Source organism: Calonectris borealis, chromosome 3 (genome assembly GCF_964195595.1).
Source record: "Calonectris borealis chromosome 3, bCalBor7.hap1.2, whole genome shotgun sequence".
NCBI lineage: Eukaryota > Metazoa > Chordata > Aves > Procellariiformes > Procellariidae > Calonectris > Calonectris borealis.
Window position 1 is genome coordinate 125,186,130 of NC_134314.1, and position 144,179 is coordinate 125,330,308.

At 44.6% G+C, this 144,179-nt stretch overlaps 1 long non-coding RNA gene across 1 annotated transcript; it reads left to right on the plus strand.

Annotated features, from left to right (window-relative positions):
- Positions 1–57,076: 57,076 nt before the first annotated feature.
- LOC142081480 (uncharacterized) lies at positions 57,077–113,446 on the plus strand. The gene is made up of 4 exons (XR_012673345.1): positions 57,077–57,219; positions 80,892–80,965; positions 87,907–88,068; positions 112,512–113,446. It is a non-coding gene; the product is annotated as an uncharacterized LOC142081480 (long non-coding RNA).
- Positions 113,447–144,179: the final 30,733 nt, after the last annotated feature.

Sequence of the window (144,179 nt, forward strand, 5' to 3'; positions counted from 1 at the left end):
TTGAGGGTAGCGCAGAAATTTGTTTCAAAGCCGTGTTTATCCTGTAACATTTTTGACTTATAAAAGAGCCTGATGGAGTGCTGACTGAGTAACTTGAAATGAATAATTGATCTGGCTTTCTTTCTCCTTCTCATGGAATAGCTGCGAGCAGATTGCGATTTCATCAGATTTATTTGTTATTCAGAAATATCTAATACATTTTTGCAATTTTTTTTCCACTCCATCGATTAGATTTCCCAGGCATCTGGGTTTGGCTCAGACAGTCTGGGCTTCGAGCAGCACATCAGGGTAAGAGCGCAATTTGAGTGTTAGAGGTCAGGGTTGTTACTCCACTGCCAGTGCGCAGGGCTGTCCCTTCCTCCCTGGGACACCGGCAGGGCTGCCGAGGGTGGGACAGGGCCTCCTGCGCATGTGTCAGGTAGATGGAGTTAATCTGTCACGGATTAGCCATGGGGTTTTGCAAACCTTCCCAGGACTGGAGTTCTGGGAAGTGCGTTGCTTGGTGCAGTCAGTGGGATAAACCCTTTCTTACTGTTTTCTGCCCTAGTCCGGAGAAAGGTACAAGCGCTTCTCATGCAAAGATGCGTAAATCCCTCCCTCTGGGCACAAATGTGGGTTTTGAGCAAAACTTTTCTGTGTGATGGTTTGCTCAGTGGAGGTGCACAGATAAAAGAAAACCCCATTCGAAAGCTGGTGAGAATATTCAGGAGCATATTTTGTTCCCAGTACTCAGTCAAAGCTAATTTGATGGAGAAGAAAAAATCTCTCCCTTCCCTGGTAAGGAGCATAAATATCTATTTTAAACAATTCTTTAAGGATCTAAGGTTTCTTATTACTCATTGCTAACCATTTTAATTTCTGACCTCTTCTGCTTGACTAGCTGCAAACCCATTCAATGACCCTTTAGGATTCCAATGCTGTGATTTATGTCCTAGCCCAAATTTCTGTGAATTACTGGTATACCAAGCCTCTGATAATTCGAAGCTGGCCTTTTTGTTTCCCCTATGTAGCTTTCCATACTTCTCCCTTCCTGGCACTTCATTTAGGCTTGATGGTTATAATTTCAACCATTCTCTTCAGTTCCACATAGACATTTGTAATACAATCCCCTGTGTCTTACACGAACAGAATAGGACTCAGCTCTGTTGATCTTGTTTAATTTCTCTCAAAATTTCCTTATGGGTTTCTGGATTGTCCATGCTTTTTATTTTGGTTACATAGTTGTTTCTTTTTTTTAAGTGAGAGCCATTACAGAGTATTTAAAAGTTGTTTTTCCACATTCATCATGACTTACTCTGCCTACACAGAGAACTACATTTTTCTTGTCTTTGTACGTCACTTTGGTACTTGAGCATTGCTTGGTTTTTGTCTTGTCACGGGTGGCCAGGCTGGGGAGAGTGGACTCCAACTCCAGCTGATTATGGACTTTGCCTGATCTTATATCTCCAAACTAAACCCAAATCTCCAAAACCAGACCTGACACTGCGCAAGCGGGCGGAAGGGGATGTGTAAAGGCACCAGGCATTCACCTGTGCTCTGGTCACTTCCTGGTCAGGAAAGCTCTTGTGAAAAGATACTGCTGGCAAAAAGCTTCTCGCTAAATTCAGCCAGTTGCTGAAGGCACTGGTGGTGAAGCAGCCGCGCTCCCACACCTTTCTGGGCTGGGCTGGTCACAGAGCGCTGCTTCGCAAAAACTTTGCTCAAAATCAGGATTTCCTATTTCCTTTGTATTCCCCCGAGCCTGTGGTGTTCTCAGCAGGCTCAGAAAGGTGGCCAGAGTTTAAGGAGGGGAAGGGGTAACTTCGCTTGCCATGTCTCAGTGCCTCAAGTTCCTTTCACGCTCGGAAAGAGGAAGGGAGAGGAAATTTAACTAATATTGCTGAACCTTAAATAGATTGCCCCATCCAGATTCCTTACTGACATAAGACATATTCAGGGCATGTCTTAAAGCTAAGATTGATTGCTTTGAGTTACGTCCCTGTACACATATCTCCATTTTCCCTCTTTTTAACGTTACCTCACTTTTTTCCTTCTCTAGACCACTTTCTTTGAAAAGTACTATTGTCTGGTGCTGCACTGGCCAGCCCTGATAATAAGCCAGTTACGCGGTCGGCCAGGACTCTCCCTGAACTTGTTGCTGTTTACTTGGGATTTTCTCTGATATGGCTTTGATTCTGGGATTTATTCCCCTCTCCTGTCTGCACAGACCCGGGTTTGTTAGCATTCGGGTGTGGATGCGAGCCCGTCTTTTATTGTCATTGGGAAGGATGGAGGGGGGCTTATAAATAGTAGCTAGTTTTGACTTTCCTAGAATTTCAGCCTACCCAGTTCTTCAGCAGACCTTTATCAAAACACCGTGTGTACAGAGCAGCTATTTCTTCAGTGACCTGGGAGCTGGGCACTATACATTGTTCAGATCAGAATAGCCGTGCATGTACGAGGGAATCTTTTTGTCACTATGGTGATGTGCCAACCCTATAGATGCTATTTTACTATTAGAGATTAAAAACTTATTCACAGATTCCGAGGCAGAATTTTGCTTCTGTGTTCATTTAAGATTTAGCCTGAAGTATTAATATAAAATTTAAAATTGTGTCCTCTTCACTGAAATCCAGTGTGGTTACAAGGTTCTAATAAATATTATGTCCTTCCATCATGCAATTAAAATTTTCCACCTCATTTCACAATGCAAAACACTCACATGTTGTCAATCATTTTGAAACATGATTTTTTGACATCATATAATTTCACTTCATTTTTCAGACAGACATCACACCAGGAAATTATATAAGAAAGGATCCTATTATATCTTTATTTTTCCACCAAATTTCACCTTCACATACAGACATTTGTGTACATTTCAGTAATTCTGACAATAAACTTTCAAGGAGAAACGAATGGCATCTACATAGCCGGAGATCAGCATATGGAGTTTGCTGCTCTTCAGAGACTGCAGCTCCGGCACAGGCACCTGGTTAGGAACCGCTGGTGTAGCCACGGGAAGTTTACAAGTCTTGATGCACGAAGTGAAAAGGTTGCTGCTTGAAACAGATACCACCTGGGAGGCAGGGAGGGAAACATATGCATGTTTTTGAACTTTCCTGTGTTTAACAGTTAGCAGACACTAATGAATTGCCAAACAGCCCTGATTTAAAACGTAGTAGTCAAAAGCAAGGCTACCTGCTGCTTGTCAGGTAGTCCACCTGTTCAAGAAACCAAAGTGCCCCTGCCCTGTGCCAAGAGAAAAGCTGCTGCTGTTTCAAACCTCTGCTCTGGTATGCGTGTGTGTAGCTTCATATCATGTGAGTCAGAAATTCAGCATGCGATAGAATATCTCAGGCTCATTATAAGAGGCCTGGTATTAAGCAGCAGATTTTGATCATAGTTGCGTGTAAATCTGGGGGAAATACAGCCTGCAGAGAGCAATTTGGAATTTGTAACTGTGATCAGATATAGGCTGGCAGAGTAAGAGAGGAGCAAACCAGGCATGTAAAAAGCCAGAATAAAACTTGTGATTGTAGCTGGATTAGCTTTCAGACATCCTCTCCTGATCTATGAAGTCCTTAGAAATTGACACCTGGTCCAAAAACCTCTTCACTGTTTCTCAGAGGGCTCAGCTGGGAGTGGCAGCACATCGCTGGATGATGTCTGAATCTCTCCATCCTTCTAGATTTAAATGCTATGATGGGGACGTTACTTCCAGGCAAGGTGATCTCGATCTGTTCAGCTAAAGGTCTGCCGGGTCACACAGCCAAGCAGCTGCTATTCTGCTAAGGGAATGTGCAAACAGAACTGCTGACCTACTCGTAAACCCATTGCCGCTAGTTTAAGATTGAGTGTTCAAACTTCTGCTCATTGAAGTCAGTGCTAGAGAGCCTGTGCTCGGAGCATGCCAGTAAGCCTGTGCTGTTGCATGCAAAAGTACTGGATTTGTTCTCTGGAGCCAGCTAAATTGCGCTGGGTGGCCAGGAGCTGCGTGTGTTGGAAAGTGCTACCTCTTAATCTGCTGGGATCGAACTTGGTTTTAGGGTTTACAGTAATGAGTGGCCACGTTGAACTGAGAGGGGAGGAGACCAGCAGAGTCTGGACTGCTGTGCGCTGCCCCGTGCTGCCTTCCTGGCCATAGGGCTGCCGTGCAAACACGGCTATTACGTACGACCGCTCCAGGCTTGTGCTGCAGGGCCAGGTGGGCTGGGTTTTGTGCGCAATGCAGTGAACTGTTGAGAAGCTGTGAAGTTTGACTGGATGAACCATTTTGCTTTTAAAGTGATTAAGGCCATTTAGATGGTGTGTGTCTGATAGTCTGACTGTGACCAAGGGCTTTCCTGACGGAATTATTCCCATGCATCTCATGCAGTCATGCAGACTCAGTAACATAAAGGGCCTCAGTTCTTGCTTTGTTTCAAAAATAAAAAATAGTTGGTTCATCCTAGCTGATACTTTGGTGAAACTGGGGAGAGCAGTGAGCAATGCTGGAGACCAGTCAGCTAGTATACAGCGTTCCAGCAGAAGAGACAACAGCCTGGCACGTTACTGTGTGAGAGAGCGTGATGCTCCAGCGAAGCCCTGGTAGTTCTCGATCATGGGCAGGCACAGCGGTGGAGATCACCACTGAAGTTGTGATGGTGTATGGAGTAGTCACATGAGAAAAAATAAACTAGCAAAGCTTACTGTAATGAGCATCTCAGCAGTAGGTAGGCTGCTGTGGTGGGGGGAAGGAAGGTGGCTTTTAGGGCAGCTGTGGTTAAAAAGGGGAAAACCCCACAACACAAACCCAGTGGGATAAGTTGGTACTGATGGATTCTGGAGAGTCAGGGGTGGTGCTCTGGTTTCCCTTATCACTCAGGGTGGCCTTGTGAAAATTGGTGATGATCTGGTGGTAGAAGTGCAGGGAAAGCAAGCAAGCAGAAAATAACAGAGAATGAGAGAAGGTTGTTACCACCACTTCCTTCCTCAAACTGCAGAATAGCTTGGGGCTCAGATTCCATAGGAAGTTACTGCAGCATAAAAAGCTCCCACCCATCAGCTGAGCTGTGCTCACCATTTGTGTACATCCTCTTAGCCTGCAACAGTTGCGAAGTAAAATGATTTAGCTTTTTTTTTTTGTCTTTGAGGCTTAAACTAGCTTGCGATACCTTGCACTTGACATGGGTTCAGTGGGTATGCATGGTCGCTGGCAGTTACCCCAGCTCGGCTGCAGGGATGTGCTGTGGTCAGGGAACTGCATGCTGAGATAGTGCATTTTCAGTCTTAAAATTCGCTCGGTTCTTATATAACATCAGCTCTCAGCGGTCAGATTGGTTTTACCGCAGAGGCATAGGGAAGTAAATACTCTAGTGTAAGTGCGATGCAAATGATTTCTCCTGGCCTGATCCTGAAATCACTGGGGTGTGCCATATAAAAAACATGCGAAAAATTAGTCTAATGAATGGCAAGATAGATCTTTCAGGGGGTCCCTTATGAGTTTAATATGAAACATGCGCTTTCTTTGAATTGGGGCAAGGGTGCTGAGCTCCTCGCAAAGTCACCCCCCCTCGTGAGCACACTCTCAAGGCGTGAGCAGCATCTGGGGAGCCAGGTTCTCGTGCATGAGCACAGCCCTGTGATTTGCGGGGAGGGTGTTAATTCAGAGATCTGTCCTTCAAAGCAGGGAAATGATGAGGTAAGAAATCTTTCTGTATTTTGAATATATATATATATGTACACACATATAAATATATATGAGATTATTCAAATGCAGCTTGAATATATTTTGCCTAATCCATACAGAGTTTTATCAATATTTCTTTGTTTATTCTCTTTCATGCCAGCTGCTTTCTTTATATATTTCCATTTTGTACATTTTTCAGAGTGATTGGATCATGTTGCACACACTTCTATTGAAATATTAAGTGTTTGCAATCCCCATTCATAGGCACCAGCTCTGTTATTATGATCCATCATTTCAAAATCCACATATTTGAAAAAAGAGAGCTTAGCTAGCCCTTGAGTAGCAGAGAGCATTAGACCCAAGGAATCTCATTCGTCTTGTCAATAATCTATGGATTAACACCACCAAATTGTTTGTTTCATTGGCATAACCTCGCTGTATATTTTTAAAGGAAATGATCGTGTGGAAACCCCAGCGAGGTGGGGTCTGATGAAGGCTGGGTTTATACCGGTGTGAGAAGGGAAACACAGAACTTCTCATTTGTGCCCAGCTCCTGGGGATCTTGCAACTGGTTACGGTTTGGATATTGCCGATTCCTGATAATGGTCAGGATGGGAGAAGTGAACCCTGGGATAACCAGGGCTTCTTGCACCTTGCCTGGGGGCCAGGGCAGCTTGCCGGTGTTATCTGGGGGGGAGTTGCCCCTCCTGTGCTTGGAGTTTTTATTGCCAGCCATCCTGAACAAGGACTTGTCCTTGTCCGTTGCTCAAATATGATGGTTTTCGGTAAAAAGGCTCTTTCCCTCACTTTCCGCCTCCCAGTGGGACGCGTGAAGGTGGAGAACTAGTGGGTGAGCAGAGCGGTTACAAGACAGGTGCGGCACCTACGCGAGGGGAACCCCCAACCTGATTTGTGAGCATCTAAGGACAAGCGCGGTGTCAGCAGGGACCCTGATGCTGGCCAGGGTCTGATGATGGCCACAGCAGACTATGGAGATGGTGCACAAGCATCAGTTTGAGCATTTGTGCCATTGGTGGGTTCACCTGAACCGCAACACCGCCATCGATAGCTTTTTAGATAGGCTCTATCTGCTCCTTTGGTGAAGTTCCGTGCCCCCATTGGCTTTAGCATCACTGCTAAAGTACAAAAGCGCGGTGAACCCCACTGGTGCCATGCCGGCGTCCTCTCAGCCGGGCCAGTGCGGGGCAGACCGACCCTCCCGCTGCTGAATTCCCGCCCTGGCCTTCGCAGCTTGCCCTTTGTGCTGTTTTGTGGCAGACCCGTTGGAGGGCATGAGGGCTGTGCGGGGCGGCTGCGGCGCTGGTGTGAGGACTGCCGCCAGCCGGGCTCGGCGCGCCATTCATCACCGGCGACGGTCCGTGCCGCGGCATCGTCACCTAGCAACGGCCCGGCCATGGCAGGCGGGACTTTATTTTTTCTTTAACATAAAAATAAGGCAATAATTTAGAAATTTGCATTTTTATTTTAACAAATGAGAATATTTTGGTGGCGGGGTTGAAATTCAAAGCTGGAGACATTTTTGCTTTGCATCCCTGTGATTCCAAGCGCTGGAGCGGTGGCTGCCTCGACGAGATGGAGCTATCCATTTCATGCGTACCAGGGTTTAAAGTTGAGCCTGACATTGTGCGATTGCCTTACCCTGTTTTTCCTTTTTTTCCCCCACATACATGCTATAAAAAATAATAGAATTAAATTACAGGGTGGCCTTTTTTTATGTAACTTCTACTTCTGAGGCTGAACTTTCAGGTCTAATTTTTTTTTTAATCAGAGGGAAGAAAAGGCAAAGAAGTATATAAGCTCAAATTATTCCTTTCCCACTCTTTTAAAACACCTTTAAGATTGCAGAAGTCTTCTGAACTCTATATTGGCAATTCATGGTGCGGCAACTCATTGCGAAATACGCTTGTTCGTTTTCACTGATTGAATTTACTGATTGTTAATGTGTATAAAAGTGTTATGTACTTTTGAAGTAATCTCCTGCTAAAGGATTTATAGGAAAGGCTATTTAAATGTCATAGCGTTTTCTCTGTTGTTATGACAGTATTATTGAGTAAATAGTTTAATTTTAGTGCCCTAGTTAAAAAAAATCTATAATGACCGCCACATAAATCGTTTACTTTTTTTATTTCTATATTTAGTTCCCTCCACAGAGACTGGAGTTGAAAATAGGCTAGTACCTAAGACATGAATTCTGTTAAATATTAAAGAGATCTCATCAATGATTTTATTAGTCTCAGTACTCAGTGAAGGCCGCGCTGACATCTGAAGTCTAATGATTTTTTTTATATATTTAAAGCCGCGTACTGCACCTTTAAATATTGAACAATATTGAAAAATATAGAAGTACTTTTTTGTATATTAGCTTTAGGCAGAACTGTTGTATGATTTCCACTCCTTTCATGACATTGTAATGATGTTACCACATACAACTTTATCTTGCATGAAAAGGTGAAGTCATGAGTGATTTCTCCAATTTAAAAGCACTCAACCCTCACAGTGCTAGAAATGAATATTTTGCATATATTCATGCAACAATGATTCAATTTAAGATTTCTATTTTCAAACATTGCTTGAAACCTTCGGTATGTTAGTAGTAAAATTGCCAAAATGTGTAATAAGATTTATTATAGATGAGTAGCATTTTATTTAGTATTTCATGTTAACACGCTTTTAGGGTTACCCTGGTTTAGCAGAAGAATTCATCTTTCTTTTCTAATCAGAGCTAACACTTTATTGTATTATTAAGATACACTTACTGTGCAATTGTATGTCACTGTAGGAGCAGAGTTTTCTCTGCCTGGCAAACCTGCGCCTGGTTGATGCACGGCGTCTGCCTCCTGCACCCTAACACCACCGCTCGGTACTGTACCACTCCCCGTGGCTTTAATTTTATTCTGGTTTTTAGTTTTCCTCCTAAAAAGACTGTCTTTAGCTCCTCCCTGACACGCACCCCAGGTCTCTCCTCTCTGCTCAACGAGAGCGGACAGGAGCTTTGGTTGGGGCTGGCTCTGCCCTCCAACCACCGACAGCGACTTTTCCTGCCAGCGGCAAACGCAGTCCTGGGAGCTACCAGTCTGGTGACCAAAACGCAAACCACTTTGGCGGCTGAGTTTCTTATGAAGCTTCTTTTTTGTAGCTTCACCTTTGTCATCTGCCCATCGCACAGTTTGCCGTGGAGCTAATAGGAGCCGCCATTTCTCTGAACATCCGTGGTCGTGGCATGTATGTTGATGCGTTTTGCAAAATGCTCCTCGTGCCGACGCCACCCTGTACTGATTTCATGGCTTTGCATATGGAAGGGTGTTGCAGCATTGAGGCTGTATGAACTCCGTGTCAGTCAATGGGAGATAAAGCCGCAGAGCAGATGCTTAACCTAAAGCAGTCAGCATTTTGTTTCTGCTCCCTCACTGCCTTTTTTGTGGTCTAGGGCAGGTTATACCCCAGCTGAAGCGGCATCATCGTGCATACACGAGCCTATTTTCATGACTTCAGTGATTAAGGAGTGGTAAGACCAGGCCTGAAAAATTCCTGGCATTTTGATCCTCCGAACAAGGTCCCAATCCTGGTGCCTTTTTTGCCTCCAGTAATCCCTTCATGCTTAGCACCAGTGCAGCCACTTGCAGAATTAAATGGCACGTCCAGCAGGTAAGGGGCTCATCCTGTGGGGAAAAATGCTATTTAAATGTAAGCGTGAGGTATGTGCGATGATGAGCTGCCGCACTGGAGTGATAAATATGTTTACATCTTTTAAAAGTTGTAACTCAGCATGGATGAGCTGGCGTCCCCCCCTTTCACATTCACGTTTGATTCTCAAACAGAAAGAGATGATCTGCTATTAGGGAAGCTTTCTCTTTGACTGGGGAGCTGGAGATGGTAGTGAGAGTGGCTTTCATAGATGAAAATAATTGTACACTTTTTGTATTATTATTTTTGGCAAAGAGCTAGCGTTTCAGCTTTCCAGCGTATTACATCATTACATTGTATAATGCATCATAATGATAGAGTGAATGGAAACGAAGAAATGCCAGCTTCTGTTGCAAGTTTAAAGACAGACACACATTTTCAGCTGGGAAAGCTGCTGTTCAGCTAAGTGTTTTCCTAGATGAAACAAAGCTGCAATCCCACTTGGCATTCGCATTAATTGTGGACTTGCCAACAGGCCAGTTTCACTGGTGTATAAATTAGTGGAGAATTATTCAACTCATCTCAATAACTAAGAGAATATCCTCATAAAGCTTGCTGAGCTGTAAGACATTCCCCCTCCCCCCCACCTTCCAGGGTATTTTGCACCCTATACTTAGAAAAATCACAGAATTTGCATGCTGTTCCAAAAAAAAAAAAAAAAAAAAGAAGGCAAAAAAACCCATACAAAGAAAGGCATCAAATATACTGATACCCCAGCAGAGCAATGTGGTGACTATCTGCATGAAATAGCAAGTTTGTATTGATCGGAAACTGTCCAAATTAAGAGGGAATTTTCTGGTTTGTGTTTTGAGTTTGGGTGTTGGTTTTTTTTTTCCTTTTGAAATTCAGCTAAAAATGCGAAGTGAAAGCGCTTATGAAACGTGCCTTGTTGCCAGCATCAGACACCCGACATTTCGTGTCTCTCCGGCAAAACACGAGCCTGGGAATCGCAAACTTCCCTGAACTGTCCTGCCAACAGGCCTTCCCGACCTAAAGGGGGGATCACCTTTATGGTGACAGGATAATTTGATCTCTGTGCCATCTAATCCTTATTTTCTTTATGGAGGCTGCCAGCAAGGGTGCCAATTAGTGCCAATTGTGATGGTGGCTTTTGTGATGCAGACACCTGCCCACTAGGAATTGGACTGGTACCACCAACACACATATGCCACTAAACAGCTGTCAGATGGTAATGACTTTTTGGAGTAGAAGAAAAGGGCAGAAATTCATTCTGAGGCAATTTTCTGAGAAAATTTTACAATTTTTCCCTTCTCTCTTTTTCCCCCTCTTTTTTTGGTATCTGAATTCCAGGCTTCTAATGATTAAGAAAAATTTGAATTTTTAAATATATCTCATAGCACCAACTTCATATCAAAAGCCACATGGTCCAGATGAGCAAACATAGAGTGAGAAATGATGTTGATGGTATTCTTATCATTCTAAATCATTTTTTAAGCTTGTTTTCTGAAGTTCATTCCTTGTTTAGGTTACTTATCCCAACAACAGACAAATGAAATGCTGTTTTCTTTTACCAGTCTTCTGAGACGTGGCCTCTGTTTTCCTGGCTAAATTAAAAGAATGAATTAAATGTAAACATCAAACATTTAGCAATTCCTTTTCATTTTTTTTTGATGACAGAGTGAAGTGCTTTGCATCAACTTTGTAGCTCACGCCATCTCAGGCACAATAGTTCAGGATCTCTCTTATGCTTTTATTAAACTCTCTCCTAATTTTCGGTCAAATCGAGAGTCCCTTCTTTGATGCCTAAATGAGGGAAGTTTACAAGCCTGCTTTATCCATAAGTAAGTATATGTGCATGTGTATGCTTGTATAAGTATATAGACATTTGTCTATATAGATGCATGCACCCTTAACTGTAACTTATTGGGTTATTCCGGTAATATGGTCATGCATAGAGCTATGCACTTTAGCGGACTTCTTAATGGCAGATAGTAATTTCTGCTGTGCGGTGTTGAGGTTGCATGAACCTCGTACCTCATTTAATGGGTCCGTCGGTGAGGTGCTGAGCACCGGTTGGTGTTAGGGACGTGGGTGGGAAGTGCGGGTAGCGTCTCACAGGAGATATTTGGCACTGTGTAAGAAGGGACCTTCAGAGCTGTATCCTTTCCAAGCCTTGCGAATTGCTGCCGAAAGCTCCCGACGCCTGATAGTCCAGCCAAAGGCCAGACGCCGGCAATTAGCGTGATCTTTCAGCGCTCAGCCAACACATACTGCTGGTTCAGCCTTTGCTCTGGCAGGTGTCGCACCTTGATTAGCACAATTGCTTATTGGCATCAACCTCTAAATATGGTTCCTGCTAGATGTAAAAGGAAACAATCCTAAATAAACGTAGCCAAGGTTGGTATGCAATGTTAGAAAATGATCTAACGCTTTAAGGAAAATGATGGCGTTGCGATTGCTATTGAACTTTAGTAAACACAGACACATTTAGAGAAGGACACCATTGCTATATATATAAAATATGTATATAAAAAAGTTCGTATGAAGGTTTTCAAGTGAAACAAAACCAGAACAAGTGTATCAGGGTCATTGCTTTTTACTAGCATTTGTTGCTGAGGTTTGGGCATCATTCCTTGTCACTGTTTCCAGAGAATGTAAAGCTCTGTTACAGCTCGGACCAGCTCTCTTATTGCCTTCCTGTCTGTTTCTCTTCCACTTATTCATTCCTCAAACGCTGTCCATTTTAATCCAGCTGTAACTGGCTGTGGCCTCTGCCACAGAAAGGAGAGAGTTTGCAGAACGACTTGCAGCAGTTTCTGGGCTTGGTCGTGGACTGCTTTCCCCGTCTGCTGGGAGAGCTGTGACCCACGAGGAACGTTTCTGTACTGTCACCAGAACATACTCTGAAATTTCACAGATTTGAAAGGAATGGCAACCAGCACTCAGGCATTTGGGAGAGGTAACAGCAAACCTATAGCGGCTCAATCAGCTGTTTTATTTTGTTGATAGCTTCTGACCGTATTTTTTACTCCACCAGTTAACTTGTTAAGGGCTTTCAAAACATTTTCCCTACATCTTGGGGTTGCTCCAAGGCTCCTCAGTTAGAGAGGACAACAGCAGGGCTCAGATTTTTGAAAGTTCAGCCCCTGTTCTGGCACATGAGCTAAGAGTCACCTTTACAAAACCCGCAAATCCCAGCGGTTCTTTTCATGACACTAATGGTCAGATTTTAGAAGGGCTCATCAGTTAGTTTTCTTTAATGCACAAGGCACATTATTCTTGAGTATGAAAATGCTCTGCACTAGATTGTACTTCTGTTTTTTCGGTGGGTGAGTAGTTATATGCTCGGGTGAGCAGTGGGTACAAAGTTCAGCCCATTATTCTATACGCTGTCCTCAAATGCAAGTCAAGGAATTCATTGAACTCAGCAGATCTCATTACTGGGACTGAAGTGAGAACCCATGCCACTACTAACAGGTATTCTTTGTTAGTGTTTTAAATGATGCAAACATGTTTTAAACAGTCCTATGGCGTCTCTCTTGCACATCCTAACATATATACCTCCTAATGAACATGTAACATGGTTTTTAACATACGCTAATCTTCAAAACATATGTAATATTCAAGGAAAACGTGGTAATTCTTTAAACACCCTATCATTGTGAATTCATATCATATTCATTGTAATAGCATTGATCAAAATGAATTCATTTGGTATTCATGTAGATGTCACATGTACTTCCATAGGTGTTTCATTGTAAATTAGCATTTCTCAGAGGACACTTAAAATAAAGTGTTACTGAAAGTTCTCATTACACATATTGCTGAGATTAGTACATTAAGGATCATGTACTTACATAGTACTAATGCATTTCTGCCACTTAAAATGCTGCATTACCCATTTCTGATATCTAGCAAATATCTAAAGCAATTTTGAGAATTACTGACATCCTGAAGGAAGTGGTACTTTTGTGATTAAATTGGTTTTGTGTATTTCACTTTGATTTATGAAAAAAACCCGTGCCAGATATACTTAAATGATTTTTTGATTTAAATGAATTTAGCATCAAGTGAAACCAAAAAAAAAAAAGGAGAGCCACATCTAATTAGAAAAACAAAAACAAATGTTATAAATGCTTTTGGGTCTTCAAACTTGTCTCACAAAGCCAAATTAGCTGACTCTTTAGTATACTGCAGCACAAGCTTTCTGATGTATTTGCTTTCAGATTATTACTTCCTAAGAGAAAGACGAAAAGTTTTGTGGTCTCAGGCAGATGCATTTCTGACGTCTTGAATTGTCCATTACAGCTTGTTTGGTCTGAAGTTATTTTTGAAAAGATGGAAGTTTAAAGAAGACTACAGAGCATTTTATAAATAGCTGACAAAAGGTGCGTTACAGTAACTATAAAAGGGATAGCATTGTTTGAGTCCTGAAACACTCTAAACCTGTCTGACAACATTGTGGATGTCTTCTGAAAAGGATTGATGTAATTATTTTAAGGTTTTTTTTGTATCACTAATAAAAAAACACTGGAGCTTAACAGTGGGCCTGATCCTAGCAGAGACCTTTGGAAAAATACAGGGAAATGGCAACGTTTTGGTGTCTGTGTTGGAAGGGAAGAGTCAGATTTGGCCATGAGGTGTTACAAAACCTATCCCACTTAATACAGTCTCTTAGCAAACGTGTGCTTGTTCTTCTGGCTTCATCCACTTGTGTTGTGGTATGCAGCGTGGGCTTGCGGCAGGCACTGGTGGGCTGTGCAGGAGGCACCATTCCCAGAACTGAAAGCACAAAGAAAAGATGATATTATGGCTAAAACATGAATCTGGGCTGTGGGAGATTTGGGTCCAGTCCTGGCAATGTGACAGCGTGTCCCCTGTGCAAGAAAGTGGAGTGGGGAGAGCAAGCTTCTTCCCTCCTGTCACTTGTCCTGGCGCGGGGGGCTGGGTGCTTTGGGGATGAGCCTTCTGGAAAGGGAGCAGGATGAGAGGAGGAGAGGGAGGGAGAGCACGTGGAGGAAGAGATCTCGTGCTCCTTGTGATCACTCTGGTATTTCGTTCAACCTTACAGCTGTCTTGACCTTCCTCAAATGTGAACATCCCCACTCTTGCAGCTGATTTCCAGCTTTTCTTGACCCCGATCTCCATAGTGATTTGAGCTGCATCTCCAGAAACAATGTCTGTCAAATCTGGGAGAGGACACATCCACACCTGACTGTCAGCTGTACGATAGCGCTCGGCTTTGCCTCTTGCCTTGCTTATTTTTCCAGAAGTTTTCAGGTTTGAAAGTATTTGCCTACTTTATAGTGTTTGCTAGATTGGTTTGAGAGTATGCAGTATGGCAAACCGCAGGATAGAGTATGTAATCCAGAAATCCATTTCAGGTTAGAGCCATAATTAGCTAATGTAAGATAATAAATAGCTACTAAAATCACATGAAAAATATGATAGTGCTATAAAGCCTGTTTTTATAATCCTGCTCCTCCCCTCTTCTGCCTCCTCCTCATCCTCTTCAGTGTAACAAGGACCCTAATAGGCTTCATGTATAAATGCCTATTTTTATTAAAGACAAGTGTAATCTTTTGTAGTCCAAATGTCCCTATCATAAATGCTAACCGAGGAAAATATTAGGACTCATTTATTTATGAACCCGTTAATAATGAGGTGCAGTTATGAAAAAGGCTTTCTCAGCACAAAGCCTACTGAACAAACCATGCACACTGGGGAAAAAGAGCTAGTTAGCCTTCCTGACTTAGATAAAGCTATGGAGAAATGACAAGTGCCAGTAATTAGCAAAGCCTCTTCAACAAGATAACCCTATACATCTTTGTCTATTTCAATCACCAAAGACTCCGATTCAGTGTAAAATTAAAGCTGGGATGCCATCAATTTCTGTTAACCTCTTCATATTGTTCTGTGTTCATGCATATGTGATAGATAGTTTTTGTCATTTTATTAAATGGTGACATCTCAGTATGCATGTGACTAAAACTGTTTTCTCCTTAGCAAAGTATTTTTAATCATCTCTCCATTGCCTTTATTAACTCAGTTCTTCTGAGTCCTAATTGCTTTATTCTGCAGTATCGGCAGCCGTTCTAGGGGGTGCAAATATTTGTGCCCACTCCTTTTATGAGCAGCGTATCTGTGATTGAGAAGTTTGTGCCCTTTCTGGTATTCGCATGAGCAGGTACAGTAGCTCTGCGTACATCTGCTGACCGCCTGCAGAACGTCCTCCTGCATTTTTACTGGAACAGGGCAAAATTTGTTGGTTACAGTGATCACCGATCACACACAGACATCTGGTTTCTGTGAGCGTGGCCTCCCCTCTCCACACACGTCCCAATGGATGGTCCTCATTCGTTTTTGGTGGTATAGCTGTTGTTCACCTGCTTGGGGCATGAGCCAAAGCCCCTTGAACTCAACTGAAAGTCTCCCATCAACTTCCTGGTCCTTTGTCCATGAATGCCGTCTGCATCCAAACTGCTTTCTTCCACCTTAAATGGCGAGCCCTGATTTTTTTCCCCTACAGGCTTCCAATATTCCAATGAGCTCATACTCCCTAAATTTCCCTGTGACTTTCAGATAAGTTAGAAAACACGTTCACCTGAAGCTTTGCAGGGGAAAAAAAGTTGTAAATCAACCGCATTTCCTTGATATCGGGGCAGGTTTGCTGGGAGTGCTCGCAGTGTTAGCACTGAGTGACCTGAGAAGTTGCATGTGGCATTGGGTGTCATAACAGAAGTTCCTTCTGGCTCCGTTCTCTTGCTCCGTAATGTCTTTTTACTTGTTTTAAGTACTCCAGGCCCTGACTTCTGAGGTTATTAATCTTCATCTGTGCTCTTCTTAAACTTTACTACTAGCACTTTTTTTGCCTCAGATATGCTTTTATTCATTCTTTTCAGCAGCAATAACCTCTCATATTGTCCAAATTAGGAAATAATTGCAAATAATAGAGAATCCTTTTCCAGCACTACAATAAAGGATTATATATGTGCTGTGTGTGAGGGATGGCACAGAGTGTAAATACCAAAATTCGGGCAAATAGGCAGAGAAATGAAGTATGCTGTTTGGCTCTCAGTCTGCATTTCTTCCTGGCTCGGAGGTCTTTGTGTTCAGAGATGCGTTTGCAGCCCATTGCAGAAGTGCATCACGCGAGGTGGTTTGCGGAGGAGGAAGGGAAAAGTAAGAGCCGATGCTGCAGGTCAGATCGTGCCTGTCCCTGCAGGACTGCAGGTCATTTAGGAAAACCTGTGCAGAGTCTTTTAGTCTTCTATGGTAGAAACAAATGGTATGAAGCAAATTAAAAGTCACTTGCATTTTTTAAACAGAAACATCTGATCTATCTTGCTTTTATTTATGCGGCCACGGTAGCCATGGCTTGTTTCTGTTCAGTGAGCAGGGAGAAACTTTGCCAATTCCTGGAATTCCACACCACTTTTCCTATGCATTGTTTCAGTTTTGGATCTTTATCCATTGCTTTGAAACTCCTAGTTGTCCAGTCGAGGAACTGAAACCAAGAGTTTCTGTCTGACTTGGATTACAAGTCACACATCACAAGTGCCCGATAATCTGACCCAGCTATTTACAAGCCAGCCAAACTGTCTAATTTGGCATCATATTAATAATTACTTTTCAATGACGAGTATTTCTGTAGGACTTTGGGATATGCTTGTATATGAAAAAACCCTACTCTCAGTTGTCTAGCTGCTCTCATTACATAGGCATTTTCAGGATCAAAGCTCCTATGAATGTTATTCACAACAAATAATTCTATCAGCTCTTGGGAAGAAAATATGGAGAACATTCATGTAATGCTGCCATCTCAGTTGGGGAGCAAGGAAATACGTTGACTGTAGGTGAGAGCAAAGCTCTCTCGGCGCTCTCATCACATTAACACTTACCTTCCTTCCTTCCAGTCAAAGTTCTCTGAGCTGCTGCTTTCCATTGTTTTTTGTTATTCATTTGAATCAGAAAATAATATTTTTCCTCTCTAATTCAGAAAAAATTGTCATTGCCCACCTCCTGCTGAGGGAAAAAAGTGCCAGAGCCCATCTCCTGAGCTCCTTCTTGCTTCAAATGCAGGCTGCAATGGCTCCTTTGGAAATGTAACAGGCTATTATAGAAATATGTATTTACACAGTATTTTAAGATGCACATTATCCACCTGATAGACCATAACAGCTCACCATTACAGCCTATTGAATAAAACCTCTTTGCACCATTTTTTTCAAAGCAGATACTTTTTACCTGATAAATTGTGAATCTATTGTGTAAAAGTGCAAGTTTGTCGTGTAGGACTGTAGGCGGACACCATTTATCTTTAACCCATTGCAATGGGAACTTCCTGCTCTGACCCTGCTCCGTAGAACAAATTATTCTGACCAGAGAGATGCAAATAAAAAAAATGAGAAAAAAGCTTCATGAACATGAAAGGAAAACTCGCAACGTTTGTTTAACGGACTGCATTAGATTATAAAAGACATCACGCCGCTGGTGAGTGCACAGGAATGAGTAACATGGCTCAGGTGGAAATCCCCAGCCATACCATTTGTGTGCAGCTGTGCCACGTCCTGCCGTACATGTCTACGAGCTTTTAAGCTACTGGCAGTCTGAGCAAAGTGCTCTCTGTCTGCCACCACCTTCCGGACTCGTGTTGACCTCCTAAATCCCCAAGGACCTGGGGGCATCCCAGCTATTTAAGACATTCTCCTATATTGATTTTGCATCCCAGATGTAGGCCCTTTCCTCTCCCTTGCAGAGTCATTTTCCTTCTTCCTTGGCTGGTCCCAGTATTAAGAGAGACCCCTCTTCTGAAAACATCGCTGCTTGGCTTTCTTGCCAAGAAACTTCCCGTGCTTGGTTGACTCACTCCAACTAATCCATACTTCAACAGTTTCTCTCTTCCAGGAATTCACATTAGAAACTGCACTGCCCTAGGTGCCATCTCTCTCTTTGTCCGAGGATGCTCGTTTTGAATAGATAATAATCAAAATTTAACAAGCCTCCTTTATTAGCCTGGAGCTAGGCATAAGGACTCTTTCTGTCATCTCCTGTGAGTTTTAACTTAAGAAGAAACAAAAGACAACAGAGAAGGCCACAAGACCCCAACATCAAAATGAAGCTTGCAGCCGAAGACACGGTGACCCTAGTATCAAACAGACTGAATAAACTGCAAATAGACAAGATTCCCAACTTGTTATAAGATGAAATAGAGCCTAGCCCCTGTTGTGAAACAATTTTACATTGCAGATGTTCATGAATGCATGGAAAATGTGGTAACTTCAAGTCTCTTTTCGTTCCCTATCTTCAGGATGTCAAAACTGATTTTTTTGAAGAAACTCTCTAATAGTTACAGTTGACTCCTGAGAAGAGACTTGCATGTCTGGAACAAAAAAAGACTTCCAGCCAGCTAAACAGCGTTGTCTTCTTCCCTCCCACCATTCAAATTAAGCATACACAACAGAAATACCAAACAGGCATGGGTTTTACATATCATGCCAATTCTGATCCGAAACAGTTTATTAATATAAATCACCTCCAAAAAAGGGAAAGATTTTAAAGGGAAGCGAATAGCTGCCAAAAAGACTTACACACAGAGCCAGTGTCTAACACTAAACCTAGTGGAAATTATGTATTTCCACTCTTAATGAAGCAAAGCAGTGGGGAGCCAGTGCTTTGAACCATGCATGGGACACTTGCTGTGAGTCCCCACTAGAAAGCATATGGTTTGAGAGGAAACAGCAACACCATCCAAAAAAGCGCTGGTCTATAACCAGCAGATCTGTAAATAGTCTAAACCCATCCCTCACTTCCCCTGCAAGAGGGGACCAAAGGGCCCCGTCTAGTCTTTGCCGTGCCTGTCACCCACCGGGGTGTCAGCACGAGCTCCGACCCCACCAAGATGGCTCCTCTGCATCTCTCAAAACAGAAGGAAATGGTTCAGGGGGGCAAATGTCACCCTGTGGGTGCAGGGATGCCTGTTGGCCATGCCTCCGTGTGGCAGACTGCCATCGGTAGGGTTCCCTCGGCGTGAGTACCTACCCACCCTGCTCTGCTCCCGCCCACCTTCCTCCGGGCACTTCTAGGAGGGCTTTCTTGGTGTCCAACCCACGGGCTGGAGCTGACCTTACATCTGTGGTTTCGTCTCGAGCCTCTTCTCCTTTACTCTTTGCTCTTGACTTATTTGTAAAGAAGGACCGAGTGGTCAGAAGTTGTGGTTTTCTGGATTTTCTAGGTGTGTTTGGGAAAACCGTTCTCGATTTTTAAATAGTGTATTTGGTTTAATTTTCATTATTTTTAGATGTTAAATTTCAGATCAGTACAGTATGTCTTAAACTACTGTATTAGAATGCTGCTTGACTCACTTCCAAATTGAAGACCTTTTAAAAAAATTGAAGCAGTCCAATAATTTTAAATCACTCTGCACTGTGCATTGCAATTTAAAATTATTGGAGTGCTTCAAATTTTTATAAGCCCTTGAATTTGGAAGTGATCAAGGTTCTGGGCATACTCAGTGTAGAGCAATTTAAAATTATAAGAGCTGTCAAATTTTTATATAAGCACTTCAGTTAGAAAAGGGATTTGGGTTCTGGGCATGTGCAAAGGGGAGCAATTTAAATTATTAAAGTGCTTCAATTTTTTTTCTAAGCACCTGATTTTGGAAGGGTTTTGGTTTGTGCAGCCTAAAATGATAACTTCCTTTGAGAGTTTCTTCTTAAAAAGAATTTCAATCTTGCAAACTAAAGTATTCTTTAAAATGTGAATTCGCTGATACTTTAAAAACTGATTTGCACAGAGCTTGGTGCCCAGGACATCCATTTTTTTTTCACTCATTTTATCATTTCACTCTTTTAGGGGCAAATTGATGGTATAGAAATAGCTGCCTCTTTGGATTTTAAATTTTTTCCAACTGTTGCGCTCATGGTGCAAAAAAAAGAGTGGAAAAATGAAAAATTCGATGAGAAGAAATGAATATTTTTTCCATGGACTATCCTGCCTGGCCAACAGAACTTATAGGGGACTTAAAATTGAAACAATTTGTTATTAAATCTCATTATAATGTCTCTCAACACTCTAAATGAAAGCCATGTGATAGCTGACTGAATCTGAAGGAAGGAAGTTGGAAGGCAGCTTTGTTTGCACACTCATGCTCTGAACTGAAGTGGTTCCTGCCAGGAGCCGTGCCAGGTTTGCCATCTTTGCCCCGAATCCTGCCCCTTCCCTTTGCTTTCCAGTGCTGGGCAGGACAGCAGGAAGAGCAGCAAGGGAAAAGGAGGAGGACGACTTCTCTCCCTTCCCGCAGCTGTGGGTGCACCTACTGGGTGAGAATTAAGGCTTGGTGGGCACATGCAATTTTGTATTCTGCAGGGAGGATACGATTCACGCACCAAATCCCGCTCTCTGTTGCAGCGGGACAAATGCAGAGTGAACCTGATGTAGCTGAGCTGGAGATCACTGTGTCCGGATGCAGCATTTGGCTCACGGGCAAGATGTGACTAAGGGATGCCCTTACTGAGTTGCCGAAGGAAAGAGATAGGGGAGGTGAGCGTGCCGGCCTCTCAGCTCACGCTTCCCTCTTCTTCTCTCATCTTAAAACCAGGAGTTCATCCTATAGGGCGGCTATCAGGGTAATTAGTTAATGTATAGAGGGCACCGTGCACCTTAAGCCTCGCGTATCAGTAGTACATGTGGAGTGGAATAGTGCATTTCATCAAACACCAATTTAGTATTTTCTTCCCCTCGAATGCTCCTTTCATTTGTTACCACGGAGGTGATAGGTGACCATTTGTAGCGGTTTTTTCCTTGGAAAATGAAGTTTTTGAATAAAAGCCAGTGATCGAATTAAATAGGGGCAAAGATATGGCAGAGGTGAAATTCAAAAGACAATACGTAATAATTGGTTTTAAAGCAGGAGTCAGATTAATCATATAGTCAGGAACAAAGGGAAAAATTCCTGAAAACCAGTTGTGTTTTCCCTTGGAGTTTTGTTTCAGAAAGGTAAAAGTACAAAAATGTTTTTTTGCTGTCCCTGCTATTAACTACATCATCCTCTTGGGATGTGAAAACCAGGGGCAGTTCTGTGCCAGAAAGAGGAGGAATGGGAGACCAAACATATTTTTGCTCGGTATAAATTGGTTTGGACTGTGCTTTCATTGAATCCTTCTGGAATTTTGTGGCAGGCACTGGATAAGCTCTGCTCAGCCACACTCCTCGGTGGGCAGAGGAGACGGGAGCAGCAGAGACGGGGTATGCCGGGGGCCGTCGTGTGTGGTTGTCTCCGTGGCCAGAAAAGGTTTTCTGGGTAGAATTTGGTAGATGTGAGCTCTCTGCCCACCCCTTCTCTTTCCGTCCAGCGTGTGGACAGATTTAATTTGATTGAAAAGCTGCCCCGGCAGAAGAGCCATAGGGGCAGGTCTGGGCTGTCCTGACAGGTCCATGCGGGGTAAGCGTATGTGTCGGATGAACACGCGTGGCTGCAGGTGCGTGCAAAGGCAGAGATGTATCAAGCTGGATGTTAAACACAGAGAAAGACCCTGGCCCTGTCTATCTGAATCCCGATTCTGGCACAAAATAAAGAACGAATCGGCTCTGAGCCTCCGCCTCGCACAGGCACACGTACGAGCACCGAGGCTGCCTTAAAGTTCCCGTCTCACTGATTCACTTCAGACGCTGCGTGCTCGAACCCCGCTTTTGGGCTGTATTCATGCTAATGTTGACAGTTTTTTCCTCCTTTGTTACATTGTGCAAACCAAATAGAAAGTGAGGTGAGCTTGTCTGAGCAGATGAAAGATGGCAAGAAATTGGCGCTTGGGGACCAGTGTCTTGGTGACATCGACTCTGCAGTCCTTTTTTTCTCTCTCTCCCTGGCTTCCCCTCTCCCTCTCATTCTCTCTGAAATGGTCTGTGCCTCCAGTAATTTACATAATACTCTTCTGACACCTTTACTTTAGTCATCAATCACGGTACCTTCTCTCAGTCTATCTTTTGTCTGAGCATGTCTCTTCTTTATCAGGCCATGCACAAAAGATTAATTTCACAGTTTTTCTCCCTTCTTTCTTTCCTTGCAAGATACAAAGCTCATGAAATGACAGAAGCAAGATAATGAAAACAACAATGCAAGCAATTTTTTTTTTTGTTCTTGCTGGTTGGATCTCAAGATACTTTTTTTAACCTCATTGTGTGCCATCTGTCTTAGAAAAGGTCTGCTCTGTATTTTTTAATACAATTCTGATGCTGTTCTGAAGACTACCTGGGAAAAAAAAAATACATATTTTAATCAGGCCATAGGCACTGATTTAAGAAAAAAAAAAAAGGAAAGAATTTGCTGAACAATTAAAGCGAGGGGTCCATTTCTAATGGTGGCATGGGCTACTGCACAGTGCCCATGCCCCAATTAATATTAATGATCTCTTGTGCATAGCAAATTTATGGCATTTGATTGACTCACACAACTACACTTCAAGCTGTCATGTAAAGTGAAATATATGGGCACCATGGCCTAATTTGCATATGCATATGTTCTTAATATTAATTAGTCTAATGGATCTAAGGACCTGGAGATAATTTGAGTACTGGGAGAAGAAAAGCAAACAAACAAAACACGACTCGCTGAAAAGTGCCCTGGTATGGGTTGGTCCTACAGTCAAATAACTCTCCCAAAATGCAAAATAATTGGCATGGATTTCTCCTCCTTCCCCATGTCTCTCCCAGGACCAGCTGAATTAAAATCTTATCCCATATAATGCATTGTTTTGGCTCTGACCCTGACACTTTTTAATTTGAAATATTTAACATGCCAAATAGATTACAGAATTATATACAGATGAGTTTGAGTGCAGGCTTATGGGTGTAGGTCAGGGCTGTGAGATTTGCAGCCCTGCGAGGGGGCTATTTCCCAATACACCTGTGTAATTACCATTAATATTAATGGAAAGCATGCGAGTTTATTGGGGGAACTTGGTCTCCCCAGCTTAGCTTTGTGCTTGCATTGCCTGGGAACGATGGTGCAGATTTCCAGAGGAAACAGCCACTTTTCACTGTTGGGTGTTGATCTTCCAAAGTTAGTGAAAATTCACCTTTTTCGGTACTCCGGGGGGTGAGAAGTGCCAGAGCACGAAAGCAAGGAGATGTCAGGGTAATCTTTTCTGTTTGACTTTTGTCATGCATGGGATTGGCTTGTGGAAGGGCTGATGTCCGAATCCTGGATGCACCCCTACATCTATACAACTCCTCTCTGTGCTAACCAACTTTAAATTTTCCCCAGGCCTGGACCAGTGAGTTGAACCCAAGCAAGTGGACAGGGCAGGCTTCCCATCAGTGTGCGGGATCACTGACTTCATGTGCCTGCATTCATTATTAGCACTGCGTGCTTAATATGCACGGTGATGAGCCCATAACAAATCACCTCTTGTAAACTGTGCCCAGTTCTCTCTTACACATTCGGTGAGAGGAATTAGTGGAGTTTATCCTCTTGGATGTTGAAGCCATCTTACAAATCGGCACGTGGCCTCCTCCTGCCAAACTCCCCCTCCTGAAATGAGTGAGTCGTTTCACCGGTTCTGCAGATTTAGTACATTCACTGCACGATTGGTGGTGTCTGCTGTGCTGCAGTGCAAGCTGCCTCCAGCACACTTGTGCTGAGCACGATGCTGTTGACTTCAGGACAGATGGACAGGCGCCTTTTTGTGGGTACAGCAAGACCTGCCCAGATGCACCAGCGTTACAACGCTTTGTGCAAGCTGAGGAGTATGTTTGGATGGTGAAGAGGAGGTTGGCAGTGGGGTCTATGCACTAAGTCCTTCCAGGACCACAAAGTGCTGGAGGGAGTTAGCGAGGGAAGGGAGGGATGCTCTGGTGCCTCTGCAAATAGGCAAAAGGCAGGAAGAGGTGACTATCGCCCTGTGCAGTTGTGTAAGCATAGTGTGATGATCCCAATGGAAGAGGAGAGTAGGCTCAGCCCTCCGGCACTGCCCAGCCTGCTGGGAGCCCTCGGGGAGAGACGGTGGCTTAGGATGTCCCTGTGCAGTGTTCTGCATGAAGGGAAGCGGGAAGGGTGTGCGGGCTGTATCCGGCTGTGGCTCTCTTACAGCCCGGGCTGGTGGCTGCGAGGCTATTTCTGTGCTGATGGGGAGGTGGCAGAGGAGTGGCGGTGCATACAGCATCACTGCGACCAGGGGCGTTTCTGCGTGGGCAGTTTCAGTGAAGCTTGGGCAGCCAGCCGAGGAGCCGGGGCTGCAGCTACAGCACAACCCCTTCATGGGCAATCTGCAGGGACCAAAGCTCCACTTAGAGCAAGGCGGGATGAAAATCCCAAAGGCCGGAGCATAATAGAGGCTCCCCAAAGACAAGGGTGTTTCGGAGCTGGGAAACTGGTTAACGCTGTTCCCAACCTCGGGGGGACGCGGGGGCCTCAGCCCAGGATCCGGTGCCTGATTCACATGGGTTGTTTCATGTAACAAAGAAAACACCCCACGCGGCTTCAGCCCATTTCCAGCCTGCAAAGCTGTAATGAATCTGCAAGTTGCTGATTGCCTTTATGAGGTGCTAAGCACTGATGGCTGCCTGATACTAGGGAGGAGAGTGTCGGCTCTTGGCCGGATCAGGTCTACAGTGAGTTGTTCTATAGAAAAAAATGACTTTCCTGTACGAAGGCATCACTTATATACTGAATATATATAACAAAACCTGGAAAGCCTCTAGTCACTCATTTTAGCTGCTAAAATGCCTTTAGGCCAACATTCCTGCTGTGAAAGGGGTTATGGACATGTCATATGGGGGTCATCAGTGAAAAATATACCCAACTTTTGTTATTCTTAAGTCTAAATCAAAAACCTCTTTTCACAATCCACTAAGGGACGATTTGCTAGAGAGTAGAATGTGGTATCAATTATTTCTGTGGGCATCCTTTTTGTTATAAGAAGCAAAGAGGATTGCTTGAGAGTCAATAGCATGACTCCATCTCAGATTACTAAATAATGAAATGCTAAACTTGGCCTAGAGTAAGGACTATTGCTGTCTCAAAGGGACCAGAGGCTTCAATTAAATCAGAGGACAGTGTTCAATGAATGAGAAAAGGATGCTTAAGGTACGATGACATATTACCGGATTTTACATTTAATTGCAGTGCTTTGTTCTTTTAATAAAAGCACAAGAGCAGTGGATCTCCATTATGGTCATCTGGTGGCATTGTTCACTGTGGACAGTTTATTGTAATTTATTGGCTATGTTTAATCCCTCTATTTTTCATATAAATGAATTCTGTCTGCTTTATTTTATGAATTTTCTTTGCTTTAAAAAAAAAAAGCACCTAATAGTTATTTACACACAAAAGAGCTTTTCCACTGAAATACTCAACAGTGCAAGAAAGAAACAACCCAGCCTGGTATGAAACTGGAATGGAAGCGAGTGCTTCTGCTCAGAGGTGTGTAATTCTGCATCACCCAAGCAGGTATTGCCACTTGCAGAGCAACGTGGCTGCGCGGGGCAGCGTCCCGCACGCGCTATGCAACCTTGGGGGGTTTGAAAGGGTGCAAGCTCCCAAGAGCTTGGCACGAGAAGTTAAGCAAAAGACAGGGAGCCGTGGTCCTGACCTACTCCCCCCAAAACGTCCGTGTTTGTTTTGTGGGGCTCTGAGCTTTCCCGTACTTGGGCCGTGCCGGAACTCACCGTGGGCACAGGGGCCCGTGCATGGAGTGGATTTCTGGTCCAGGGGAAATAAGTTTAAAAATCCCCTGCCCCCAGAGGTGGGTTTCAGCCTTTCTGCTCGGTGCCCTGGGATAACGTACAACACATGGCAGTAGTTTAGCTGGAAAACCACAGGAGCATGTGTATGTGATTATACATATGTGTGTGCACACATGCATGCGTGTATAGATATATTTATAGTTTTATGTTTGCATATATAGTTATACATATTTATTTTAAAATGTAAATTTAGAAGTGTTTTTAAATGGTTGTCAGGCAAATACCTCCTTTTAGACATTTTTGCTGTGACACGTCATTGCTGTGACTTGTCTCTTCTGATCACGCCAATTGTATCCCATTATATAAATGATGAAATCGTCAGTGATTTAACTAACATAACCTGATGCATCACGGCAACACTGTGGTTATTGTCATCTTAGGAAAGGAGAAGTTGAGAGACCTGAAAAACTCAGCTTCTCATCTGTATTTTTAGAGGGTGGTTTGTTTGTTTGTTTGTTTTTTTCTTCTTTTCTTTTTCTTTTCATTAGAAGGTCCTTGTGCAGGAGAGGGACTCTTAGATGCAGCTGAAATACAGTGTGCATCAAGTACAGGCAGGGGAGACAGCCTCTTTTCAGCCCTGGACAGTGCGTGTCTGGTTTTTGGGCAAGATCCTCCCTGAAACAGGGTTACAGTGAGCGGTTTGCTTTCCTGTTGAAACAGGTTAGGTGCCTTTCTTTCCTTTCTGCCTTGTTTCAGCTCGCCTCGCGTCAGAGCCTGTCTCTGGAAATGTGGCAGTTCAGTGAGGACGGTGGGATGAGACGACTCTCAGAAGTAACAACACAAAACAAATGGCAGCCAGCCCTGCTGAAACTGCCGCGTGAGGTTTTTAACCAGGGCGGTTTCTGGGCCCAGGGGAAAGTTGTGAGCTGCACAACTCCCTACTGGGGAGAAATTTCTCGATGGTTTTATCTGGAGGATTTTTGTGGTGGGTTTCTTTACAATGAGTGTGCAATGCTTTTAACGGCCTGCAGTATCTAATTTTTATAACATCATTTAGCCATGTGACAGCGTCAGAGTAATGAATTCAGGAAGTGTGTGGCGAGGACTGTCTGTGCAAGAGGGTGCAGGCAGTACTTAACTCCCTATCGATTGCAGCGAGCAACTGACAAACAAGCGAGTGCCTCCTGACCAACCCGAAAAGGTGCTGCAGGTCCCAGACATGTGATTGTCCAGGCGTGGGATTGGGACTATAATCTGCAATCGCAGGCTTCCAGCACCTGGAAATTCCTTTTGCTCTTACCGGGGCAGTCCCGTTCAAGGGTGACGGTGTCAGAGAGCTCCCTCCCGGGTGGCTGTCCGTCCAGGGCCGGGCTGTGTCCGGGTGTAGGACCAAGCAGTACGCCCAAGCGCCATTTGTGCACGTGGCTGATACCGCGTGCCAGCCCCCTTGGCATGAAGTCCTGTGCTGCGCGGGGGAGAATTATAGCCGTGAACTGGGCAGTCAGTTCACCAAACGCACTGTGTTTGTCATAGCTTCTTCTTCCAGGGGCTAATGCAATGTGACTCTGCCGTATGCATATTTGTAAATTACCATATGATGAATACAGGGCCGTACTACAGCAAACCCTGCCTCTTGACAAAGTGCTGTGCCTATTCCCAGTTCTGCCTGGCCTCTGTTTTTGTTAATTTTACACTGAAGGATCAACATGCCCAGGATGCACACGTGCATCCATCTCTCTCCCTCTCAAAGGAAATTAGTGCTTTCCTGTCACCGCAGGTGATATGAGAAGGGGAGGAAGTACACAAACTGATTTATCTGGAGCTGTCAGCTGTTTTGAGGATGTTGACTACTAAGGGTGTCAGCTCCTCCTCAGTAGTTGGCTGACTCTGAAGAAGACCCCATTCCTCATTAAAAGAGCACTGAGCTGCACTTGAAAGTGACTTTCCCACTTGTTCTCCTCTCACAAACATCACAATAACAGATTCGCTGTTTAAAGTGGCATGATCTTCATGCCAGGCCCAGGCAGCTTTGTAAAATACACCTCTGCAGCACTTGGTAGCATCGGTACCATCCATGCAAAATTCATTTGAGGTATAAACTAGAGACTATCATCACAGATGACAGTTATAGCAAATCAGCACGCCGTGTACAGTTTCATCCTTTATTCACATTATGTATCATAATAAACGTCGTCCTAGCAACACAGTTTGTTGAGAGTCAAACACAATATCCCACAATGCCTTGCCACGGGTGGATGTGAGAAATCGCGGCTGTAAGAGCCTGGTACAGCCTGAAAAGGAATCAACGCTTCCTACCATCGTTTTAGAGGACTCTTGCCTCCTCCCACCGCAGCCTTGGGAGAGACATGGGAAGGGAGCCTATGTGAACTGGGACAGGTCTGCTGCACGCCAATCTGCGCGGGAGCGAAGTGGAGCGTTAGCAGCGCTGGGAACTGGATCAAAATGTGTCAAGGCTCGAAATCGGAAGGCTTGAGGAAGAAGAGGAGGGACTATTGCATGGGTAGATTGAGTAATATTGGGGAAGAAATATTACTTAGGTACAAGACTATATCTTCCTTCTTTTTAATAACTGCTTAGTGAAAAAGCACTACCATGGTATTGAAAGTGGAAAGAAAAAGAAATCTTAATTTAAAAATATATGTCTTTGGTATAGAATTCCACTCAGACCTGAGAGTGATGCTTCCTGAGCGGAGTCGGGTGTGATTCATATAACATTTTGCTAGCCCCTGGGGAACGTCATTTCCTTCTGATGTCTCCATTTGCAGGAAAGGCTTCATTGCAGGTACAGCACCAGGCTCCCACACCAATGCGCTGAGTTCACTTTCAGACCCTGACATGCGCTTGCTCTGTGAGATATGGCAGCACATTTTCTCTAATCCTTGCCCTGAGACCTGCTAAAGCATATGCTTTTCCTTATCCCTGGTCGTGATAGCCCTTGCTCACGTGCTCCAAGTTAGGGAGGAGCTGCTGCCTCCCCGGGGTGCTGCTCAGCCCACGGCGGGGCTGCCTGTTCCTTAACACTGAACCCCTCAGGTGGGGCCAGCGGGAGACTGTCCTCTGTCCCTAATGCAAATTATGTGTTTCCACTACTGGAAAAACTATGAGGAGAGAGGCTTCAGCTCCTGTCTGAGGTGCGTCCTCTGATAGGAGCGATCAGAGATCACGCTCATGAATTCTTTCCCGTGGAGCAAAGCTTTTCCAGGATGAAGCACTTTTTTCAAAAGACCCTGCTTATTTTTTTTTTACTCCTCCTACTATTTTGAACAAAATTGTCACTTGATGTCTCTCTGCGATGGAAATATCTTAATCAATAGGCTGCTAGAAATGAGGAAACATCTTGGAAAATCATCCTAAGTGTTGCTAAGATGCACCCAATTTCTGAATGAGAATGGAGCCACTTTCACAGCGAACCTGATCCAGTGTGTAGTTCTGCAGTTCAAAAGTAACAGAGCCAGTGAGACACGAATGCCAGAGGAGATAAAGTCAATCCTTCCCTGCACAAATCCCTCAGGAGATGAGGTAACACAGATACCATATGAATTCAGCCTTTACATGAAGAAAAGCATAGTATCAAGCAAAGGTACTTGGTACCAAACTTTAAAGCCTGGACCTCAGTCCAGAACGGAGCCCTTCCAACCTGTGGGGAAGTTTACAGCTTGCTTGGGGATACCATAAAGTAGGACCATCCATCATCCTCAAAGTTTATATCTGGGTCCATAAGCAAAGTATGTAGAAGTCTGGATCCAGAGATGGGTTTTGGGCTCAATTCTGCATAATTCATTGTTGTGGAGCAGTCCTGTAAAACAAAATAATTTATCTCATTTTTTAACGTGCATGCAGGTTTTGGTGTTACAGCTGAAAGGACAGTTGGGGTCCTGTGGGCGGGAACTCAGAGAAACACTAAAAAAAAAAGCCGTTATGGTTATTAATCAGAATTTTGTATACTTTTCAATTCGCTTCTCCAGGACTGATTCCACTGCACAATAATTAAAAAGAAACCCGTTCTGACTGCGGTGCCCCCCCGCCCGTGGAGCGGTGCCTGGCTGATCCCATTGTCTGCACCCTGAATGCTGAGCCTACAGTTAATAATTAGTTAGCAGCGCTTAAATGAAATCGCACAACCGATTCTCTGGTACACTGGCAGAGGCGGCGGCTGAGCCAGCCAGGACTTTGTCATCTTGGCAGGGAGAAGGAGTGCTCGCTGCCATCCCGCAGCCAACGCGCCGTGCAGGGGAGCTGGCGCAGCCGGGGCGGCGTGGCTGGCAGCAGGCTGAGCCCGGCAAAGAGATGCGGGCAGGAGGGAAAGGGAACGTTTTTGCCATCTTCCGGGGGAAAAAAAAAGGAAAAGGGACTTTTTTTGGGTAGGGAGGTTTCCCGGAGATGTCTCTCAGGTTCATATTTATTGTTTATTGCCCGTAAAACTGTGTTTCTATGCTTCACAAAGCCATCATTTCGATGTAGTCTGCCTAGCCTGAAATGATAAATGAAAGCAATGAAGGGAGAGGAAGGGTGTTCTGGTGATTAAAACTCTGGATTTGACTTGAGAAAGTAGGTTTCAGCTCCATCTCTGCCACCAACTTTGAGGTGACTTTTGACCAATCGTTTAATCTCTTTGGGCTACGTGAGCTAGGGAGAACAGTGATTTCTCCCTTTTTTTTGTGTTTTTTTTTTTGCCTTGTCTGGTTAGGCTGCCCAAGTCTTCCCATTGGGGAACCTTTTTACTGTGTAAAGTGTGACCAAAATGGGATGCCACTGTAATTTAAACTCCTATTCCCAGTATTTTAACAACGCGTTTGCAGATATACAGTATACAGAGGGAAAATAATACAGTAATTAGAAAGAATGTGAATGATGAAAGTGTGAACGGTGGTGAATGGTCAACCTCAGAGAAATCCTCTTCTGACTGGAGCAGGTTTATTTCCTCAGTGGTGACTGAAATTAATATGGGCTGTTATTTTATGGAGGTACTTGTAAACTGGAGGAAGTGTGATGGCCTCTAGATGTAAAAGGTCAGAACAGATGATCTAATAGTCCTTTTTAGCCTTAAAACGATGAAGCAAAATGAAGGCTTTTAAAAATTATTCTTTTACCACAGCTAGACAGGAAATGGAAAGATGGGATGGGAAAGCTAAACCCCAAACTCGGACACTACCTATCCCTGTCCCTTTGCTCATTCCTGTGCCAGTAGGTTTCCAACTGGGCCACATGTCCCAGAGGGTCTCTGAGCCACCTCTCTAAAGGGTGCCTGAAAAAACCCTATTGTCAGGAGGCTTTAATTCACTATTACAGGTGATCACCTCTCCGTTGGAAGTGTAAGGGTCCATAAATCAAGAAATGGTTGAAAACAACTGCTCTGGTCTTTGCCAGCAGTTAAACACGGCTCACTTCAGCCATATTTATGTGCCCATCTTGATTTCCCACGCGTGTTCCTACTGCTGAACAGGGCACTTCTTGCCACCATTGTCAAACCAGCCTGTGGCCCTCTTGTAATTTTCTCTTTTTCTACTTACCCTACAATTAAATATCCCTAAAGTGGCAAATACATAAAAACCTTAATATACAGCACCGTTGCATACCAGATACACAAGTGCGCCTTGGTACAAGTACTTTACAGACAAAGAAACATAGTCACTCATCAGCGCTATTGCTTTTGCTGCACGTGTGGTCTGGATCAAGTGTGCATTTGGCAGCGAAGTGATTCTCTTAGGGGTTTGGAGGTACTGCTCCGACCGGGAGCCCTCCTCGGCCACTTCCCTTAGCATCTCAAACCAGACCCAGCCAGGGAAGGAGATCCCATGAGCAACCCAGAACTGCGTGCGATATTGCGTCGTGGACATCCTCCCTTTGCAAAGATGACGTTACGGTCCCAGCGTGACTCTGCCTTGCCGTAGTGCTGTCAGGATGGACGTGCATGGAGAGGGACCTCTCCCCTCCCCAGCCCTGGCCAGGTAGCGCGTTAGAGACTTCCCAAACCAGAGGCTGCGTGGTGCTTGGCAGTCCTCTGTAGACCTCTACTGTGAATTTGTCTAATCGCGTTTCAAATCCATTTATATTCCTGGCCTCCACAACATGCTGTGCGGTAAGTTGCATAATTTAGTTATGCTTTGTAAAAGTGTTTCTTATGGGCTATTTTAAACCCACTGCCTCGTAATTGGGTGTACCCTAGTTCTTACGCTGTGAGAAATAATGACTAATTCTTTTCTATTTGCTTTCCCTATACTGTTCATAATTTTATAGACTTTATTGTGTGTTCTCTGATTTTCCTCTATCATTTTGTAGCTTGAAGGGCTACATTTTTTACGGAAGTCAGCACAATGGGAGATAAGTAGAGGATTTGGTGGGTTATTGCAGATCCTGAAATGTAGAAGAAAAATTGATCATCAGCTGAACCAAAACCGAAATTTTAGACTTCTTGTGATTAAAAAAAAAAAGGTAAAAAAACTCCAAAACTTTAAAAGGCCAGTTTGACATTCAACATTGGTTTCAAAGTTTCATTTCAATGTTGAACCTTTTTGTTTTTATGCAAGCTAACAATTAAACAATATCAAAGTTGAAGAGATTTCATACGAAAGGCTTGAGATGTTTTTGTTTCGAGAGTTGCAAAATGTTTGCATACTTCTCTGAAATTTTCCTCCTCAACCTGTCCATTCAGTCAAATCAAAATCTAAGCTATCAGCAAATCTGCAGATTTTTCACCCAAAAGGTTTGTTTTTACCCAGGTATAAAGAGAAGCTGGCTTGAAAAATTTAGTCTAAAACACACATTTTTGACCACATATAAAAACTCTCCCAACACAAATCCGTCAAAGATCTCGTGCCAGACCGATTTCCCATGGATTTTATTTTGTGTGCTAAACACTCCACAAAACAAAGCCCGTCCAGAAATGGGAATCCGAGGGCTGTTTAACACTGCAGATTTTCCCCTTGTATAACAATTATGTAAACACACGCGCTAATTGACATCGGATGCGACACTGTGAATATGTGAATGGTGTTCAATAGCCATCATAATTTCTCATTTTACTGCTTTTGGTCGCGTAGGCTAGTAGTCACATGTAGTAGGACAGAATACAAAACACACGGTGTACTAGTGCCAAACTACCTGAAGATTATTACTTTTCCCTGCTGGCGAAGTATGCCTGGATTTTCTCACCTTTTCAAGCTTGGTCTCTGTTTCTTTATTTATGTTTTATAAGAGGAAGAAACTAATTAATCTCTTTCCCAAAGAAATGCAGGCGTGTGCTTGTTCCCACCTGAATTTTGCTGAGGGTGAATTCCTCACCGCGGTGGTTTTGAGTCCTTGGAAAAGAATGGGAATGGGTCTGCCTGCTCCTGACGTCTGCTGGAGCTGAATTGTCTGTCTGTCCTGAGGTCCTTTTGGGGACCAAAGAGGGGAAGAACCTATTGGCGGGTGGCTTGTACCTTGTGTGGCAGTCGGACCCACAGGTGCCAGAAAGATTTCTTCTCCGCAGCGCAGATATTGTCTAGGATAGTTTTTTGGTTGACCGTGATGGCACATGGGAGTTCTAGCAAATCTAAGCAAGCTTTTGTTTCCTTCCCATCATTGTAGAGTTGGATTCAGTCTTAGTCTTTGTATTATGAGTCTGCCTAAACCCTGATTTTTAGTCATAAAAGGAGGAATTTATTTAAAAATTCGTTCAAAACAGATATACAGACTTTGCTGAAATATGCAATATCCGGTAGGAAATGCCCTATATTGTATGTTGGGTTTATTTAGAGTAAATTTGGTAAGATCAAGCCGCATTTTAATATACAAATTGTATTTGTTTTTAAGCTACAGTATTCTATCTGGACTCAGCCTGCTTCCATTTTTTTAACCATTAATCTTGCTTTTTGCTCCTAATCCTTTCTTTGCTACAATGAGCTTTCACTATGTGTGTGTGGGGAGGGAAAGCCCTATTAGATTATAACATTTTATGAGTTGTCAACGATATAATGACATTAGCCACCTGACTGAGAAGTAAAAACCTTTGTGGTATCACATAACAGGTTAGAATGGGCTGGTAAGCCCTTGTGAAATAAACAAGGTAAAAAAAAAATCCTCCAAAATGTATATTTAAATGGGTGGCTATAACCCCTCCCTGCTTATTAGACCACCGAGGGCACATTAAATATTTTATACGTATATATCTTTCTGTCTCTATAAAATAGAGAGAGGTGCACACACATACATACATACACACATGCATAGACACACAAGTCTTTCAAAATCAGAAAGGTCTCAAATTTAATTGGAATGGAAACGCTAACTAATTGGCATCCAAATTTGATTTGCTGTAGAAACCTCATATTTGTTTGAAACACAACACTGTGTCTTGGAACACAAGCCCAGTCCTTCAAAAATCATACACGAGAACTGTGGAAGAATCAATTAAAGTTGATTTGGCAGATCTGCTTTTGACAAATATAAAGAAATCTCTGATTAGGCTGAGAAGAAAAGAATCCCTCTTTCGTGCTCTCTCTATTCTCTCCCTCTTTAAAGGCAGTAGATGTCAGAAGGGGGTGGGTAGTGATATGCAAAACACGGCCTCCATAACCAAAGTAGCCTGCAAAATTAGGTGTCAGCATGCAAAGCTTATTGATGTATGAATGCGGAAAATGAAAGCCGGCAGTAGACAGACGGGGCTAAAGGTGAGACAGCCACAGTGAAAGCAGCTGTACATCTACGTCAAGGTGTTGCTATATGAGCCTGCTTTTTTCTGGAGGGCCACAGCCTAACAAGCTGTGCCTGGCCATAAAATGATGAAACAATACAATGTAGGCACACACTGTGTGAATACCAAATAAATTGACTCGGACCCCCCCACACCCCTTCAAAGTAGGCCTGTGTATTCATTAATAAATTCATATTCTGAGTTTTCAATAAAAGAAGAAAATACAGTGTAAACTGGAGTTACTTAGTGACACCCAGCTCATTGCTTTTTATTGTTGCTTGCAGCTACGAAGCCTTCGCTGTGCACTAGTAGAATTTATTACTGTCTGTCTTTGTGGCAAGTTGGCGAAGTGAGCCTTTTGAAGAAAATTGACCCACACTTCATGAATATGATGAAAAATGCCAATAACACTACAAAGACAAAGCTCTTGACATTAGTGTGCAAAGAACTAAGAGACGGTAATGAAAATATTGCAATTACAAATCAGATCCCTCCTCCACGGCCGAGGGGCACGGGCATTCGGGGGCTGCTGGGGAGCCCCAAGACTCTACTGGATGTGGGGTGGGCTGAAGAGTGGAGGGGGGGACAGGCACTGTTTCACCACCTGGCCCGCTCCCCATCCTCCATGCTTTGAAGGAGGAAAGGGGTGAGAAGAGGAAAGCAAGCAAAGTGCTTAATCCAACAAGGATTGATTTCCCTCCTAGAAGGTTGCCCCTTCTCCTCTCTGAGCCTATGCGTAGAGGGAGAGTGGTCTCGTTGCTAAGGCACAAGATTAGGAGCCATGGGGTCCGGCTTGTGCTTGCCCTTCTGCCATACTCTTCATAAAAGCTCCTGGACAAAAATCACTCTAAGATTCTGTGCCTCAATTTCCCGCTCTGTAAAATAGTTTTTTTCTTCTGTGCTTTATGAACATAGCCTACTTTGACCGGCATCTTCTCTGAGCTTCCTTGTTCTGCTTGTGTGCACGCACCCCTCCATAGTAATAGTGATAGGTTAAAAATCAGCATTTTGCAAGCAGGAAGGTCTGTCTCACAGGCTCTGTCCCAGTGAAGTGAAAGACAAAACAAGAAGCAATGTGACATGCAAAAGTTCTCCATTTAATTCTTGCCCTGATGATAAGCAACTCGATCAGTGAAAATATATAAGGAACAAATAGGGCAGGTTTGTTTTTTTCCTCCCAAAGGTTATTTAGCCCTATCTTGAACATTTGCCACTTTCTGAACTTATTATTCATCAATCAAATTTTCCGTCAACCAGATAAACTGTAAGTGCCAGGCGCTTTGTTTATGCATTCTGCTCTTATATTTACTGTGGAGAGACCTGCTAAAAATCAAATAAAAAGCAAGCATGCTATCTACTAAATTTGTATGTGACAGTCATAGGTATATCTTGCCACGTTGGGATACTGGTGCCAGAACAAATCAGTTCAGCTTTGCTGTTCTCATGCTCCTCTTTCCACTTGTAGGAGATGACACTTGTAAATTAAGGCAAACCATGACTGTTTTCCTCTGTGACATGTGGCCACTGATGAGATAATCACGAAGTCAACCGGAGCAATTCCGCAGGTCTGTATGAGCTGATTGGGCACCCAATACAGGCTACCTGGGAACTGGGCTTCAATCTGACTCCATCAGACCTGTGCCACTTGTGGATCCAGGCTGTCTTGGGAACATGAGGGGCTTCAGACATGCAGACACTCTGTTGGTTCTCATGCAAGGCCCTTCTGCTTTGGATATTGAACGTTGCAACATGCACAAGTTGTCTGCTGCATTTGCCAGTGTCCTTGCATCGCTCATTTTGAGGGACACAAGGGCCTCTTGGGATTGCTGTTATGTGTCTGCAGAGCACAGCAGTGCAGCGAGGACTAAGCCCTTATCCTCAAAACTAGCTGTTTAGTTGCCAGCCTGTCAGATGTGATTTCCCCTGGTTGTTCAGATGTTATCAGTGAGGCCATGGCCAGACCCGAAGGGCTCTGTTTCTGGCTATGGGCCTTTAACTTGAAGCTGACAGTTGAATGGAGTAGAAGACAACCGATTAAACCATCTTACAATCGCCTTACAATGAGGAGCTGAATCAGTGATGATTCCCCATTCCTGCATCTGCTCTTCCTAGATGCATTCCCCCTACTTAATGGACAGAAACTGAGATGTGCCCCAGTCTCTCTCCCTTCTCTTTCCCCACTTTCCCCATGCTTTCCCCATCATTTCTATGGAAATGATACCCACAGGATGGGAGACACGACAGGTTTCGGCGCGTCTACACCTTTTGGGTATGCTATGTAGTATGAAGATCCAGATACAGCCCTGAAGCACTCAGACATCTGAATGCATGTCAGGGTATCTTCAGCATCTTGACCATCTCTTTTCTCATGGTGTGGTGTCATTTCTCTGCCCTGGTCATGAGAAAAACCCTCCACATCTGAGGAGTCGAAGTAAGTGGCTGTACCAGTGCCCTGGGGTGGCCAAATCCTTCCATGGAGCATCCTCATTAGAGGAAATGACTCTGCTTTAGGAGAACTAAACTGGATGTGATACTGTTTTCCATGTTTTATAAATTACTTAAAGTTTTTTAGTAAATGATGAGGAGAAAAGAGATGGGAAAGTAAAGTGAGTGAGTAAAGAAGGATCCAAACAGCAAAAGCAGCCACAGGTGAAACAGGTGGAAAAAATAGCAAAACGGACTGGTTATGTCTGAACACCCATCCTTCTGAAGCAACTGCAGATTAGAAATCATTGCTTGTGTTATTTGGCTTTGAAAACAAGGCTGATGCAGAAAGCTTACGAGGAAAATGTGAGACCACCACATAGATCAGAATGATACCAGTGTAAAGAACAAAAAAAGGGACGGAGCCAGAGAGAGCGAGCAGGTTGCCCAGCTATAAAAAGCAGGGTTGAAATCCAGAGGAAAGTTTCATCAAAGGCTTAAGTGCAAAGGTTCAGACCTGACTAAGGAGCAGCTCATTTTTTGTTGTTCTAGAGCAAGACCTGTCTCCTAAGATCTGAGTGAGCGAGTGAATGTTGTTCTCTTGCTTAGCTGAATGAGGCAGTGGCACAGTCTGGCCACAGATGGGGAATCTCACAAGTAAAGACAAAGCCACTAGATAACATATTGGAGTGACTCTACTGAGCAGGCTGAATGTCTGCTCAGTAAAAAAAAAAGAGAGGAAGAGAAAACACTGTGTAATTATACAGCCACCCAGTTCTACTTTCTCGTTCCTTGTTTCTGTGGCCATCAATATTAGGCTTCTACACTTCTTTCCAGAGCATTTTGTGGCTCGTCTCGCTAACGAGCGATGTCCCATATACATTAAATAACCTTCCAGACGAAGCTGCAGGTTTCACGCTGGGATGCTAACACTGGGGCACTCCTTCCTGTTGCTGGAAATGCGGACCAGCCTTGTGGTGAGCCGATCTCCGGATCAAAAACATTTGTTCATCTTGTCCCTGTAGCTCGCAAAAAGTGCGAATAGATAACGGGACAATTTATTTGGCATAATTGATTATGGCTAATGATGACTGGAAATCCAGTTGTGACACTGCTGGACTTACCTGCACTTTAGATACGAGGAGATATATTTTTCAGATCTTGGCATGTTTAGCATTTCGGGATGAACAATTTATCTACCTGAGTTCATTCTGCTGCTCCCAAAACTGATTGCATATTAGCATGTCTCACGAAAATCATGCGTGACATTACTCTTGCATCTATATATTGAAAAGAAATGAAACTGGGGCCAGATAAAAGCCCTTTGAAGTCAGTGGAAATGTCTCCCATCAACTTCAATATCACCAGATGAACATGGAAATACAGGATTGGAAAGGGCCTCCTGGGTCACTGAGTCAGTCCTCTGCTGTCCCCCGTACTCCTTTATATAATCCCTTCTCCATCGGCGGTTTCTCTTTAGCCTGCTTATGGGCTGATGATGTGCTCAGCATATTGCTGAAAATGTTATCAATAATGAGATTTTTGCATTACAGGTAACCAATGCTTCCTGTGTGTTTGATTTGTCAGCTCTTACAGGCATGAACAATTCCCAGTACGTCATCTTAAAAATGTAGTTAGGTGAATGAATGCAGGTATCTGGAAGACTGAAAGGGGTACAGGACTATCTATATTCAGTCTATGTGTTTGTCAAAACTCTGAATACTCATGGCTTGGTATCCAATAAATAGCGGATGGGATTCTTCAGTGATCTTGCAGCAAAATGAAAGGGACTCAGTTTTGTGGCAGTATTTCTGGTCTTTAAGAGTTAAAAGTGATAGGTAAAGGAGGCCCAGGTTCTTTGGATATTTTTTTTTTCTGTACAGCATTGTAAATGCTGAAAGTGAAAAGAAATTATTGAAAGGTATGTCTAGGAAGATTTCATGCAATTTTATTCAATGCCAATTATTTAAAGAGAAGATAGTAGAGAGGGCTGGAAAGGGTTAAAATTAAAAGCTGTTTCTAAAGCCTGCAATAATAATACAATAGACTGGTGGTAGCCACAGGCAGAATTTACTGTCCTTGGTCTAGTGAGCCAGTATTAACCCTTCAAGTGTCCTGGATGGCTCTGTGCACAGTGTCACTTTCTGCTGCACTGTATGGATGTATGCTTTCTGTCAGATTGCTCAATTAATTATAATTGTCCTACCTTTAAAGGGATGGCCCTGGGCATACTAGGGGGTGTGGCCCTCATGGGGTTTTGTTTCAAGCCATATCCTACTGTCTCCAACTCAGTCAATGAATCTTACTCATCAATATTTAATGACACAAGTGTACCTTCTTTTTTTTTTTTTTAAATTATTCTTCTGCACAGCCAGACAGGTGCATTGTCTTCCCATTATGTTTTGGCGTCAGAGAAGATGCTGTCTAGCTCTGTGTCAGCATCTGAGAAAGAGGTGAGTAGACCCACCAAAAAATGTCAGCGGGCACTACCTGCGTATTTGAGAAATGAGACCTCTTGTTCTGCCTCGGAGATGCGACAATAGGCATCCCGCTACAGATTCATTACCGAACAGGTATTCATCAGCTTCAAAGCAGCTTTTACCAACTGTGTAGCACACAGGAAGAAATTGGTTTTAAGGAACAGGGCAGGAGAGACATCTCAAAGACTCTGCTTATTTTATTCTTTTAGTGCAACCTCTGCTGCTCTGAAAGCTACCAGTGTCACATTTTGTGCTGTTTGCACCTTGGTGTAGTCTTGGACAAGAACCACATCCTGTGTATTATTGATATTTTATGACAAAGTAAAGCAATTTTAAAACATCAGGCTGCCCATCTGCTATGAACTACTTTTCACAATATTCAAAATAGATGCGTTTCCCTTTCCTGTTTTCATACGAGTGAAATGCAGACCCCAGTTAGGTTATGAGACTGGGGGCCAGGAATTTTTCTACTTTTAATCCTGTCTCTGACATTGATTCCTTCATTAGCCTTGGGCAAGTCATTTCACTTGGATATATTCGAATCACCACATCTATAAAATGGAGATGCAGTGAGGTGTCATGGAGATTTATTAGGCTGTGTCTGCAGCATACTTTGAAGAAGTCAAACCATATACACCTGTTAATGAATGGAATTTTAAAATATGAATGAAAACATTTTCTCCTTTCAGAAGCCCAAGTTCTGACTAAGTATCCTGCAGACCTGTGACTACCGCTGCAGTCAGCAAGTACAATTTTACACTCACTGTGTAAACTCATCAAAGAAAAATTAGCTGAACGTTAACTTTATGGCAAGTGAACGCCAGGCAGTTTCCTGGTCAGAAATGTGTTGGTTTTGCTGGAGATCGTATTGTCCCTATGAAATGAAAAAAAGCAGGTTTTGCAGTTAAAAAATTTCCAGGAGTAATGTAGAGAGTTGGTGCTCTGACACTAGTAGATATACAGGGAAATTAGATTTATCACTGTGGAGTAAAACTCTAGCCTCGCGTGAGCATTTTGCTACCAGCCTCGATGAAGCCAAGATCTCATCCAGCTTATTTTCTAGTAAGCTTTGGTAAGAAACTTGGAGGATTCACTAGGACTTGGAGCCTTTCACGCACCGGTGGCTTGGTCTGGTGAAGGTTAATAACCAGTGGATGTCTCATTAGCATCTGGCCTGTAGAAGATCTTGTGAGATGAGTTGGTCCCATTCTGTACTGCCCACATTGGCTGTGCTAAAGTTTTGGTCTTGGCAGAAAGGCATTAAACGGGACGTGTGGCCCTATCTGCTCCCCAGTCTGCGCTGCACACCTGGGTATGAGACATAACTTACCTTTGGCACCGGCCAGAACCGAAACAAGCTGGTGCCAAACTCACATTGTCCTTACTCATGCCGGACTTTCTGTAGACAAGAATAAATCTCCTCCATGACTAATCTGTGCATGACTCACCAACTGTATCATAACGCAAACCTCGAAGAGCTGTGGGAAACAACGGTGCACTGAGGCATGTTTTAAACGAACACTGACCCCACTCAGCAGACAGCGAGATTCACACAGAAACTTGGCGCAGGAGGCGGTTTCTGCAGAGATGGGGCAGCGCGAGCACAGCGTGGTCCCCCACCCTCCTGCTGCCCCTCTGCTTGGCCGCTTCCTGGCCGGCCCCCGAGGCTGCCAGCTACCAAATGGTTATTGTTACCAGTTTCCCAGCGTCTCTGCCCAAAGATACCAAATGCTTTCCCTCCTGCTGCATGTCAGCAGCGATGCAGAGTTTTTGAGGAGACCTCATGAAGCAAAGCGGCGGTAGTACAGCTGGGAATGGGAGAAGGTGATACTGAGCACAGCCTGGAGAGAGAAAGACACCTGGGTTAGGGAACAGGTGGGACTTGGGGTGCAGTGGAGTTACAAGGAGATAGAGGAATAGGAAGGATGGGTCTCCAACAGGAGATAAAGTAACCCTAAAAAGTCATGGTGCAATAATAAGATCAGGTTCATTTTAGTCACCCAAAGCAGTTTGAATTCAGCTCTTCCCTGTCCGGATGCTGTTTTAATCACATATGAATCAGAGCGCACACAGACGATGAGCATAGCTGCGTGCTCACGCTGCTTCGTAGCACACTGTCACTTACAGCATGGTGGAAAAAGTGACCGAGAGGACAACGTAAGGCCTAATGCTGCAGGGCATGGTGCTGTGCTTGGACCTGAATGAAAGCAATAAGGAAAGATAACTGTGCTGAGATACAGCCACTCTCGTGTCAGCAGCGACGGCAATAGGTATTTTGCTTGGGAGAATAAGGAAGGAGCATAACGCTCCCAGACACATGTGGAGGGACATTGAGGAGGGCTCCTTTCTCCTCTTTTGGCGAAGGTTCAGCTCAGATGTTTTCCTAACCAAAGGCAACAAGGAACAGGAGCCTGGTCCTGTCCCTTCAGCCATGCACACTAAAGCATTGCACCGGAAGGCTCCTCAACCATATCTGATTTACCTTCCAGGACACGATGGAGAAATTACCCGTCAGTAGCTGAGGAAGGGGCACATCCGTGAGAGATACGTTCCTCTTCCAGGAGCAGTCTCTGACCTCTACACTCCGGCATCCAGTTTAACAAACAGAACTCAGCCGTGGCTGTTTCCGATGTGGGCTGACAGTTTGCTTCTCCAGCCTTTGCTTAACTTGGTAGACTTAACTGAACCCATAACTTCTCCTAGTATGTAATATTACAAAAAGGACTTTTAAAAAGTCAAGAATTTTTCCTGCATGGTCTAGTTGTAATATGTTTTTAAAAGCCTGTGTTCAGGCCTTACTACCCTCTGAGCACAAAGAAGTCTGGGAGTGTTACAGAGGGAGCTTGCTTAGCCATGGGGGAACGGGTAAAGAGGGTGTTTCATGTGACTCGTTTGCAAGCCCCTGTGGCTATTTTGAGGAGACGCTCCTGGGATTTTATGCAGTCATGTATATCCCTTCTGACTTGGAAAGATGGATTCTGTCCAGGGTTTGGCTAAAAACAAGAAAGGAGGGGCCATGTTTAAAGGACGAGTTTTGCTGTTTTAGGAGTAAAATGCAGCTAAAGAAATCGCCATTTACCACATCCTCACAATGCTCTTCTGCCCAGATTAAATCAGGAAATTAATGAATGAATGCAAATATGTCTAAGTTTATTGAAGGCCAAAGCAGTAGGTGCAGACCCATGGTAATATGAGAGCATCAGGCTCCAAAGGCACCTGGAAGTGCAGATAAGATCAGATCAGGTCAAAGAGGGAGCCTTGGCAGCTATGGTCCTGCTCCGTCGAGTGCGGTGAGCCCCAGCCCGGCTTGGAAGCAGTGGGTGCAACTGCCCAAGTCCCACGGCACTGCTCTTCGGTCCTGCACCCTTCCAGTGAGGTGCTGGGTCCTCTCCCTGGGAGACCACAGGCTGTAAAGGAGGGAAATCACACACAAAAAAGTGGATGTTTCCATTTTCCTTAGTATCCCACTGTGCCCCAAGTTGCTGCTTGTTTGCTAGGCTTCAGGGTGTTTCTTTTTTTCTTTTATGAATTTGGTGGTGTCATTTTTACACTGGAAGCCTGTTTCACCGCGTTTCTGGCAAACCCCATTGGTTAGACTTGTTTTACCACATCATGATCTTTTTTTATAGCCCACATCTGCCAGGAAAACTTTGTCATTCATCATCTTCCTTTCTGTCACGTTCATTTTCAGCTAGGCACAAAATGTCCTTGTATTTCTAAAGTAATGCGAAGCCTGCTGGCTCGGTGGTCAGAGTGGAAGGGATAGATGGTGCATAGTCCCTATGCCATGGCATGTAAGTAGTGTTCAGAAGTGGGGAAAAGGAGGAAAAAGAAGATCCTTAGCATACACAAAGTAGGCTGTGGGACTTCCACTCCCCTTCTCAGTGGCGTCCCTTCAAAAGACCGCTGCCCCAGGCAACTCTGAGTTTGCCTATGTCTACTGTTGGCTCGTTCTAGTGGAGAGGAGCTTTTCCCCAGAAGCAGTCCCACGTTTGCAACTTTCAGGGCTGCATTCTTCCTCCCTTTTCCTATTACTCATCTTGTTATGGATGAGAACCATGTTGGTGCTAGCAACTGTGTTTAAATATGAGACAGAACTGAAGTGCAGCTGTGTTTTGGTCACTGGGTTTCTATACCCACAGTGGAAGTGTTCCAGAAATACGTATTAATACATATAAAGTTGTTTAGTTGCTGTTCTGTTAACAAGGTGGTATTATCCATGGTAGAATTCATGGATACTTTACATGAGACCAAAAGGAGGAACAAAAGTCCCTCTAACCGTGGTTTTGTTACAGTCTCTTTGTTGTACCATCTTGGACAAAAAGCTTTCTTGAAGTTCTTTGGAGAAAGTTCACATGATTTTTCAGCAAACTTATTTGGGATGAGTCTGGGATAGCTAGCAATTTGGGTATAAAATTTAAGGTTTTGCGTAACATCTGTTCAAAGTCACGTCAGCCTTCATGCACAACTCAGAGGACCGATGGTTGTAGTTGCTCCTCGCTCGAAGAGCTGAAACCATTTCCTAGGCACAGAGCATCGTGACCATCTTTGTTTTCCAGAAACTTGGGCATAGATGGACCAAGTTCAGAATTTAATATATGAGCAACAGGTATGTTCTATTCGTTTACTGGAGATGGATTTGTATTCCTGATTTTAAGTACCCACTTTTGACATTTTTGCAGCCGTGTGAGTGCCTTGAAAGTGATGGGCAAATTCCCTTTGGCCTTGGTGGGCTCCAGAGGAGAAACCCCGCTGAGTGAGCGGAGAGACAGACGCGGAAGCCAGCGCTCTGCTTTTTGCCACCGGCATCTGTCTCGCTCCTCTGTATCTCGCTTGTACGGAGACAAATAAAAATTCAGGGACTTGTGCCACACTTTCTTCATAATGCATGTGTGCAAATATTTGCATGCAGCAGTGGTTCAAAGCAGCCTGAAGATACTATCTTAACTGTGATGCTTTCCCAGACCATTGCTGTGCTTTGCCTTTGTGAATAAAGGCAGTAGTGTCTGCAGTCAGGAGATCTCTCATATAGATTTAATCTGGCTGTTTTCCTCCCTAGGGAGCAGAGTTGAGGATAGCGAAGTTCAAGGTAGCGTGTGTTTGAGTTCTGTAAGCAGAATAGACATGGAAATTTGAAGCCTAAATTGCACATTCCAGTCTTCTTATGGAAATGGTGAGCAAAGAGGAAGCGGAGCCCTTAGTACTGAACATGCGCCAATTTTTAAATACCGATACAGATCTAGAGAGTTTATTTATAAACACCGCATGTGTATATGTGCACACACGCACAGACACGCTTATACATATACATGCCTATGTGTAATGTTTATAAACAGCGCGTTGCATATCTCTCTGCTTATAGATTCTGTTGATGATTGCTTTATTCATCTTGTGGCAGACCCATTTAAATGAAAATATGTTCCCCATTTCCTTGCTACTATAAATTCTGCGCTATGGGGAAGTAGCGAAGTGCACTAGCTATACATCCATGGAGAAATGCCCTGTTGAGAAGAGGAGTATTATACAGGGAACAATTGACAGCCCTTCACTTCAGTGGGTACATTTCTCTGTACAGCTGCATCACCACTAATGATAAATGAGTAATGTTTGATAGCTGGCTCCGTTGCCTGACAGCTACAGTTTTGGCCAGAGGGCCACGACAGGCTTTAGACTTCTGTTCAAAATGAGTTAAACATATTAGGTATTACGAAGCCACAGAAGCCTCGAGAATGAGTGCTGAAATGAGTTATCAAGGTATGCTCCTGGGTACACAACTTGCAAAGCAGATGTCATTCTAATAATGTGTGATATAGAACATGTCTGGCCTAAACCCTGCTGGATGAAATATGAAGCCCCGTTGGTGATATTTAATACCATTTTATGAGGTGCCATCTTATAAAGACAATGCCCGCCTTATGTGGAATGCTTAAGGTATTTTGCCAAAGGCACTGGGAGGTATCTGAACTAAGTAGAATTTTTATTATTTTATAAGCCTTTACTTTGTAATATTTCTGTTTCTACATTATTGTGGTACTAGCTGCACTAACCCTTTGTCTAGTGAACTTCACGAGCGGTTTACTGATAGATTGACTGATAGCCACGGCTGCCTGTGGATGTAAAGGCCAGTTCCTACCTAAATATATTCTTAGCAAAAAAAATAGAGTAAAATAGAAAGCAGACTTCAAAAGGAAATAAAGCTTTACAGGAGGCACTCTTGGAAAAGAGGTCCTTGAAGCTATGAGATCCAGAGGTTTTGGTGGGAGTGAGGCCTGGGAAGGTTGTGAGTTTGTGTATTACAGCTGCAGCCTTCATTTCGTCTTGAATTCCTGTTGTAAACTTTGACTTCCCGTTGAGATTTCTGGATCCCCTTGCTGATATCCCAAGGACATGAGCCGAGTCGCTTAGTTTAAGGAAGATGACGAGTGGTTTCACTCTCCAGTTCTCTCTTTATTTACATATTTTCATTTAACTTTGCTTTTGTGGAACAAAATTGCCTCCTTGTTCAGGTCTGTTGGAAAGTGAAGGCAGAATGCAAGCGGTTATTCTGAGCAAATTAGGTATCTCCTTCTTGGGATGCAAAGACCGTGCTGACAGCACTGCTGAGTTAAAGACCCCAGTGGGGGCAATACTTACATTTCAGTGATGCTGAGTCGGTGCAAATGGGCTCTGTGCTGAGATCCCGTCGCCACTGCTGGAGGATCTGGTCCAGTGCAGCAGGGCAGTAGTTTTCTCGTCTTCATCCTACATCGTTCTGTATCTCACGGTCCTTCTAGTCTTTCATGCTTCTCTGTTTTGCCTCTCCTGAGCGAATAGTGCCCATGACCTAGAAAGCAGCCAGTCCCCAAAGCGCTCACCAGGGAAGACTGATGTGCCCCAGCAGCCGTTTTTGCTCAGTGGGGATGATCCTGTGGGGTGTCTCTTGCAGGGCAGGCTGGAACCCCCAGTTCTCCTCCCTGGAGGGTCTCCTCTTCAGCCATGATCCAACTTTATGAACCCCACAGGACCAGGTCCCTGTGGCTACTTCTGCCAAACTGCTTGTCTGAATAAACATCAGCACTAACGAAATTACTCAGCTTGGTGTGCCAGTGACTGCTGCGTACAATTTCCAGCTTGAAAGATGTCCCTGCGCTAAAATATGTGGCGGTTCTTACTCTTAATCCTAATACTCTCCTTCTGTCTCCCCGGCTAAGTGATCTCTTAACGTGTGGTAGTGCAGCCTGATGCGAGGAGGTGTAAGGTTAATTCCCTTTGATAAAACCCTAGTAACTTTTTTTTTGCCCTTGAAAAACTTGCTTTCCCTTCCAAATGCATCATCCTGTGAGCCCAAGGTTCACAGATATTCAGATTCATCTTCCTTTATACCATAAACATGCCAGATATATATAATCCATTTGGACACTGGCAAGTGATGACTATCAGAGGCAGAATGGGTACTGAGGGGCCCATAGTTATACAGTAACATCGGCTTGGCAGCAGCTCATCCATCGTGCTAGATGATCTGTCCATCTCCCTGCCTATGGCTTGTAGCACATAAAATACAGACGAAAAGTCAGACCAAATATTCTGTGTGCAATGCTCTTTGCATCTCAGCCCAGCTTTTCTAGCCCCGGTTTTAAATGCACTCGTGGTCCAACTGTCTGCTTGAGACGCTGCTTTTTGAACGAAACATGTCGTAGAAATTCCTGAAAGTCGCTGCTCGGTGTATGACACATCAAGTTACATCTGCTGTGTCACGAAGCATCAGTGTGTTGCGGAAGACCGTAATGAAAGGTGACAAGATATGCTGTAAACAGTTTCGGTCGATGTTTTTGTTTATCCCAGAGTGAATTTCGTGCAATATCATGATTGCAGGGAGAGTTTGGCTTCTGCTTCGTCACTCAGCAAAACTTTTGCCTGTGGTGATCAGCTGAATGACCCTGAACATTTTGGGCATGAAGGTAGGTTAGCCCTCAAGCCAACATTTGCAAAGTGCTCTTGGGAGCAGTGTCCCTGCCCCAGCGCACGCGGTGGGGGGTCTGTGTGCTCGGGCAGACCCAGGCGCCCGCGAGGGGTAAGGAGCGCTGGGCGGCATTTCCCCCCCAGCCCCAGCTGTGTCCCACGACCCATGCAGGTGCCACGCGGGGAATTTCCCTCTCGCCCCCCGGCACACGTGTGCCTGGGCACGGGGCTCCCCGAAAGGACCGACGCAGTAGAAGTCAGGGTTCCCACAGTGTGCCGGGGCACTTCATGGGGCTTTCTTCACCTCTCAGAGAAAGCTCATAAACTCGTTTGCAAATCCTCCTTTTGAGCTGTACAGGTGGCTCATGTTTATCGAGGTTTTCTGCTTGGAGCTCATTTCCTTAAAATCTGTCCTTATGTTTGCTAAAATCCACGCAGTCCCTGTTCCAAGCTGCGCGAGGCTTTTAGCTCCTTTTTCCTCTCAGCATTTTTTGCTTATATTGTTGTAGGAGTCGAATGGGGAAATGCACAGAGCTGGGAGATTAAAGATGTAAATTTTATAAACAGAAATCAAAGGTCCTAAATCCTGAGCAAAGAAAAGCCAACATAAGTATGAACATTAAAAAACATACATAAATAGTACTTCAAGGCTGAATGTGTTAAATTATTCAACAGTTAAGTCATAAGTGTTCTTAAACTTAAGTATAAAAATGCCCTTGACAATATTTCATAGCTGTGCATTTCTTTAAAATATTTAGCATTCTCATTAAAGAGAATGACTTTATTTTATATATTAGTTACACTCCTGCTTGTTAATATGAAGGAATTTAGTAGCAGAGCATTCTTATGTATATAAGCCGAAGACAATTTACATATAAAGTTGGACGACTATTCACTTTTTATTTATTCCTGGATCATCTGCATCCATGCATAGCTATAGAGCATTTAAACAAATTTGTTCCTTAATGTGTAGTATTAATATCTCCTGCCCCAAAATATCATTTGCTAATGCCATCGCAAAGACAGGTTCATTCAAAGCTACATGGAAGTTCTTGCCTTTGAAAGACTTAATGAACCTTACATTTTTGGTATACTGCACAGTGTAATGCCTATTACATATTCATTGCCAGAATGGAAGATTTCCTTTAACTCTGAGCTTCCTGGTCTAGTTCACTGTAAAACATTGTCAAAAGTCACAAGAGACTTTCGCTGAAAATTGTGACTCTTGATAGCAGGATGTAATGGGGAGGTTTAGAATAGAAGAACCAGTGGTATATGGGCCCAGGGGGAATCGTTCTGACAGACAAATGGATGGATAATACAGTTTTTGACATAATGGGATGAAAAAGTTTATGCCAGAAAGAACTGAATTAAAGTTATTACTTTAAGGAAATTCTGAAGTTCTCAAGACCAGTGGTATTATCTGTGTGCGTTTCATTTTACTGCATCTCTGCATAACAGGTTTTTAAACAGGGTTGGTTTTGAATTGATTTATAAGCTTACTAACAAATCTGCAATAAAAATTGTAGTTACTTTCTTGGAAGTAACCCCAGTAACATCATTTTACAGGGTGTTTTTCGGGGAGTGGGATTTTTTTATCTGTCTGGTTTTTAAGGTCTTGCATAATCAGTTTGCCTCTCAACTCCCTTTTGTAGGAACAGCAAACCAAAAAAGGCTATTATTCTGCGTTTTGCTCTGGAATAGTAGGAGATTGCATAAAGCTATATTATTTTGTATACACTTCTTTTTCTCAGTGTTTTGTGAACTTTGGAAATTAGCAGCCCTGAGATCCCTGAGCCCTGATGAGGCACAGAAATCGGCTGATGCAGAAACCGTTGTAAGATCAAGGCCTTAGTTAATCAAGGCCATCCAAAAAGGACTGTATGTTTTTCTACTTGTTATTTTTAGGTGATTGCAGGGTTGAATTGTCAATCAGACACATTTTTAGGGGTGTTGTGCGCGCGGGCGCGTGTGTGTGTGCACCCAAGGGTTTGACCGCAGGTCTCTGGAGAGGGGATAGTGCAGTAACAGCCTCTCCACCCCGAAGCCTCTGTTTGAGCTATGTTTCATTTTAGCTGGCAGTGACTAAGCCAACGGCTAAAATGCAGAAATAAGTACGGCGGAGAGAGGCCCTCATAATGGCAAAGATGAAAAATGTGTTAGCGCCGAACAATGAAGTGATGGTAAATCTAAGATGTAGGCACCAGTCACCACTTGTACCATGCTGTTGTCAGAAGTGTGTGGAGATATCTGAGAGAGCAGGCTGCGAAAGGGAAGCTAATTATACCACATTATTCACTTCTGCTCATTAGGTATAGTACAAAGGCCCTGCATTTTATGTATATATTAAAGTGCCGAGGACTACAGGAATAGATAACTTAATGTTTCTTTTGTCTCGCTAGTGGGTCGGTTCAGACAGAGAAATCGTATTTTCACGGACCTGCGACTTTCCATCCTCCAGAATTAGGGATTTCCTCCTATGTCACCCCAAGCAAACAGAAAAAGGCAACACCCTCCCCCTCGACACCCAGCAAAACCAAACTAAACTAAAGCAAAGCTCCTGTGCCCTGTGGCAATTCCTCGCCCAGCGCCTGTGCAAGGGTGTGCGAGACGGTTCCTGCCTTCCCCCCTCTGCTCAGCATAGGCACCTGTGTCGATTAAAAAGCTCTTCCTACCTAATCCCTCTTCCCCATATACTCTCGATAGCTCCAGGGGCAATTTGACAGCTGCAACCTACCCCTCCCGCTGACATCCGTCCCTGGGTCGCATCCTCCCCTCGTGTTGCCACTTGCCCCTCCTTCATCCCGAGACCGCAGATAACCGCCTGCTCTCCAGCTGAGTGTCAATGAAATGAATTCAGCTGTTTAATAAACTTTGGATGGTATGTACAATGCGTTCGCTCTTAGACGTTTTACCTGCCCCACAACCCTTGTATTGCTTTTGGATCTGTAAATGAGCCATTAGGAAAAGATGAACGGGAAGGCAGAGGATTGGTTTATTGAAATAATTTATATATGAGAAATACCTGACTTTCAAAATTCATGGCTCTTTAATGCTCAAGTCACAGAGAACACATTAAATCTAAAAGGAGAGGAACAGGTATCGCACTTCCACGCTAAGGTGAATGAAATCAAATTTGGGCATCGAAATCTACCCTTCTCCACTACGAAAATTGCCTTGCTCTTCTAATTACAAGCATCACAAAAGTCACTGTTTCAGTAAAATACCCTGCAGCTACACAAAAGGATAGACTAGAGAAGCACACATCTACCAATAAGTGGCACTGAGCAACTACTCCATTTCTCACACAGGTTGGCATATCTCTCAGTGGTCCATCTGGTAGAATTGGATGGCATTTATCAGGAAATAATCCAATTGTGGCATGCCAAAACCTGAACATGAAAAGTACTTGTGCCTAGTGTCAATCATTCACCCTCTGACAGTTCAATAAACATCCTTTCTGTGATGGTTTTCAGGAACACTGACACCCAAAATGCTGGAAACAATGCCAGAGATGGAAATGACAATGCTTCTGTGAAACATCAAAAGGGACCGACACAACCTGGCATGGATTTTGCCAAGTGTTGCTTAGCAATACAGTGTGCCTGTGGGCCGCTGGCGTGTCAGGATTAGCTGCGAAGGGAGCGATATTCACACCTTTGCTGAAAACGCATCCTTCCCAAATAAAGGAGTACGAAGTAGGGAAGTGCAGCATCAGCAGGAGCAGGGGATGCCGCAGCCACAATATACCGTTTTTGACTTCTGAAAAGCCGGTTGTCTTCCTCGGGTAGGGCAAGGTAAAGTGCCTCGTCCCAGCACCACGAGGACACAGTCCTGTCCCGCCCAGCACGTGGCCTCGGGGGGTACGAGGAGGTGTCACGGCCATTTCCCTTCGGGGCTGGGATCAGAGGGGGCCAAACTCTGCTACCGGCAGCTCTTGCAGGAGGTACGTGCAGGCAGAATTTGACCTGGACTGGGCTGGCCGCTGGCGCTCGGGGGACGATGACAACGTATGGGAAGAAAGCCTGAACCTGGAATTGGGAGATGAATGACCAATATCACTCCTAACGAAGTGTGAAATAGGGACAGTTATTTTAACAGCGTAATTGGTGGTAGTAGTAAGAGGATGCAAGGAGCTGTTGGTAACAAAAGAATAAACTTGTTCACTTGCCGAATTTCCCAAGCGAGCCCCTCTCCCCAGGTGCCTGGATGCTGCCAGTATCTCCGCAGCCGCCCCCACCCCACCCCGCGAGGGATCCTGAAGGGCAAAAGCAGCATTTCCAGAAAAACGAAGAGCACTCGGTGGCCGGAGGGAAAACGTACTATTTTATATTGTAAGCACCACTTTGCCGCTGAGGAGGAAACTGAATTGAGGAAAGTGAGATAACTTGCCCGAAGCTACCAACAGACCTGGGAACTAAACTCTGGCCTCCTTAATGTGCCAAATCCTGGAGCAGAGGCTCACAAGGTCTAACCAAATCTCCTTTTATCTGTGTGCCTGGTAAATGGGAGTGGGAGGAACATCTGCATATCAAATAAGGGGGTTTTGTCCGTCTCGAAATTCCAGGTTTTCAGATCCAGGAATCAGCTGATGCCTGGAGCATATAAACTGCCTTTTTGGTGTGGTGAGGACAGACCCGCAGGTCCAAACACAGATGTGCCAGCCAAGCCTGTCCAAATGGAGTTGCTGGGATCTGCTGCTAGTCCGGAGCTCGGAGGGAGGCAACAGCCTGGGGAGGCACTCGTGGGGCAGCGCAGGTTTGCCGCTACCCCTTTTGGCTCAGGGCTGTCTAGTCCGTAGGCACCGCGGTGGCGGCGAGGCTGCAAATGTCATGGAGAAGGCGCTTTCAAACAGACAGCGCTCCGAACAGAAATCCTGAGGTGTGCGGATTCTTATATATACTTATGACAGTTTTCCAGGGAGAAGTGCAAGCTAACTCCATCAGTGCCTTTGAGCCTTGACTTGTTAATTGGCATTACTTCTAATTCCCAGCTATATTTTAAGGTATGAACCTAAGGAATTTTAAAGTCATTATGTGGGTGAGGGACTGATAAAAATAAATCCTTCAGGTTTGAAAGTGGCAGAGAGGGAATAAAAGGTGTTAAGAAATCCAGGAGTTTTCAGCCAATTGGTTCAAAAAAGCATCCGGGTGGACTGCAGCTCCTGGAGAAAGGTCACTGATACTACTCTGGGTACCTCTTTTTATGAACTTTATGCATCACATAAAATAAATTTAAAGCAGTTTAATTTAACAGTATAATTAGTCATGGCTTTTTCATCTTGTCTATTTAACTATACATGGAACAAAGAGAAAGACACAGGGCCAAATTCAGAGCTGGCACAAATCAGCCCTGCAAGTCAAGGAAGCTGTTCCTGCTCAACCAGGGCTGAACACAGATGCCCGTGGCCAAATGCGTCCCTGGGGATAACACCCCTAATGTCTGGAGACTTGCACCACAAATGAATTTGGCTGCCAGGAATTAACTCTCTGCAGATCCCTGGGTCTCAGTGTTCAGCGCTTGAGCCAGGCAAACTGAAACGTGGGTAGAACGCTCGGGAGAAACGGTTTTAAAATTTGAGATAGTTTGGAACAAAACTCCGCTGTGCATTGGCTTTGCAAAGACTCATGCAAACGTTTTCCTTCGCTTCAATCCGCTTCATTTGCACCCCCTTTCACTTTAAATTTCAGTGTTCGTATAATCTCACAATCTCAGGCAAACAGCAGTCACATGAATGCACCCTCCACTGGAAATGAGTGTCTCTCTGCTGCCTTTGATGTGGTTATACTGGTTATACCATTATACTAAATCGCGCCTTGTTCTTCAGCTCATGTACGCAAACCCACAACATTAACCAGGTCTTGGTGCAGAAACATAAATCGATTCACGTTTATGAAGGTGATGTTTCTGAGCAGATTTCTAGCTCATAAAGTCTTAGGCCAGCTAAAACCTAGATTTTTAAGTCCATAGTTAGAGTTTGGTATTTGGGAGAGTTGTGATCCTACTGTCAGCTTTCATTAACGAAACAAATTATTTTTCAAATGTTGTAGATTCTAACAGAAATCTCTCTCTCATCGGCTGCAGCATCGGTCTCATTTATTTTGTGATGTCCTTTTGCAAGAGCATGTACTGGGGGCAGGTTGCCATCTGATGCTGGCAGGCAGCAGAGGGGCTCGGGGGGAGGACCGAGGTGGCTTAGCCATGTGTCACCCCAACCCTGAGTGACACAAGTCCCTTCCAAATGGCTCTTTTCAAAGTTCCTGCAAGCTACCGTTTCTCCAGCCAAAAATAACTACAACAAACAACACGAACACAGTAAAGAAATTCAAATATATCTTAAACCACCTAATAATTAACCGCACTCAATTAGTCTCCGGGGTGCTCTGTGCTGCTGTGTGGTCTCCCTGGAGGCACCGCCAGCACCACAGTGGTGAGCTAATGAGTTCTGGTTGTGTCTTGTCCGCAGACTCGGCTGCCTCACTGCGCTCCTCCTCTGGTCCGGTGTTCCTAGGAAGAACACCCACTTCCGAGGCCTTTCTCCCTCTTCCTGCTGGAAGCCGGTGAAATGCTCAGTCCTCCCCTGCACTGATGTGGCGCTCGGCAGGGTGCCACCCCGTGCCCCCTTCCTGGGCACCCTGACCAAGCCGAGCTCTTGCTTGTCTGGTTGGTTGTAGGTGCGGGTCCCCGCATCTGTCACATGAAGCCCAGGTCTCCGTTTTGACAATATAGTTTCAAGAGAGTGACTTAATCCTCTCTTTGGGGGGGTTCATAGACACCTATGTCTAGCACCTGTTTAAGTTACTGCTGTTTCTTCTGAAGTGTCACCAGGCTCTCAGGCCTTTTTGCACCTTTCTCTTTTGCATCTTTCTCTTACCTTAAATTCACGTTTCGCTCAGCATTTGCTCAGCAACGCACTTCTCAAAGTTTCTTGAAGCTCTGATTATACTTTTATCCTTCTTTTCTTCAGATTCAACCAGCATCTTTGCAGACCCTGGACCTCTACAACGTTAAGAAATTGTACTTTCCCATGAAATGCCGCACAATCCAAGTATTGCGGGAGTCCTGAGTGTGAGTGAAAGGGACTCTGTGGACACGTCCAGCACAGGCACATAGTCTGCATTAGCCCAACTTCTGAAAGCACCCCTCTGTAGGTAATGGATCTTTTTGGATCTCTGCACAAACACTGGTCTGTAAGGATGAGGGGCTGCATCAGCTGCTTCAGCCCTGCTCTGCTGGGAGCTTCCCAGATCTTCCTTGGGGTTTGCTCCTGCACCCTTCTGACGAGTGTCCTGCACGTAATCACTAGAAGTCCATAGCCGCCACCTTTTGAGATTTAACTTTTTAATTTCCATATTGCTCCTGGCTTTTCTTTTCCTAATACTACTGGGGTTGGCCCCACGCTGACTTTTGCACCGTTGCTGGACTCGCAGCCACCAACCCTCTCTTTCCTCTCCAGGCTGAGGCCACCCACGCCCAGACGCAACAGCGGCGGTTAGTGCCAGGCGGATCCCGGCACCGGCGTTGCTGCTGGTGGCATTTTGCTGTTCCCGCGCTCCACCGCTGCTCGTCCCCTCTCCTGTATTTCCCACACAGCAGACAGTTTAACACACCGTTTTGCGCAGGCTCCAACCTTCGCTGCTTCTTGCCTTCCTGACTTGGGACTGTTTTCTTGTGGTGCTTTGTATGAAGCGTCTCACAGTACTGCTTTCCAGGAACTCTGTTCCGGACATGATTAATTCCTTTGTGTGGCAATTTTTAATTGTTTTCTCAAGGGTTTTTTTCTGAGTTTTCCAATCTCTTTCCCCGGTGTTTTGCCCCAAATCCCAGCTATAATATGTTCTCTCTAATACGGGACGCAAACCTGAAGATCCTAAGATTGGCACTGCAACCTCGTGTTACTGACAGGCTCTTTTAGGGTTTCGCCTGGAGTTTGTACCATGTTATTTTGTTCTATTGAAAAATAAGATACTGATGTATTGCACTTCTCAAGAGAGCGGAGGCTGAGAGTGGGAGGCTGGGAGAGTGGAGGCCGACAGAGGAAGGCCCAGCGAGTGGGAGGCCGAAAAAGTGGAGGCTGAGGGAGTGAGAGGTCCACAGAGTAGAGGCTGAGAGAGTGGAGGCCAACAGTGGGAGGCCCAGTGAGTGGGAGGCCGAAAAAGTGGAGGCTGAGGGATTGGGAGGCCCACAGAGTAAAGGCTGAGAGAGTGGAGGCCCAAAGAGTGGAGGCTGAGAGACTGGGAGGCCAAGAGAATAGAGGTCTAGTGTGTGGGAGGCCAAGATATTGGAGTGTGAGAGAGTGGGAGGCCCAGAGTGGGCATCCAGAGAATAGAGGTGAGAGTATGGGTGGTCAATAGTGAGAGGCCAAGAGACCGGAGGCCCAGTTCATGGAAGGACCAGTGGTTGATTAGAAGGCCCATACAGGGGAGGCCCAGAGTGGGGGGCCCAAAGGGTGGAGGCAGAGAGAGTAGGAGGCCAAGAGAGTGGGAGGCTCAGAGTGTGGAAGGCCTAGAGAATGGAGGCCAGGAATGTGGGAGGCCCGGTGAGTGGGAAGTGAAGATAGCGGAATGCCAACAGTAGAGGCCCTGCGAGGGGGGTGGTAGTGGGAGGCTGAGAGAGCAGAGGCCCATTGAGTGGGAGGCCCAGAGAGGAGAAGCCCGGAGTGGAGCCTGAGTTTGGGAGTCCCTTAGTGGGAGTGAAGGCCCAGAGGCTGGAGGCCGAGTGGGAGGCCCAGCGAGTTGAGGCCTAGTGAGTGTGAGGCCCAGAGAGAGAAAGCCCAGGCAGCGGGAGGCCATAGAGCGGGGCGCAGTGAGGTGGCTGCAGCCAGCGGAGGCCCAGGGAGGGGGTGGCTGAAGGAGCGGGAGGCCGGTGAGCACAGACCCAGGCAGCACAGGCCCTGCGAGTGCCTCAGAGAGCGGCTGCAGCAACGGGCAGGGCGGGTGTGTTTTCCTGAGGGGTAATGGCATAATGTCTCCTGAGGGCCCTGTAATCTGCTCCTCAGCTACACTCTTGCTGTTTTTTCCCTAAATACTCAGTTTCCCACTCAGTGCCGCTGGCACGCCTGAGGTGGGGACAGGGTCTGTCTCAGCCCGGTTGCTGTGGCTCCAGCCTTCGAGCAGGCTCGCTCGGCTCCGAAAGGCCCATAACCCCTGATTTGTGCCTGATCAGGCAGCATCTGAGATTAATTGCAAGGCCTTTTCTCTACCCACCCGCAGAGATAAATGCAGAGGAGCCAATTTGGTAATTGCCCTGAGTCCTGGTGTGCTTCTGAGTTGTTCTTGGGCCAGGATAAGGCTGGGTGAGGGAATATTTGCTGAGATGTGGACTGAGCACTTACTGCTGCCTCAGCTGATGAAGATACCAGTGTGTCTGTAATGGGGCAGAGCCAGGGAAAGGGGCATTAGACAGGGGCCTGGTGAGAGAAGTGGGCTGGGAAGGGGTCAGGAAGATTGTCACAGGTGAACACAATGATGTTATAAAAAAGAGAGGGGAAACCCCTGCTTTGGCTTTGCTTTGACTCCCTCTTGCTTTCAAACCGCTTTGAAGCCTGATGCTGGGGTTTCCTACGGCTCCCTCGTACCAGAAAGAAGAGGGCAACCATTTTGATTTTTTGTCACCCTTGAACCGGCTGCACCTCAGATGTGATATTGTGATGGTGAACCAGCTGAGGATGTCATTTCCCAAAGGTGAGGTGCTCTTGTTTGTTTTTGGTAACCTAGAGCGTTGTCAGGTTGGTTCGGGACATATGTTGCTGTGTCATCGAAGATGCTGGGGTATAAACAGAAATGAAGGACGGGGCGGGAGCAGAGATGCCATTTGAAGTGGATTGGTGCTTTACTGGCTGTGGATAGGTAGAGAGGGAAAAGCAGCCTTGGCACCTGTTAGTGGCCATTAAAAACTCTCATGTTCTGCTAATCTGTGCTTGTAAAAAGGCCATCTGCTAATGCTCAAAGGTCATTAAGTTACCAGCCCTGTTTACTCCTCCTGCACTGCTGGGCCAAGCCTTTCTGAGAAAAGAGGGCTTAAATGGTTATTATGGTGGCGCCTGCTCACACTGCTCTATGGTTAAGGGTCTTTCACTATTTTCATTAGAAACCCAGACTTCAGGGCTTTTTTAACTTGGCCATTAAAGTGCCTGCTTCTCACTGCCTGCACAGGCTCCAGTGTAGCCTGGCAGGTTTCAGGGGCAGAGAGAGTTCTTGTAGGCACATTTCTTTTTATTTTTATTTTAAGAAATCAATCTGGCTTCTGTTTTAATTTGAGGAATTGAGAAGTTCAGAAAGCTTTGGTCTGGGGTGCTCTGGTAGTGCTGCTTTAACTCAGCCATGGGTGTGCTTTGGAGAGGGAAATGCCATGTTGGATTGGTTTATGGTGAAACTGTTTATTGCTTTTATATTTTCATTACAAGAAACAAAGAAGAAGCATAGAAAACATAAGACCATTTTGTGTGCAGCTCTAAGGGCTACTTTTCTCCTGGAGTTGCAGGGCTCTACTGGGTGTTGCTCTTGGGGTCACAAGAGTCAGCAGGGTGGTCTGCCTGTATAAATGAGACTGCGTCCCCAAGCAGGCAGCATTTGTGTCTCACGCGGTCCGGGCACTGCGGGTGGGTTAGGGAAGAAGCTGAGGCCTGAACTCTGAATTGCCTTGATTTCATAGGTTTTAGTCAAACCTTTAAGGTTACATTAACATAGTTTTCTTGTGGTTAAATGGAACTATCAAAAACTTCGATAATTCTTTTCTCCTTCTGAGACTTCCCAGTGATAAAATGAGATGTAGCTGCTCAAGTTTTTATCCTTCATTTCTAGTAATGACGGTGTCTGTCTCATAAAACCCTTTTATCTTCCCCAATTAGCCGAGTTGCTGCACCCTTGTGCTGCGAAGTTCTGAGTGCGCCTCAGCCTCTTCCCGAGCGCAGTCAAAGCACCCTCTCCCCACCTCTGTGGGGCCAGCCTGTCCACAGCACCCACCCTCCAATCTCTGCTCCCATTGGCATCGGTTTAATCTTTTGCTTTCTGCATAACATAAAGAAGAAACCTGGGTCAATGAATAATGAAAGCTCATTCAAAACCTGGACTCTCACAGTTTGGTCTCGGCTGCCTTTTATTTTAAATGGAGCTTCTCTCACATATCTGTTTAAAAATTTTTTTTTTTTTTTTGGTTAATGCATTCAGACTGTCTCTTGTGGATTTCATGGGGTTTTTCATCCAGGATTTAGGGGAAGTTCACACTGATGTCTGTGATTCACTTGTTCTTCAGATTGTTTTTATTTCTGTTCTGACTGAGCTCCAAGGCCAGCCGGGGACAGGATGCTGTTATGCTGGCCACTGTGTGTAAATACGGAATATGGACTGCCTTGGAGAGCTAAGAGTCATAAAAGGGCATACAAAACAGAGGGAAGGAGTCTATCTCAGTTTTTTTAAAACAGCCTTTCCAAACCATGATGCTGAGCTTAAAAAAAAAAAAAAAAAAAAAAAAAATCCCAAAGTCTCCTTAACTCAGCAGAGATGTTTTTGCCAGAACCCTCTTCTCACCAGCCAGTCCTTCTTAAATCTATAACAACCCAACAGGTAGTTAAAATAGTCCCGACTAATTGTAACCAGGACTGCTGGCTTCTTCTGAGCTATTGTTCTGATTATGCACCACAGCCAAAAGCTTCAGGAGGTATATAGACAAAGTAGTTAGTGTAAGAACTCAAAACAAGAACAACTACAGGCCTGTTTTTTTTTTTTTATTAAACTGCTATAAAAGCAGGCTCTGGGTCTCTGCTGCAGATGTGTCATAGTCCCCTGCTCCAGTGCTTCCTATCCAACTATTTTTAACCTTATTAAACAGCGGAGAGAGCCTTTGGCTGCGGTGGTGGAGCTCACCCGACTCTCATTATAAACTTTCCTTGGTTTATATCTATCTCTCAAGTATAAGTCTGCAGCATGGTAGGCTTCAGTTGAATGTAATCCCTGTACAGATCCATGTTGTAGCAGTGGGTTCTTTAAAGGAGACTGAGGCTGATGGTAGGTCTCCAAGCGGAGGAGCAGGGAAGAAGTTTTTCCTTCCTTGGCCTTTCCATGCTGCTCAAATTTCAGTTGCATCTTCTAAAAATATTAATTTACTGAAATTGCAATTTACCAAAATTGAGATTTACTTTTATCCTCGGGCCACGTGAACAGCCCTGCTTTTGACCGGTCGTTAGTCTTGGTAGCTGGCATTGTTTGGGGCAGCCCGCTGCCAAGGTGCTGTTTGCCAGAGGTTTCACTGCAAAGGTGTGTCTCACCTGGTACATGCAGAACAGTTTGAAATGGCAAAAGTTAAGTATTAGCTAAATTATTATAAAGTGGACAATAATTGGGAGTGATCAGTGGAGCATAGTGAATAATGGATCTCTCTGATCCACAGACTGGGGCATGACTGTAGCATAGCAATGCGAGTACTGTGTTTGGCTAGGAAAGCCTCGGTGGGATGGCCCCCAGAGCCCTGGGAGGGCTGCAGGTGAGGTGGAGGTGGTTGTCCAAAGCAGCTCAGCTCGGAGCTAGTTTGGGTGGCTTTGCACTGGGCAGGCAGACCTAGTGAGCAATGGGGCAAGGTGATGTCCTCTTCTGGGCTTTCCTGCCATGGGCCAGATGATCGATGTGTATAATAACTCAGTGTTGCTCTACTGACTTCATGAGAAGACTGAATTACAACATGTGTTACAAGTTGAGGTTTTAATTCCGATTTTCTTGAAACACATAGAAGTGATAAAATTTGTACGCCTCACACCACTATTCTAACATCTACTGGTTCAGGAATGGTCTTTTTTTAAAATACAGTCTTTAAAAAAAGTTTCAATTTTTTTTTTTTTTTAATTGTATGTCAAATGCTGGGCAGAACTTGTGAATATAAGAAAACATCTCTTTCTCAACAGACATGTGGTACAGCAGCTAGAAGTGTGAGGACAGAGGGGGTGCAGCATAGGGCGCAGTCACCCCCTGAACCTACAAGGAGCGATGTGATGGTCAGTAACCTCTGATACTGGCTTAGCCCACACACTGACAAAACTTGCTGGAGACGATAAGAAGTGGTGGCTTTAAGCTAGTAAATTGATCAAAGAAAATGGATGTGATTGTCATGATAGCGTAGGAAGCCAAGCCTGGGACTCTCTGGGACAAAAGACTATGGGAGGAATTGTCTTGTGGTAGATACAGTAAGGTATTTGGAAAGGCAATGACGCAGTGAACAGCCATCCTCGATGCTGGAGTGGTGGGAAATGCTGTTTTCCTTCCCCCTTTATCCCTCTGTTTGAACCAAGTACTAAAAAAGGTGTTTCATATTTTTGCAGTAGTCAGTACTTAAAATATTTTGGTTCCTTATAGGTACTGACACAGTCTGCTTTGGTAGTACACACGAAAGCAAACAAGGAAAGAGACAGAAAGCACAGGCAATTCCTTGGATGTCATGTTTCACCAAGGCTATAAAGGGGAGGAGGCAGCAATTTGTTGGGACTCTTGCTCAGCAGACACAGCCAAATTGTTGGCGAGTTTTGGGGTTGAGGGAAAAAATATTTTGCCTGGGGAAGGGCAAGGGATTTCACTTTGCAGATATGCTTCTATTTTACTGCATATATTTATTTGTTTATCTCTTTCTTAGGAGTGTCGGGTAGGTCTGCTCCATAGGATTAAATCATATCCCAAACCTTCCTGGCTTTGTGACAGTACAAACATTATTGGATTTAGTTCCCTTCTGCTTATGCACCTCCCGTCTTACAAGATCCCCATTATTATTATAATAATACCCACAAAACTCCTGCTCTGAGATCAGAGGGGTTTTCAAGTGCCAAAGCAATCAACAAAACATACCTGGTCCTTTTAATCTCCTTTAATCCCACCATGTGGGACTATCCCAATAAATGATCACATATCCAAAAATTCTTCCTCTGTAATGACACTTGATTTTTAGCTCACAGTTTTCATGAAACTGTCTCTGATATGAAAGAAGATGTACTGGGACCTTCTTATGCCATCAATAAAATAAAAGTTTGGGTTGAAAAATTATCTTATGGAATAAAATAGAATAACAAAAATCCATCATTATCTATGTTTCAGAAAAGGATTGTGTTTTGTTTTGCATTTTAGTTAGAAATGATGTATGACTACATCATAAAACACTTATATTAAAAAGATCTTCTCACCCTGAATTCAAAATATATATTGTACTCTCTTATCATCCAGTCATTTTAGAGTGAAAGTTAAAAATGCCCATCCTGTGGTAGTAGTCGCCGGTATTATATCTTATAGCTGATATATTCTTCTAATACTTTTACTTAAAAGGCCTATTACTCAGGGCTCGTGAGTGTAGACATTTATTTTCTTATTGAAAATGGTAATGCTGTGGATAGTGGTTTTGTATTTAGATTGGCATTTATGGTTTTCCCCTGGGCTGCTGAGGGTCAGCCCAACTCGGTCTCTGGAAGCTTGGGTCATGTCTGTGTACCTCGTTGAAGAGGGGAAAATGTTTCTATGGGGTAAGAAGCAGTGGAGAACCGGAGCTTGTATTATTTTGCCAAGGCATGGTCTATGATTTCTGTTGTTTTTTTGTGCATATGTGGAAAACCACTTAATTTTAAAGAAAATCAAGTGTTTGCAGAATAAAGGGTGGCCCATGCCATAGCTCAAAGTCTTGAGGGCTTGAGCTGTCCAGGAGTTTTCACAAAAATCCCTGTACAGGGAACAGATGATAGACAAAAAGCAGGACTCTGTAACATCCTGGTTTGATGTTGTAGAGATGAAAAGTTTCTCCTGCCTAAGGTATAAATTTTGGCTTGAACGAGAGAGCCTAACCCTAAGGCGGAGATGCTGGGACCCAGGTTCCTGTTACTGGTTTGAACCATGCAGAGCAGAGACTTATAACTGACTTCATCGTGTCCTAAGTAAATGCCCTCACCACTAAAAAGTGACTATTTTAAGGAAAAAAAGGAGAGGGGAGTTTTTTCCGGTGGTGGGTTTTTTGTTTTGTTTCATTTTGTTTTTTCTCCTAAAGAACCTGAATCCATGCGGAACGTCAGCATCTCTGAAATACCAAAGTTTGACAAGGATGGAAAAAGCCCCCTTTCCCACACATTTGATAGGAGTTTTTGACTCAAGTCATAGGAGAGTGTAAGGCAGAATTGGGTAAAATTAGGCCAGTCGCTTTTGTGGGAAAGCAAATGCTGGCAGAGGAGGGAAGTTTGCAAAGTAACTAACCTCAACGCTCCTCTCTGGCCTGCAGAACAATTTACTGAAGGGGCGGTTAAATGGCACAGATTAAGCTCATTAATGGTTCAGATATTTGCTAGGTTTACACAATGCTGTCCAGCAAAGTATATTGATGCTTGACAGAATTATTGTCATTATTTATTTTGCTATAAGCCAGATTTATAGATATTTGTAGCTTTTGTAAGGCTAAACATAAGAAACATTAATAGCTTTACTAATTATATCACTGCTTTAGAGATATAAATAGTGATAAAAATGCCAAGTAAAGTGAGCTAGTAAAACATTTTAAAGAGAATTTTAAAGTGAGTTACTGATTGATGATCCCTTGGGTGAGTCTTAACTTTTGAATGTGAGAGCAGCGCTTCCCACTAGGGCACGAGTGCCTTCTACCTCCATCAACTCTTCGTGGAGAGATGAGGAAGAACAATAGTTGTATTGAACGACTGATTATTAAATCAGATTGCATAATCTGAAAAATATTGAAATCCTATAATAGCATAAACTGAGGCTGAACTTATTACAGCACAACAGGGTTTTTTTTTTTTCCACCTTTACCTTGTCCTCAACCCCTCCTGCCTCCTGGATGGTTTATCTGCACTTCTTTGTCTCTTATAGCATGCTAAAACTGCAACCTCTTTAGAGCAGGAGCTGCCTTCCCCCTCTGTCTTATTACAGGCATGTACAGGCTCTAGCACAGCACAGCTCTGATGAGGAATTCGGGGTCCTAACAACAATATGAATAATAATTTTATGACTGTTTAAAAAAAAAAATCTTTAATTGGTAAACAGTGTCTATACAGGGCTATATATAAATTAAAGGTGTGTTTTTTACACAGCTGTCAAATGAAAAATCTGTTTTCCTAACTATTGATCCTGGTTTTGCTGTGAGCACCCTTTTAAGGAAGGAGATAATGAGTGAGAAAAGAGTTAATAAATGTTCAGCCGTTACCGCAAGCATGAATGGAAATCCATCATCGGTTTAAGTGCTGGATGGGCTCTAGACGATAATCCAAGCCTGTTTGACCATGATCAGTGCCACCGTGAAGAAACCCGCAGGGCCCTGGGAGCTGTGATCCTTAGGGACGGCGCGCGGTTCCCTGCTTTTCTCTGATATACAGCATTGTAAAGCCCCGAGTTTTATTTTTCACCGAGTTTAGTAATGACCTGGTTGAAACTCCCTTGAAGCTAGCGGAAAGACTCACAGTCTCTAATGGCCTTTGGATCAGGATTGTTGCGGTGCTTTCTTGGAATGAACTGCCAGTGGGAAATTTCTCCCAGGTGTGGGGGGAAAAAACAATTTTCTTTTTTTATTTTCTTTTTTTTTTTTCCCCCTTGTAATTTCTGATTAATTGGTCTTCCTAACACAGTTGTGAATAGCGTATTGTGGAGGTGACTTGTAGTCCTCATTGGGAAATTGGGATGATGCGTCTCCACTGAGGCTGGGAGAGCTGAAAAAGTTTGGCATTGGCACCCAGACGTGCAGCACCCGGATGCTCACCCCCATCACGTGAGCGTCTTGGCTGTGCAAAGCAACTGGGAAACCTCATAGGAACAGGCTTTGGTGGAAGATTTCTGGAGTTTCTTTCTAGTCATGCTGTAAATATCACAGGGGCTGTTCTCCCTTTGATCCCAAACTAGAGATGAAAGGAACAATTCGCACACATTTTCGAACCATAAAAAAACATGTGGCTTGACATTGGTTCCAGAAACAGACTAAGATGTAGGATAATCTTATTTTTTTCCGAAATATTTGAATTGTCTCTTCTCACCATGTCATGAAGCTGTGCCATAGCCTTAGAAAATAAACAGTGTGCTGTAGGACTTAATTCTCAAAATGTGGGCAGAAGGAAGAGTTTGTTTGACTGAGGTTAGCAGAACTTTATACTCAATACTAAAACTCAAAGTCAAATCACTGTATTGCTCCCATATTTCCATCTTCTCTGATATACTGCTTAGCACAGAGTTTAAATTTAGGATCTTTAGAAGGGAGGTTATTTGACTTTCGTGGGTTGCGAGTATCGAGAAAAGGCTTCAATGTGTGGTTCTAGCCTGGGAAGCAATGAAATAACAAATGCTTTTAATGAGTAGTTCTACTGCGGATGAGAGTTTCAGGCTGAAACCTAATCAATCAGAAAACTAAAAATGTGTGGGTTTTTTGCCTTTTTGTCCCCAGAAGTGTAAACACATTGGTGGGGACTGCACTGGCTTCTCTTCCTCTTAGTGCTTTGGGACTGTATCAACCAGTTGGTCAACAGTGTGCTGCGGGGAGTGTAGGTAGCAGTGCCCCACATGCCAAGAGGACTTCTTGAGAGGACTTCTAACTCCTTCTCCAGTATCTTTAGGTAAAAGCCGAGCAGTGTCAGTCTGAGGCAGTTGGAAAGGAGACAAGACCGTGTTTCGTCCACTTCAGCAGATGCGCTGTTAAAATAGTGTATCCTACTTTTATGAGTGGGTTTGGGACCATTGCTCTCCACCTGCACTCAGGTTCATGGGGTTCCTTTGCTTTTACTCTCCTTCCCCAGATGGCTTTTCGACTTGCAGATATTTTAAACTTCTTGGAGACCCCAGAATCTGGTCAGCTATTCTAAAAAAATGACATCTGCCAGTCTATGAGTCTAAATCCCAGTTTACAGGTAAAATCAGAAATTCAGAAATTATGTTTGCCTTCTGTTGATCTTTGAAAGAAATTATGAAAAAATTATGGGGGCTGAAGGGATTTTATGGTTGCCAAGAAATACCAGTCCTGAAGTTTCAGAAGGTTAATGATTGTCTGTATTGAGAAAGAATACAGCCCCGTCTAATTATCTTGCACCAATAAGGATAAAGGTTTGGCAGTTGAGTGAAATTATATCAGGACTAGTCGAATAATGTTGATATTTTTTACCTCCACGCTTTTTTCCAAAAAAGGGGATGTTGCATCTTTAATTAAATGTTATATGAATACATTTCAGATAGACCCAAACACAGGGCAACTGTGTTTCAGAAATGCTGTTTCTACATTTAAAATGTATTTGAAATGTAATTTAAGAAAAAAGATAATGGAAAAAAACCCTAAAATAACTCGAAACAAGCCAGAATATAGTAGCTCATCATTACACTAATATATCAAACAATATGAGCTTAGCTTAATTATCCCCTTTGAGAGTTGAGAAAACTAAGCACAACCTTCAATTTACAGCTGTTTGGTGCCGGGAACCTGAATTATTATTTAAGAAGAAGGGAGGAAAAAAAAAAAAGTTTATTTATTGTGACCTACACTCAGTTTTTATTCATCATGGAAAATCTGTATATTCACAAATGAGGGCTATTCATCTGCAGACTGCAGCATTCTTCAGCTGTCCGGGGCTGCATCAGCCGCACTTCTTCAGCTTTTGTGTTCATCTCGAAGCCTCTTCATCCAAATTGTTCATCATCTTGATGGCGGAGCTTTATCTTGCTCTAGTGCAGCTGCATTCCCCTTATCCAAAGTGCTGAGAGATACAAGGGAGAGGGAGAGAGGGAGAGAGAGAGAGGCAGAATAGAAAAGAGAAAAAGGAATGGCCAGTGCTCATATGAGGATAATTTGTAGTTTCTCAATAATAATAAAAAAAAAAAAGGAGGACAGGCTAATTACTGGCTTAACTAGGGCAGCCTGTGGATCCTCATGTCAAAAGGACTAGCGTAATTATTTGCCATCAAAGCACATTCATATTGTGGTACAAAAGAAGGGCCTTTCGCAAATGGATCTCACTAATAAACAGGGCTGAGAGGAGCATTATGTGTCTCCCTGGATGCAAGCGCATTAACACAGTGACATGGAGCATAACTCTCAGCCTGGAGAGGAGGGGGGGAGAGGAAGAATGATAATTATCCCCCCTCCCCATCTTTCCTCTCCTTTTCCTTTGTGTTGGGCTAGCAAGCCGAACGCGACCTGCTGGAAGGCCCAAGGCAGGCTATTAGTGACCTCTGAGCATTGACAAGGTGGCTACACTCTTAAAAGCCCAGCTCTCCATGTCAGGAGGGTCGCAGGAGCCCGTGAGAGGAGCTTTAAATGGTCCAGCAAACACTTCAACCTTAAAGACACCTGGAAGGTCGCGACCAATTTAATGTAGATGAATCTGGCATAAAGAGGGCTCTTTTGAATCCACAGACAAAAGTTTGGGGTTTTTTTTTCCTTATTCTTTTTTTTTTTTCCACGTTGTTTTTTCACAGATCTTAACATAAGAGATACTGGAGAAAGAGACTTGATTCTGGAGACCACTTCTGCACTCGCTGAGCAGATGTGGTGCCAGGCGGCCTGAAAGGCTGCAGCTTTTCATTAGGAAAAGTAAACGGGTTTGGAAAGAAGAAGGGACGTGTATATACCTTCCAGGGATGTCTGCAAGCACTGATGCACTAACGCGTTTCAAACTCAGATATACTGCAAAACGTGCGTGTGTGTATATAGATATATATGTTATATGTAAAGAGGACTGTTTTTTGGGTTTTTTAGTACTCCAGCTACATAAGGCTATTCACTGCCGTTGCCTGCTGGCAGACGTGCCCTGGTTCATCGCTTGCCAGCCGTGGAGTGTATCTGTTGGGCTGGTGTCTGGCACTGTCTGCTGCCACTGCAAACGATCACTGAGCGAGCCCATTGCTCACAATGGATTGAAAAGCTTCGCAGGCAGCTCAGGAGATTGCGGGGAAATGTTAGGCACGGCGGTTTGGTTTTCCCACCCTCCTCGCTTGCCACTGTGCAACCTCAGCTCTGGGGTGCACGAGGCTGACTTGGCTGTGCTGAGTCCCAGCGGGTTTTCCCAAGGAAATCCCTTCTGCCCTTCCTCATTCTCTCACTGAGAGGAGGCGTGGGCTGCAATGGTGGCATTCTGTGCATAATGGGGACAAGCCACCCACCCCCAGTGCTCCTCTCCTCTGGAGGAACTTAGAGGTTTTCAATAGTTTGGTTTTTTGTAATGCCTATTTTTTTAAAAAAAAACCCTACTCTGAGCTCTGTGTTCATGTCACAACTTTTTTTTTTCTTTTTTTCTTTTTAAAGTAATTGGGGGTCTGCGTGGGTTACGTACTATAAAACAGCTCTGCTGGTCATTGAAACAGTAAACTGGGATAGTCCTTTCTTGTGGCAGCCTTGCCTGACACTGCAAAACACGCAACGCGCAGCTAGAAAGAAGAAAGGTGTCAGTATGAGCAGGGACTGCATGGCACACGGTGACATGAATCCGTGCATGCAGCCACATGTGACTGGGATAAAAGGATTTTGAAGCCCAACTCATCTGCGTGACAAGGGGCTGAAAGCCAAAGTTGTTTCCTTTCCAGCACTCTTCTAGGTCACCTCTAGGTCACGCTACAGAGAGGAGCCCCTTTTCCTTGTCACAGCACTTGGGGACATTGTTGTCCGTGTCACACTGATGGGCAGTAGGAGCCCAGGGCTGCACACACCTGTTAGCATCGCTCGCCCCAGGAGCAGCTCACCAAGCCACTGCGTTTAGGATGAGAGTTGCCAAATTGTCAACATCACGCACCCAGTTGTGAGTAAGGCTTGAAAAATGATGAGGTGGGTTTAAAATTTGTGGAGTTAAACCAGCGGCACATCTTTTCTTGTTGTTATTTTTGGGGTTTTGGGTTTTTTTTTTGTGTTCCTCCCCGCCCCGGCTTCTTGCTTGGTGCCTTTAGAAAGGAACTGGATGCTTTCTCCATATTGTGCTTTGCAAGGAAAAAGAGCAGCAAACATGGGCTTGAGGCGGGGGGGGATAACCCAGGAGGAGACTCTTTAGTACAGATCACAGAAACCTGATGCAACCCATAGTAAAATAGCAAACTTAGGCAATACAGGAGTACAGATGAACTGTGCGCTTCTACCCAGCTAGCGTTTTGGGGCTGGGCAGTGTTTCTAGGACATGACCAATGTCTGTGACCTAAAAAATCCCAAATATTCACCCATCCAGGAGCTGTACAACCCCTCACCCCCAACATGGAGTGCTGGAGAGATGGGGACCCACTGGAGCAGCTGATAGCAGCAGCCTACTGCTAAGGAGACCTGCAGCTGCTTGTGGTCTCCTCCTAGACATTTCCTTGTCTCTTTAGCCCTATGATGTTTTTTCCTTTTGCCCTTATTTCCCTGAATTTTAGAAAATTCTGCATACAGCAAATTTTGCCTTTAGTTTACAGGAAGTTGTAAGCAGGGACTTAAAGGCAGAATTGGATCCACTGAGTTATAGATATACTGGAGTATAAGGAACATAATTAATTTCACCTTAAAATAAATATCTCTAGGAAAGGGATTAGAGAAGTCAGCTCTACAAACTTGGGGGGGTGGGGTTTTTGTATTTTTAAATTAATCCAGGTGAACTTTCCTGGCTTAGTTGTATCCAGCCATGCCAAGGACCAAGTGCTGATATTAGCAATAAAGACAACATTATTAATATCATTACATCAATGTAAAGAAAGTTATAGAGTTAGCATTTGGGGGGCGGGGGGGGAGAAAAAAAAATTCCTGTGATTGGTGACTTTTTGCCATTAACTCACTCTTTTGCAGTATTTTATACACTTACACAGTGTTTATGAACCTGGATATGTATTTATTTCTAGTGTTGCCAAGAATAATCAAAGACAAATATAACAGTTGCGGGGTTTCTTTCCTGATGAAATTGTATTGCTGCTTCCAAACCCAGAGCTGGCCTCCAGCAAGGGACTGTGTCCTCTTAAAGTAGAAGTGTACCGCTTGAACTTTGCTATCACATAATGCTTTCAAGGTTGCTTGTCTAAAGTGACTTAATTTGTACTGCAGAACTAGCCTTGTACCCACAAACGCGCCAAAAGCTGCAGCGAGCCAGGGCAGCAGGGCTATTACTAATTTTTTATTAAAATCCCTTAGGCACCCACAGAAGGCCCAAAAGCAGCTTTAATAATAGACAACATACAGCACATTTTTCTTGTATTGCCATGTAATCAAATCTAAAGCTTCTGTTCACTTTCTTTGTTTTACCTAGAGGACCAGCTTCCAATTTAGTTGTGGCCTGCACTAAACTGATTTTTCATTGTAATTAATGCCTACTTTGGCCTCAGCCACTTATACAACTTTCCATTAGAGGTTTGCAGCCATCCGCAGAGTATTTCACCAAGTTACCCTCCCGATCTGCTACAGTTGCAATTTTTGTTAAACTGTTTTGTTTTTTTTTTTTTATTATTATTATTTTGCAAAGAATGTTTAAATTACACAGCCAAATAGGTTTCTTTCTCTCCTTTTATTTTTCTCTCCTTTCTCCCCCCAACTCCCTCTTTTCCCCCTGCCTGCTGCACCTATTAAAGTGGTTGGGCAGGAGTCCAATTGGAAGGAAAGCCTTTAAGTGATTTCAGAAAGGGCTAGTGGAACTTATTTAGGCCTGGGGTCTGCTGTGGTTAATTTTCAGTCTGTGTTTTGTGCTGTCCATTTCCTCTGAAATACTACCTGGGGTTTAAGGTTCCTCAGCACAGGATGTTAATAGGCCTCTGCAAACATTCAAAAGGCAGCTTTCCCACCACTAACCTTAAAAAGATTGTGGCACTGGGCCCAGGGTCAGATTGAATAGATGAAAAAGTATATGCTGTGCTTTTGCTCACTCCTTGGACCTTTCCCTGTTGGCTTGCCTGACATTTTCAGCGACTTTTCTTAGTACCTTATTTTCAGCGTTCTTCCTAGAAAATTCTGCTTATTACCTTCTCCTATCCCCCCAACAGCAATACTGAATTGGGAAGCACAACAATTTGTAACTATACTTTGCTGACTTCTTGGACTTTTCCCTTGCAGCCGCAAGGTGCTGCTTCTCACAGCCCTGATGAATCAGCCGAGCCCGTCAGTATATCATCCATAAGCCATCGCCGCTACCCGGTGTGCTTGCCGACACCGCAGGTCTCTTGCATGCCTCTTACCGGGGAGAGCATCTCTGCTGCGAGGCTAAAGCAAAGAGCTAATGACCAATTATGTGTGCCTCTGCTACATTGGCTTTCCTCCCTGGCGCAAGAAATGCAGTCGCGGGAGCTCCGGTGTAGGCGTGCAGGTTTCTGGGCACTGGGGTCCCACATTTTGTTTGGATTCGGGCACCGACGTTCTTGCCTTGCTGTGGCGTTGCTCAAAAGCAACCAAAGGGTGCTGACTCCGTGTGCACCCTCCTGCGTAGTTTAAAGCAGATACGCTTACCTACCTTTTAATTCTTCCTGAGAAATTAAGCAAAACTAGTGCCAAAAAGTGCCTGGCATCCTCGGTCTGTGGTGGCAAGTTGTTGATTGTACTGTTTGAATGTACTGGCCTGATGGACCCCGTGCTAAGGGACCAGTTATGTAGGACCTTTACGTAGGTGCAGCTCCCCTTAGGAAAGGAGGTGAATGCATGTAACGTGATTTAAGGGCTTGATTTAAGGGCTCGCTTGGGTGCAATATGTGGATTTTTAGAAATGTGGACTGAGGAGGAGAGGCGGATGTGATGCCTGGGATCGCATAGGTCTGCTCTGTATTGCCACTGTGTCAGATGTCCCCATCTTAGTGTGGGAAGAGTAAGAAGCAGATCTTTTTTTTTTTTTTCCTTTTTCTTTCCAGAATAGTTGTAGCTCTTCCTTAATTGACAGGGGATCCAGAGTAGCATTTGAGAAGAGTATGTGCAGACACCCACAAGCTAGGCCTTGAATCCCGAGCAATGGATTTACATCCCTACCCCAGCCGGCTGCCCTTCTGGCTTTTGACTCTGGTCCACAACTTGACTCATCTCCCTCGAACCCATTTGCAAGCTCAGTCCTTTCTCGCACCTCTGGAAACCAGAATTGTTTTGGGTGAAGCAGACGGAGGAGGAAGGCTAGACCAGTGGAAAGACAGTGCACTATCTGCTCTGTGTGAACTAGTGTTGTGAGGTGCCACCATGGGTATGCCGAAACCGGGATACCCGGCATGGTCCGTTTTTCTGTTGTAAGGATCTGGCCCCTTACACCTAGGAATATGATTTCCAGGGCTACTTTCTCCAAGAGTGACCTGCAACACTGTGCCCCTTCTCCATGTCCAGCGGCTGCAAATCCCTTGCTGTATCTGTGCCTGCGTGAGCACCCCCCGCAGAGAAGCAACTGATATTGGTCTAAACACATTTGTGTATCTCTTCCTGACATTTGCTCTGTTAAAAGGTCAGGCTTCTGCAGCGGAGACAAGAGCCGTCTTCCTCATTATCACATATTACTGCAGATTTCCATTTCCAAGTCCAAAGTTTCCAGTGACTTCTGTTGCTGCGGCTGGGGCAATCCAGCAAAAAGCGCCGCCTGCCAGCCTGGAAGCTCTGCCCTGAATCGCCCCGACGATGCTCAGGGAGAGAAGCAATGACTGTTTGGGGAATATTTGGGAAAACCCAGTGAATTTCTGGCAGTAAGTTCCTTGCTTGCAGTGACAAGTTAGAAAAATATATGGCAAATTTAACTTAGAAATGCAAGTCTGCAGAAAGAAAGGGCCATTCTGCAAAGAGTCATTCATATTTTTCAGTCTTCCTGCAGAAGTGCTGCTCTCGGTTTCTCTTTAATCTGTGATATTTCCTAATGTCAGAGTGCGGTGCTGGCAGAGGCAAAACCTGAGGCTAAACTTCAGTCTGTATTCTTGCTCAGAGGAAGTAGGTTCTGGGATCTCTTTGGCTTTTGAACGTCAAGAAGCCAGGCTCGGAAGCCTGAGGGCGGGGGAAAGGCATATTTTTCTTGTTAAACTAAGGTCTTGCTGATGGGAAGATAGAGATGCCAAAATAAAAGTGTGTGTGACGTTGGAGTTGGGCAGGCTCTTTGGGAATTCACTTTGTAGGGATGTCCGCTCTCTGCTTTTCATATCAACCCTCCCATACAACCTCAGGAGCACTTGTATGTATCCTTACATATAAAAGGTACTGCAAATGTTGATGGGGTAACATCACTGTAGAGTAAGCAGACATTGATCTTGCTTTTTGAGCTTATTTGGTTATGTACTGACAAACAGGCACAGGAAAAGCATTTGCTTGATTGTTAGATGACCTGGCTGGGAGATGGATGAGCATCTTGCTCCTCCGAGTCCCCCGTCTTGTGTGGATGGCCACTGGCTGACTTTCCTGATTTTTTTTCTTTTTCTTTTTTTTTTTTCCTGCTGACTGCAAACGTGCTGCAAGGTGGCCATTCAACGGTGGCCTTGGGAGAAGAGATGATAAACTGTTGATTTAGTAATGAAAGAGTTAGGGGAGAGGAAGGACCTTACTTACTTTGGCCTCGGATATGGGTGAGACCTGGGGAGCCCTTCTACAACAACAAAGTTGAAAGAACAAATACCACACGGCATAGTTTGAATGTAGATTTTTTTTTTTCCAATAACAGCCATAAAGAAAATATACTTTGGAAGCAAAACATTTTTTTCACATTCTTCCCCTTAGTTTTCTTCCTTAATGTGGTGGTGGCAGACCACAGAGCTGCAGTCATGGAAGGCAAAGCCCATACTGGCATCTACTTTTTAAATACACAGATACTAAAGATTATGGTATAGTGATTTCTCCACGAGTGATGCACCTCCCTGCTTGGCTCTGTAATGCAGTTGGGTACCTGCTGGAGAAGGGGTTCCCACAAGGGGTGGGCTACCACCAAAGCAGGGCTAGGCTGCAGGGTGCTTTGACTCTGTTACTACCCTGATAATCTGTAATTTGTCCCTTCCCGCCAGATCCGGAGCGATAAAAACACCCGATCAGGAAAGAGTATTTTGCATAATTTCCTCGCCCTTGCATTTTTGCCTTATGGAAAACATTATTGGGCCTAATGTTTTTGGGTACTTGGGAAGTCCCTTTCCCTGAAGCATTTGTAGATACTTTGGATACAATGCATTGTGCCAGTTTTTTTACGTTAATTCAGTAAAGCAATAGCGATGCAATTTGAATTCTTTGCCGTTGAAGTTGTGACTGAAGACAGTTGTAATGTAACAAGATGAGGATGACCTCCTTTTATCTGTTCTCCTGTCTTGCTGCTATAGAAAGTTAGTGCTAGCTTAAACCCTGGTTGCCATTAATGAAAAATTCCACTATTTTTATTAAATTTCAGAATCACCTCAGCTAGCATGAAAAACAATGATATTGGATTTCTTTTTAAAATTAACAATGTATCTAACACAGTAAAAAAGCTGACATTTACTTAGTGCCTGGCAGCAAAGAGACTGCGAGACAGACGGCAAGCTGCGGCGCTTCTCTCCTTCATCCCGCAGCCTGCGTATGTGGTTAGGAGACGTGGGGTGAGGTGGCTCGGGGTGGATTGCACAGTTAGGATAAAAGCCAAGAAACACCACCACTATTGCTACCTTTCGCCAGTAGGAGAACGTCAGGGCTCACAGGGAAAAAGAAGATTTATTTTAGCAGCTGGCCTGGATGTCTGCCAAAATGAGAGGGAACTCGAAGCAAAGCCGAGGATCTTGGTTCAAGGATGCAGGAGATGTGAGCTGGGGCTGGACAATCACCAGCTCCAATCTGTGCTGTGGTCAGGCTGGGAAGGGACCTTAAACCCCCTTCAGATGTCAAAGGGACATTCACCATCCAACCGGTGTAAGAAGTGGGGATGGTGCACGGGGGTCACAGAGCAAGGATCTGGCCAGTGAGATGGGAGAGGAGCTGACGAGAGATGTTGCTCTAATTTGACTTAAGATTTTTAAGACATGTTTATTTATGGTATAAAATTAAGGAGTTAATATTTTACCTTAGGTTCATTTTAAAATTCGCTCTCTTGAGGAGGCTTCTACTGCAATCAGCAGGATCCCTTATAAAAGTAAAAGCTTTGTACATGTTTGCAGGCATTGGAGAGGGTGCAGCGTCTGGTAGAGACCAGCCTATCTTAGGCTGGTAGTGTTATTTGATTAACAGTCTGGGGCAACCTGGAAATGAGCTTGCTCTCGAGGAGAGTCCACAGATCACCGGGAACATATTCTTGTAGGGAAGTGTCCTCATTGCCTTCCTAATTCATTCCTCCTTGCTTTATCCAACATGTATTGCTACTGGATTATTGACTATGTGATTTCTTTTCTTGATGTGAGCCACAATAGAAAAGGCATTACTGTACAAGACAGGGAAATAAAGCAGCGTTGTGTGTGTTAGACTTGTGGTAATACTGAGTATGGCTGGTACATGCCTCATTTAGGACTTGGTCCCCACCCTCCTCTGTGGCTTAGAGGATGCTCTGGATGTGTAGAGAAATGTGGGACCAGAGACCTGCACCAAGATCTCCCTCCATCCTTGTAGCCCTTTGCTGTAGGGGACTCTTGACATATCTGGGGGGGGCCCGTACAGTACAGAAATTGCTCGAGTCTAATGGGGGGGTATGCAACAATTAAACGATGGCAGGCGGGACAAGCCCTTGCACTCTGGGTTACAAACTGATTTGCCTGGAGTTGGGAAAAGCCATCCTACCTGCATACACAGCCGGACACTGACCGGCCAAGGGAGACTGCACAGGAAGCTCGTGCAAAGGTCTGTGCGCCGTTGAAACGTTAGTGGCACAAATCTCCTGCTTTTGGCACTAGAGTGATTGTAAATATACATGCTCCCCTTCCATCCCGGCTCCCCAGGCACTGGTCAGGAGCAGGATTTCACTGTATCGTGTGTCAGGTTTAAATTCCTCCCTTACAAGGAGCGCTTGTGAGAGGATGCTGCAGGTTTCTCCTGTTACCTACCTCGACTGTTTCCAGTCTTGGTTCGGTTTGCCTTCTGGCTTTGAACTCCTGCACGTGCTAAGCACAATGCAAAGAGGTCTCAGTAAAGTCTGAGATATCCACGTAAAGGGTGCTCTGTAAGTATATATGATCGGCTGATCGGTTCTGATCAGCAGCTGGGAATTATAAATAGCTGAAAAGCAGCTAACCATCGTCCTATGCCACCATAGTAATAAATAAGAAGTGCATATTTTTGAAAGGCTTTTACTCTTAGAAGAGAAAAAGATATAATAGCTTTTTTTAATATGTCACATAATTTATTCTGACAAACAGATGTATTTTGTTGTTGCCATTATCTTTTGATGAAATACTTTAAAGCTGGTCCAAGGTGGTGCATTTTCAAATATAATGTATACAGTACATCTAGCAGTTAACAAAATTTGGATGTGCAGCATAGAATGGTCATTATTTTTACTGAAAAAAATAAAGGCACTAATTACTTACAGACAAGATACTTAGCACAAACAGATAAGCTTCAAAATGAAAAATTCTCGGTTTATGATAATTATGTTCTCTGCTTTGTTTTCAGAGACTGATAATTTGAGGCTTTAAAATCACCAGGAAGCCATTAATTGGAATTCTTCAATAAAAAATAAATTACATAGAAGTTCATGATGAGTTGTAAAAACAGAGAGACTGTATTATGCAGTGAGCGACATTGCTCTACTATTTATAGACATGCACAGCTATGTCTAACAGCAAAACTGTAAAGAATTTGAGATGTGCAGATAGCAATTATTCACGGATCCCAACGATCTGCAGATATTTCAAATAACTGCTTTTAGCAGATCAGCTATCCAATAAAAGCAGGGCTTTATTTCCAAGTGGCACTCTTCTAACATGTTGCTTCTTGTTTTTGACATCTTATGTGACATTATTCTCCTAGAGTTGATTATAATGAGAAGATGTGGAAATCCATGTATGGGAGCAGGCGCTCCACTCCATGAGCATGCTTATCAATAGGAGTTGAAAGGATTTCTCTTACGAAAGGTCAATACGGTTCTTCCTCCTATACCAGGCTCAGATCCTGAAATCCATAGCAGCTGACCAAAAGAAAGTGTTTGATTTCTTTCTTGCCCCATTTTTCTGCTCTCCCCTTGTTCTCTGCTTTCACCTGGGACCAAATCCTCACTGGCTGATCCTGTGAAAGCTGGTAGCACAGGTTGAAGGACTAAGGATCTGCCCAATGGCACTGATCACAAAATTTCTCTTGACTTATGAAGCAGCAGGACTGAACCCTTGTTGGAGCTATGTGAGCAATTTGGGGTGATTTAGAAGACCTGCTACTGAGAGCTTCCACCCACCCAGTCTCCTTAAAGTGTCCGCTGCTGTCCTTCTAAACACATGGCACAACAGCGGGGCAGAGCCACCAGACTTCAGCAGCTTTCCATCGAAAGCAAGTCTCAAAAGAGTGGTAGACGCAGCGAGGCGTACTGCTTTGTTCAACTTTTTTCCTGCCTTTCTCCAGCACGTGGGTGAGTCCCACGAGGAGACTGGTCTTTCCCCTTCCCGAGGGAGAACTGACACCTCTTTGCTATTGTTCGGGATCCAGGCCTGAGACTCGAAACAGAGCCGCTAATGGGCCTCAGTTAATTGTCTGACCTAGGGGGTATAAAATACTGTCATATTCCAGCTATGCTCTTTTCATGACCACTGACACCCCAGGCTCCTGCAAGCAGCTCTTTAGATAAAGCAAGTAATAAAAGTGTTCGTAGGGATTCTTGACACATGCCACCTAGTAAAGGAAACGGAGCAGATTTCAGCTCATTCACCGGTGAGCTCAAGGGGATGCACAAAAGAGTGAAGTGGCCTTGGTAGAGCCTGGTCTAAAGTTACACTTCAGGAAGAAGGAGGAAGTATTTCCCGAGGACCTGATCAAAGGCGCTCTCTCTTCAATGCCAGTATAATGCCTTCTGGCTGCCATCGTACGCAGGTAGCGTTCAAGGGCTTTAGGTGGCTCTCGGGCAAGGGCAGAATAAACAGAATCAATCTAGGCGAGTTAATTCTCACAATATCAGAGTCACAAACAATCTTGTTTAATGTTTTGTGGCTAAAATTAATCAAAGGTATCAGCTGGTTTATTTCCCCCCTCTCCTGTTTGTTTAAATCTGAGTTAGTGTGATCACAGGGAAGGCAGGACAATGCAAGTCCAGGGAGTCAAGGATAATGCAAGACAACAGCAGAGAGTCTGCAGGGAGACTGCTATGGTGTCAAGACGAAATGACATAGTGTCAGGAGACAAAGCCATACAAAAAAAAATATTGGGTCTCTGCTGGCACTTGAGGAGTATCGTAATTCTTGGAGAATAAAACCTACCATACATCATCCGAAATCAATTGATAAGAGATCTTGGAGAGATTAAAAACTGTTCCCTCCCATTCATTAGTAAAGGTGGCTTCTGTCCAAAGCTGGTTGTTGGTGTGGGCCAACTATGATAAATGGTCTCTTACCCACCGAAAAGTAACGCTTCTTAACGAGCTATCATCTTGTGTACATGTTAATGTCCAAATTGCTGCAGTGGGTATACAGAGTGCTCCAGAAGTGACTGTGCTGCTCAGAGGCATGCTACCCTAAGCGATATTTTAGAGGGTTTTTTTTTTTTGGTAGGTTCCCAGAACTTTTTGATGCCAAACTAATCCCATGGCATCACCTTTCTGTAGTATTAGCATTGCAACAATAAACTATTAACTTTTATTTGCATGTATTGCAGTACTCCTTACAAGAAAGTATTCACGCGTGGTTAGTGTGAGGCACCCAAGCATTTGTGGGCTGTAATTGCAACGGCTGGGCACCTGCAGCTCCTATTTACTCGCGAGACAGTTATTGATGCTCAGCACCTTTGAATATCAGAACATTTCTTTGTGGGAAAAGCTACTTCCCAGTATGATGGTTCCGCCTGTGCTCCACAGCTCAGTTGTGCCCTCTTTTTCCATGTGTGGCTTAGCCTAAGAAATGTCCTTCTACAGTCCTCGTGCTCCTTTGGGAGGGCAGAGACCGGGATGTCCCACACAGCAGCCCCCAGAGCAGCGCAGAGGAGTTGACGGAGCCAGCCTTTGCTTTCCTCCTGCATCCCTGAAGTTCGCAGCTCAGCACTGAGCCAATTCTTGGTCCTGGAAATGCCTCGCATGTCCCGTCCTGTCGCAAACCCCACAGCTCTTAAAGAGCATTGGTGACATTTATGCCATATCTCTAAATTATTCTCAGTAGAGTGGCACTTAGGCCAATGACAGTGACACTGCAAAAGGTCACTTGATGGACCTTGGTGCTCTGTTGTATTTACTTAGTTTATTCAGCTTGCAGCAGAGACAGGACACGCTTAATACGTTGGCCATGTCACAGGCAGCCAAGCTCCGGTCCCCAGCACCTCCTCGGATTAGAGCGTTTATAGAAGGCGTTAGAAGAAATGGAAAGAGTTCAACATATTCTTTTGCATGTCAGAATTTCAAAGGATTTCTGAAATTTAATGAACTCATTTAATAGGCATAATTGTCTTGAGTACATGTGAGAAAACTTCTGAAATAGCAGAATTAGGCATGCTCCATTTTGTAGCCTTTCAATGACCTCCAGCAAACGTGTGACCCAGATATGAGAGCCTCCTGTCCACTTGCATAAACATGATGTTTTAAAAAGACGGGGGGGGGCAGGGGGGGCGAATAAAAGAATAGAGTTCTTAATGGCACATGGAGAGAGACATACTGCAATTGCAAAACAAATTCAGAAGCAGATAGAGAATTGCCTCGAGACTCTGCACGCTGAAACTCAGCTGCCTCCTCAGAGATGGAGGTTTGATGGCCGTGGATCTTCGGTCAAAACCGCTCTGGATTTTCCTGCGCAGAGGCTCAAATGGTAATAAGGTGCGCAGATCTGTTTTAGGTCCATGAAAATCTCTGCTTTAATGCCTGAATGATGCCCAGGCTGCTGTTACACAATATATTCAGGATGCATTGTAACATACAGGACTTTGTATTTCCTGGCCTTGATGGAGGATGTATAGAGGTTGTAAAGGTAGAAGTATTTGCCATGCCAGGCGGCGAGGAGGTAGTAGCTGCCTGCTCCACCTGTGACCAGCCCTCCTGCCACTTGCATACCTGTTACAGTGCAAGAAAAAGCTATAATTTTTAAAATCTCATTAATTAACCTGCATTTTTAATACATCATTAACTTCCTATTGCATGCCTTCCCTGCTCGCTTGGTCCAGAGGAGCTCTGCAGCAGGTTCTGGCCACGGGCTTCTTTGTCCATTCTCACAGAGAGGGCTGAGCAGCTCTTGATTACTTTAGGCCCACCACTACCATAGTAACGAGCCCTGATTGACAGGACTCTGAATTAATATGCGTACTTAGGAGAAAAGGATGGGGGTCCTGCCAGGCGTGCCCGTGCCAGCACACCCGGGATAACGCCACCGCTGCCGGCCCCACTCATCACAGGCTGTGGCTCCAGCCTCGCGCCTATCAGAACGTCGCTTCCCGCATCGTTACAAGTCAGGTTTAATTAAAAGCAGAAACTAGCAAAGTGTTGCTGGGATTTAAAATTATATGCCGTTAGTTATTAACCGCTACAAATTAGGCAGACGTTGTTTCAAGGAGAGCAATTTCCACAGACGGCGCTGGTAAAGTGAGCTGGCATGGGGTGTTGCACAATTTTCCAAAACGAGGATCGCCAGCTTTCTCAGAAAAGCGCTTTTTTGGCCACTTCTTGGGCTTTACGCATGACCGAGATTTAGCATTGTTCATGCTTGCTTGCAGCAATGATACTTTTCTGTCTGTGAAAACTCATTTTTCATTTTAACAATAATTCCCAGGCAGGAAAAAACATGTCCTGATTTTTTCACTGAGCCAAACACTGAAACAAAATATTGGGCCAAATTATGTTCTGATTTTGCAACTTTAAAATCTGCCTCTGCAAGTTAGTGCTGAATTTAGTTCATTGCCCTCAGGCATTTTCCATGCAATAAAAATTGTGTTTCTTTTTTCTTCTCTCTCTTTTTTTTTTTTTTTTTCCTCCTGCCATTTGGGAAAAATGAAAACTCAAACAAGAGAATGAAGTCAACTGTTAGATTAAAATTTTCTGTACTCTTGGTGTTAGAAGAAAACCATACAGAAGCCTCACTCTGAGTATCTTGCCTGGAAATCTGCATTATCAGTGTGACTAAAGCTGCTGATACAGATGAGGCATTTGGAGTTGCAGTAGCCAGTGATAGGAAAAAAAAAAAAGAGAGACAAATAAAATTTTGAGACCTTAATATTTCTGTTCAGCAGTTTAAAGGGAGAAAGTGGTGAGCTGGTCTGAAGATTTTTCTTCTCCACTACTTTTGCTGCTTCCACAACCCTGCAGGGGAGAGGAAAAAAGTCTTTGAGCTATAATAGGTGTAAAACTAGGCAAATTCAAGAAAGTTTTAGTGAGTGAGAATGGAGAGCAGCATTCACAACATTTTACTTTGCAATCTCTTTATAGGTACTCGGACGAGAAGACTGGGAGCGTGACACATACAGACAGATTGCTCTGCGCTGGAGAATGGGGAATTTAAGGTACCGTGCATAACGCAACTTTTATTGGGCTAACACATGTAGAGTCCAAAACACGGTCTTTGGCACAAAAAGAAGAAAAAACTCTTCAGCACCAAAGTTTTTATGTAAATCCGGTAAATGCTATTACAATATCTATCATTGCTAGCTTTTTAAAAGCCAATAAGGCTGAAGGCCACAACTCGCACATATCTTCAGAGTAGATATATCAATTTTTTTCCAGAAGTTAACTGACAAATTGCATGTATGTATGTGTATATATATGTATGGGTATGTGTATGTTTTCCTGTGACTGTGAGACATAAAGTAGATAGAAAGGGAATGTAAAAGCACATTATTGTTTATCGTTGAGTGTGGCAAAGGAACAGAAATTAAAGAGGTTGGGGGGGAAGCGAGCAGCTGTAGCTGTACTGACACCAATAACTTTTCACAAGAGTGAGTTAAAGCGTCAGGATGTCAGACCCTTGTTCCTGCCCTTTTGAACTTACTTCTATAGATTACGACAAAATAGAGAAGTGAGAGAAAGATACTCCTCTCCCCAGTGGGGCAGAAAAGAAACCAGCCGCTCATGCAAATATTTCAGATGAGAAGTTGAATACACACCCTGCTCACATCCGCAGGGCCAGCCGCATTAAGCAATACCGACACGTTTCGGAGGCGGAAACAGGTATAAAGTAATAAGTACATGGGGGAGAAGAGGGGCTTCCTCAGGTCCACTCATGTGAAATGTAAAATAGTAATTTAGCCATGATGGGGCCTTGCAAATGTGCTAAGTGCAGTGGTGGAGCCCCGAAACGCAGGTGGTATGAGTCATGCTCTTGCCCTGGGCCGGTGGCCGGTGGCTCTGCCTGCAAGAAGCCACGAGCTACATCCCCTGTCGCATCACTGCTGCTGGCGGCTGTGGGGCGATTCATGCTGCGTTGGTGCGAGTTGCCCTATGGGACCTATGCAAGGAGATGTTTATGCTCGGAATGTTTTGTCTCTGAGAGCTGGCCCTGAACATCACCTCCATGCTGGGGATGAGCAAGGACACAATGTGGCAGCTGACCTGCTGCCGGGGCTGCTGGCTGTGCTTTTGAGCTGGCCTCGGGGCTTTCCACCAGGCCCCGCGTTGCAGGTGTCAGATGCGGAGTGGCCACCGCACGCCCCCGTAGCTCTTCAGATTTTTTTTGGCGTCTGTCTGCTACTCAAATGGCAGTGGTTGAGGTCCCGCTGGGCTCAGGAGACTCTGCGCGTTAATGTCGTGTGGCATTGCGTGGTCTATGGTTTGTTTTTTAAAAGCAAAATGAGAAGTGAGAGGCAGCTGGCGTGCTCATGGACCTTTCATGAAAAGATGGCCTCCAACTTGCTCTCTTGGACAAAGAAGTAAAGTTATTTGCAAAACCCAAATTCCCCACCATGGTAGCTGCCTTTTCACTCAACTTAAGAAATGGAGATAGCAAGGGATGCTAAAGCTTGGATGATACCCAAGTGTATTCTGCTCTCTTGGATTAAAACAAGCCACCTCTGAAATCAGAAGATTTCTGCTGAGGTCAAGAGGTGCTGCTTCTCACCTGCCAGCTGCTTCTGCTTGATTTCTTACCGCAGTACCTCAAGGTCCCAGCCGAGACACAAGTCCCACTGTGGCAGGAACCGTGCACGCCCCATTGAAGAAAAACATTTGCTGTCTCAGAGAGATTCAGATTTAAATAGTCGATGGTGGGAGGGAAAAAAAGCGCAAAGTGACTCAGGGTTGCTGGGCTGGCAGCCGGCAGACGTGGGACTAGACTCTACCTCTCCTGCTGGACTGGTGGCCTCAGGACGAAGCCATACTGCTTTGTCCGGGTGCGCTGAGTGTGTGGCCACGCAGCCTGTCTGGGCTTCCTGCTAGCATTAAGCAATAACAAAGAATTGCTTTTTTATGTATGTATGCATGGTCAGTGTTGTTGTTAATATTATAATGAATTATAATTGATTAGGAAGTTCAACTGCATTGCACTGTCATGGGCTGAAAAACTGGAAACACCTGTATTGCCAGAAAACACCTGCATTTCCGGACAGCATCACCCCTGCTCGATGGCTAGTTCACCTAAGCAAAGGAGATATTTTACATGAGCGGATGTGTTATTTAAAAACGTGAAGATCTCGTTTTACATGAAGAGGCCCATTTTCAAACAGGGAAACGGGTCCATAATACCTGTTGAAAGCCCCTGGAAGCAAGAGTGTCATTAGTATCTCTGCAAAAGTTGCCCTGTCTGCACTCCTCTCACAGTGCTTTGGTGACAATTTGTGAGCAACACTTCGAGGCTGATTTTAGTAAGCCTGGTTCTGCCTGCGCTTTCCAGACTTTATTACCTGCACCTCAGTTGTCCAGAATTTGCTGTTATTTCAAAATACGATATGTCCCAAGAAAAAGTCCTCCTCAATTCTGTAGGTTAGCCCAGAGTTTGATCATCTGCATCTTTTTTTATAGTGTCTCCAATGTTATTTAGTTTGGTGACTTGTAAAATAGTTGAGGGGTGGTTGCCCTTTCATGCACTTTGAATTTTCACCCGTGCATCTACTGACATTGGGGTTTATTCTTGACTGTGAGTAATTCAAAGGGAAGATCTGGTCTGAGCTTCTCCGATGGTAAATATTGCATATCCATAGCTATCTTCACTGTTAACAGCAGCCATAGAATATTTTCTGCAGTATTTTGTTTTATATTCAACATTTGTTTCTTTTCCAGCAGCAGTTAGGCAATTTGGGTCCCAAGCCTCACCTTTAATGTTTTTTAACACTATGAGGTTGCATAACCTTCCTGAAGTAAAAAGGAGGTAATATGTTACATCTATTTAATTTATTACAAAAAACCCCACAATTCTAATGGCTGCCCAGTTCGTTTGGGAAAATCTCCGCTCACACCGCTCTCAAACTGCAGGTAAATGTATTTTGGTGATACAGCATGACAGAGGCCAGCGTTCACCCAAACCCTCTGCTGCTGGGGACCCTGGAAAACAAAGTAAAATACTGCATTCAAATGCTGAGAGGTAGAGATGTCCTTTTTGGAGGAAATATTCAAACGAGGTGCACAAACACCCTGAAAACTGGAACAGGGCAGGAGCCAGGGAGCAGCAGCCTGTCCCTTGCAAGAGAAACCAGCAAATAACGAGTTGGTTATGGAAGAGATAAAAGAAAAGCTGACCTCTGCGATAAGCATGGGAGGTGGTGGGAACAACGAAGCAAGGAGGCAATTATCGCAACTCTCTGGGATGAAGTGGGTACAAGAGCTAACGTAGCTGAGAAGTGAATTTCAGCAGCAAAAAAATGGATCGTGCACAGCTGCAGGGGTTACTGCTGGAGACTGTATCAGAAAAAAGAAAAATGGATATTGCCTGCAGAGGGACTCGGCACTTTATTGGGCTTCCAGGAGAAGTTGGCTCCAGCGTACGCAGGAATTTCTGAGAAGATGATTTTCCAGCTACTTTAGATTCACTGCAAACAGGTTTCAAGTGATAAAATTCTTTGGGGGATATGGGTTATAATGAATGATCCGTTTTAGAAGAGGAAACAAATAGTGGGATGTTGCAATGTTTTAGCAGTGAGAAAGCCGTTGTTTCCAGATTTGTATTAATGATATGGTGTAGGAAGAGAATGGTGAGATGACAGCGTTTGTAAATGAGGGAGGTGATCAAAGATCAACGGCAGTCCCAGGAGGAAGGGTAAGAGCAGTTGGAAAATACTGAATTTCAGCTCTGATTCTCATATCCCTTAAGATATTTTATAAATTTATTTTTTCCTGAAGAGTTTTCTGGGCAACTCAACTCAAAACAGTGCATTAAGCCTGCATACCTCTATTATTTCGCCAGCAGTTAAATCCAGCTTTAGCTACTAATACCGGTGAGCCTGGAGTCAGGAGAGACTGCAGTACTCGAGCCTTGTGAGTGACGGCCAGCTGACGTTATTTCAAGACTCCTGTCACGAGCGCAGCTCTCGCCATGTGAACGATTCTGGGTATTACTCACAACTTGTAAGAACAAAGTGAAGAACAGTATTTGAACTGTGTTTTCTAAATACAGCCACGTGAACAATACTTTGAAAGGAAAAATTTCCTGTCAAGAAGCATTTATATGCGGCACCAGGAAAAAAAATTTATCTGCTCTGGAGATCTAGATCTGTAGGCAAAAAGATGCAAAATAGGAAATCCCAAAACACAAAAAGAATTATGTTGCTCAACTAACATTATATTTCTTGTATGATAATAATTATAAACAGACGCACCATTTGATGGTTTACAGATTTATTTCTCTTCTTTACTTAGTTCAGCTAAAATTTGTAAAGTATTTCCCTTCATTTGTGGAATAATGGACTTGTTCTTATGACATCCCCCGCTTACGATCCAAAACCGAGCGCGATCTTTCAGTCAAAGCCGGATGTCTCTGTGAAATAAGCACCGTGACTTCATCGCATCTGTTGAGATGTAATCACCTGGGCTGTGCAGAAAATGGTGCCAGATGAGGGGAGGGGTTGCTTGCATCCTTTACGTTCACCGAAACAACAAACCCAGTGACTCTCCCCTTTACACAATGTCTGTAGGGATGCCAAAGCCAAAAGTTTTGGAGAAACAAAAGGTTTAAAGAATTGCATGTTGGGGAACGGCAGAAGACTTTCTATTTCTAAAGCTGTCCAGGCTCTTTGGAGCAACCTGCTCTGCCACGACTGCCGGCTGGGCTTCCCGCGCTTCCTTTTCTTCATGTGCTCCCACCGCCACCACCCCAGATTGCCTCGTCTTCTCTGTTTAAAAATAATTTCTGCTGTTGACATGTTTTTTGTGCGAGTTTGCTGACTTATTTTGTAAGGGATGCCGTGGGATGCCTTGGCACAACATCAGCTTTGCTGCAGCTGGGCTTCACCGCTGGGCTCCTCCTCAAGTAAAGCCCTCGCGTCTCCTTTGTCAGCCCCTAGCACTTACGATGCCTTCCTCTAGTCACGGTGAGGGTGCACATGTGCCCCCAAATCTCCCTCCTCTCTATCAGCCTTTCTGCATCCTCGCAAGAGCACAGACCTGGAGGAAGACTCCCCTGTACCATGGAGTGAGCGATCTGTCTTGTCTCCGAAGGCACAGGGAGATGCCACACTTCTCGGGCTTCTCATGTGACAGAAGATACCTGTCTGTGTACACAAACCGAGTCACCTTCTGCCTGCAATTGCAGTCCTTGTCAGACATCGTTTCAAGAGTTGTTCTTGGCAATAATGTCTCATTCGGCTCAGCCCCTTCTCCCCAGTGGTCGTGCACTTTGGTTTCCCGTCTTTATCAGAATAGCCGGTTTTGTACTTAAAACTTGCTTTTGGTTTTGCTGCTTCATGTTTGTGTTGGGCATTTTTTTGGTTGGGAAATTGTGTTTTCCCTGTGGACCATCCTCCTTCACACTGCCAGTTTGGTCTGTGTCTCACTGCCTGGTTTCCTGAGGAGCTGGTTCCAAGCAGAAATGGGACACCTCTTACGTGTTTTGAAAATTTGCAAGAAATATTCATTGCAAGTCAGATACTAAGATATTAAACGTGCACATAGCGTTAGAAGAGAATGTATTAGTGGCATAATCCTTTTTTATGATATTCTGTACAGATCTAAAGTATAAATGTTTCCAGTGTTGAACAAGTGCTACCTTAAATCATTCAATCATCTGTATAGGCTGCAGCTTGCTCAACAGCAAAATTTAGGCCTGTTTCTGACCTCTCCTCAATAGACAACACAGGATTGCTCCATCGTATTTGCTGTTGTGCTGCCATTTCCACCCTTCTGGGCCAGGTCCTTTTTCCGCCATAGCGCAATTGGTTAGCAACCAGTACCTTGCTTTGATTATTTGACTCAATTAATTTAGTCTCTGCCTGTAATCAGGTACAAATCTAACCATTAGTAGATCGCCAAGAGCTTTTTTTTGTATGGGTGACATACCTTGCCCTGTCATGGATGATTGGGGCCAGGCTCTCATGGGCATCTTGTCTGGTTCTGTCAGCAGAGTTGCACCAGGGAAAGGTTTGGCGCGTGCTGTAAAAACTAAACCTTGACCCAGCCATGAGCAAATGAGAGGGAGGCAGCTGTTTAAAATGCTTGATGATGAAGTCAGATGAAGCCGTTTCAATATTGACTGAAATACTTAATTTTATCGGCACTGGCCACTATGAACATATTTTCCTCTTGGTTACAAGCAGTGGGATTACCCAGCTCAGAGATCACCAGCTGGACTCTCCATTCTCAGCTCCCCTCTGAGGACAAGGCTGGGAGAAAGGGCGATCCTTCACACGGGCCATCGTCCCTATGGCCTTACGCCTCCGTCCTTGAACACAGGGGAAAAATGAACCAGATGCAATTGGCTGGTGATTTGGTTTTCAACCCAGTAGTTCTCACCAGGGGATGCTGGACTCTCTGTGGCCAGAAGCCAGTTAGCTGCTAGCAAAGTATTTGCGTGAAGACTTGCGTAATGTCTTTTGGCTGACAAACCGCATTATATGTCTGTCCCTGTGCCCAGGAGTACGCATCGCAGTTCTTTGCCTCAATGCGCTGTGTTATGTATAGCCAAAATTGTAAACTTGTGGTGGTGGTGGCGGTGTTCTCCAAGCTAACGTCGAAGACGGAGCCAATGTCAGGAACCTATCTTGAGAAGGGGAAGGTGCTCCATCTCAACTACTGCTGCTTGGGCCACTTGCTGACACCAGAATCCCTAAAAAATTGGCTTAGCAGCGGGCAATATCTGAGCCAAAAAATGGCAGATCAGCAGCTGCTGAGAAGCAGAAACTCCTTCGCAAGTTCTGCTTCTTTCTGGTATCGCCCAAGCTGCTTTCCTGACTTTTGGCAACGGCTTTTCGTTAATTAGGTCATGTGTGGCCATCGTATAGAAAGTGCTACGTGGTCCAGTAGGAACAGTGTTTTGTGCCAGTGTCTCTTTTCACTTCATGTGTCTTGCATTTTCTTTGCTCTCCAGGTTATGCTGAGATGGAAGGAGGGACTCGGAGAGGGAAGATTAACCTTTCGCCGGCCACAATTCGTTCCCTCTTATCACGGAGGATTCGGCAACCCACCCCCCCTCACATCCAGCCTATCTGTCTGAATTGCTGAAAGCATAATTCTCCCATATGAGAGATAAGTAAGTGAGCTCTCTTTCTTTTCCATAGGGATGAACTATAGTGTATGCAGATTATTAGGAGAAGAAAATAATATCAGAGAAAGGTGGCTTTCTTAAAAGGCATCAGTAGCATTAGTGTCATGTGTGAAGCACCCATTTGTGACAACTGTACAGACCTTTCAATGGAAAATTGTGCTGTGCTACCTTTTAAAGTATGAAATGCTAATTTTGGATTTACAGTTTTTGAACTGGAGGGCTGCATTTTGCACGGAATTTTGTTTAATTTCCCAGTGAAAAAAGGCATTTGAAACACAACTGCCTACAGCCAACTGTCAACAAAAATCAACTGTAATAACACGCAGCCTGTCACTGATTTATGTGGTGATGTGGTAATCTTCTCAATTTAGCTGGATATTTCTTCTTCATACCAAATAGCTGAAAGTCTTGCTAGACATTTATGAATATCGGGAGGTACTATTAGGATGATAATGGGGCAAGATTAAAGAGGTGTTCACTAGTTCAAAGTGCCAGTTAAAGAGACAGGGAATCGAGAGGTATAGATATATATGGCCCGTTGGTGTAAGTGAACTTTATATTTTCAGAGTTGCTTAAGATTTGGGAGACGGCATATTGAGATCCATCTGCCATGAGAGCATCTTTCTAAAGGGAGACTGGGGGGAGCAGCTATACACATTTTTTTTTTCCCCCTAAAAAATCTGCTTTTGTTTAGCAGGGGGTGGGTTGAAAATCTTAGGTATGGAAGATGGAGCAAAGGAGTATGAGTGATGTTATGGCAAACAGGGTGCTGGGACCCTTCACCCTTTTCTCCAAAGATCTGAGCCTTAGACGTGGTCACTTTGTACCAGGCTGCGTCTCAGCGAGGACTGGCGAGTAACATATCACACTCTGCATATTACAACTAAGAAAAGGAATTGGCCTCTCATAAAGAGCTAGAACTAATGCAGACAAAACGATACTGCAAGACTTGAGCTGCAAATAAAGAGACAAGTTTGTGTTTTACAAAAATGTATAATTTACCAGGCATTTCATTATGCTGTATAAAAAGGCAAAAATGATAATTGAAAATAAATGCGGCTGCCTAGCTACAGTATATGCTGCCAGCGTTACTGGAAATAGAAGCGCTTTCTTGCTGAAGATAGTTAAAATTTTGATACAACTTCTGTCTGCAGATTTGTATAATGTATCTTGTTAAATTTGTTTCAGTTTGGGTATTTATTACAGAGAAGCAGGCAAAATGTGAGGATCTGTCTGTGTATTTATATACCTAGGGGTTTATACAATTATATTAATTATTAACAGCGTGTTCTGCAGATGCATGCATCTGCGGAGTCTAAGTGAGGATACACGTTGCTGAGTTTATTTCAGGGTGCGCAAAGTACACCAGTAACCTTCAAGGTTGCCAAAGATATTCCATTGCAAACTCCTGTCTTCCAGGGAACATGGTTACAAATATAAATATACCAAAGTAATGTTGTTGTTTTTTTTCCCCCTGAAGCAAAGGGAACTCTGAATTGCCATTTCTCTTCGGCAGCGTACAAAGATGGGGCTACTTGGGGATGCTGAGAATTACCAGAGGAGGAGAAAATAGGTCCATGAATTGTCCTTGCTTCTGCTCCGAAAGCTTCTTCTTGGCCCCCCTCATCCTCTGGCAAGGGCACGTTGCCACAGGCACGGTGTCTATCTGTGTCCTAATGCATGAGTCTACCTGCAGCAGTCCTGGTGCTCTCCACACTCAAAATGGGGAAAATCTCTCCCGAGGGAGTTTTTTGGGAAAAAAGCCTCTCCTGGATTGAGGTTTTTCTTCCAAACTCTTCAGTTTCTTAGCAGAGAGCGCTGCAAATGTCTCGAGGCTCACTTCTTCATGGTGTCCACTCGTGCCCTGCAGCAGCAAAAGGCTGTGCAGGTTACCCAAGTTATGAATGAAGCTGCCGAGTTTCCATTAGCTCTGGAATTAAGCCAAACACGAAAAGTGAAGAGGTCTTCCCTTGATCGCTCAAGGCCCAAGAGGCTTGAGACCACCAAGCTGGCTTTAGAGGCCAGAGAGGTAGGGTTAGAGAAACAGCAAAAGAAACAAGTTGCTTCTTGGGACTCCCGTACCGCAGATCCCCCACCAGGGTGGATGGGATGGGAACACAGTGGACCGAGTACTGGGAAATGAACTGATCAGAAGGAGAATTATTTTTCCATGTGTGTGTTTAGATCCACTGTTTAAAATTATCTTTTTTTTTTTTTTTTTAATTTTCATTTGGACTCTTTTTTTATCTATAGACTCAGCTGGGCTGCATTGTTCAAATAGTCATGGTTGTGTTTGGATAGGTCAGGCCCTATGAATTCACTTGGCCTTGAAGCAAAAAACTCATCATGAATAATGAAAGAAAAGGAAAATAATGCCTGAGACAGAATGACTTTAAAAATGATTAATATCTATTCTTTCCCTCATAATTTGCCTCCAGACTTTTCCCTTTTTAAAATAGCTTGCCATTAGCAGTTGAACTTTCAATGGTCGGTACTTTGATGGAACTGGTGCTCTGAAGCCAAAGGGAACATTATTATTATTATTATTATTATTATTATTATTATTATTATTATTATTATTATTATTTTATGAAATCAAAGTTCATGTTGGTAAGTTCAAAGCCCTAGATAAATATAGAAAGGACCAAGTTCTGCCCTCAATCACATCTAGTTTGCTCGAATTGGCCACTTGAAACACAGCAATATTTGCCACAGAGATACTGAAATTCTTGAGACCATAGAGGTAAACACCACTGTCAGGTTCCCATCCAATAACTGCTTCCAGAAAAGCGGGTCCTGTGCAGAGCATTGCAGCGGGGATTTACAATTATGAAGGTATGGGATATATCAGGGATGCAATTGACTGCCACTAAGTAGCTCAGTAAACTCTCAGGGGCCTCCACTCAGGTTCCCAGTGCCTCGTCTCAGGCAGAGGATTTTCTTTCTTCAAAGGCTTTTATTAAAAACCAGTTCAGGTAAATGCTGACAATAAGCAAGCAAACCTGTTGAGCCTCGAGTCCACAACTTCCCAGGCAACAGGATGCTTCTCTGTGACATTTAAAAGAGCTAACATCTGAAGAAAATATTGCATGTTTTACCCTTTCTACTTAAAATAACAAAAAACCTGCTGCTTTTGTAATTGCATTTAGGATCATTTTCAGCAGACTGTCCCCACCTCCCATCCCCAAGGTCTCAAGGCTCCCAGATGCCTCCTGTTGAAGAGGACCCTTTTCCCTGGCCAGTCCCCACTCTAATTCCCTGGCCAGGACTTTGAAATAACCCAAAGCTGCTTTATGTACCCCAGAAGCAGATCCACACCAGGATTTAGGGTATACTGAGTCAGGGCTTGGGGAGCTGAGCTGACAGGGTATAGATGTAGAGCAATTGCAACCAATGAGCTAAAGGGAGTTAATTAGTGTATCCCAAACACCTGTGGAGCTGTTTCCACCATGGTTTGAACTTCTGTTTGCTCCTGGTGCACGCAGCTTTACTGCATGCTGCTTCACCTTCCCTCTGAACATCTCCATCCGACCATGTGGGTATCTGTGTCTTGGGCTACCCTGCATTTCAGGTAAGTCTTTCTGTTATTCCTAAAGTCTTAAAGCTTTGTAGCCTGACAGTGCTTCAAGTTTTTTTGAGATGAGAAAGTTTGATGGTTGTAGGACCTGAAGTTGCTCCTTTCCATGGCAGTTGCAAGATGGAGTAGTTGCTTGATGTGAAAGATGGTGGTTTTGTCTTTGTGTGGTGAGAACCTAATTTTTTTTTTTATTTTTTAATCCCTCTACCCACCTATACTTACCACTTGTTACATGATTCTGCTTTGTTGGCATGTTTAACCTTTAGACACCTGTATGCATCTATTGCCTCTCTCGTGAGTCTTCACTTAGCTGATCATCTGTAGATAGCATCAAGATTTTATGGGGATTGGTAGTTCTTAAGAAAGTCAGACTTCTTTGATTTTCTGTCAAAATAGCGGATGATGGTTTTGTTTGCAATGGTCAGATATGCCAGCTCTGTGAGCATTATGGTCTTTGCAGTACATGAAGTCAAAATTGTTATGGTCTTTAGTCAGGCAATGCTCCTATTGAGTATATGTTTGTTTTTACCCCTGATTAAAACAGGGATTTGCCCCAGGTTTCCACTTCATCCTTTTGCTGGTGTGTCTGGTCTTGGAGAGTTGGGAGAAAAAAGGTGCATCTTTTCCTCCATTGCTGCAGTTTCAGAGAAACCCGGCAGTATTAACGTGAACTTCAGGTGTCCCAGCTAAATTAATTTGTGAGCTTGTGGTCACAGCTGAACTTCATTAAAACACTTAAGGGTAAAGGATGGCTGCAAAGCATGAAGAAGCTACCAGAACCTTCTGTGCCTTTTAAATCAGGCTCTGAATTATCTCTGCCTGTGTTCAGAGGTGGAAGGAGGCCTTTTAAATGTATGCCAGGGTATAAAGCTACTTTTGTTGCCCACTGAAAGCATGGCAACCTCAGCTTAAATGTCTGAACCTGTGTCAGGTGGCCCATTATGGGGACTTTAATGGCTCAAGGGAGGAAGGCTTATATGGCAAAACCTCCTCCCCACTGAAAATCCCCCTGATTTCAGGGGTTTCGCCTGCAGCATATAGCAGTCTGGTTTTTAAGATGTGAAAATGCACTTGTGTATTATTTGCAGGTATAATTGAATGTATATACAAATCCATGATAGGTACACCTGTGCTGCCTCCCCAGCATGCATAAGTATTCCCTGCATATGTGTGTGTTCTCTGCAAGCTACGCTACACATTAATAAGACAATCCATATATTGCATTAGGACATACTGTATGCAGACAATGTTCCAGGTACTGATTTTTTTTTTTTTTAAATCCTGAAATATGGCTGATATGGTCCACTGCAAAATAAACTTATATTGGAAATGGCAAAATCGTAATGTAAAATATACTGGGGTCAGTGGGGTGTGATTTTGCATACGTTTTTTTCTCCCTTGACCCATGCCATTCTCCCAAATATAGGGGGGAAAAAGCTTCATCTCACACAGAAATGTGATGTCCTTTACTGCCAGAGGCTGTTGCTGTTTTAAATGAGGAAAAAGCACAATGCATGAAGAAGGAAAATTAAAGCATATTCATTTTAGAAATTAGATACGGTGTCAGGAGACTCTCTGGAAATAGCAGGGTTTGAATGGAGCACCAGACTACAAGACAGTTCACTGAACTTTTGACCACTATTTATACTATGGGAGCTTTTGAAATGGGAAGACAGCAAAGTATTTTATAGCTGTTTAATAGTGGATTGTGGTTTTTACTAGACATTTATCTTCTCTCTGAGTGTATATAAGATAAGTAAATGTTATGTAGTGTAATTGCGTTATGTTGGAAGCGCTTTAATTTAGGGTTGGTTTATTTTCCTTGTTTGTGGTACATCTCATCTCAACCAGCAAAGCCGCCCGCCTCTGCAAGTGGGTGCAGTTGCCACCTGAATGCCTGACCCCATCCCAGGATCTAACGTGTAACTGGGGGTTAGGGGATGCTTTTTCTGTATTGGGCAGAAATTTAAGTCTGAAGCAGGGGTGGCAGTGGCCCTGGACTGTTTGGGAAGCTCAAGTAACTTCTAGCTCCAGGCCTGACTTAATGTCTCTCTTATGTCTATATGGTGAAACTCATTTTAATCTCGTATAACGGCTTCAGTCTCTCTTTAGCGTTCCAGGTACACTGAGCAATATACCCTTCCAGGGTTGGCAGCGATCTTATTACAATTGTAGTGATGCATCACCAGGCAGACATGCTTGAGTGAAACATTGTTTGCAAAACCAAGAATGTGTTTGGGGCGTTGTTCACGGAAATAACGTGGAAAGATCAGAATTTTGGTGTAATCTGAGAAAACATGGTCTCAGAGCAGTTTTAGCCCTTAGTGGAGACTCTTCTTTTCCTTCTCCCTTTTCTTTCCATCTGCATAAATCTAACTTGAGTTGGCATGAGGAAAGTTGCACCATGGTGCTGGGTGTCAGAGGAGCCAGCCATCCAAGAGGGAAGTGCTCTGGAGAAGGAGCTGCCACCATCAAACAAGCCATCTCCTGTAGCTGAAGGTTCAGATGGAGTTGTGCTGTACTGTGATAGTTGTGCATGGTGCTATTTTCCTTTTTTTTTTTCTTTTTTCTCTTGGAGATAGATTATAAAATGGATCTGTTATTGCTTAAAACTGTGAAGCACTACAATAAAGCCTTTTTTCTTTTTTTTTAAAATGTGATATTAGGAAAAGTTTAAGCTGATGGATATCCATTGTGTAGTCCCTTTGTCTTCTGTCGTTTAGCCTTCCATATAGTATAGCCTATGTGGGAAGGAAAAAAAAGATTCTCCTTCTGCCATGGAAGATGCTTTTCTTCCTTGGACCAGAAGCTCCTCTCCTATCACTAGCCAGTAACAACCCTTCTGTTCATCCTTATGTCAAAGCCACACTACTGAGCTAATAGAGATCGCTGACAATTAGAGATGAGCTGAAATGATTTGGCAAACTCTGGGTGCTTGTGAACCTGAGGGTGTTCTCGGATCCTTTCATGCCTGTCGGGTGTATTGCCAGCCCGCACGCTTCCCCCATCCTAATGGGGAGAGCAGTTGGGACGTTGAGTCCAGCTGGGCCCGGAGGTTGAAGAAGAATGAGAGGGGGAGTCTATCAAGATGCATCTCTTCCCTGCTCTTCCCTGCATCTCTTCCCTGCTTCCCTTCCTGGCTGCTCTTTGTTGCTGCTTCTTGCCAAGACGTCCCAGGCACTGTCAAGTTTCTTCTCCCTGTGTGAGATGATGTGACAAGATCCCAGAGTGGCTCTCTGTCTTTTGCTTGTGAGTAGTAAGATGGGCCATATCTGGAGAGACGATGTCACTTGAACAGACAAGATGAACAACGCATGAGATGATGTTTTAAAAATTCCCTATCAGCAAACACCTCGTCGAGTTTTTTGTTTGGTTTGTTTCTGCCTTTTTGTAATGGTGATTCTTCCCCCCCCAACTGATAAAGCATTTCTACTCGTTCTTCCTGATTGTCCAAGACAATATAATGAAATATCTTGAGATCCTATTTATGCCAAAACTTTATAGGGCAAGTAGTAATTTTGGATGCTTTCCTTAACGTTTATTCAGTTTGAGGCTACTTGAAGATAACCACTTAAAACAATATCCCAAGTAACTGTTATTGAAAAAGCAACCTACCTTAGCATACCCCAAAGAAATGCCTCAAAATGAAGAGTATGTAATGGGATTGTCTATCACTGGAAGAAGTAGTTGGCTGATAAGTTATGGCCAGCACCTTGGCATCAGTAGCGCGATTTCCGCCTTGAAAGAGTTTACCTTTTATGCTCGTTGCAGACTTGTACCAGCCAAGAAAGCATTCGTTCAGCCCTGTCTAGCTATTTGTGGTAGTGTGGAGAGAAGCTGGTTCCCCAGCCTCATTAGGGAGCTGTGCTGCAGGAAAATTGCTTAGGGAATTTTTGTAAATCGTTTGAATCCCGTGGAACTGAAATGAAGGGGTGTATTTTCATTATTTTATTTTATTTTTAAGGCTCCAAGGTCTCTTTCTTTTTCATCATGGTGTGGAAATCTGTACTTCAGTGTTCCCATCTGCCAACATGTCTAATATTTGTGGAAGACTTTGGAAGTGTCTTAGCCTTAAGACCAGTAAAACTTCTAACCTGCACCATGTGCAAATTCATATCTATTAAATAGTAGTGGTGAAAAGCAACAGGTGGCTGAAAACTAGAAATTAGCAAATTTTAATTCACATTTTGCATGCATATAAATTATTTCTGTCCAGCCTCTAGAAAAGCAGAGAGGGACCGTGCTGACATGACTGCATATGCTTTGCTGTAGAAAAACATACAGAACCAGACCAGAGTGGAGGCCCAGAGGCAGTCAAACAGAAAAACGAATGGCTTGGCCCCATCATTTGCATCGTACACCATGTGAACACGATAGACACAAATTCTTTGTGTGCGTGAAAAGATAACAGATCCACATTAATTTTAGAGCTGATTGCCATTCTTTATTAATAGAAATGTAATGTAGTGCCAATGCCAAGTCCTGCCAGCCTTTCCTTTTTATCTTCTCTTTCAAACATAGACAGCATCGAAGGTCTATCGTAGTACCCCCCAGTCCCTATTTATTTAAGAGCTGCTTGTTAAGCCGGGGGACAGCAATAGCACCTTATCATGGCTGAGGTGATGACGTCTTTCAGCAAACACTGTAAATATCACTTGAAAATTTTTCTTAGGCTGAAAATAGTTTCTGTGGAATAATGCTAATTTAATATAGTTTCATAAATTGAAAAGAATTGAATGAATGACAGTGGATTTGTGAATAATTTGCAAATGGAAGCACTGATAGAATTTGTCAAATAATGTGTTCTCTATTAATAGTTTGCTCTGCTCTGTGTAGCTACCGAGCAGTCTTGGTTCTCTATTTGTTTTTTGAGGAAAAACTGGAATCTTTTTATTATTTTTATTTTTTTATCGCTATCCTTTTTTCTGTTCCAAGGGCCATTGTTTACTTTTGAAGTGGATGAAAGATGAATTCGGGTTATGTTCTGACATGACAATGAAATTGTCAATAGAAATCAATGACTTGTCACATGATGAGTTAGGGTCTGTAAGGCAGCCTAACAGTGTCCTTATATCTTCAGCCTCCCTCATTGTGCTGCCTTCCTCAGGATCCAAGCAACTGTACTGTAATAGAAAAGTGTTGTCATCATTAAGGGGATTATAATGGAGTTTAATAAACCTGGAAGCTGAGGCATGGAACCCTAGTATCGGCATCAATGTTATAAAGCGGTGTATTGTCTGTAGAGCCTGGTATTTGTATCTGCATTTATTGACCCTAGAGAGGTAATATAAACAGAAGAGACAGAGGTCAAAGAGCTCACCTTCAGCTGCTACGGATGGCCATCGAGTGGAGCAGGTTTGCACACTCTGCATTGAAATACCACCGTGTCAACTCTGTCCTCCCAAAGACCTCGACTTACTTGGCCACAGTTGCTTTTTAATGTTGCAAGGGAACATTAGTTAGCCTCGGGGAATGTCAAGGTTGCAAACGTGGTGTCACCACCCATGAAGGCATTGGTGTCATCCAGAGGCTTGCAGGTGGGGTTTGCGTTGGGCGCGTGCCGTGCAAACTGGGTGCTGATGGGCTGCTGAGTGCTCCCAGGACGCTCCTTCCTGATGAAGCAAGGATGTAGCCGAAGCTCTTACCTCTTAGACCATGCTTGCCATTTACAGCCTGTTCACTTGGGGCAGCTTGGAGCTGGTTGTCCTCTCTGGTTGCCTGAGCTACAGCCGTGCCACTGCAACTGGGAAGAGGTGGGCGCTTCAGCCACCGAATGGCCTGGCCTGGCCAGGAGAGTAATTTCCCTCACCCAGAGGTGAGGTGCAGCCGGCTCGCTCCCCTGTACCACTCCCAAATTTGGCCAGATTGTAAATTACACAATCTGGCTTCAGACCCTTTCCGGAACAGAAGTGCCTTCAGCTTAAACTAGTTCAGGCCCGGAAAGAGATGTCCCTAAACAGAAATTATTATTATTATTATTTTAAAATTAAAAAAAAAAAGAAAGAACCCCCCAAAGAACATGATTTATAACAAGATACAGGAACAATTTATTCTCTCTCTCCATGGATTAGAGAGGTGGTACTTGGAGCAGCTTGTTAAACAGAAGTGCTTGGCCCCTGGCCTTGCACTGCTGTTTAATGATCCACTCTTCATGTGCCACCTCTCTAATCCATGGAGAGATAGGTACAAATTGTATCTATAATGTTATATTACTTAACAGTATAATGTATTATAAATCATAGAATTGCATCCCTGCCTTGTAATTGGTGAGATGTGTTGCATGAGAAATCCCCTAATTCAATATAAAGTGGTTGCTCTTATGCATAACTACCTCTCTGGATCAAACCAATTCAGCCCAGAAGTGGTGAGGGGAAAGTTAAAGCTTTTTTTAATTAAAAAAAAAGCAAAAATATGACTTAGCGTGGCTTTATAGGCCCCTGCCCTCGAATGGCTGTTTAATAGTCCCCTCCTTGCAGAGAGCTTCTCTCTGCAGCAGGAGCTGGTCTATGGCATGTCTTACCTCTTCCCAGAGGATGCTTCCCTGTGCGCTGGTTCCTTTCCACCAGGACTTATCCTGGTGGTGGATCTTCCCCTCTGCCGGAGGGAAGGAAAAATGTCTGCGGTGGGAACTTCAGCAGCCTGTCCCCTCCTGTGCGCCCAGCGCCCTTTATGGTGCCCATCACCATGATGTTGGAGCATTCTTGCATGTAAGGTGCAAAGTAAGACCCGTGGTTTATTTTTCCCCCCTTAAACAACGCCAATGTCTTCTCCTTGAACAGTGACCAGAAACAACCACGGCTTCAAGGGAGGCTTGAAACTATCAAAAATATCCTTATTATGTAACCCTTCATCAGTAAAAGAAATATTTTTCCTGACCCCGATAGTAATCCACTAATGTCCTAAAGCAGGTTGAATGATGGGCTGTGTGATTTATTCCGTGAAGTTGCAACTACAGATGTGTCTCCTCCCCAATAAATAACTAACCTTTCTTTAATAAATAATAAATAAACCCTGAAGCTATTCTAGACAAACTATGCTTAATTAAAGCCTGTGATGCTAAAACAAGTTACCTCTCTTTTCAATTACAAAATGCACTTGTGGCAGAAAAAAGAAAATTTAGGAGTAAGAGTCTGTCTAAATGCGTGACGGGAATGGGCCTTAATGAAATAGCAAAGGAAATAGCCTTGTTTTGGTTTTTAACAAAGCTCAGCTCTGGGATTAGAGGCTCTCTGCAGGGATGGTAGGGTGACGGGTCCCTGCACCCCAGCCACAGGCGCTAGCGGTGCCGCTGGTGTCGACCTCGCTGGACAAGACCCCGTTGATCTCTCATGCTTTCCAAAAGTGCTGGAGGTTGGCAGTCAGACAGGTATCCGAACTCGTCAAGCCTCTTGGAGGCAAGAAGTCTGGAAAACTCATATGATTAGTAATTTTTATTATTAATTTTTCTCTCTGCTTAGTTTGGGCTAATCCATAAATATTTAGGAAACCTATTCTCTCATCACACTTCTCCTGCAGTATTTCACCCACAAGAAGAAATCTGGTAGGCTTAAAATGAAGAAGAAAAAGAAACAAACTCTTTGGACCTCTAATGACTTAAGCTAGTACAAATTTGCATTGGGGCTGGAGGGAGGAACAAGTCGGTCTCATTTTAGGAGGAAGCGTTGTGGGGTACGTTAACGAAGCGAAGCGCCCGTTCGGCCATCCCCATCTCCTCCTGCAGTCATGGGGCTGTCTGAATTACTGACTCAGAAAAGTTACTTAATGTCTTGTGCCGCCTTATGTAAAACGGGAAGGCAAAACATTCCCTTCATCTGTGAAGTGAAGGTGGGGGGGCGGAGGGTTGTTTTTCCCTGGTTTTATGCGCAGCATCTCTGCTGCGAGGCGGTACCCTTTACTGGGTCTTCTGGAGACGGGAAAGGAGCTGAAATGTTTGTGTTCAAAGTTTGTTTTGCTTGGCAAATAATACATAGTGAGAACCTGAGAGATCATACCTTTATTTGCAAACAAGGTTTTCATGTTTGCTTTTTAATTTGAAACTCCCGTAAAGGTGGGAAACATACAAAATCGAAGCTTGTTCCTGCAAGAGGCCTAAAATCTTGATGCGCCAATTCCTTGTGCTTTTGCTTTTTGCTTTTGAATTTATTTCTCTAAGGTGCAAAGATGCCACCACAACTCGTAATGAAAATTTTCAATATTTTTTACCAAGCAAAGCTAGCAGAATAATGACAATACTTCTCAGGGCAATTAGACAAGACTGTTTTTCACCCAGGTTTTTTGTTATATTTAGGTCTGTAGTACCCAGATTTCCTTCCTGATCAAGATGTTTTGCTTTCACTGGGTGTGAATCGTCTACGAAACGAATGTGGTGTTATACACTTCCTTCTCACCTCCTCTTTCTAGTTAGCTTTACCTGCTCTTACAAGTGAAAGCCTGGGGTGGGGGAATAAGGAAAAAAAAAAATCTGTTACTGGTTTCTTACTGAAAGCCCCCAACTAATTATGCTAAGCGGGGCAAGGTATTTCTCTCTCCTGTGACCAGCTGCAGTCCCCCTGTGCCCTCCCAAACCCCCCCCGAGCCATCCCCCCGCGAGCCTCGGGGCACCGGATTTTCCTCCCCACGGTGGGCAGGGGCTGGGGTTCCTGTCCTCCCCGCCAGCGACGCTGAGCAGATGGGGGGCTGCCTGGTGGAGTGGGGAGTGAAGGGTGGGATGAACAAAAAAAAAGAAGAAAAAAACCCCCGCTCTTTTTTCCACAAGCTCTAATCAGTACTCACATCATACATTTGTAAAAATGACTGCCTAACGGGTGAAAAAAATCTATTTCTCTGGCAGCATGCACTTACTCTTAAATCAATCCAACGCAGTAGGGCTTTTTTTTTTCCCTTCTGACTTTTCTATTTATTTGCTTTATACGACAACAAACTTGCCTTTTTCTGGACTGAAGCGAGCGGCAGAGTGCTTCGCCTCCCTCCTTTCCCCCACGCTCTGGGATTATTGTGAATAGGGTGTAAACACAGATTCATTTTGTGGAGTGTTTTTATATACGTGTCTGCATAAAAATAGGATGTAATGATTTTGAGGATTAAAGGTATGGTCAGAAACTTTTTAATATGGTATGAAATACTTGGACTGAGCGCAGCCCTTTCTGACCCTCCAAGACCTCCACACTGAACATACAATAGCAATAAATCCTGGAGCAGATTAAGCAATTTCCCCATAGTAATGTGTCTTTTGGAGTTTCAAATAACCCAGAGTAGCCTGAAACATTTGGATATTCCAGTCTGTATCCCTTCTGTATGTAGAAAGTTGATGGCAGGGCAGCATCCTGAACTTTGACTCCTTGTAAAAGTTTAAATTGCTGCCCTGCTGGGCTGGGTGAATGCTAATTACTTTGTCTCTTACAATACGTCCAGACTACTTATTTAAAAAAAAAAAAAATCTCTGAAGACACAGCTTTTGCATGCCAAATATATTGCACTCAACAAACCACACAAAATAGCGGGCCTGTTTGCATACAGGGAATGCAATTGCAAATTTGCTGTTTAGCAACCTTTAAGAATAATTTCAGTTTTGAACCGCTTGCGTGAAAATTCACTGCAACGCCAAGCAGCACTTGCTTGGGTATTGCCCGTACTGGCGACTGCAATGCACAAAAGCCGTGCGTGTTTCTCCTAGGACTGCAGAGCATGTCCCCAAAACAAAGATTGTCTCAAGACTGAATCTATGTATGTCTGAAATGAGCAGAGTTTCTTGCAAGCAATTAGGAGGCTTTTCTGGGCTCATACCAGGGGGGCATTGGTCAGAGGTACGTTCAAAATAAGGACAAAGCTGTAAACCATGAAACAGGAGTCGGGCAGGCTGTATCTCTTCCTGGAGATGCTCAAAATCTTTGATGCTTCCTAGATTGCTGGAGTCTAATAATTATTAACAATTCTGTAATAACAATATTAATTACCAGGGAAGCCGAAGTTCACTCGTGATTGTTTGGTTCCTTTCAGCAATCATTAAGCACAATTAGAAGATCAGAACTGATGAACTCCTGGCAGTGATGTCCTATATATGGGCCACTCATTGCGCTACTGCTGCAGAGTAAGGAGCTGTGGGCAAGCGTGGCTTTTTGCGGAGTTCATGCTGCAAACATGGCATCAGTGTATCCCAAAGGAAAAGAAAAGAAGAAAGGACAAAAAGAAAAGAAATTCCAAAAGATAACAGAGCTCATAAGTAGGGATGGGCAAATCACTCCGGGAAGCGAGAATCTAAACAAATGTTAGCCCCTGGCCCCCCTGCTCCGCCCATTTCTGAATTGTTAGCGTGCAAGCTCACTCGAGCGCAGATCTGAGAGCAAACCTAAAAGCCACTTGTTGGCTACTTGGACTTTGCACTGGACCAGAAAACAACAACCTCGAATTTTCCTGAGCTTTTGAGGAGAGCACAGGGGTTGTGGTCCCATTTATTCTCTCATGGACCTTGAATCAACTCGAAAGTGGCGTTACATTGTTTTTTTCCCCATATACAAAGAGCAAACTTGTTTGTCTTCAGCCAGAATAAACTTGTCCTGCACGATGATGACAACTGGGATTTAGTTCTCACCCAAGAGTGCTCGGGATGGTAAGCTTTGGGGAGGAGCTGTGGGTTTCAGCCCACAATAAATACTTTTAATAGAAGATGGTCTCCCAGCCCAGCGTCTGGGAGAGCTGCACGATTCAGACTATTCTCGAATGTTTTAGCCAAGTCCTGCTCCCTTGCGAAGACGAAATATGTGCTAATGTATTGCGGGGACTTAAGACAGCTGTTGGGAACCAGCGTTGGATGTCCCAGGCTGGAGGGTGTTCGTACTCTGGGGTGATGCTGTGGTCCCCTCGAAGACCCTTGCAAACCCCCTTCCCCTGGTTTCGGAGCAGCCGAGGCTTTATGGTGCCTTGTGGCTCTCCCAGAACCATGTGAGAGGATGAGCAAGTGCGCTGCTGGCACTGCGCGCAGGGCTAAGGGAATATTTTGGAAATAGGTTAAATGAAAGACATTCCTAACATGCTACCCACCAAATGTTTTTACGTAAGGAATGTCTTTTACGGAGGGAAACAGCCTGCAAATAATTAATTGGGGAAAGCAGGGGTGGGGGGGAGGGAATTAAAGAATTTCATAATATTTGAGACTCAGAAAAAGTCACCAAATCAACAAACAGAGTATTCATTAGGAAAAATGTGCTTAATTTCAGACCAGGGATGTGGAAGCGCCGTGAGAGCTGTTCTCAGAGAATTTTAGCCCAATCAGAAATGAGATAAGACCACAATTATTATGGGAGCCTGTTCTTCTGAGAACACCAACCCAGTTTTGCAGACCCAAGAGGTCTGAACAATCTCAAATCAGGTCTGGCTGAACAACTATTCCTCTTGCTGCTGTCTATGCCGAGTGAGATGTGAGGTTTCTCGTTACTGTTTTCAAAACCAGCATAATGTTTAACCTTTGAGACTCTCCTGAACAGAAAGACAGGGGACAAGCATGTTTATTAGGGCTATCTGTGTTGATGAAAGGCTTTAAAATCTTACCTGCAAGTAAAGCTTGACTCTAGAAAACTGACTGAATTCGCTGAACTAGGTTTCACACGGGGCAGGGCTGCGTGGTTTGGGAGTGTTATGTACCAAGAGGACTCAGTGATGCTTGGGCCAGATTTAGCTGATTACAGATGTGCAAAGCGCACATCTTCTGGGCATTACATTAAGAGCCATAACGAAAATCATCAGACCGTGGGCCCCAGCTCCTCCCCGGAGGAGCTTACGCAAGGTCACCCCATAGCTTTTCCCCACTCGTGCGCCGTACCAAATACCAAGCTGGCAAACTCTTTGTGGATGGCTTGTCCTCAACAAGCAGATGCATGAGGATGCGCTCGCATCCCGCTCTGCACAGATATCGTGCAGGTACTGATTGCTTGTCAGCCAGGGCTGATTCAGTAATGTACCCAGCTCGGTTTTACGTATCGCAGGCAATGCCGTAGTGGTATTGGAATTAACAACTCGGTGTTTTAGATTACTCCCTGGATTTATTACCTTCTGGGAAAAGAAGTTATTTCTAGACCCTCTGCCAACCCTCAATTTCTAGTAAATGAGAATATACTAGTTCTGGGACTTAGGATGCTTTATGAAAGGAGGAAAAAAAACGATGAAGGAAAAGTGATTTTGATCTGAGACAGAAATTCAGACAAAGGATTACCCGTGTTGTTTGAACAGACAGTGCATAAACATTATCTTATATTAGAAGGAACAGAGACTTGCAACATCCAGGAAACTACTTTATTCACAAAATAAAACTAGGCCCATTTCTGCTTATTCAAATACCACCCACAACTTTCTGGGGAAAGATCATATGCAGAGCATATTTGGAAACATTATTAGGAATGCATAAAGTACAGTATTAGTCAATTTTATATGCTCAGTTGCATGAAATCTGTGTGTTTAAAAAATATAATAATTTGCATTTCATGGCTTTTGATAACCTCAGGAGTGCACTTGAAATTCAGCACATGCCCACAGCACCTCCCAGCTCACCCCATTTTTAACTGAAGACCAATGGTTTCTATTAAGGGATCAGGCAGGGACTCTGACAAGCCAGTCAATAACTATGTGAGGTTACTTCATTAATGCTATAATGGCTGATAGAGTGAGAGGCAAAAAACAGGTTCCTGACAGCAGCAAATGAAAATGATAGAGATTCCTGAAGCAACGCGCCTTTCCTTTGTCATTGTCTTTTGCTTGGCTTATTCAAAATGTGGCATTTATGTATTCAGCCTTGATGAATGTTGCAGGCTTTAAGTACTTTTTCCATCTCTAATGCAGTGCCGATTGCACATTGTTCTTTCTTTCTCTCCCTCTCTCTCTTTTTTTTCCTTTTTTTTTTTTTTTCCCCTCCTATAACCTCTGCTGTCAAGGCATTGCGGGCTGAAGGGTTGCAGGCACCGGCTAAATAGCTTTTTTGCTGTAAACGGTGAGGGTGACGGGACGATGTATCATGAGCGCTGGCGGGGTCAGGCAGTGAGTGGGTGGCGGAGGCTGGAGCCTCGGCGAGGTGGTGCAGGAGTCCCCGGTCCCACTGCCCGCCGGGGGAGCAGGTCTTCAGGCACGAAAAGGCGGCGACCCACCACCTCATGCATTGCTGGGGTGGTTTATGGGACCCCGCTGGTGTTTTAGGAAACGTATTGTAGAAGGGCCCCATAATTTCCTCCTTGAGCAGTTCATCCCCGGGACAAGTGAGGGCTCCATCCCCGGTGTCCCAGAGCTGCTGCTGGTGCGCCCGTCCCCCAACACCCTGCTGGGGTGTCCCCTCCGGCAGCTGTCCCAGGGTGGTCCCCAAAGGGGTGTCACATTTCTGCCGTTCCCCCAGAGTGGAGTCGTGTGTGGAATTTGAACATCAGGATAATGGGGCTGGATAATTTAGCTTCTTTAAACATTTTTAAGTATTGCATATAAATGCCCACATTACAGTTGGAAACATGATATTCTTACAGTTTGCTTTGCCTCTTATTTCATTTAACTATTTACGGTATTGCATGCCTCGTGCTATTTTATTTTTGGCCGCAAGTCCTTTCTGCAAATCACTTTTCTTTAGGCTGGGCGAACTGGAGAGTCAAGGCAAGGCTGGCCTGATGTTCGCCCCTTGCAGAACCTCACACCTTCATGTTTGTGCTATGGAAAAAAGCCGCTGATTTATCATTGACCAGCCTTTTAAAAGGCGTTGCTAAAGGTGAAATACATCTCCTCAAACTTGTCAAAGTCGCCATATGATGAGTTACAAAAATATTTCTTGTTTATTGTTCTATACTCATAGTTATTCCAGATATCTCAGCCATATGTTGAGTATTTTTGTTAAAAATAATCTATTCCTTTCATAGGGTGTTTGTGACACCTGGTAAATACCTTCCCATCCTCTGGTTTTCTATTCCAAGGCAATTCTTTACTTTTCTAAAACCAGTTTGTTTAAAGCCAGCTTCCGAAGATACTGATACTGAGACTTAATTCAGCGCAACGTTTAGGCATGTGCTTATCTTTAAATAGAGGCAATATTAGACACATGCCTAACTGTCTGCTGACTTGAGCCTAAATGGCCTAAATATCCAAATAATTAGATTAATTTGTGGCTTGACAGTGGAAGACTTTTGGCCTAGGAAATGAGAATGCAAAAAGTATGTAAAGCAGTTGCAGATGTGTATTTCCCAGCTAACTTGGAAGAGACTGTGAGGCAAAATGTTGATGCTGGGTGTGCGAGTATGTCTGAACATTAAAGTGCTTTAAGCTTCTTTAAGGAGTAGCTTGGGTATGAACCAAAGCTCGGTTTTAAATTGTTTCCGCAGCAGAAACAGAGAGGCTCAGAGATTGCATTATTTATTTTCTTTAAGGCACTGGTAACTTCAGGGATTTTCCCATGTTTATGGTTTAACAACAAGAGAGCCAAGTATGCTGTAGTTAATGACATAAGCATTAAAAAAGAAGGATGCGGGAGATCTGGACTCACAAACCTCTTTTGGGATCTTGGGCCGGCCAAACGATTCCCTCAGCAAAGAGGGTGGCCGCTGCTTTCTCCAGCTCTTGTTCCGTATGTGCTCCCAGGCAGGGACTGCTGCTCACCATGGGAAGGGTCTCCAGAAGAAGGGCTAGGACATTACTGGCATCCCTGTGATAAAAACTCAAAATCACCCAAATACAGAGGGGGGCACAAGCTGCCTATTTCCAATTGTATAGGAAGACCTGTCGGAGACCAGGGGCATGGAGAAGAGCACTGGTGGGGCTGGTGCTTGTAGCAGAGATGGAGTACAATAATGAAAAAGTTACTGTGTTATTGTTAGCGAAAATGTTATTGCTAACATAAAGTTAAGCATCTCGCTCAAGTTTAGCTATCTAAGAATTGTATGTCCAAGACAGTATCCAGAGTCTTCCTATTTGGACTATACAGAGAGAGACGTCTTCTGAGGAGCAACTGAGCTGATGAGTTAATGTCCAGCGTAAGTCATGCAAGTTATGCTTTGCAGGTGCCTGTCTCTTTCTAGACTGGAAAGGGAAGCCTAGTTTGGAAACATAACTTTTTTTTTTTTTAAAAAAGTTGTTGGTGTAAAGTGTCATGAAACCTCCCTCGAGAAGGAAGAGCCTGTGTTCATCCATATATTGCAAAATGATTTTCTGTCTTAACTAGCCATGTTCTGAGTATTTTCCATCTATTCGTTGATAGAAAGCTATGTGGAAACCACAAACCTCCTCCAAGAAGGAGGAAATCTCACTTGGGACTGGTAGGGTTACCTGCCAAATGTTTGAAGTGCCCCCAATTTCCAGCCAAATATTCAACTATATGGTGTTTGTTGCTGAGCGCGCTCTCTGTGTGTGTATGTAAACTTATGTCAGCCTGTTGCTGCTGTGGGATGTTAGAAGACTTCCCACAGGGTGATCTTGCACAACGTCCATCATTTGACTTGCTCTGCGGTTGCACGTGTTGTGCTAGTATGTCCCCTTTGACGTTCGTGCAACCTATTTCTCATGCAGCCATCCCTCTGTGTTCAGCCCTGAATTATTCCAGGTGCTCAATGCCTCTCTTCCCCAGCCTGTTTCTCAGAGGGGAAAGGCTGTGATCCCATCTGGTGCAGCCAGAACGGGCTTGGCACGTCCCTGTCATTGCAAATACTGGAGCTGTGGCAATCCCACCGGGACCCAAGTGGTCCAGCACGTCCTGCTGCAGAGCTGGAGTTGAGGACTGTCCCTGGATGAAAGCTGCCTTCCAGGAGAGGAGTTGCTCAAAGGGTATAGTTGTGCAAACAATGCTTACCCTCAAGCAAGATAAATCACCACCCTGGGGAGGCAGCTCCAGGAGGTGCAATTTGCACCTCTTTGCACAGAGAGAGGTGTGAATTGAGTGAGGAAGCAGCCAGGATTTGGTTCCTTGATGGGAAACCACGGGGGTTGTTTTCCACCAGGCAATAAGGAGAAATGGACAGTCATTTTGCCCTCAAACTCCAATTTGCCGTCCTCACCCACATTGCATTTTTGGGTCATAACAAACCGGGAAGCGGGTTTACAGGTGATCCAGTACCTTCTGCCCTTCACCTGTGGAGCGGGACCGTACCGCTGGGCTGCGTGTGTGGGTGGGAGAAGTGGTGGGCCTGGGTGACAAGCCTCACTTCTCTGCTTCACTTCACTCTTTAAAATTACTAGAAGTCATTTCTGTTGCACTTTTGGTTGGTATTTGGATGGAAAACCATGCTATTTTGAAAGGTAGCAAAGATCCAGAACCACTAATATAGTTTTTTTATGTGCAGAGCTGGGTGTTGGCAGAATCGAGTTTTCTTCATTTTTGAAGTTGCAAAATTGCTCAGGAGTAACTGGAAAATGCTTTTCTGCAAATTTCACAGGAAACATTGCACCTATTTTACCTGTTCATATTTATAGAATACTCCGAGCACAAAGGAGGGCATTTAATGAACTTAATGAATCCATCAATTAAAGAAAATGTCATATGCTTTCCATGATCTGCTTGTTATTTCAAGGCCAAATTCTATTCAACTCAGCCCCGTAGTCCCTAGCAGATATAATATTGAAAGATATCAATTGTTACGTGTGGTATATTTTTAAAAAGAGATATTAAGTGAAAGGCATTAATGCATGTACTACACAAAGATAGAGACATGTTATCATTCACAGAAATGATATAATACAAGTGTTTTAAGAATCTTCTGCAAATTAGTCTGCGTTTAGTCATTTTCTCTTTTAAACAAAAGTTAGAGAAATTATTACTAGCAAACAAAAATCTATTTTAGACAAACACAATATGTCCTGAAAGATCCAGTTTGTCATGCCAATAGTCTCATTGGCTGTGATTTGTATATTAAAAAGATTTTAATTGCCCAGGTAAGTGCCTGCACCTGCTAAGACATTGAATATTAGAGCACTTTATTCTAATCTCTTATAATATAGGGCACACTTCACCCATAAAATTATTCTCTATACAATTATAGCTCAGTTTTGCTGAGGTAGAAAGTGCAACTTAACAGTTTGGTTTTACTCATTATTATTAAAATCATGCAAATTAGGATCATTAGGTAGCAGTTGTGTAGTTAACTACTCAATAGCCTGGTCACTGCTTTTCCTTTCCACTACAAACAATGACAGGGATGGAGATGCGTTACCTCCCAGCTCGGGCTGTGCAGGGTGGGGAGCAGGGTCTGGAATCCTGGGGAGCGGCCCAGAGACCCCCAGGATAACTTCTCCACTCTGGACCTGCCATTTGTTTGAAGGGCAAAAGTTTCCTTCAGGTCTCCTCCACCACATGATTCCTTGAGGCATCTCTGACCTGCTCTCCAAAGGGGGTAGCACATTGGGCAGCCGTATGGGGCATCGGCGAGTGGTGGTAGAGGTAGTGAGACCCTTCCTGGGACGAACAGTGTTTTTGGAGGCACCATCCTGTTCCCCGCAGCTCCGGGGTGTAGCACAGGTCTCCATCACATAGGACCGAAAGCTGCAGTCAAGATCTTGCAGCCTCTTATGATCTTTGAGCTGTGATTAAGAGTGGGTGAAATAAAAAACATAAGCTCTCCAGCACATAATGAAGGAAATGAAGGCAGTATGCTGTAAACCAACCTCCTTATAGCAGTCATGCATAAATCTAACGATGGGGTCATTTAGGGATGCCCAGGGTTTGTTTTGACCACTGAATTATACGAGCTTTGAGTCCCACCCAGTTTCCCTGAGCGTTACACATCCTTACATGCATGCATCTGATAATATCTCTCTTGAAGAACAGCACTGTATTTCCTATCTGACTTCTGCATCTTTAGTATTATCCTGTTTCTTCCTGTGCTGCTCAGTGCCCTGTTTTGTCTGTTCAGATGTGCTCAAAAGTCTCTGGAAAATGGAGTTACGTGTAATATTGCCATCCGTTTTGTGTAAGCTGCTTGGTTTTCTCATACATCATTTTTCCATTTAACTGGGAAATTTGTGATTTCAAAATGTAGAGGTTTGTTCTGAATTGGAACAAAAGCACAAAGTTGAAATTGCCTGTGAAAAACACATTTCTAGGACATGCTATTTTGAATTAGTCAAAATGTTCTAGTTCAATAAATCAAAAGGTTTCATTCCAATTATGTATTTCTTTTCTTTTATAATTAGGAATATAATGTAAAGTAACAGTTCAGAACAACTTTTTCTTTTGCAATGAGTAATTGACTTGCTCTGTTCCAATGAAATTTAATTTTAGAGTTTATTCTCACCAAAACACTGTGGTTCAATTTTGTTCTAAACGAAATTCTATCAAAACGTGCTGGCTCCTGCACCAAGTTCCTGTCTGACAAAATGGCACTTCCTGATGGAGAATGTTTTACCCCAGCTGCTTTGATCAGCTCTTGCCTAAGTCCCCAAATCTCTAAATAAAATAATGGTATTCATTACTCTCCCCCATTACACCTTTACTGAAAGAAGCCCATGCAGCTGAAGAGGAAAAACGCCGTGCTCTGGAGCCCAGGATACTTTATGTAGTTCTTAATTGCAGCTAGGAAGTACAACGCAACTGGTCTGCGCTACAGATACCGGTTCAAACTAATCTCTGGAGGAAGTCCAGTACCTTTAGTGGAGTTTTCATCCTGTTTTCATCCAGGTGGGTTTCTTTAGATTTCACAAGGTAACTGCGTGGCCAAAGGATTTATCATTCTCGCAGACAGCTCCTGCAGGTTCCGAAGCATGTTGCTGTAATTATCGGGGTGATTTGTTTTATTTTGTCATACGTGAAGGAGGAAATAGTTGTTCTCTTTAGGTACGTAACCCAGAAATGCCGGTGCTCAATGCACGCATATAGGTGTTGGGGAGAGGAACCAGAACGCCTTGGGTTCAGGGCGAGTTTCCACCCAAAGTTGGGCTTACACTAAGGCTCTTTGGCAATGCAAAGGGGTCTTACAGCAGACATAAATGTAAAGGACCCGAAATTAGGAGTAAAGTACCTCTTCGGACAGCTACTCACAGAAGTGGTGGTGAAATCCATCTTTAGCAGATCTGGCTTGTTAACTTCTATAGGAGCAGAAGAATTAAAAGTATTTCCAGCAAGCAGTTTGGACAGGCCAGAAAGCTACCAGTGTATGCATAAGAGGAATTATTTGGGATATTTTAAGTGGAAAGAGTAATGGGATGAAACTGAGCTAAGGAAAACTTAAAGTGATGCTGTAGAAAAAAAATATGGTCTAATGATCTATGGACTGGTCTCCCAAGAGATCTAGAAAGCCATGCCACGCTGGCCAGTGAAAACCATGGTGGGAATAGACTGAAAGGAAAATATTTTAGTTGTCAGCAGAATGGACAAGGTGCCCTATGGGATTTTTAGAGTGATTCAAGGAGTATTTGTTTTCATGTTTTGTTTTCTAATTGACCAAAACATATACAGCAGAGTCTCATAGGACGGTGCTGAGCCAAAACTCTTGCTGAAGTCAGATGAAGAAGAACTTTTGAGGCTGGCCTGTTGGAAAATGTCCATGGGTGAAATTGTAGGAGGTATGAAATGCAAGAAATTCCCTCCAAAATGCTCATTTTGCTGTACATCCTCCCTACAGGAGACATGTTTGTAATTAGCAATTGCTTCCAGTGAATGGCTCTCTGATCATGATGACAATCCAATTTGAAGGAAATTATTGTAAAAACACAATTTATGGATGGGCCCTTACACTAACAAGTGCCTCGCCGGTGGAACGCCTCCATTTGCAGCCGAGCATTTGCCAGCCGTCGTATAAAGCATTAGGTTTATGGCTCGCCTGCCGCAGGCATCCTACAGCGTTGTGGGGAAAGAAACACCCTCCTGAAAACGGCTGATCTTTCGCATCATGGCGTTTCATGGTTAATGTACACCAGAGTGATGTGCGTGGTCTCTGTATATTTTCGCTTTGAAGGATACAACCCATGAAGAAACCTCTTAAAAAGGACTCTCCTTCATTATTTTTTTTTTTAGGCACTTAAAGTAATATTGTCTCTTGATGTGCTTCTGGTGTAAAGTTCTTATTGTTAGATGTCCCACGGGGGAAATCCCTTTTCCTTCTCATCAGCTGGAGTGTCGGGCCTTAGCATAACTGAGGAATGAAATCTTTCTCCATTTACTCCATTCTGTGTGAGACTTTACTACATCTTTAGGCCAACACAGTCTCTCCAATATCCCTGCGCTGCAGAGGATGATCCTTGACTACTGTGTTTATCAGCCTCTCCTGGTTGTCTCTTGTCCCAAGTGTCACCAAGGATACCTGTCCTTGTCCTGCTCTTTCCAGGGCCCTTGGTGGTTACACACGTGCAGCTTGACACTCTTGCAATGCTGGCAAAGAGGGGTTTTGACCACCTTGGTGTTGAATTTTAGCCCCTTCAGGGCTAAAACTGCCCTGTCACTAAGTGCCCAAAGGGAGGAGAATATACTGAAAGTTTATGGGTTTTATTACTATTGTTATTTTTTTTCCCAACAAGATCATTATTCTGCGACCACATCTGTACCTTGTGAATCAAATCTGCAAGCAGACCAGCTCCTCGCCGTACAGGACGCTTTCGTCTTGGTTCGTTTTCTAAATCATAAATATTACAAATTCTGGAGAAATTCTATAAACAAACAAGTTCATCTCTGAACTCATCAGGACAATGCTATGTTTATATAAACTGCTACTTGTGATGATGGGGTATATGGCATTTTTTATTGCAAGCAAAGGAAATATTATTCAAATAAATGTAGGGAAAATAAAATGAGATCGATAAAATTGGGATGCCCCTAGCAATCAGAGTTTCACTTTAAAAGAACCATAATAATTGAAACGCCATTCTGTTTGCCTGAACCACAATCAGCGGCGCCGTACTCCATTTGCTTCCACAGGACCCCTCGTGTTTTGAGGTGCTTTCCAGCCCGAGCAGGAAAAGAGGAGTCTGACCTCGGCGCAATCATCTTTCACTTTGGAGTCTCAGCAAGTCCCGTTTGCAAATGAGCACAGAAACTGCGGCAGCTTCGCTTCCCCATCAGGACCAAGCACGGGAGAGGTGCATCGGCAAACCCAGCTTGTGCGGGGGTAAGGCAGCAGCCAGGCAATTTGGGTTGAAAGTCGCAAGCGAATTGCAAATGTCAGAAGTTTCTTATTTTGTGCAAGCAGTGCATCTGTGGTGGGTGAGGAGTTACCCCAGCACGAAGTGAGCATCTCGGGAATGGGCTGGAGGTGGGCTGGAGCATCCCACCCCACTGACGGACGGGCTGCCCTGTGGTAGGATCTGGCTCTGTGAGGCTGTCGCCTCCCAGCTTCGCCTGCTGACCTCAGTGCTTTTATCCAGCGTAACCACACGTGTGCATTTATCACACAACTTTACGAACAGTGAAGGTTTATTATGTTGCACTTAAACCTCATTTAACCTTTTCTCGGGAAGCAATGCTTTAAAGTGGGATTGAAGGAGTTTGCAAAATGCTGGCGAGCCGCTTCCCGAGCGGGATGTACACAAGCTCCCCCCAAGACAAAATGTGGGTGCAAACCCCACATCTGCTGCCTTCATTTTTCTACCACGAGGCAAAATATTGCAGCCTGGTAAGGATTTATCAGAAGACGTAACTTTAGATTTTTTTTGTTTTGTTTTATTTTTAAATTAATCTCTGGCTCAAAAATGCATGTATCTCCCTCTTCCATGGTGGCACCCGCAGCCCCGACACCCTCTGTGCAGGTGGCCTTGGGGTAGTCCTCAGGCCCAAAGACCTCCTGCGAGCTGTCGCGCTGCTGGAAAAGCTCTTCTCCTGGAGGGAAAAGTGAGAGATAGAAAAATAGAGCTGAATAATACAGAAAGCTTCCTGGCAGGAGCAGTCCCCCAGGAGAGCTAATGCAAATCCCGTCACTTGGGATGGTAAAAACTTGAGTGAATGAAGTTCCAACCTAAAGATAGTGGGGGAGCATCCTTCGGGGCGAGGAAGGGACTTGGGAGACTCCAAAGCTGGGTAGTCTGTTTCCATGTGTAGTCTCAGTGATTTCCGCTCATGTCCTGGATCGGCCCTTAGCGTGTAAAATGTTTGCGCCGCTTGGGAATGGAAAAACACGACAAAAAAGACGCGAGATATGATCAAGAGTGTTTAGTGAAATTAAGGAAATCTTAATTCTGGCAGAGAAAAAACCTCACCTTTGGTTTCTGTAGAGCCAAAAAAAATTAATAAAATAGCCATATCCGTAAATTCTCACCACGCCAAGGCTGGGTTGCAAAACATGAATCCCTTCACGTATGCCCACGTCGCTCCCTTATACCGCTGAGTTAGACTGCTGTTGATACAGAATTGGTGCCGCCGCAGTGCTGTGTAAGCCAGGTAAAGAAAATGAGCGTTTGGTTAGATTTTGTTTTGATTTACTTGATTTTTTTTTTTTTTTTAAATTTTCTATTTTTTAGTTATGTTCTGCTTGCATTAAAGGGTCAGTTTGCTGATCTCTTAAACCGATACGTTTCTCTTCGTTTCGAAGCACCCTAAATGCTTTGCAGTAAATACTGGAATTAGTAGAGGACACACAAATGAGAGAGAAAAGATTAGCATTGTTTATTGGGTCCACCAGTCCAGTTTCCCACGAACTCCGGGTTTTCCCTGGCAGGGAATATGCTAGTATCCAAGCTTTATCTGAGCTTTGAGCATCTCGCACCTGACGTCCCCTCCACTATTTTGAAAATCTTCTCACATAGATCCTCATAAACACAAAGGTTCCTCAACACCGTCAATGACGACATTTCTTCTTAGAAAGTCTGAGCCTCTGCTAGATGCAGCCAAAAATAAATACTTTGAAAAAGATCTTCCAAGTCGGTGGCAAATGTTACCAGAGGTTGATATCAATGATGTTCTGTAGCTCGGGGAATGAGTGGAGGAGTTGTAGAAATGGCTGTGTTTAAGGTGGTTGGGCCAGAGAGTGCGGCTTGCAAGGCAGCCTGACAATTAAATCAATAATTTACCTAGTGGTACGACTGCAATGGGTTGAGTCTTCCCGAGTCAACTTAGAGGTAAGCAAGAATGTGCCATAACAGCGTGTTTTTGAACCACAGCATAGAGACTTAATTGATTTACTCTTTATTCTTTTCAAAAGACAGCTGAATGTCAAAGGTCTTTCTTTTGTGAAGTACTGGAAAACCCGTTGTCAAACAACCTCTACTCATTTAATAATTTATCCCATTTTGTAAAAGAAAGGCAGCTGACACGCAGTAAATCTAGTCCATGTTTAAATTACTGCATTGAACAATAATAAGAGGAATGAATAATCTAGTACATCTATTTAAAATTAAACATATATGAAACTGTTTTTCCAAATGATCACCAAGGGCTATAGTTTAAAGGCAGGACAGAAACCATGAACAGAATGAAAATGCCGAACAGTACTTTGCAAGTGGCAGCAGAATTATTTATTCTATTTTTTCTATACATAAGGAATAGAGCTAAATGAACAATGTTTAAGCATGTCAGAATTTCATCAATTTTGCATGAGCATTCACAAATATCCTGGTGGGGGTAATTGCTTGCAAATACATTTAAACTAATGATATGTTATATCCTTACTTGATATAAAACTATTAAAAGATACGTTATTGCATTTGACAATGCCATGAAGCTGGGTCAAAGCTTAATGACAGATTTCTGCATTCGTAAATTAAGATACACTCTGCTGGAAGCAAATATTTTGTAAAAATAAAAGCCATCTACTACGAAAGTTTGATCATTGATCTAAGGTTGCTTTTTGGTTTCTCCAAGCACTGGGCTTGCAAAACTAGAGGAAGGGGAGATTCCTTTGCAAAGGCAGCTCTGAAAATCCAGTGTGGCTGTTCCCCATGCAACAGGACTAGCGAGGTTTGTCAATGATACCGTGTGGTCTTAACAGTCTGGTTGGAGACTCGAGGAATGAAGCTTATGCATCAGCTGGCGAGATTGCTTGGGTTTCCTGAAGGAAGAGCTAGATGGTTTATCTAAAGTTGAGGGTGCTGGGGAGGCTTTTTAGCCTGGGAAGAAATTCAGAAACTGGTACCGAGACCATCAAAAGACTCTGAAGAAGCCACTCAAATTGAGGTTAGTGTGATGAGTTTGTTAAGGGCTGGCCATCTCCTCCCTTGCTCGGGTGCCCGTCTGAGGCATCCCTGGTCGGCTCGGCATGGCAGGAGTGTGCCACGGAGCAGCCCTGTGCACATCGGCGGTTATTTTGGTTTTTCCTTATGCAGGTTTGCAATCAATGTGGCACTATGCTGGTGAGCAATTTCAGTTATTTACTGGAGATTATAATAAATACGAAATATTTAGAAAAGAAAATGTCCACAGGCAGCCAGGCAGCCTTCAACAGGAAATGGAAAGGTCTTGGAGTGGTGCAGACGGCTGGGAAATACCGCGTTGTCCCAGGAGAAGCTGTAGGTTGTTACAACTGTAAGAGAGATACTGATAAACTTTTACTAATGGTTTCTGGGGAGTTTGAATTCTGTGATGATGTCATCACACGGTTATGCGTTATATCCATAATCGCAAAGAAAACATATCCCTCGTGAAGGACGTTGCATCCCACAGAGATGCACGCCCAGCAGCCCACGTACAGCAGCAAGTAGGGAGGCAGCAGGAGTAATGATAAATTCTCATTTACCCTGCCCAGAAAGCTGCTGTGATGGCACCGTAAGTGAGCGAAGACGGGTCCCGGCCCATGCCCGGGGGCTGGCCCCAACGCTGGCGTTGCGGTGGTCGTTTGAGCATCTGCTCCGGGATGTTTTATGTTCCCACTCGCAGCACCTTTCCTGCAGCCTGCGGTCCTCCACTGCATGGCAATACTGAAATATCCTTTCCCGTCACCTCTTGCGCTCTCTTTCACTCTTTGAATTGCTCCGATTCCTAACATCATTGAGGATTATTATAACCTTCCTTCATAACGTACTATAAATTTTATTATAAAGCACAAATTCTTCGGCTCCCAAGCCCCATCTTACAGGGAGACAGCGCGCTGTAGTTCTTCCGCTCGCAGTAATGTGAGCAGAGAGCTAATGAAGGTCTTTATGTAAATTTTCCAGTTATCAGGTAAAATCTTCACATCGAAATCTGTCACATGTTATAAAAATTCTTTATGTTATCAAATGCTAATGATAACTCAGAACACAGAGCCCACGAAGGAGCTTTGAAATCCTTCATAAAAACTGCATTCGGCCCCAGCAACCGGAGCCGTGAATTTCTACTCCGACTACTCCAGTTTGTAATTAGCATAGTGCAGGCTTCTCTGCCCTCTGAAACCATAATGTTAATTACAAAAATTACACTGTGTTTAAAAGTGCAATTAAGAGACTCTGCTGCACAAAGGGAGCTGTGGAACCTCTTTGCACACTTTGAAGCCAGGTCACAACGCAGCCCATGAAAGAGAGTCCAAGGCTCGCTCCCTGCTAAAGGCTTGGGAAGATCATAGGGAGATCTCAGCTAAAATGAGCTCTGGTGGGCTCTGCCGAGCCCTTAATGAATAATACTCTTCCTTGGGAGGGAAAGTGGTAAAGGCGGGGGCGGGGGGTGGGGGGAAATGTTGAACTAATTAAGGACCCGATCCTGCAGTGGTTATTGCGTCTGGTTGGGATGACTGCTGCAGCGGTGAATAAAAGTGCAGGATCAGGCCCTCAGAGGTCACGGTGCAATCGCAGCCGCGACCAGCCTACAATTGCTATGGTATTTGCACAGCACCTGAAAGTTAAAAAAACAAAGGTGTTCCTTTCTGTCTTTGCTGTATTGAGCAACTCGGAAAAAATTTAGTTCTTGTGCCCTGGTCCTTGGCTGAGGGTTTATCCTGCTCTGGGGAGCTGGGGTGTCCCCTGCGATTCGGGTGGCGCTGGGGCCCAGCGCGGCAGTTGCCAGTCGAGGGAGCCCTTGGTCCTGCCCGCAGCTTTTCCCCCCTTCAGCTCACAAAGGGAGGAAAAGGCAGCTCCTAAGTATTTGTGGAGAAGCAAGAAAAAGGCGGAAAGCTGACCCGCGCAGTGCCAAGTGTTGCACGAAAGATTTGGAAAAACAATCACAAAAAGAAAATAGATTTTTTTTTTTTTTCCTTAAAACCATTTAATAATATGAACTTCGGTAGTCCCCTCCACCAAAGGCCTTCCAAGTGCCTTGCACAAGGCGTTAATTAATTAATTAAGAGCCAGAGCACCCCTCTGTGGTCGGTATCTGCACACCAGCTTATAAACAGAGAAACCGAGGCACAGCTGGTGCGGGAGGTGGTGCGGGCAGCTGCGCCCAGGGCAGGAGAGCCCACGGGGCCCCGTCCCTTCCCTCCGCACCACCAAAATGTTGTTCTCGTGCACGTGCCCGGCTGAAAAAGATCAGGCATCTCTGTGGCATCCGTTGCCGGTGGGTGTTTTGAAGGAGGATGATGTGGGTAGCAAACACCGGGATCCCGCTCCTGCAGCTCTCTGCCCGCATCGAGGTCCAAGGCCACCCGCCGCCCTCCATTGGCACAAACTGGGCGCTCGCAGTGACATGTGTGGGGCAGGATTAGGCCACTCTGGCGTGTGAAAAGCTATCGGCCCGGGTCTGATACGAACCGTGAGCCGTTACCTTGATGTAGTCTTTCCTTGAATTTTCCAGTAACTTTTCCATATAGCCTCATGTAAAAAAACTTCAATAACTGTTCAATAAATCATCAACCTGACCTTTTCCAGTAAAAACGAGCACTGCCACGGGTGACACCAAGTGCGTGTGTGTGGTGGGGGCGCGGGGGGAAGGCAAGGGGAACCCAGCTTTGCCGAGAAACTTCAGTGCAGCTGGCAGCCTTGGGTTTATTTTGCTTCGGTGCCTGCAAAAAAACCCCCCACTTTCCTTCTCTTTGCCTTCTACCTGCCCAACTGGTTATAGACCCAGACAGTTTACATATGTGATCCTTCCTATTTAGAAAATTAATGGTGTTTTCTGGCTCCAAATCACAGCTTGTGGTGCTCTGCAGGCGATGAAAAACTTGGCCAGCTTCAGCAGCAAAGCAGCCATTAGAAAATTAACCCTTGGTGGCAAAAGAGCAAAGGTACCCCAGCGAGGTCCACGAGAAGTGGCAGGCTGTAGCTTTCAGGTGTACCTACATATGTTAGCAATGTAAAACCAGCGCAGGCAGTCCCCCCGGAGAGTGCCCATCAAGCGTGTTTGTAGCTGGATACTGTGGAGAGGGCATGGCCATATCACTTGGCAGCGAGAGCGACCAATATGCCACGATTTTCATTAGAGCACGAGAGAAGTGCTGAGCGGAGATTATGAATCAGAGACGCCTCTCTTCGCTCTACCTGACTGCAAAGCTTTTGGGCATTTGCTCCTTGGTGCTGCCTCGGTTCCCCACCGGTCCAGCGTTAGCTATTCACGCACCGCTCTGTCATTTATCGATGGCAGCGGTGCGTGGGAGCGAAAGTGAATATTGCAGAAAACTTAAAATAAATTTTAAAAAAAAAATTTTAAAAAGGGCTTTTGCATTGCTGCAGACTTCTTTTTGGCTGTGGGGTGTGAACTCTTCTGAGTCGCGAAGGGCTGCGCCCAAAACCCGTGGGTTGTGCGCGTGCATCGCCCCTGCGGCAGGGAGGGGGAGTGGACTAGGGACGCGTGATCCGCTTGTGGGTTTTGCAAAGATCTTGAATTTCCGCAATATGAAAGTTGTCACTTTGTGCTGCGGGGTTCAATGGGGCTTCCCAAACTGCCCCAAAGCAGAGAAAAATAAAATAAAATGGAGCATACAGAGGAGGAATAGCACTGTGGGTCTGAGCGCCCCAACCGTGCACATCTCGCATGGTGCATCTCCCAGGCAAGTGGAGCAGGGGCAAGTCCTCACCCAATGCCCTTCCCTGCACTGCGGAGCTCCCCGGGGTGCCCCAGAGCCCTGCGGGGTGGCCGTAGCACGGGTTAGGGCTGTGCTGGCTCTAATTTGGAGGCAAATGAGGCAACGTTATTTTGAGGTGGGCCTTGGGATGGGGCAAGCGGGAGGATGCTGCAATGACACCGGTGCCACTTTCCCTCCCGGTGAGCCGGGGGGGCTCTGGCTGGGGTTTTGCAGTGGGGTCTTTGCAATGGCCGCCTGCGGCTGGGGGATCGCGCTGGCACCGTCCCCTCAGGAGCGGCTTCGCGGTGCCATGACACCAGTCAAGTGGTGCAAAGGAGTAGGGCCGCCATTTGGGTTTTGCTCCTGGCTCCCTCCTGCTCGGCGGAGACCGAAGCATCTCTGCTCCCCAGCTGTTGCCTTTCCCATGTGCGTGCTTGTCCCTTGTCCTACAAGAATGTTTTTTTCACGGCGTGTTTTTAAACAGAAGAGCATCAGGGCATGCCGTGGCGGTCGCTGCCTGCCTGTAGCAGAGAGCGAGGTGACAGGACCAGGGATCCCGTGCTGGATGCAACAGAAACCAGGCGAGCATCGCCTCTGCTACCCCCGGTCCTGTGCACGCTCGTCCCGCAATATTAGAGCTGGTTTTATCTTTAGGCTCGTGGTACCGGAAACCACAGCCGTTAATTTCACTGCCTCTGAATTTGGGCTGCGTGGCACTCGGTGAAATCAGGCTGTCCTCCTTCCTGCCGCCGCGCTCGCACGCGCCTCCCCAAAACCGGGGGTAAATAACAGCAGAGCGTTAGTTACTCCTCTCTAGTTTACTTTGACAAAATTGCCCTAAAATGAAGACTAACACGATTATAGATGATGCATTTTCAATTAGCCTTTGTTAACGCTATTAATAAGATTAATAATGTATAGTAAAAATGTCAATAAGCTTATCTCAATAATTTTTGGATCAGCCTTTCGGCTGGTAGCAGCGAGCCCTTCCCTGCGCAGCCTCGCCGGGCTCACGAGCAAATTTACCGGCAGTAAGATTTGATTTCCAGAAAGCAGAGAGGGCACGTTTCTGCTCTCCCCTTGGTAGCCGCTGCTATAACGCTGCCTATAGACTGGGTAAACTTGACACAGCCCAGGACTTTCCAAAGTTGCTGCACAGCAAAATCTTCTCTTGAAAAAAGCTCATTTTGTGTTACCTGGGCTGGCGTTGGTGACCCCATTGTGAACTGAATGATAAATCGTGCGAGAAGCTTGCTTTCCTTCTCCTTTTTAAAACGTGCGACACAGCAGCGACTAGTGTTAATGTATAAAATTAATTGCCCCGGTGAGACATTTCTTCCAAAAAAGTAATAATAGTCAGGATTTAGCCTCATGAATGTGAAAACCCTCTGGTATACTAATAAAATGAAAAGGTTTCGCAAAATAATATCCCAAATAATTGGGTTCCCTCTTACCAAAGGACCCCATGTTGTTCCTCTTAAGCAATATAAAAAAAAAATTGTGATTATTCCTTTGGACTTAATAAAACATAATTGGAAAAAAAATCTTTAAAGAAAGCGTAAGGTAATCGCTTTCACTTTTCCCAATCAAATTGATGTTGCTTTCCCTCTTCCATCCTCCTTGTAAGGTGAAGAAGTCTTTAATGCATTCAGATCGTTCAAAAGGCAAAAAAAAAAAAGGGAGAAAAAAAGAGCGAACCAGCTTTTTTCTCTTTTTATTTACAAATGGAATCACAATGTTTATTTGTGGTGCTAATGCACCCACTCGCAGCTCCCTTTGGTTGGAAGGGCTGGCTGGTTTGGCTTGAGGATAATTTTTTTTTTTTTGAATGACGGTTTTGGGGAGTTTTTGGTGTCGATAATTTTTTTTTTTTTTTTTTTTTTAGGCACATTTGACCGTTCAAACTTTTGAACAGCCCCGGCTTGTAAATCCAGTGCCCGTTGCCCCCTCCTCCCGCTCCCCAGAAACTGCATGCTCCTACTGTGCTGCATTCATAATCAAATTAGTGCGCTGTGAATAGGTTAAAAAAACTGTTATCCAGCCGCTGCCACGAAAGATATTTTAGCCCACTCCCCACAAAGCCCTCCCTTCTCCGCTCCCCCCTGCCTTTTTTCCTCCCTACGTGAGACATAAAGACATCCACGCGGACAGAAAGATCTTTACCTTACTTCTCCTCTGCAATCTTAGTCTCTTTATTTATTTCCCCCCCACCCAACATAACAAAACAAAAGTAAATTCTCCAGAAATGAGCTGCTCGCGGGAGAAAAAGGGGCGCTGGGGGGGTGGGAAGCCGGTGGGCTGCTGCGCGGGAGATGCTATAGGGAGACAGCGCTGGAGATAGTTGTCCCAGCTACGAGATAAAAGCTACATTACATGAAATTAATGGAGGCTGTCTGAGACATACATGAATCACTGTTTCAACACTAAGAAACCAGCACAAAAGAATAAAGAAATCGGAGTACTAACTATATCTTCAAAGGTCTCCTATTTACCCAGCTATACCGGGTACTGACACAAGTGGGGGGAAAATATAAGAAAAAAGCACTGCTGTGATCGAATGAATGAGACCATATGAGCTATATTGGTGCCGTATGCATTCTATTTAGCTGATATCAAACACAGTTTAATGAAAGTTAAATAGTTTCTGAGGAGTGCATGAGCTGGAACAGATTAGATTCCACCGAGGGGTCTGTCAGCATATTGTTGCTCACATGTATTCCCTGCTCAGAGCTGCCACAATTCCAGCACTCCATTAGCAATACACAAAAGACTTATGCAGATAGCGAGCATAAGCACGTACCGCCATGTTGGGAAATAAAAAAAAAGAGAAAAAAAAAAAAAAAGAAAAAAAAAAGAGAGAGAGAAGAGGAAAAAAAACCCAGATGAAGGTTTTGTTCCGCGCGTTCATCTGAAAATAGATCTCTGTAATTCGAAAGTGATAAGAATAGATGGAGAAAAGGAGAAGTGGGGGCTGTAAGAAAAACAAAATAAAAAAAAAAAAAAAAAAAGAGGAGAAATATGTAAACTACCTTAAAAGAACAGATATTGCACCAAGTATATAACGAGGTTTTGATCTTTCAGGGGACAATGACATGGGTGAATGCTGTGCCCTTTTGATCTGCAAGTTACATCTGGTCTTAAAGGCACAGCGGTTCCCGTGGCCTCTCTCCCCCAGAAGTTGTAGTGGAAGATGCTTTTTGGAGAAGGGGGGGGGAATCTTTCTACAAAACAACATCTCTCAGGCTCCTCCATCAATTATTTTAAGATGCAGAATTCATCCCAGAAATACCACCGGACAGCCTGTGCGCCTGGTACAATCGCTGTCACTGAAACTAACATGAATTGAGATTAATTTTTATCACTTCAGAGGATTTTTATTCCTCTCCCTGAGAAAAAAAAAAAAAAATCCTTCTTCTCAGAGGTGTCTGTTTTAAAATTAGCAGTAGGATAAGGCTGGTGGGGGTATTTAGATATCAGATGGCAATTGCTCAGTGATTATTGCATGTTGATTTAATCTGACAGAACTGATCTTGCACCATGAAATTTGTATTTTCACAGGAAAATAGGAGTTGCCATACTGGAACAGACCATTTGTCCACACGGTCCAGCGCGCTGCGCTGGCCTGGACCCGTACATGGGGGTAGCAAACACCTCCCCCTGCGCTTGCACCCTCTGCAGTTATTTATTATTTATCACGGCGGGGGCAGGATTTCTCCTTGCTCCTGACTGACAGTCACTTTACACCCTACGGCATCAGGATTTCTTTCCTCTGAAACTTCTTTTTTAACCCAGCTGAGTGCAGCCGCGAATATCATTTCTGCCCACCGAAATGCTGTAAACTCTTTTTGGAGCGTGCCTGTCGGCAGCGGTACTCACCCCGGACATTTCCATCCGGCGGCGGGGACGTTGCTCAGGTGCGGAAGGGCAGGCGGTCCCCCCCCATCCTCTCCCCTTCCCCTTCCCTCCCCACCCACCTCTCCTCTAATTCGGTCAAAGAAAAGGGGGTACAAGCGAAAACACGATCATTTGTTCGAGTTTCTTTCTCTGCAGCTGGGAGCCTGCCTTATTAATATTATCTGGGCTGGGAGCGCGCAGTGTTTCCTCAGGCATCTCTTCTGAGTCATTTTATCATTATTCATAGGGATAAAAATGGCCCAAACCGAGGATGCTGAGGATCCATTTAGGGTTGCCTGTCAGATCCACTAAGGTAATTGGTTCCATTTCTTCATTCCCATTCTAAATTAAAATAATTTTATTAAGTGGTACAGTAGGTGTTTCACCTGTGTCACCAGCTGCCTATTAGAGCCAGAAAGGGCTTTTCCACATTATTTCTGTCTGTTCCTATAACATTATGTCATCGCATTCAGCGTTACATCATGTCAGAGGTTGCGCAGCCTCGTGTACTTAAGCCCAATGGTTACAAAATGTATGTCCAAGATGCCCTTTTCGGCGGGGGGAAAACTCAGATACACTTGACTGTTCCAGCTCCGCTCGCTGTTTCCCAGATATAATCCATGCAGCAGGAAAAATGACTGTATAACTGAGAGCAGGGTCCACGGCGTAATTGAAAAGGTACTACTAACGAAAATGATGAACCAGTGGTAACGGTGAGGTTCCCAGCAGCGATATTTGCAGGAGCGGAGCTGGTTTTAAAGCTGCGCTGCCTGGGTCTTGGAGGGAAACACGTGAATGGGTCTGTATGGGGGGAAAAATGTGTAACACGACTGGTCCCTGCAGGTAGCAGCTACTGGCGGTCCTGATGCTGGTGCTAACGTGGTGCTAAATAACGAATAGGAGGCTGGCTAAGTGTATTTGGGGTTATTTTTTTCTTCAGGGTGGTTCTTCCTGGTAGGATCTGGCTGGGGTCAGTAGTTGCGCTTTAACGAAGTGGGAGCTGAGGTGGAGCTCAAAAACACCAGGGTGAAGGCGTTCAGTGTCAAAATAAGGAATCTGCGGCTCCCAGTTTTGTGTTTGGAGCATCCAGCCGCGTCAGTCTGCGTTTCCACCAGCGGTGTTTGCATCCAGCGTTCAAATACGGCATTAAGCATGTCCAGGCAGTGTCTTGGCAGTAAAAGCAGAGGTAGATAAGTACGCATCTGAGCATCCGTCTGAATTAGACGTCTTCTTGGGGATGGATAGTCGGTGATTGAGAACCCTACGTCCCGCCAGGGCAGGGGAACCAGGAGCAGTTACGGTAGCAGGAGAAACATCAGAGAAAAATGCTGATGGATATTTCATTTTAGCCTTCCCATAAACCACTAGCTACCAGTAAGGTGGAAGTTTCCACGAGCAGATAACGTAAGCCGTGCAGTGAGAAAAGGTCACTTTTCCAACGGACAAAGTTGTTTCCGTCCAGCAAAAGGTGCAGCTGCACAATAACATTCCTTGTGGTTAGATAGGGAAGGAAGGGGAAAAAAAAAAGGCATGTTTGTTCAGTTTTCAGGGATCTTGCAACTGTTTTTCTTCAACCTGCAGGTGGCATTAGCACTAAAAATGGATTTTTCTTTCTTTCTTGAAAAGTGTTTAGCAATGAAATGAAGAAGGCTGCAAGGGGATCTGTAGTAGGACTGCGTGCTTGGAGTTAGTCATGCTAACTGCAGATGGCATTTTTGCATGTTTTATAAGGCAGGGATATACAAATGTTTTAGCACCCTGAAATATAATATATTAAGTTTCCGGAAGCAGGCGGGCTGGTAGGACCAGAGGAGCCTGAGATTACGCTAAATCTGTGCAACTGTGAATGAGTTGTGCCACACTCGGAGCAGTGCTCACTGCCGGCGACGCCGGGCTGACGCCTGTCCATCACAGCGCCAGGTCCAGCCAGGCAGCACCTCGAGCAGCGAGCTCATCCCCAGCCCTCAGCGAGGGACAGTTTCGGATGCCTCAAACTGCTGAGGAGCGGTTTATTGTGGGCCTGAGCTGGTTCCCATTAAAATCAATGGGAGAATTGCCTTAGAGCTGAGCAGAGCAGGATCAAACCCTCCTGCACAGTGAGGAGTGCTGGGGAAACGCTGCAGCCTTTGGCTGTTCGGTGTCTTGGACTCTTCGGCTGTGAAATGGAGAATGATAATAATACCTGCTTGCCTTGTCTACCTGGCATGGGGGGCTGGAAACATTAATTAGTGCTGAAACAGGGCTTAGAATATGAAAGATTTTTTTTTCCCCCTTTTTTTGTGTGTGTGTGTGTGAGGAATGGGAACGAGCTCCCATTTTAAACTGTAAAATCCATCCCAAACCCAGACATTAATGCCTCCACCTTCCTGAAACACCGATGTCCCCCGTGGGGCACAGTTCCAGTGCAGTTCCTTCCAGCAAGGCTGGAGCTTCGTTTCACCTTGTCCTGGTGAGCTGAAAATGACACTTTTATGGCCATAGTCATTCAGATTTGAGTTCGTGGCCAGGAAAAATCCACTCAGGTAGCACAAGAGGAGCAAATTTGGAAGAAAGAAGCCCAGCAAAGGTAGAGCGGGGTCAGTCTTTGTCCCGCTGCCCAACTTTTTGCCCAAGAGCCACAAGGGAACCCAAATAATGATAAAACTAAGAGCAGACGTGGAAATCCCTTGCGACCTTGTGCTGTTTCAGCCCTGATTGACCCAGGGTAAACCTCAAGTACCTGAGAGCAAGGCACTTATGGGCTTTTCCTGCCGAAACCCAGAGTCTGTAGCTGTGAAAGCTGGAGTTGGTCCTCTGCTCTTAAGTTTTCTTTTTTTCTTTTAGTCTTCTGCTGCCACTCAAGCACTCTTTCAACACCCGGACCCCTGACTTCAGCCAGCTGCTGTCGTCTGCTCTGAAGTTGGTACTCATGGGCGAAAACCCAGGGCAAGGCTGACTTCGCTAGCAGCTCTATCTATGACAGTTTAGGTGCAATTGGATGCAATCAGCTTAGATTGCAAACCTTCCCTCATTCCCCAAACAAAAAAAATTGAGTGAGTGTCATAAAAAAAGACGGGCTGCTGGCTCCACTGGTATTGAAGCCCCCAGAAGAAAGCCAGGAGTTCTGGGAGGGAGAAGAGTTGCAGCAAAAGGTTGCCGAAGAGGGAAACCGTCAGCTGAGGGAGAACTGAGGCCACAGAGCTCTCGCCAGAGGCTGTGTGGGGATTTTTTTTTTTTCCCCCTTTTTTTCTTTTTAAGCAAACCATTTTGTTATTGGGAAGTGCTAATTTGTGAAAGCAAAACAACTCCAGGCAAAGGGTGTGCTTTGACAAATTTCTCATATTGAGGAGGGGCGGGAAGAAGCATGAAAAAGAGGAGAAAATAAATGTAGAACGATTGCAATGTCATGGGGGGTAAGTGGTAGGTTTGAGACAGGGGCTAAATCACTGCTAAATCACTGCAGGCGGAATTGATGTGAGACTGGAGCACACTGAGAACTGGGCAGGGGCATAAACCTAATTGATTTGAGGCTTGAGCAGGGAGTTAATTGGGGGCCAGGGTGGAACAGTAACTAACGTAGCGCTGTGATAGCCAAAAGCATATCTCACTCTATGCCAGTCGCATCCGTTGTCCTGTCCGTGTGGGGTGTGAATGCTGGGAGCCGGGGAATCACCCCGGTAGCTTAAACCGCGATTTCATTATTTGGGTTGGAGGCCGGTCTCATGCATTTGGAGATGGGCTTGAGCATGTTTTGAGCGCTTGCAAGTGCTCTCTCTGTTGCAATGGACCTCGGGAGAGAGATGCCGCGCAGCATGGCTCAGCAGCGCTTGTCATCCACAGCGTTGTTTTGGCTGGGGAAGGGGAGGAGCAATTAGCTGCCAGAACAATTATTGCAGCGATCGTGGAAAAACGAGTGCTTTTGCAGAGAACTTCATTCCTCTCAGAGAAGCAACGTATGTCCCCAAGGAAACCGCCTAGACCAGGTCCACAGTTATTCCTTACAAATGTTCCCTGTTTTTTTTTTTTTTTTAAAGACTGTTGAATTGAGCACTCAAAATTTGAGAATGCAAAGATGAAGGTTGCCTGGGCAACTGCTTTGCACTGAATGAGGAAATGATCTTGTGAAACAAACATTAAGTGATCATGTAATTAAAGACTGAATCAAAATTCCATTGTACAAGGAAGGAGCCTAAATTAAAGTTGACCAGGCAACTTTCAGTTTGGCGTTTCCTAAATTTTAAGAACTTGACTTAAATCAACATTTTTTTATTCTTTCTCCTTTTGTATGCAATCTTATTTTTTTCTGCAAGGAAATTTATGGCGTATCAATGTTTTGTGGCCAAGCTTGCCTCTAGCCACAATGAGTTTCAGCCCAGGAGTTGTAGATTCCCAGCGCAGACGCCTACTGTTGGGACAGAGGGTGCAACTTTCATCTGCTGCCTTTTGGGGAATGACTTACAGCTGAAGGAACAGCATGGCTTTTCCGTTTGTTATTATGTACAGTTTTCCACACTGCATCAGATGGGCAGTGAATTTAGTCTACATCAGATGCACCAAAGGAAGATGCAAGAAATTAGTATACAGATGTAGAACAGTCTGTCCACAGGAAGACTTCACCCAAGCCACTAGTAGTTAGGGGTTGTTTTAAACCCTCAGGAATAATGTTTATATCCCTTCCAAACCCTATTTTGTATTTATTTTTTGGCAGTGGCTTTGGTTTTAGATTTCACCCTTTCACCATTTCCATTACCCAATGTGTCAGAGGAATGTGGTGACTCAGTATTCCTGGGGTCTGCTTCAAGCTCTGGGGCAAGAGTGTGGTCCAAAACAATTGTTAGCAATCCGTCACCAACAGCACAAGCAAACTTCTCAAAACTGGAACATTAAATGCCACTTGGTTAAGAAAAACTTTTAAGTGATGTCCACTTCTATATAATGTATGAATCCTTCTAAATAATACCTTCCATTTTGTTCCTTTTGCAAAACCACAGTGGCATCTTCCAATGCATTACAGTGTACTTGCCACTTCAAACCTGTATTTAAGACTTTGCATCAGCAAACTCCTCTCTTTAATTCGTCTGGAAACACACGCACATTTTTTAGCTTACGCATTTTTTAGCTTACTAAGTGATAGTTACATGGAGCTCTACCATTCTCTTGCTATTTTCAAGGGCAAGAAATGTCCGTACACGCAGCATGTACTAGGGCCTGGCTTTTATTATTATAATTGTTATTGTACTTAGCTATCTGTCAATGCAGAGCTTCAATTTGACACAAATTATCTCCACAGTGGAATGTTCCTACCGTGAGCTGCTGTCGCGGTTTCCAGCTCCTAACATGAAGGCAAAAGACTAGTTTTAACCTTCTCCCATTTGTACCCAGTCTAATTTTGCCCAATGATCTCACTTTCTTTTTTTTTCCTCCCCCCCCCCCTTTTTTTTTTTGTAAATCAAAATAGTTCCTAAGAGTTATAGCTAGAAATGAAGTGATATTATAGGGAAGCTTTAACTTGCATTTACAGAACTGACTGTGGGTTTGGGACACCTCAGTTCTCATCTGCCTTTCCAGGGACACTGGGACACTCAATATGAGCACTTGCCTAGTTGTCAATTAGGCTGGCTTCCTCTGGTAGCTCTCTTTCCTCCACCCAGTCAGGTAGTCTTTGTCAACGTAGACTCTTGTTTCTTGTAGCGTAGGCCAACAATGTGACTGCAGGTAAGAAAAATTCTATAATAACTAGGTGCCAATGCATTTTCTCAGTTTGTTTTAAATAATGATAGCTGTATGAATGTTTTAATCTTCATGATAGTTGTATGGAAACTTTTTTTCTGTACTCAGTGTTTACACTGGTAACAATGGCAGAAGTTGATGCAGTTTTGGGATAAGGTGGCTGGAAGACCTTGTGAGACTTCTTCCACCTCTATCGCCGTGTATGCTGATGAGCACAAATAGTGCCTATTTCTAAGCAAAGGAGACTCCGTGTCTGTTGAATTCAGCTTTGTACTGCTTTCATTTTTCGAGGATAGGTTGGGAAGTTCATTCAAAGTTCTTCCTTTACTGTGGGACATCCCTGACATTTTCCCATTGACAGAGACCAGCTGGTGTGATTCAGTGACCTTCTGCACCAATACTTCAGTTGGATCCTGTTCCCGCTTCCTCACCCAGTCTGCTCCACCATTGTGTCCTTGCCCAGCTCCACTGTTTTGCTGCCACCAGCTGACTCCCACTCTCCTTGCTTGGCCAGGCACAGCATCTCTTTTTTTTTTTTAATTCATACAAGTGTTTTTATTTCATGGCTTTGCCCAGCCAGTCTTACTCTTCCACTTACCATTTAGCGCTAGCTCCTCACTGCAGAGTCCGTGTCCACCCAGCAAGACCAGCTGTAACCCATCCTTCCCATCCCATATTTCAGTTTTTCTTGACCTGCTATCCCATGAATTTCTTTCCATCCTCACAGTCTTCCTCACATGTCCTCTTCCCGCCCCTTTAAATGAAGTTGTTTCCTTTTCTTTGTCGCTCAGACCTGGAGATACCCGGGGAAAACCAACTCCCGTTCTTCTTTCCGAGGCCCCTCTTCCAGCAGCTGGAAGCTGCAATTACAGAAAAAGTCTGGTTTGAGTTTGGGAAAGTTATAAGCAAATGAAACAGTCTCTTATAATGGGAAGTGTCATACAACCGTAATAATAGACAGTGCTATCAGCCCCACCTATGATATGTATGTGCGCGTGTATAAAAACGAAACCTGAAAACTGAATGAACATGAAAGGGCCTCGACCTACTTTCAAACTGATAGGCATGCTCCCCATCTCTAATGGAAGTAGACAGGACAGGTCTTGTACATCTCTGGCTTCATTTTGCAGAAGTGTGTTACAAGTAGAGAATTATTGTGGAAGGGGTCTTGCAGACAATAAAACCGGGGAAGGGTTTTTTGCAGGATCTCGTTTGCACACGGGTAAAATGCACGAGCTCTTTTGAATCCCATCCAGGGCAATTCAGACAGATGTTGAAACATGTGATAACCAAAAGTAGGTCCAAGTCTGGGCTCTCAGGTAGACAGATCTTTCTCCTAACAGTCTCAGGCTGTACAGTTTCAGGGTCTGCTCTCCAGCTGCAACCCAGAGGAAATTTGGAGGGAGACAGGGATTCACAGCATCCTCTTTAAGACCGCCATTAGCTTAGGAAACCGAGAGCTCTTATTCCTGGAAGCAACATTTTGTGAACTGTCATACTCGTTTCCTTCACACGCTGGCACAGGTTGCCTGCTTGACCTGAGGGCTGAAGCCATTTACATTTTTGATCTGCTCATCTCTCAGAAACCTCCACAAATTAGAAATACCATAAACCATGTTTGTTGTCGCGAGGGCAGAGAAGTCTGAGGCGAGGTCCGGGTGTCGTGTTTGACCTCAGCTGAAATGCTGGTTCAAAATAGACCTTCTTTGAAGAATCTGAGAGTCTTTAAACTTCAAGGCACTGGCCAATGTCTAACTGACTGTAGGTAAGTATTTCTTTACAGGAGAGCTCTTCTGCACCAGAAGTCTCAAACCAAGCTTCTCCAGCGTCTTATAGGTGAATGAGAGAAGTCAAAATCTCCAAAATACGATCTCCAAAAAGATTTTGAATTGAAGCTGTGTAATTGCAAGATGTTTTCCTTCTGTGTTAAGACTTCTAATGAGCTTTTTACAGGAGACTGTCAGTCTCTTAGCTGAGAAACGATATAGGACAGCAAACACCAGAGACTTTATTTCCTTCATCTTTATTCTTCCTCATAGTGTCTGTAGCACTTGCCATGGGTGTGCTCCACATTGTGCTTTTGCAGTGAGGCCTTGTCCATCCTTTCTCCTTTCCCGTGGTCCCAGGCCTCTCAGTCGGGCATCGGGGTGGCAGAGGTGGCCCTCTGGCTGGGACTCTTGGAGCTGGCCCATATGCCATGGCCTCAAAGGGGGCAGAACTGAGAGTGAAACCCTAGAAGCGAGCTAGTCATGCTGCAAGATTGAGTGGTCAAAACCTCAGTATTTTTCTGTGATGAGGCCGTTTATAATTTACCCCCATTCCCTCCTGCTGAAAAATTCCTCTAATTCTTCCCATGTGAACAGAGAGCATGAAAGGAGCACCGAAAGTCTCCCCTCTTGCTTTCTCATTCATTTTCTTATGCTAAAGCCCTGTGGATGAAGCCCGTTCCAGGTGCAGGAGAGCTTTTCCTGTAATTCACCCATGGTATTCTTATCAAAAGTGTTACCTCCAAAACCATTTCCTTTTAACATTAATTATCCTTTGAGCTGGCTCACGGCACACAAAAGGGTACAGCGGCTTTGTGGGATTTTTTTTTTCTTCTTTCTTTTTCATTAAGTACCACATGTGCCTCTCTTTGCATATATAGAGTGGTTCTCCACCACCTTGAAGACATCACAGCATGTACTGTATGAACCAAAGCTAACAGGTATAAAATGGGCGGTTATTGTTTACTTATGTGCCATAATGCTTCCCATATGACCTAGTGATGAGGCTTGTGGTGCTGGAGGTGTAAGAATTAAATTAAAAGTTTAAAGAAATAATAAAAAAAAAAGGGACATAAGCTAACGGCTGCTGGGATAACATCTTTTGAGGCTGAATCTTCCCTGCAAGGCTTGGTGCGCCCATGTGGTCTTGCCCAGCAAAGGGAGATGAGGATGTGATCAGCCCCATGGGCATGGAGGTTGCTAGCTGAAGGCAGTCCGACAGGAGTTGGGCAGAGAGAGAGGGGTTAATCTCTTGTCCTCTTTGCCCAGGGGAATGTTTATCGCCTTGCAGGGAAGGTCTCCTTTCCTTCGGTGAGTTAAGTCAGCCTCTGCTTTGTTTGACGCTGCCCATTTGAGGAAAGCTTCTCCCTGACCTTCTGCCAGAGAGACGGATGACAAGGACGGTTTGAACTAACCTTGACATTCACCAGGGTAAATGGCTTTTTCCACAAGTAGTCAGCAGGCAAGGAGAGCCAGTCAAGAGCTAATGAATCTGTACCTGAGGGAAACTGAACAACAATTGTACTTTTAAAGAAGGAAAGTCTTCCCTGGCTCCATCTGTGCTTAAGTGCTGGAGGATTAACTCTTCCGGCTCATGCCTGGGTCTCGCCGTGTCGTCCTTTGGCTGGTGGCGGGGAGGCCACTGGCAGAGGCATGGGTAGGCAAAACCACCACGGGAAAGGAAACGTGCTCAGCTCTGATTGCTGTAATGCTGGACAAAACTGCTGCTCTCCCTCCTCTCCCCATGTTGGGTGATAACCCCCTCGCAGCCCCGCACTGCCCTCGGCGCAGGGCGTCAGCCAAAGGGACCCGAGCGAGAACTGATGGGTGGTTGGGTAACTGTTGCCTACAGGCACTGTACCCCCAACTGCACCTTTACAGGGGGGTTTAAGGCTGGGTTTGGGTCCTAGGCTTTAGCTTTAGGGAATGGAGTGATCACTGTGGCCGTCACCAGAGCTGGCTCAGGTCTTGGTGGATGGGGGTATCGCGCGTGGGCTGGTTTGTAACACAGGAAAGGACCCGTCTGCACCTCAGCCCTGGGTTTTGCCCCAGGGTGTCCCCAGATTATAAAAGCAGAGGCACGCGGAGCCTGCTGTGCCCTTTTCCTGCTCGAGGAAGGAGGTTTCGTTGGCTCCTCTGCTGATATCTGGAAACAATAGAAAGAGCGTGGCGATTGCAACATATTTCACTTTTCTCAGTACTGTCCAGATGATGTATTCTTAGTCCTAATTAGGTTGTTCAAAGCCTGGTTTTTGTGAATAAGCCATCATTGTGTGAAGATTGGCCTGACAGTCCTCTGGCCTGTTCATTCACAAATCTTGCCTGTTGCTTCATTTAGTGTTAACTCATTAGGGGATTCCTCCTGCAGCTGGAGGGAAAGACCAGAGGTGTTGCACGGGATGGGGCCTCCTGGATGGATGGAAATCAGGGTACGGCTGATTTCAGCCCACTTTGGAGAACCTCACTATTTCACGAGAGCTCATGCTCTTGCAAGAAGTTTGCAAGGGGACTGGCTGGTGAAGCGAGAGCCTATTTTTCTGGGATGCTCGGGAAGTGACTGCAGCCAGCTTTTGTCTGGCAGCACTTGGACTCGAGGCACATGGACTGCTTTTCTGAGCCTGCTACTAATTCGTGTGTGCATAACTCCTACTGGCTGGACTAAATCAAGCTCTGTAAAATGTATTTATTAATACTTACTTCCTAGGGCTGTTTATTTAAATGTTTGCAAAAGGCTTTGGAAGGCTAAGCAAGGGGAAGGCACGAGCTCCAGCACTGAATCTTAAGCACTGGCAATGGAGACAGTTGGCAAAAAAACAGCGATACATTTTCCTCGGGATAACAAAAGGTAGCGCCGATGCCATCTTTGTCGCATGATCATCTTCCAAGAGATGATTTAAAAAAAAAACTGCAATGTTTTAAGGCGGGAATGAAGCGACACTGGGAAAACGGGCTGGTAAAACGAAATGCAGCTGGGACACGAGCTGCATGTGTTTGCTGCTGAGATTTCCCCCGGTGGGGCTTTGCCCAGGTTTCGCCGCTGTGTGCGAGCAGGGAGCAGAAACAGGCGACGTCGGGGATAAACTGGGACTGGGGCTAGTATGTGGTGAGGATGTGCCAGGTTTTGCGTCTGCTGATCAAATGCACGAGAGCGAACAGCCCAAGCACAAAGTGTGGTGCCGGCTCGGAGGGAAGGGCCAAAGCTGCCGCGCCGGGGCCGGCGAGCAGCCCTGGGTGACGGCTGGCAGGGGCGCGCTGGAGGCAGACGGGTGCGTAACCCTGCGAGAGGCTGGAGACAAAGCCACGGTGCTGGTGAGGCTCACGGGGAAAAAGTTGTGTACAGCGGAGGAGATAATATTTCATCTCCCCGCGGGTCAGTTGGTTCTCGGCAGAGTGTTCTCTGTTTGAGATTTGAGGATTTGCAGACAGACAAACTCCACAACCCAGCAAAGGTCAGTCTAAATATCAGACAGATAAACAGCACCTTCGCCGTAAGCACAACTCCGATTTATGGTCCTCAATTTTCTCTTTCCTTTACATGATAAAGTGAAACGCAGGCTTCTTCAGAGGGCGGCAGCTGAAAAATTTAAAGTAACATAACTTCCTGAGGTGTTTTTAAAGAAATATGCTTTCCTGTAGCCACAGCCTGCTTCCTCTTTAAGGGTTTTTTTTTTCTCTCTGACTATTTTGCTTTGGAGAATTTCTCCTTCCTGACCCCCCAGCCCTGCAGAAAAAGGCGAAACCTGCCTTGCAGTCGCTTTTCCAAAACCAGGCCTCGGTGAAAGTGAGTCTGTGGGAGCACTGCGTTGGCAAAGGACCACCTGGGAGGTGTTGGACCCTCTTCCTTGACCAGAGCTGTGCTTTAGTGGCTCAACCTGCCCATGGTAAAGCCAACACTGCTGGCAAGGTAGCGGGCAGCAGACGTGTCCTCCCGCGGTGTTGGTAGCTCTCTGCAGCCCTGGGGCAACCTCAGGATTCAGCACGGCAGATTCCACAGGCTGCAATCAAGAGTCCCGTGAATCACTTTGCAAGGGGAGTTTTGCACAATTAACACCCAAAGGATCAGCTTGAGATAAGGACGAACAAGGCATAAGATATTTTCAAAGTCTTAATTTCTGCTACTTCTGCTTAGGTAGAGCAGAAAACTAGGAAATTTAACTTTGTACACAAAACACTGAAGTTAACCAGTTTTTTGGGGGTCTGTCTTTTATTCCGGAACGGATTCCAGTTAATAACACAGCTCCTTTATGCCAGGTGAAATCCTCACAGCTAGAATTTGCTTGCGCCATCCTCAATGGAGCCCACGTTTCCCCATGCCCCATGAGGTGTCTTTAAAGTGAGTGTAAATTATGTTACAATGGAAAACCACCTTTAACAGTACTAGAGTGGGGAAAAGGAGTCACAGTAAATCAGGATCAGACTCCCTTTAATTTTCTTCTTACTAACCTTGCGGACAAGATCTATGTAATTAAACCATTTCAGCAAAAGAGCTGAATGCAGAGGGTGTGCCAAATACTTTTTTAAGCTAAACTATTTTTCATTAGTCAAATAATCAAGGAAATAATATCACACTGCATCATAAAACCAGAAAAGAACAGTATTTCCACTCTTAAAAAAAAAAAAAAAGTTAAAATTAGGGGTTAGTGCTTTGGGAGTTTTGGGGGTGGTTTTTTTTTTCCTGTAGGCAGAAATCCTATGTATGTTTTCATCAAGTTTGGACTTCATATCCATTTCTAGGAATTGTAGGTGTCTATACCTTGGATGCTGGGACTTTATCAAATTGGACTCATTTGCTTCTAAGCTGACTAACAGAGTAACTATTTAGTCAATCTGTGGAAAGTGATTTTTTAGTATCACTGTACATTTGATGTAGTTTAAATTTTTCTTTTAAAAGCTGCCTCCGAAGCGCTGCAAGCTAACATTTGTCAGAAAAGTATATGGCTATGGGCTGCTCGTCACAGGCATAGATGCCGGTGGAGCAAACCCTGGTTCACTTGGTCAATTCACCATTTGTAGCTGCAGCCTTGAAATTATGCAAATTATCTGTCTAGTCTGTAATATTGACACAAAAAACTTTTAAATAATTTGTAAGGTTTTATAAGACAATACAATCATTGTAATGTTATGAAAAATGCTAATAGTCGCTTAATTGCTTTGAAGTCCGTTCTGGGAATTTGTATTTCACAAGGATGTCCCTACAGGTTTTACAGTCAGTAGAAGACATTTGGGTGCAGAGAGGAAGAAAACTTATCTCTTTCAACTTTTGTAGACTTTGGAGAGCTCCAGGCGGGGGGTGCGTGATTTTATTTTTTAAGCAAAGGTGACCTTTCACCATTAAAATATAAAGCAAAGTTTTAGTGTCTTCAGTTCAAGTTTGACATTTTATATTGTTTTGCTGTTTTGGAGAAATGCTGTTTTCCTTGAAAGCCTGGCACGTTAGTGAAGAGGAGGCAGTCGAGCTAAAGCAGCCAACTCGGGCAGAGAGGATCGGGATATTCGTGGTGGTGGGCACCGCGCAGTGTGCGTGTAGATTCTGGTAATTAAATCCCTCACGAGGCAGGTAACCCTCTGGGTCCTGGTATGAGCAGGTCCCCTCATTGCATCTCTTACAGCCCATTCACTCCTACTTTATGAGATGGAAGAGTGACACGCTATTAAAATCGGTTATTCTAGATAGTTCACCTCAAAACGCACTGGGGATTTGATATAATTACTGGAATATTCCCCTGCTACCCATGGTCAGGGGCAGTGGAGAGGCAATGCCATATTGTGTGACTGACAGAGCCCAGTGTAGAGAGGGCTTCTTTAAGTTGTAATAGAAATATCATCCAGAAATTATTTTCTTTCTAGTAATTTTTGACCTACTCTTCCATGACCTAAGTGGACATAGCCTGACAATTAGGGCTGGGTGCACATCCAATAAAGTAGTAAATAAATCCGTCAGTACGTAGGCACATAGGTATCCTGACGTGAGCCTGGGTGACTCTATCTCGGTAGAAACGAGCACTTTCTTTCTCACGCAAAACATCACAGATGAGAGCAGCAGCGATGACAATTAACATTTGGAGAAAGTTAGTTTTTACGCTTTTTACGTGCTTATTCAGATCCGAGGGCTGTGTTCGTCTCGCAAGGCAGCAGCACTGGACCTGTGCTGTTTGTGAGCTGGAGCCAGCCAGTGCAGCTGGGACAAAGTTTTATGGTACCACTCAGTGTTGTCATGAAAAGCCACATTTTCTTTTCTCTTCTTGGGGTTTCTTTGGGAAATTTTCCCGCTCTTGGCGGAAGATCGCATCGCACAAGGGAAAGGACAAAGAGACGTGCGGTGTTTCTGCATCTCCGTTGTGATGCTTGCTTGGGCTTTGCTGGTTCTCCCAGGGTTGGGGTCATGCTCTCGCCCCTGTGCGGTCGGCAGGGGGACAGCCCTCTTGCCTCTCCCCCCAGTGCCCGAGCATCGCCAACCTGAGCACTGCTGGGTGTTTCCATGGTGACCATAGCTGGGCCAGTCTCCATGGTTACAGCGGTACCCTGGCTGTGGGATGGGGAGCTGCTGATGATGGCTGGTGGTACCCGGCCGTCCTGGGACAAGCGGGCTGGGGGGCAGCGGGTCAGGCGGGAGCAGCGGGGCATGGGCCAGCAGGCTGGGGACAGCAGCAGGTTGGGGACATCAGGTCATGGGCATCAGCTGGAGGACAGTTTGTCACCACTGCCAGCCTCATGGTGCAGAGCATCTCCTCCCAGCTCTGAGGCCTGCAGTTTCATTACGGGGACAGGGACTGAAACCCAGCCCTATTAATCATCTGGCTCCCGTTGTGTCGCCACGTGCCGTGCAGCGGTGGGAGCAGCGTCCCACCACCGTGCAGGTGGGAATGTCCCCAGGAGGGCAAGGAAGCTCGGGAGCAAGACCACCCACAAGCAGGCAGGTTCTTTATTTCAGTTTGGCTCACGCGATGTGAATGTGCAGCTGCTCAACCTGACCTTCACCAGACCCACGAGCCCTATTGCACCGCAATGGCAAGAAGAGAGGCTGCTCACAGCCACCCATGCACAGATGCTTAAACACTGAAATTCTTAAATCAGCAAATCCTGATGGTCAGGGATGGCTTTCCGTATCAAGAAAGGCTCAAGTGGGTAAGGTCAGACATGAAAATAATATATGTACCTGATAAAGAGGTTTTTTATTTAAATTAATTTTTTGTTTACATTTAAATTAAAAAACATTAGATGTTGAAGGTGAACTTTGTATTTCTTGATCATTGGGCAGTGAAAGGAGCTATAGTGGTTGGTTTTATCCCTGGTTGAGCGCTGCCTGCATCTGCGTTTCATCTTGTGCGGACACTTCCCTGCTACACTGACCTGATGCTAGCCACAAAATAACCTGCCAGTTGTCAGATAAACCATGGGCTGTGAGACGCAGGGGCAAAGACACGGGCTGGTGCTGTTTCCAAACTACTGGTGGAGGATTGGCAATTTGTTATTTCAAATGATCTAATCCTGGTAAGGGCGAAGAGTGACATAAGCGCAATAGTAAACAGCATTAGTGTCACCGAGGGCTCTGGGAAGTGTTGGATTGTCTTCATCTGACGTGGCTAGAGGTTTCTTTTTTTTTTTCCTTTGCTCAAAATGCTATCGATGATCCAACTTCAATCCCTATATGGCTGTTTATCTCGATGTCTCCTGGGGTGCTAGCAGGCAGAATGTGCCTGCCTTGCCATGGGGCAGGGAGAAGGCAAAGGAGAGAAAGATTAACCTGCAAGTGATTGACTTGTGCTAAAACTGATCATGCCAAGTCAAAGACAAGATGATGAAAGCATGTCGGAGAAGCTGATTTCAGCCAAGCATGTACCCATCGAGAAGAAAATCTGTCCCCTTTCAAGCACTTCCAGTTAAATACCCTCAAAAATGAAGCACTTCCTTCCTTTCTGCCCAAATTATCCAAGTCACTTTTGAAAACAACCTCCCTCTGCTCGCCAAACATTTTAACCCACTTTGAACTGAATACGTGGGTGTCTCCATCCTGGTCCCACCCACATCAAGGTAAAGCTTCACTCTGGCTTTAATGCAACAGGACTAAGCCCCTGCCGCAGTCTCTCAGCACAAGCGCTCTGCCCAAATCTCCATGTACCTGCTGCCTTGCAGGTAGCACCAGACATTACTGGCACTGCAGAAGGTGAGAGAAAAGCAAAAATACTTCTCCTGATTTGCCCAGCTCTCTTGCTCTGTGCAGTTTTCACTTGGCGGTTTCTGCAGGCTTTTCCCACAGCAAACGGGAGAGAATCGCCTTTAGGAAAAAAAAAAAATTGGAAATTTGCAGAAATTGGCAATGAGCTTGATGACCAAAGAAACTCCACTGCAGACCATCCCGAAAGTTTCTTTTTCCTTCTGTTTGCTGCAGTTCAGATCCCCCCTTGGGTTGGTCCCGCAGGCGCTGTGACCGCCGGGCTGCGCGGGGCGCAGGAGCGTGCCCTGGAGCCGGCTGCCCCTCGCAGGCACCGCGGCCGGAGAGGCCCTCGAACTGAAGGTGTGAAAAACTGTGGAAGAGCCTACTGTACCTCAGATTGAAGCCTCCCGGATTTCAGCACTTGATGGAGTTTAACTGCACTTTAAAGTGTATTAAAGAGTTTAAGCGTGTGTCCAGTTTGCTTTCCCCAATGCTTGAGGATTAAGGGGTCTACGGTGCTTAGCAACTTTCTGGATGAGTCCTTACAGGTGGAGTTAAAAATAAAAATCAGAGATGATCCCCGCGGATCCCCTTACCCGCTCCGGAGAGAGCAAGGAGGCAGCGGCTCCCTCGCCACGCGGCTGCACCCCTTCCCCTCTCTTGAACCTGCTCGTAGGAAATAATTCAGAAAACACTGCGCTTATCTCCCGGCATTCCTGCGGAGCGCCGGGGCGTTATCGGAGGCCCGGGCGCCCCGCGGCACCTGGCTGCGGGAAGGTCAGCGCCGGGGCAGGCTGTGCTTTCGGCTTTGTTTTTCCTCCCCATCGCCGCGTGGCAGCCGTAGGGGTCGGTCTGCGGGAGCACCGAAGGGCCTGGAGATTGTTAAGCGCCAAATTTTGTTTACTCCCTCTTTTATACGAGCATATTTCACCGAAGAAGCAAAGGGAGAGAGCTTGTTCGCTTGCAAAGCAAGAGCATCCTCTCTGCATCCATTTTAGGACTGTGCCTCTTACGAGCGGTTATATTAGGGGAAGGAGCCACGGTCTGCTGGATCGAGCCGCGGTGCGCGGGGCTGCAGACGGGGCTCTCGAGCGTGGGGCCGCAGGAGCGGTTAAAATATTGCCTCGCCTTTGCCAGGGATTTTTCTTTCCCTTATGAAAACAGAGTGGCCTCTGAATGTCAGCCCAGCCTGCCTGTCAGTTCTCAGCTGCACCATGGGATAAAGCTGCTGATCCCTTTTATCCCCTTCTGGGAGTAGTATTAATAGTATATTCATTTTTGTTCCATTTATAATTCATTACTGCCCAGTTATTTGGATTTACTTGCGTTAAAAGGCATAACGAGACAAAAACTTAGCTGGTTACGAGCCTGGGGAGGAGGGGAAGGCTCTTCCCCTCCCTCCGTCCCCATCTTGCCTCCAGCGCTGGCGGGAGCTGCCAGCCAGGGCCGAGCTTGCAGGGCAAGCAGGGGAGAAGGGAGGTCGCTTTGTCCCTGGGGTGGACAAGGGAAGCTTGGAGGTCACCGTCGCTCAGGGATGTTGCCTCCAAACCCACAGGAAGAGCTGCGTTACTTCTGTCCAGGCTGACATATTCCTAGACCGTCGCACCCAACTCTCACTGAATTTAACTGCAAATCTAGCTCCCGTTGGGTGTTTAAAATCCCTCTGCACAACAGAAATATTTGTTCTAAACAGATAGGGGCATGCATTTTAAATAAAAATTTCTCCTTATTGTTTTAACCTCCCACCTCCCCCCCCCTCCGGTGTGTTTATCTGCTCACAGTCGCGTAAGCGTTGGCTCTCCTCTGGGCATTGCAGGTTCAGGGCCAGAGGGTCTGCTCTGCCCACAGCACACACTCCAGGAGAGGCCCAGATGTTCGGAGAAGGAAAAAAAAACCCAACCCAACAACAACAAAAAGCTGTGGTTTTTAAACCACCTTTACGCTTTCCTGCTCGCGGGGCCAGCCCCCTGCATAAGATAAAACAGCCTGGAGTCTGCTTTATCTCACCCCCAGCTGCCCACCGTCCCGGGGGATGCTCCGGCAGAAGGGCTCAGCCGGACACGGCAGCTCCCCGGCTGTGTGCCCAGGGAGGGGGCTGTCGTGGGACCGGCCCCGCCGGGACCCCCTGCGGCCGGGACTCACCCCGTGGCCGGTCGCGTTGGGTTTTCCTGTCTGTTTGCTTTGCGTGAAGCAGCTGGGGCCAGCGCTGGGCTTTGCAGTCCAAGGTGCTTTTTTATTTTATTTAGTTTATGTTTTATTTTTTCCCTAAGCTGTCAGGCTGCTTTCCCAGCAAACTGTGGCTTTTGTGCTGGCTCCGGGGGCCCCGTCTACACCAGGAGAGGATCTAGTAGATCCCTTCTGAGTCTTGGCCCAAGTAGGAACAAACTTGCTCTTGCAGTTGCTCTTGCTCTTGCAGACGGTGCTGGTGCTCCCGTGCTACCCTCCCTCGCTGTGACCGCCTACAGTTTTTTTAGCTGGCTTAAATTAGCTGCTGATAGAGGTCTGGCAAGGTCAGTCTGGACAGTCACATCCAAAATATGCTTTTGCGAAACGATCTAAAATATGAGCAGGAAGTTTTATTTTGCAGATAGACCCATGCAGAGTTCTGCAGACAAAGCAGCAGAGATGGACAAATCAGTCAGCCGGGGCGTCTTTGATCCTGAAAGCTCCCAGTCTTTGAAGGATTTTTTGCGTATTAGTAAGATCCCCAGTCTCAGCCATCCCTATCATCCTGCCTTGACCTAGTCACGCCCTTCCCAAAGGGCATTTGCAGATGTAGAAATAGAGTTACTGGTGGGTCCCCAAGATGAGAAATCCCAAATTACTAAGGAGTATGCTGTGGGTTACCTACCTGTAGCTCCCCTGCTTTTGATTCAATACGCAGAATGGCCTTTCTGAGGCTCACAGAGCCTCTTGGGAGGAGGGTTTCGTACTGTGCTTGCTGTGTGGCTCCCTAATTTCTTCGTTTTGTTTCATTTTTGCACCACTGTGGACTAGAGGGTAAGTGCAGTACCAAAGGCTGGCCTTGTAGACATAATGATCACTCAAGATTAATACTAGTAATAAGTATTAGAAATATGTTTTCAGTTTAATTTTAATTAAATATTTCTGATGAAACTTCGTCTGTTCTCAGATAGGGCAAATACTTTCCAAAATTCTTTAGCATTCCAGGCAGGATACTGATCTTACCTTCACCAGTAAAATTTGGAGTCTCTCCCCTGATTTCAGAAGAGTTTCCCTGGATTTGGCTGAGCATAAATGAGATGAGCTTAGCCCTATCCTGTAAAATTTCTTAGTGCGTTCTGCATTTATCTTACCTTCACTGTTAAGTAAGTTATTGCCTTCGCTATGAATTAGACAGGAGAAGCACGTCACAGAGTAGGTACATGGTTTCTTTTTTTTCTTTGTTTTCCTCCAAAAACCACAACTTAAAAAAAGAGAAATAAAGCCAGGTCTGAACCCCACACCTCATTAGTGGTGTGCTTGTCTTGCTCTTCAAAAAAGACCAAAGCTGGAGGCCAGTGGCCCGTCCCAGAGTGACGCTGGTGCTTTTGCCCTCACCCAAATGCAGGAGCAGCGCCTGCACTCAAATTTTTGCTTCGCTTTTGTCCTTGCCACCGTTTTTAATGGCACACAGAGCAGCTGGCGCAGGGAGGGAGGCGCGCCGGAGAAATTATATAGTCATAGGCACCGCTAGCAAGTGGCCTCCCCTTCTGAAAGACATCACCTATTGACTTTGTCCACCTATTTGGTATGTCTTTGGGGTCTAATATATTTTCAAAAGGGGAGCAGAGACCCTTAAAGGGAGGGGGAGAGGGGGCAGGGAAGCTGCTGGCAGCCCCTCTAACAGGAGCCCGGTTTGCAACCCCATTCACAGGCATTGTCTGGCATTGTTGTACCAGACACGCTCCATTCACGGCCCCTCTCTTGTCCCTTTTCAGCAAGTGCCCGCTGGTCCTGCTCTGTTTGTCGGCAAGAATGAGCTGCCGAGAGGAGGAATGTTTCCCAGACGGGGGGTGAGGAGGTCAGTCTGGACCTCTGGACATTTGCGGCGCGGACTTGCAGCCGTGGCATGTGAAAGCAGGGCGATCCTTTGAGGGTCTGACGGCAGTTTGTTTGGATATGTGCGGCAGAGCGCAATTCAGATCATGAGATGAGCTGTCAGGTCATCTGCTGTGAAATCCATTATGAAAAACACCCGGAAACTGATGCTTGACTTGAAATCCTTCGTTTACTAAATTGCAGAAATTATCTTTCAAAGCTTTTGTCAGAGAGAGAGAGATATATATATGTATAATATATTTATACACTCACACATGCACTCACACATATGAAATAATGTTTGCAGTAATGCCTCATGCAAAATGCTAGTTGAATAAATCTGTCACTGAAACTTCAATTCCAGATTACTACACTCCAAGATCTGCTATTATAAGTGAAAACACATCTTTAGAAAGTTCACAACACTCTGAAGTAGATGAGCTATTGAAATGCAATAGAAAATCTACCCCTTACGGATTAGTCAAACAATGAATGTAGTCCTGCACATAAACATTGTCTAACTGTATTGGCAGGGTAAATGGTTCCTGATTTACTCCTACAGGAATAGGTGGCATTTCCTCAGACTGAGAATACAAATATAAATTATCTTGAGGAAAAATACATTTCTAATCTGTAAGTGTGGTCAAGCGATTCAACTACTGGTAACAAATCAGTCAATTACCGAATTATTAAATATTTCCAATATTATTATTAATCTCTGGTAGCAACAGCATACAATTTGCCAGAAAATAAATCCTTAGTACATCTTGAAGTACTTGAAAAAGTAGTCTTAATCTGTGGACATCCTGAAAAGCCACAACCTTGAGTCAGGGAGATCAAAAAGGAATGAAGAGTCTGGTGTTTTGGATTTCAGGGATAGCCTTTCACGGTGGCTGTTGTTGTTACCTCTCTTTACGCTTTCAAACTGCACGCTGCCTTGTGTGCATTATGGATTTATGCAGTAATAGCCATATTTACCTTTGCAGCCATTTGAATGTAGCAGCAAAGCATGAACTCCTGAAGGAGAAAAAGATAAAAGAAAGAGGGAAGCAGAGTAATGCAGGTATTACTCTCTCTGTTGACGAAGAGCGGTTTCTGCTCTGTGTGCAAAATATTTCCTTGTCTTCCACGCGATCTTCTCGAAGAGCGTGCTCAGTCCAGTGTATTTTGATGTAAATATCTGA